General features: G+C 35.2%; 2 protein-coding genes across 3 annotated transcripts; both read right to left on the reverse strand.

Moving 5' to 3' along the window:
- Nucleotides 1–6,570: 6,570 nt before the first annotated feature.
- Nucleotides 6,571–24,608, reverse strand: LOC136037186 (uncharacterized). Its single transcript, XM_065719743.1, has 5 exons — nucleotides 24,457–24,608; nucleotides 17,129–17,367; nucleotides 13,096–13,406; nucleotides 9,571–9,737; nucleotides 6,571–6,736 (listed from the first exon to the last, which is right to left on the reverse strand). The coding sequence occupies exons 2-5, from the start codon at nucleotides 17,361–17,363 to the stop codon at nucleotides 6,703–6,705; spliced, it is 747 nt and encodes a 248-aa protein (XP_065575815.1). The 5' UTR covers nucleotides 17,364–17,367; nucleotides 24,457–24,608; the 3' UTR covers nucleotides 6,571–6,702.
- Nucleotides 24,609–31,686: 7,078 nt separating this feature from the next.
- Nucleotides 31,687–119,741, reverse strand: LOC136037187 (matrix metalloproteinase-24-like). 2 transcript variants are annotated; one of them, XM_065719746.1, is made up of 13 exons: nucleotides 119,525–119,741; nucleotides 114,214–114,358; nucleotides 104,091–104,195; nucleotides 79,690–79,858; nucleotides 78,014–78,150; nucleotides 71,055–71,203; nucleotides 64,659–64,812; nucleotides 59,254–59,390; nucleotides 50,001–50,142; nucleotides 47,899–48,080; nucleotides 37,721–37,862; nucleotides 35,629–35,669; nucleotides 31,687–32,180 (listed from the first exon to the last, which is right to left on the reverse strand). In XM_065719746.1, exons 1-12 carry the CDS (start codon nucleotides 119,627–119,629, stop codon nucleotides 35,629–35,631), a joined length of 1,608 nt encoding a protein of 535 aa, XP_065575818.1. In that variant the 5' UTR covers nucleotides 119,630–119,741; the 3' UTR covers nucleotides 31,687–32,180. The 2 variants fall into 2 exon arrangements, with proteins under 2 accessions (XP_065575818.1, XP_065575817.1); XM_065719745.1 differs by lacking the exon at nucleotides 35,629–35,669.
- Nucleotides 119,742–124,563: the final 4,822 nt, after the last annotated feature.

Genomic DNA, 124,563 nt, shown 5'->3' on the forward strand with positions numbered 1-124,563 from the left:
ATTGACTATCGAAATAGTTGTGTAGTAGTAGTATTAGTGGTAGTAGTAGTAGTAGTAGTAGTAGTAGTAGTAGTAGTAGTAGTAGTAGTAGTAGTAGTAGTAGAAGTATCGTGCATCATACCCCTCATTATTCCAGGAAAATCCCAACTTTATACCCTAGGCCATTCTTGAGATACGCACTTTTGACAACCTACGTACAGAGAGTGTGTTTGATTTAATTCAACTTCTCCCTCAATATTCCCTGAAATTTTCACCTTCATCCCATTAGGTATTAACAGTAATAGGAGTATAATAGCTGCAGCAGGAGTAATAGTAGTTGTATTAGTAGCAAAGCAGTAGTAGAAGGCTCATATTGTCTTTTGGTCAGTTGAAAATCCCCCTTATCATACCCTGGAAGCTTCAACTTAATGCGCTAAGCCGTTCCTAAGATACTATTGACGAGTCCTTATTACAACCGGTATGCACATAGTGTGTTTTAATTTAGTTCAACTCCATCCCTCAATATTTCTTGAGATTTTCACCTTAATATCCTGACCTAAATGCCCTTGGCCAGTTTGGCCACAAATTGTCGAACGTACCATTTTCCCTGATATAGAAATATATATATATATAACAGCTATATGTAAATAATGGGCAAATTGTATAACTTACAGCCCTTGCCCCAAGGTGTGTCGGGGGCTGTCATACCCAGTTTGGTGGGAGAAGGCTAGCTTCTCTCCGATATACTTTTGCTCCTTAAAAGGGCACTAGAACTTTCAATTTTCATTGAATAAGCCCCTTTGGAAGTTCCTACGACACCTCCTTCATTAGGATGAGTCTCGGTAAAAAAAAAGAAAAAATAAATAAATAAGACATAATGCTTATTCCGCTCAATACTTAGACAGCGTTATTACACTACCTATGTTAACTTATATATATAACAAATCTATGTTGGTATATATTAAGTGGGCCTGTGTGCAAATGCAACGTTTTTTTTTAATGCCTAACTTCATTTTGTGCTCCATTACCAAATCAGAAGAAGATATTTTTTTAAATAATTTAAAGCCCTGTGGTAGCGCAGTGGGTTTAGATAGAGATGATAGATAGATAAGATTTTATTTTCACCAAAATTTTCATGGCACTGCCAAATTTCTTTGGCATAGTTACATTAAAAAGCGACGCAAAATAAAAAATAAAACAAAGAAAACAAAACACTTATCAATCCACCTGATTTTCGTTATACATTTTTACAAAACTAGGTATAAAACTATTCGCTAACCGCTGGTGGGCACAGCGTACCGGCTGAAGTTTGTCAACAGGCACTGCAGCCCTGCGCGGGAGTCGTTTTGTTGTGGGTTTAGGGGGGGGGAAGGGTTTTATGGATTGGGTGGATAAAAGATTTCCTTCCAAAATCCATTCGGAGTTTCTCTCTTCTTTTTTCCAGAGTGTATATTCAGCAGCTCTTCATAAAACATTTCTGCCTGCTTCAAAACTATTATTAGAGCTCTTTTCTGAACTCTTTTGAGCCTGGCGCTTTGCTCAGCCGTCAGTCCAAAATGCCATACAGGAGCTGCATATTCCAGAATTGGGCGAATAAAAGATGTAAATATTCGGAGGAGGTGATCTGGAGGGGCGCTATGTTTCGACATAAGCTTGAGCATCTGCAGCCCAGCATTACCCCTTTTTACTAGACTAGTTGTGTTTGCTTCCCATTTTAAATCACTGGTTATAATAACTCCCAAGAGTTTATTCTTACTGACTTTAAGAGAATCAGAGGTAGTTGGTAGGAAGAGGTAGAGGTTCGGAAGAATTTAAAAATGAAAAGTTAAAATAGAAGATTTACTGTCATTTACTGTCATATTTGAAACGGAAGCTTTAGTTATCATATTATCAATTAAAATTTGAGCTTTGCTACATTCATTTGCTTCACAAATTTATCCAAGGGTAAGGTCATCAACATATTTCCAACGGACTTCACAATCATTAGCAATATTATTAATCATAACTAGAAAATGAATAGGACCCAGGATGGTACCTTGAGGTACATCACAAAAAACTGGCTCAGGTTCAGAGAAAGACTTCTTATATTTTAAAATTTGGAACCTATTTATTAATATTAATACAACAGCAGGCTTCACTCTAAAATCAATTAAAAGCTTAGAAATTAAAATGTTATGATCAGTCAGACGGAACCCTTTTTAAAATCAATTGTCATTAAGTTTAGCCATTTACCAGGCTCATCAACATGCTTAAAAATAAAATGTTAAAGACTGACTACATAATGGGATATTGATGTATTCTTTATATTACCGTTCTGATGAGGATCAAGGAGGGGTTCAACTTCAGCTTTTAGCCAATTTGCTACTAAGCTTTCGTACCGTCGAAATTAAGTTCAGTATCCTTTTTAGGGATTGGAGTAACATACCCCGTTATCCATATCTGTAGGTAAACTGAAGAAGTTGAAATGCAATTGAAAATTTGCGTTAGTGGCTTAGTCAATTTGTCAAGATATGCTTTTATAAGTTCAACCGGAATATCAATGGGAGTTTTACTAGTTCGTTTAAGTTTCTTTATTTTACTAAAAACTTGATCCTCAGAAATAGTAGGGAAAGGTATGTCATCATGTGGTATTTTCTGATGCTCTTGGGTCGTTATTTACATCAAGAGGCGGCAAAGATTGGATTATTCTGGCCATTTGACCATTTAACTGGTTAGTAACTTTTTCATCATTAGAATCTGAACAAAAATCCACACCACTAGGAGATTTTCCACAAATTCCTTTTATTTTCTTATACCACATGCTAGGCTATGAGTCAAAAAGGTTATCAATTTTTTGTGGTAATACTCAACTGCAGTTTTTCTTGTCATTTTACGTATTTTGTTACGGAGCATATTAGCATTTCCTATCTTCCCTTCTTTTTTTAGCTGAATTTTATATCTAATCTAATCTTTAATTTCTTGGGTTAAGGACGATCTGTGTTGCCCCGCTTGGAAGTTTTCTTAGGAGAGCATTCTTCATATTTGTTTCTTAATTTATCTTGCAGAAATTTAGCTTTTTCATTGGAGGAGTCTAAAATTGCTGCCTCATGTCCGAAAGAGGTCGGTAGGAAACTTTCTCAACTACACATTTTACTTTATACGAAGGTAGTGGGCTCCACTTTATCATGTAGTTGTAGCTACCACCAAGGGGAGTTAGGTCTTGAGGTTCATTATAATATTCTGACAAATTTGTTTAAATTACGTCGAGTTTAGTATTACCTTTAGTAGTCGGAAACTTTACTATCTGCTTCAGTCCTTGACTTCTGAGAAAGCTTTCAATTCTTAGATCGTTCTTATCAGCAGTAACGCAAATTCCAACATTCGGCTACTTAGAAGTATTAAAATCAACACACAAATCTAACTTTTCAGCAAAGGCCTTTTTTTTAAAGATGCCATACTGGGTGAGCAATAAAACACTCCAATAACAATACCAGTTACAGATATCGGAGCTTTTTTGGTCGAATCATAGTCCAAATCATTTCATCATCATCATCATCAATATAAGTCTGTAGTAGCCGCGGCGCCAACTGCTCATATACGAAACACGCTACGCCGCCACCTTTCTTACAAACAGATGATTCTAATGTCTTAGTTTAATAAATTGCTTATAACCTTGTATTGTAAGATGTTCATAACTTTGTTTATGTACTTCTGTAACTGTAATAATGTCAGCTCCGGTTACTTGAACATAACCCTCAAGTTCACCCATTTTATCAACGTTGAGACTTTCCGCATTTAAAGTTAGAAGAGAAGGAAAATGAAAATGTCATTGAGGGACTTCTTTTTCAACAACTTTACGTTTATTTACTTTTGTCTGTTTTGGGAAGGTCTCTTTAGGCGGGAGAAAAGCTTCAGGCTTATCTAATGCAATAACTAGGCTATCTGATTCATCATGAAGGGCTGCAAAACCGTTACGAGACGGAAACGGTGACAAAGGAGCAGAAAATATATTAGCGTTCGTCTCACTGTTTGAAGTTTTGGAAACTCTGCATGGAGCTAGTACGCGTGGATCATTCTGCTTGCTATCTGAAAATTTCGAAAAAGTTTATGCCAGGGCATGGTGGGAAAAGGTGGGGAAAAAGTGCGTATGGGAGGGGAGGAAACTAAAAGGGTATACTAAAGTAGGAATATTCAGGGAGGGGGGATTTGGGTATTGAATTCTGGTGATTGAAAGCTTGGCAGAGATTGGAAACTATTTTTTGCCTGATATTAGCAAAAGTTGTCGCTGACACCGGTAAGTGTATCCATCAGGGAGCGATAATGGCGTGCTCGTTGGCACACGCCCACTTGTTTTCCGAAAGTCAGGAGTGACATGAGCGAAAACGCATTCTCTGTTGGTATAAGTTAAAAAACTACACAAATCTACGTGGTCAAAACTGCAATCCTTTTTGTTGCAACATTTTGATCTGAAATTTAAGCATATATGCAAAAACCGACACTTTTTCTTCAGTCTGCAAAACCCTGGTTCAAAGAACCGGCAAAGCATGTTGTAATTACGAGTGGTACTGTCTGTTTTACCGTCATACGTTCTTGCGTCACTTTTCTCTACTAGCGTCGGAGGGAGTGCGTTTACAATAGCTGATGACGTATCACCAAGATTAATTTCGTCTAATAAGATCGCACAGTCGTGGGCTACGCTTGGGCTAGATGTTACGTTTTGCACTTCATTATGAAGGGGTGCATTTCGGTTAGCAACAGCAATATCTTTGTCCGTTTGCGTTGACTGGGTAACTGGTTATGGGAGGTTTGCGAAGGGTCACACGGATGGGTTTCCGATAGCCATCGATAGTTCTTGTTTCAGCTAGGCTATAAGAAAGTCTTCAACCTCCAAAAGACCTGTCAATACCTTAACTTGATTGTTCTCTCCGTTCATTTCTGACAGAAACGTTGAGTGCCTTGTCCGGATTTCTAGATTTTCTGCTTGACATACCGATAAACATGCTTCCAGGGTCTTAATTTTCTCACTTAGAAGGATATTTTCGCATTCATAGTTGGGAATGACTACACTTACCGCAGACGGCTAAGTCCCTTTCGGTAGTTCAGAGTTGGTTTTAGGTCCCGTAGTAATATGTGGTCAAGAGGTGCCGATTCCGTTTCCTCTTACAGGTCCCTTCGCACTAGGCTTTTGTGGGGGGTTGAGATGCTTGCGACTTCGGAGTCACGGGGATTTTTTTTTTTTTTTGCAAGACAATCCATTCATAAACATTCGCCGGAACGGTCCTTTAGCCCGATTTGGGCGCATTTATTAACGCCTGCGTGGTACCAGCGGCCGCATCCTGACACGCATTGAACAAAATTTGTGGTTACCAGCAGTCGGCACTCGGGGCAATAGTTTTTTGGTTTCGACATATCATGATAGTTGCTTTGGGACTCGAGTCAAGCAGTAGCAACAATGGACAGGGAGAGTCAATCTATGGCAACACTGAAGGAATGAAAGAATTACTCAATTTTGGTTTAAGTAAGGCACATGCGCAATCTTGAATGCAATTAAATCACACCTCAGGCACCTAGATGTTTTCACAAGATTCTTATCCAATTAATAATTAGTTGTCAAATAATTCAAGTTCTGATTATAGAAATATTTTCAGTAAAAGTCCATATAAAGATCAAATAACTAAACAATCCAAGTTCAGATAATTTCAAGTTCAAGGTTGATTAAGAGAAGTCCATAGGGAGTCACGATTGAGTCTTACTGTATAATGAGATTATATCCAGATTGTATCCAATAAAGGTGTTTACTGTCTGAATTCTCAAACAAGACAGTTTGACTTTAGCTTGGTCGTACGGGAGCCTGCGATCGAACTCCTATGTAACACACACTATAGGGCCGACGCAGGGCCCCTAGTAGTCAAGAAGCTTCTCAATCTAATTATTTTTTAAATATTATAAAGATACGACAGGATTGATATAATACCATTTATAAGAACGACAATGCGGCCATGACAATATAATTCCAGTCATTTTTAAATGGTATCATATTTTGATTTTAAACATTTATTTATTTTTACTGTCAAAAGTACTTTCTCAGAGTCCCAAGATTTTTAGCAGAAAATTTAAGTTTCTAGCTTGAATGGTTCCGTTTTTCGGTTCTCGGTAGGATCCTAAATAAAAAAAAAGGATTCATCTGGGTAACTTTATCCATAACACAGTCTTAAAAACCAAGGAAAAAGAAGCCCAAATAGCGCCTCGAGAAAAGAAGGAAAAGGAAAAGGAAAAACGAAGCCCTGGAAAAAGAAGCCCTCGAGAAAAGAAGGAAAGGGAAAGGAAAAACGAGAAAAGGAAAAAGAAGCACTCGAGAACTCTTTTTGCACAAAACCGAACTGTTGGAGTAGAGAATTTGAGGCTTTTGAAATACACTAAATATTTAAACATTCTTGTTGTGTACAATCTACTTCTTGTCCCGAAATCCTTTGAAGTAATTTTGTAAATCAATCCCCTCCCCTGCATCCTGGCAAGGTAAGATTGGTAAGGTTAAAGAAAATCAAAAAGATAATTAAAGATGATTAGGTAAAGCCTTCAAGCTGTTCGGGAAATGGATCTGTTCAATGTGTATTGAGTAATGACTATTTTATTCAAGCAATGGAAGCAAATATATTTTTCACTAAGAAAGCACATTTTTCTAGCATTGTACACTTATCTTTTATAATATCCTTCTTGCTAATATTTTCTTGAAAAGTAGCCATGTCATTCTCCATGAACATGATTCATACGCTTCTTCCTAAAAAAAAAAAATTATGTAAAGTATTTGCTTGAAACAGCACATTTTTAACCTCAGTGCATTATAATAAATATGAAATTAGATATACGTTATTACCAAGGATTCATTTTTAATTATAAAGCCAAGCTTCATTTGCAAACACTGTACTTACAAATACAGCGTTATGTATATTGTTTAAACTATTTAATATGTATTACACAATCATAAATAACTTTTTTTTATTAAAACAAAAATACAATTAAAACAGAAGCCGTTACACGAAAAACAAAAACAATACGCAGGAGAATTAAAAAAAAATAAAATAGATTGGACGAATAAAGATAACAAGACACGATAAACGTTATGGTAAAGAGTGACAGATGGCTTTTATAGCGAAATCAATTTTTTTTTTATTCTGTATGTGACAGAAATGTGAAGGAAATTGATTGGATTTCGTCTAGCTCTATATTAGTTCTATTACAGATTTTTCTAAATTACTTCCAGGTTTTGGAATTTCCTAAGTATTTGTTTTATATTCTTGCTTATCTCGTTGTAAAATGTTCTCCTAAATTTCTGATATTTTTTCACAACCCTTGTAAGTCTATAGGTGCTGGATGTAATACCTCCAGTAGTTTCACCCTAAATGTTGAGGCTATAAGTTTTGACGCAAGAACGGTCAAGCTATCAATGAAAACATGATCAATATCATAGTGAGTGGTTCACATATACAACAAAGATAAATTCTAATGAGGCCCAATTGGCTTATAGCCTGAACTACGAGTCGTTCCTGATATCCGTCTTTAACAAAGGAGATAACTATAAAAACGGTCTGTAAGCGGTATGTTACAGCACTTACCGCGCTTAATATCTGCAGACAGGGTCGTAAGTCACCTTCTGCAATTAAGATAGTTAATTAAAAGTATTAAGATGAAAATTTCAAGAAAAATATGAATATACAGGTTATCAAAAGAGCAAATCGACAATATCATAGCAATGGCTAATTGTATTTAGTTGAGTAACTATACTACTATAACTACTGGTGCTACTACTACTACGACTAATAAACCTAATGGTATTAAGGCGAAAGTTTTGGGCAATATTGTAATTGTATTGAAATAAATCGCAACTCACTATGCCCACATAAGTTGTCAAGCGGACGTATCAGCAATGCTTCAGGACCGGTTGATGGTATTAAGTTAAAAATTTCATCCTGTGTTTAAGGGGATGTTGAAAAAAGATGCTATGTGTATACTGCTACTAATGCTACTGCTACTACTACTACTAAACAAGCCAAGGGTAAAGGTGAAGCTTTCAAGGAATACTTGGGCGGAAGTTGAACTAAATCAAAACAAACTATGATCATGTAGAATTTCAATGAGGCGACAAAGCAATATCGCAATAACGGCTTGCATTTTTAAGTTAGACCCTTCAGGGTAAGTTGTGACAGATACTGAACTAGCCATAAGACACTATGTGTAAACTTTTGATACTATTTTTACGGTTAATGTAACTAATGACATTAAGGGCTTAAAGTTGAAATGCTCAGGTAGAGTTTCAATTAAACGAAAAAACTGCTTATGCAAGTATTAATAAGACATATAAGCAATATCATAGGCAGCGCTGCTCTGCTGTATCATGGCTAGTAATATCATTGAAATTTCGAAGGAGCTACTTTGATTGCAAATCAAAGTTCTAGTACCCTTTTCAAGAGTCAAAAGTGATTGGAGGGCGATAAGCCATCTTCTTTGGCTCATTATTTTCCAAGCACTTCCAACCACAATTTAAGATAGCCATTTTATTCAGCATACCTTAACGGTCTTGTAACTGTGTCTCCAGGGCTATTGCAGAGGTCTGTCCCCTACAGTTATACAATTTTCCCATTATGTTTAAAAACTAAATGCTGCCTTATGGTTCAATCAAAGAGCTCTGGGTATGCTGATTACCAATAAGACATCTCAGCAATTTCTCAACGACTGCGAGTATCATGTTCAAACTTTTGGGGCTACCTCTATTACTGCTTATGCTGTTAATGTTTTACTAAATCAAAAGAGTGTGAGAGTATCCAAGCTGTCAAAGAGCATATGTAGGTTTTTGCGAATTGTACCAAGTTTTATTTTTCAGGACAACTAGTAGATGAGTATCGATAAATAAATGAAACCCAAAATGAACAGAAATTATATTAAATGACCGAGTCAAACTCAAAACGATCAGAAATTAACATGAGTAGGGCTCAAAACCCCTATGCCTTCCCAAGGCCAGAACATAATTTGCACTTAACTGAATTTTTTTTATAGTTTTTTTAAAGTAACAAATATCAGCATATTTGTACTAAACTGACAATGGACATCCATTTGTACTTATTCAGTAAAGTGTAAATTATGTTCTAGCCTTGGGAAGGCATATTGCTTTTGAGCCCTACTCATGTTAATTTCTGCTCGTTCTTAGTTTGACTCGGTTATTTATTATAATTTCTGTTCCTTTTGGGTTTCACTTATTTGTCGATGGTGATTTATGGTAGTTTTGCGCTTGGTAGATTATTTGATTTTATTTTCACTCATTTATGGCTTTAAAGAGTTCTTTACTTTTCTTTGAAAAGCTTATTTTGTGGAAAAATTTTTTTTTTTAGTTAATCAGAAAAAAAATCGGTGCAACTGATCTCTACCATAATTTTTTATCAACCATTACTTCCCCCCCAAAAAACACAGTAAGTTGCAGGGTTAAGTCCCCTAAGGCGAACACACTGGCGAACGCTCCTGCTCCATTCAACTCTTTTCAAGCCTATGTGTTAAATGCGTATGCATGTGAGCGGCTGTGGCACCAACTTATTTGAAAATGAATAAGAATTTGAGGCTAACCAGAATGTGATTTCTTTCAATCTCTCATTTGCATTATCATCAATGTCTTCTCTTTTATCGATGCCAAAATAGTCTGACCAATCCACAGGTTCATTAGGTTCTGCAATAGACTTTTTAGCTTTCTCTTGAAGGTTGAAAAAACGGCGTCCTGAAGATGTTTTGCTGCCCTGAAACATGACAGAAATTACTTGAAATAATCCGAAAAACAGTCTACATCTCTCATTTTTTGTCAAAATTTTTATACCTGGGCCATAATGTGGTTATACTAGTCGATGAAAAAAAAGTACCCTTGGCTATGATACCAATTATGCATCCCCTTTATATTTCTCTCAAATGAGCAGTATTAAACTGCCGAGTAAAACTATATGATTGACCAATCCCAGTCAAGATTTAGAAGCGCTAGGAGCTTAGAACAACAGTTTTTACTAGCAAAGTATAAAAAACACAGTGTTAGTGGGCAATTGCTTAATTTGGCATTGATGAAAGCTTTGAAACTAATGTCGACTTTCTCTCTTTATGACCATTTCGATTTTTCTCTTCGATTTCGATTTTTAATAAAATTAATATAAATCACACGTCAGTCATAAATCTTGGCTTTTTTATTGACAGGTGAGCCTATAGTTTAAATAGGATATCAATTTGGAACATTTAAGTGAAGTTTTTAACATAAAGAGTGATAATGAGAGAGCACAATAAAAGAACTTTCACTTCTGATTGAAAACCACTTATAGATTTTGCCCGTTAAATGAGTAACGGGAAAACTATAGGCTGCTATCATCTAAAGCAGTGGTTCTCAACCTTTTATTCCCCATGGACCCCATTTCCCCTTTTTTTATCTTGGTGGACCCCTTCATAGCTATTGGACATAAGAACATTTTTTTATTCTTCGCAAATGTAAATTTTAAAGTTTTCATTATCAAACAAATAGCGTATGATTAAGCTTTATTTTTGAATTAAAACTAATTTAATACAAATAGAATATTCTAATATAATAATAATAATTAATATTATTGTTACTATTATTGTGATAATAACTACAATATTACAAGTTTCTACAAGTTTCTTCGATTGGCAAGCTCATGGAGAGTAGAGCTCCTCAGGAAGTTGAATTCACTCCAACATTATTTATGTAAACTGGATAAATAAAAAACAGTTGAAATTAAGTTTGTGATTAAAAAAAGGAAAAGGCATGTTTTTTCAATGAGATCCCTGTGGTTGTTGCTTCTCGACAAGTTTCTTTATATTTGGTTCTATCGATGTTAAAAAGATCTAAAGCAAAGATTATTGTACCCTAATAAGTTGAAACTGGTGCTGGAATTGGAAAAAATTCACCGACGTCATCTAGTGTGTAAATCTTTATTTGGCGCAAATTTGCTACTTTTTTTAAGGTATTTTAAAATGCAGGGAAGGGTAAAGAAGCAAAGATAATTCTTGAAAATACGCATACATATATTGTAGAGTTGTAACCTTATCATAAATATAAAACTGTATTATATATTATACATAAATTGCAGATACAAAATTTCCCATTCCATTTGAAGTTATCTACTTTCTTTAATGAAGTTGCCTGACACTACCCTGTAAATCGCCAATTCCCATTCTAAATCACCAAAGATCGAACTTCTACAGTTTAGGAGAAACCTGATGATTCTCTGAAAGTTTGAATATTTAAGAAAGTTTGGGCAACCAAATTGTTTGAGTAAAATAAAGTGACAGCTTCAGAGTTTAAAAAAGAATCAAAAGGATATCAGGCTCAGAATAAATTTTGCCGTTGGTGCTAAGCTGTCTTCAAAGGCTGAGCTGAGCAAAATTTTATTTGTATAGCAGGGAAGTAGAAATATTACATTCACTTTCAAATTACGCGGAAGTTAGCAGCATTTGCAACAACAATCTAAGTAACAACGAATTTTTTTTTTCTAAACTGACTCTGGGTCATAAAATCAACGCCTGAAAACGAGTGAATGCATTGAATTAATCCAAATTTATATGGGACAATCAGATGAGAGAGGGGGGTGTAACACAGCTTCTCTTGATTACCACAGTTTGTTTTTATGTGATAATTATTGCCAGATCTAAAAATGGAACGAGGACATCTTTGGGCCCTTGTCTTCCTAAAATATAACATGAATTATAAATTCTCCCGCATTTTAACATAGTTCGTCTATTTTTTGCGTTTATTTATAATTTAATCCCCCCACCCCACCCAAGACCTAAAAGCAAGTTGTTGCGTGCTTAGCTGTTGTGTCATTTGGAATCAAAGTCTTTGAATTCTTCTGATTTTGTTTCTTCGAGCTTCATGCATATTTTAATAGCTAGCATAAATATACCGAACAAAAAGCAGAGGGAGAAGCCTCGATCCACACAACAACAAAGGGGGACGATTTAACAACGGATCTTCGTTTCTATGGGATACCCTGGCATCTCAAGATCTCATCGTTCATTCCAGTTTTCCCATACATTCCATATAGCGTGTTGGACACCAATGACCATCTATCTAATGAAAAAGACTCAACTTTAAGTTCTACTTCCATTACTCTTGGTTTTATAGAATTATTAAAAAGTTCTTATTTATGGTGCCCCCTGTATCAAACCAAGCGTTGGTGTTAGTGTGTGTGTGGGCACTTTTTCCTTTAAGTTAGAAAATAGGCTAAACTAATCAAGTCAGAGGAGTGAAAATTGATGTAAAATAAGAGGATCTGAATGCAGGCAAAAGGAATAGCCATAGAAAGGGTATTCATATGGAGAAGAACGAGTTATCTCCAGTTTAGTAGTAAATGAACAATAACACTAAAAGAATAACTGGTCAGTTTTAGCTGTAAAGTGAACAAGACAAAATCAAGAGAGAATAGCTTAGTTGCAAGAAGAAAAGAAAAACAGAAGGAAAAACAATTAAAAAAAAATAGGGGAATTGATTTGCAATTGGCTGCAAAAAACGATGCAAGATTTATGGAGCTAATATATTTTAATAATGAGAGAGCGATTGAGAAGAATAAAATAACAGTATGGTGAAATATGGACAAATATTGTGGCTGATAAACTCTTCGCAAAAGTAATCTAAGATGAGTTTGTGCAAGTCCTGTACAGTCTTTTTGTCAAATACAGCTGTCCACTCTTTACAAGGGCTCTTTAAAGCCCTGTTGAAACACCTCCAGAAGACGTAAAAGCTAAATTGTAACAGCAATCAGGTACCATTACAACCTCTAAATGAGATTTTAGTGTGGTGCCTATGGCTTTTTTCTACAAGTGCATCTATCATCCTTCCTCTGATAAACTATCTCGACTAGTATCATCGCTCGATAAAATAATATGACGAACACTTAGAAACACGGTACCGTTAGACTACCTGCAAGAGAAGACACCCCTCATAGAGTACTTTACGAGGAGCAGCCTCCAGCTTGATTGGTCTCCCGAGGGAGGCTAACCCTGAAAACCAGTCGGTTTATTTCTCTGAATAGAAGGTTAACAGGCACGAATCTAAAAATATAAAATTGAACTTAAAACACTTAGCTCGGGCTTAACTAATACCTCTTCAACATAGGGATATATGCCTCTTCTTCTCTTATATCCCCGGAGAACATCATCCTTTGGTTGTAGGTACCCAAACCTTTGTCTGGAAGATTTTACGAATGCTTCCCGAACAGGACGCTGCGGGATCCATCGCAAGGTTCTTGTTAAAGGAAGATCGTTGAATGCGAAAAATGAACGTTTTGAAGAGAGTCTATGTTTTTCCTTTTCTTCGTCTCCTTCGTTTTCTTCTTCTTCCGTGGTGTCGTTTTCATTATCTTTATCTTCTTCACTATTTTGTTGGGCTATCGTGTTTAGTTTTTCTTGACTATCTAAAATAAAAACAACCTCTAAATCAATGATCCAAAGATGTCAACAACAAAAAGACTACTCGAAATTTTGTGATTGATGGACTTTGGTAAAACCATGCCTGGGTAATGTTTTTTTTAAGCTACTTTTGGCTGGCTTTACTCACAAAAGTGTTCGAAATCAAAATGATATGTTTAAAGAATAATTTTTTTCTTCAAACTACTATCATGTTTGTTAAAGGTGGTCTCCAAATATGCTGTTTTGCTAAATTTCAGCTTTATTTAAGAAATTTCCCCAATCAGACAAACTAATGCTGCGTCACCTTTCCCTAAAACATTAACCCTAATTTAATCTATGATGTGTTTTTTTTAAGGGAACACAAAAAGGCTAAGCCTACACTAATTTGCCAATAAACATGGCACCTTTTATTAGTTCATAAAATATATTGGTGGCAAGATCCATTTGGTTTTATGTATAACATTCCCATTACCGCAAAAACATTGCAATAATAGTTGCAAAACAACGTTATTGCATTCCTGTATTATTTTTAAGTTCACGTAGCTATTATGCCTGAAGATTCCAGTTCCTGGAATCGAATAAAAGGTAGACCAATTAGTGCAATTGTGTGACGCCAAGTCCATGAACTCTATTGTTTTAGTTATACACAAATCTCTGTGATAGAGTAGGGAACAGGTTTTCCTCACCTTCAACTGCATGTCTCAAGCCAAATACTAGCACAAATCCTGAAGATAAACAGGGCTTGCGAATACTGCTCATAAGCTACTCCATACTAGAGGAGCAATCCCTAAATAGTGAAACTGTTAACCTAGCTAGAGCCAAGACGTTAAAAGGCCAACAGTTTCAAATTTCTTAGACAACATTTGCTTGCCTCTGGGTACCAACCTGTCAAATTTAAAGTGATTCCAGGTACTTTTGAACCGAAAGTATGCTGGGCTTGAAAGTTGTGCATGCTGTTGAAAATCACTAAAATAAAATAAAACATCAATACTATATAGTGTTTTTCTGGATCTATATTTTGTATGAATCATCATATCAGATTTTTTTTTAAGACAACAATTGCAGTTTATCAAATATGAGATACTTTCATTTTTTTTTTGTATAGCCTTTGTGTTTTGTTCACCTCTAGATGAACAGCCAAAGTAATCATAGTTTTTTTTTTCTCAACGCTCACGGTCTTATATAAAGGATTCGCTTGTTATTATATTTATATTTCATTTTAAAAGGCAGAAAACCAGACAAAAAGGCATTGCGGTCTAAGAAACTTTTTACAATTGAAAATCTGGCCTCATCTGTCACTTTTGCTCAGGGTACTTGGCCCGTAAATCTATAGTGCATCCGGTCACTTTGGTTCAATGGCCAGAGAAAGGGCACAAGCAACTGAAAATAAATCATCTTCATGTCTCGTTGGCCTAAGATACTTACCCTTTTAAGCTAGGTCCGATTGAGGAGAAAGAGAGCCTGCCTACTTTTCAACCAAAAAAGTTAGCAGGATGTGCTCTTGGAAACGCTGCGGGCCTACTTAGAGAAAAAATCTTTGCATTATCCCACTTCAAATAAGAAAACTCGATGCACATGCTTATCTATCTACAAAAAGCTGTTGGTAGGACTGATTATGCGTATTTGAGGCCATCCATACATTTTGCTCTTCCAATCATACCGAAAAAAAACGGTTCTATGATTCCAGTTACAGTTAGGTGCTACGTACCTTCTTTTGCAATCAGAAATTTCCGGGAACGAGAATTTATTAGAGAAACCATTGTACCACTTTGATCTTCCGACCACAAAATCAATTTCAAAATCATTGCAAGCCCAAGATTTATTCACAATAATGCCTTTCTACCAAATAAAAAAATACCATCTTGCCAGAAAATTTTTAGCAGTGGTCGATGACTGAGAGTAGCTTGTCCGATATGCACCGGAATATGTTAGCTGTTAACCCCTTGGAATTTTCAAATAAGTATTGTACCATAGACAGACCTCATACCCAAGTCTACTAACAAAGAAATAGTGGTCAGCGAAAAAAACAATTGTGTTTTTAATAGTCCAAAAGTAGGTTTTATTGCCATGGGTAATAATTTATAATAATGAAACTAAGAGAACAGTAAAGGATAAGCTCAAATTAAATCGGTAATGACAAGATTAATAAAGTCCATGTAGCACAAATGATACTTTTCCTCCTCTTTGGACCCCAGAATTACAAGGTAAGCTAACTACTAATAGAGTGTGGCAAATTTCAATACTAACACAGCTGTAAAGGTAATGATTTTTCTAAGCTAGCTGACACTATGGCGGGAAATAAGCTCTCGTTTTCCCTCGCCTAATAAATGGTTTCGGATCTCCGGGATAAGACATGGAGTGTGTTGTTTATAGCTTCTCATCCAGGGTGGTTTTAGGAGGGCAAAAGGGGCACTTCTCCAGGTGACAAAATTCTAGGGGCGCAAAATTTCAAATAAATTATTTAACATTCATAATCATTTTGTAATTTTGAAGTTTAATTTTTCTTAAAATAAAGCAGAGGGCGCAGTTTGCAGTAATTATAAGCAAAATGAGTCAAAAAATATTTTTTTCCATATTTTGTCCCGTACGAAGGAAGAAAAGTCAAATACAAATAAATAATTTTTTTTATTATAAATGACAACTGTGTTAATAAATGAAAACTTTGCTAAAATTTCGCCTAAAATTTTGAGAGAAAGGAGGGGGCAAAAATTTGACCCGGGTGCAAGAAAAGTCAGATTCACCACTGCTCTCATCTAAAAATTCACCTGAGTGGCCCATAGTCACAGAAGGAGGATAATGGAGAAAGAGTACCATATGACATATCTAGCAGAGCATTAAAAGTGGGATGGACAGCAATACATCATTCTTCTTGTCTAATGGATGGTTGAAGATCTCTCAGATCATCAATAGGCTATGTTAATTTATTTTATGTCCCTTGGTTCTTGGTATATGCCAGAGTACAAACTGGTTGAAAAAAAGTTCAATCATAGAAAGTGTTGCGAGTCCCAATACAAATTTTGGTCTTGATGAGGTAGTTCAGAGGGCTGTAGTCGGTTCATCAAAAATATTTCAGATCTGGTTTGTCCTTTTCGTCTTAGCTGATCTAAAATATCCCAAGCTTGAAGGTCTTTATGAATTAGGCTAATTCAAAATATTCCAAGTCCAGCCGCACTGTTAGGTAAGACTGGTCCAAATATCCGTAACTACTTCTAGTCTTGTTTAATTGAAAATATTTTATGTTCTTTAGTAGTTCCGGAAACATGGTCCTTCTTCAGTTTTGCAAACCTATATGACAAGATTTTATAATGAAATTAATTATTTTCTATTAGTAATACAATTTAACGAAAACTAAAACACCTTTAATAAAACCAAATAGGCAAAAGAATGTATTTTAAAAACGATGTCATATAAAGAAGCGAATTCAGTGCTACATAATGACAAATAATTTGAAAAATTTCATGAAATAATAACGAATTTAAAGACCCACATCACCCAGCTCTTATCAAAAGCTCAGTTAGACTAGCAGCAATTTGATTTATAAGACGTTAAAAACGTTACTAACGCAACTAGTACAACATTCGTTGATTCGTTGTTTCTTGTTCGATGTCGAAGATTAAAATAGTTTATTGTATTTAATTTTCTATAACCCTGCAAGGTAATCGTAAACCAGCATTTTTGATTATTTATACTTTATATTAAGTTAAAATTTCTTGTTGAAAGTTGTTACCTTCAGATTCATCTTTAAGTAGCTCTTCTAAGGCCAGATCTTCTGCTCTTTCGGGTAAAATATAGCTTCGCTTGAAGTAAGGGGCTAGTCTTGAAGGAAATCGATACCTCACTAAACTTCTAGTACGTGTCGTCCGAGGCACTCGGCCAACTTTAGTTTTCTCTGTTAAAACTTTTGCTGGTTGTGAGGTTATTGCACTAAGGTATATGACCAGAAGAGCTGATGCCAAATTCATCTCTCTGGAAATTGAAATTATATTACGAATGTAAACGCCTAGTGCTATCCTAGACACCTTGCTTCGGTCTGTTTATTTTTCTAATGAAAGAAAAACAATGCAAAAAATGATTTTTTCTAACTCTATGTAATTTTGAAAATATCCCTCAATAATTTGAATAAGGCAAGTGGGACCATGCACATTAAGTGCATGGTTTAGTACTAAATTAATCACTAAGCTAAAAATAAAACTAGATACAAAAGTGGTAAAAACGAAGCTGGAAGAGCAAATGCAAAAACTAAAATCATTCTTGGATAATTATGGATTTTCAACAATGATTGCTCAATAATGGACCAACAATGTGACTTGGGTTCAGGGATTATCGAACAGTTTGTCGGAACAAACAGCAAGTATGGAGTGACCTGGCTCAATAGTAACCGAAACTCTAAAAAACACCATTACCAAAAGATAGAACAAAATAATCGGCTTATTATGTTGTTTTCAAATATATGACTTTTATTAAGTTTAGCCTCACCCATTAAAGGATACGAGCTTGAGAAAATTTGCCTGATTTTTGAAAAAAGAGGAAAACACCCTCTAAAGGTCATAGAGTCTTAATGAAAACCACTTGGTCGGATTCAGCGTATCAGAAAACCCTACTGTAGTGGTTTCAATCTCCCATCTGCAAAAATAAGGAATTTTGTATTTTTTGCCAGAAGAGGGATCACGGATGCGTGTTTATTTGTTTTTTTCCCCAGTGGTCATCGTATCAACCCATTGGTCTCAGAACGTCGTGAGAGGGCTCATTCAAACGGAAATTAAAAGTTCTAGTGCCCTTTTTAAGTTACCAAAAAGGTTGATGGGCAACTCGGTCTCTTCCTCCGCCACTTTTTTACCCAAAATCGCAATCAAAATTTTGAGATAGCCATTTTGTTCATCATGATTGAAAGGCCCAATAACTATGACTTTGTATATAACAAGACCCCCCCGTCCTACCCTGGGGGAAAGGTCCTTACGTTATAAAATTTGCCCATTATTTACGCATTGTATTTGTTATTGGAAATTACGCATACATTTTCGGGTGGTGGGCGGGGGAATTTTGTGCTGGCGGTCTTTCAACGGGGGAATCTTCCATGGGGAAGAAATTTTCCACGGGGTGAACTTGTGAGGGGAAAATGATACACTGGAGGAATTTGCCAGAATTCTTATTCAAACTTCTTTTTATATGTCTTGCTTTCTCTTTTCCGTCTCAATTATACGCGTAGAGGTGTTAAGGGTAATTTTCTAGGGTAAATTTTCACCGGGACTGAATTGTGTAGAGGATATTTCCGCGGGGAGGGGGATTTCTTCCTAGATTAGGTCTGAATTTCCTGACGTTATTTTAAAACGATCAGAGATTAAACAAAAAGAGTTTTTTCAACCGAAAGTAAGGAGCAACATCAAAACTTAAAACGAACAAAAAGTATTATGTATGCTAATGGGGTTGCCCTCTCCTCAACATCTCGCTCTTTATGCTAAAGTTTGAACTTTTTCCAGATTCCTTAAGAACGACTCCTGGACCACAATGGTCTTTTAATTAGAACAAAAAGAAGGTTTTTTAAAAGTGCTAAAAAACTTTGAAGAGGGGGCAACCCCGTTCATGTACGTGATAATTTTTGTTCCTTTTATGTTTTAATGCTGCTCCTTACTTTCAGTTGGAAAACTTTTTTTTATTATTTAATAACGACAAGAGTCTATGATAGAAAGAATAGCGATACTGCTCCAGGATGAAAGAATAATTGTTAGTGTATTAATATCACTTCCCACTTTACTTTAGTTTAGCTACTCCAACAAAATGTCACAGATTAATATTGACAACAGATTAATAATGTGCTTTTGAAATTCTAAGTTCACAGTTTTAAGTGATTACATCATTTTCTTATAGAAAATGCTTTTCTGATGAAATCCAAGGGAAATCATTAAGGAGAATATTCCGAGGAAACTGCAACTAAAATTACATTTGCCTTTAAAACTGAATTTATATTAGTTGCTAGCACAACTAAGAAACATTTGATTTTAAAATCTAGAGCAAGGCTCACTAGTGAACGAAAGATATTAAAATGTTTTTTTGTCTTTCAGCTATTAATATATTTGGGATTGATAGCGATTCAAAATACTTTTTCAGACTCAATCAGAGATAAAATGATAAAATGAAGGTACATAAACTCCACTTTAGAATTTTCACTGTGATATCTCTATAATTAATACCGTATTCGCAATTACCTCGCTTTGCGAACCCATACCATTATTGTCAAACAGTTCATGGTAACGAACTGTAGTAAGGAGCGACCCGGCTCAATAGTAACCGATACTCTAAAAAATGGAATTTTGATACCAATAGTTACATCAATAGAATTGCATTTTAATGCTGATTTGAAATATATAAGTTTCATCAAGATCAGTTATACCTATCAAAAGTTACGGGCCTGAGAATATTTGCCTCATTTTATAAAATAGGGGGAAACACCCCCTAAAAGTCATACAATCTTAACGATAATCACACCATCAGATTCAGCGTATCAGAGAACCTTATTGTAGAAGTTTCAAGCTCCTATCTACAAAAATGTGGAATTTCGCATTTTTTGCCAGAAGACAGATCACGGATGCGTGTTTATTTGTTTTTTTGTTTGTTTTTTTTTCCCATGGGTGATCGTATCGACTGAATAAATCGTATCCTAGAATGTCGCGAAAGGGCTCATTCTAAAGGAAATTAAAAGTTCTAGTGCCCTTTTTAAGTGACCGAAAAAACTGGAGGGTACCTAGGCCCCCTACCACGCTCATTTTTTCCCAGAAGTCACCAGATCAAAATTCTGAGATAGCCATTTTATCCGTCATAGTCGAAAACCTAATAAACATGTCTTCAGGGACGGCTTACTCCCCCTCAGTCCCCATGGGAGGTCTGCAAGTTACAAACTTTGACCTGTGTGTAAAGTGTAAAGACGTTTTCCGGGGGATTTTTTGGTTGGGAGGGTTGTTGAGAAGAGGGGGTTATGTCAGGGGAAACTTTTGGTTTAGGGGGGAGAGTTGAGGGGGGGGTAGCCTACGTGGGAATATTTTTCCATGGAGGAACTTCTCATGGGGAAAGAAAATTTCAATGAAGAGGGCGCAGGATTTTCTAGCATAATTTGAAAAAACAAGGAAAAAATAGATATTAAAAGTTTTTTCTACTGAAAGTAAGGAGCAGCATTAATTCTTAAAACGAACAAAAATTATTACGCATATGAGGGGTTTACCTCCTCGATATACCTCAATCTTTACGCTAAAGCATTTTTAGTAATATCAACTATTTATTCTACGGCTTTTGGAATTCAGAGGTCATTCTTAAAGAATTGGGACAAAATTTAAGATGTAGTGTAAAGAGCGAGGTATTGACGAGGGTAGAACCCCCTCATATACGCAATAAAAACATACGAACATAGAAGTTCATTACATAAGTTAATTCGTAAGTTACGTATGTTTTTTACCAATGAAAATGTTTGTAAAAAATTAAAAGTTCTGTTTTCCTTCTTAAGTAGTCGAAAAAATGGAGGGCAACTAGGCCTCCTCCCTCGCTCCTTTTTTCTCAAAATCTTCCGATTAATTGCAATTAATTAATATGCAAATTTCGTTTTAATTATTTATGTGCGGAGAGCCAAGATAAAAACATTCATTAATTCAAAAACATCCAGAAATTAAATAAAAAAACGAGTTTTCTTTTAAATGGAAGTAAGGAGCAACATTAAAACTTAAAACGAACAGAAATTACTCCGTATATGACGTCCCGCATTTTACGCTTAAGTTTCTTACTGTTTTAAAAAGTAGAGTTAAGAGAAAGAGTCAAACTTTAGCGTAAAGAGCGGGGCGTTGAGGAGGAAAAGCCCCTTTCATATACGGAGTAATTTGTGTTCGTTTTAAGTTTTAATGTTGCTCCTTACTTTCATTAAAAAAAAACTTATTTATTTTTATTTAATATGCTTACAGGCTCAGGCTTTTCAATTGAAACTTGATCTAAAGCATGGCCGGTGAACTTCATGCAGAAGAGATAATATACTTCTAAAACTAGAACAAGGCTTTAAGCCCTTAGGCCTTTTAGCGTTAGTTCTCTCCTTTGATTTCATTTGGCTGGATCACTACCGAGTATGACGCGAATCAGTATACTGGATCTTGGAAAGACTGGCTTGTTTCGATACTAAACACAGATTTGCGTAGGTTCGCGGTGTTTCTTCGTGGTTCGTGGGAATAATTTTCTTTTTTTCTAGCAGTAGAAATTTTTGAATCCATTTTATCTCCTTCTTAACTCTGCATTCAGTTACGATATACACATCTGTATATTGCTGTATTTAATAAGGAAGTGACGAACTAAACGGAGCTCCCTAAATTACTGACCATAATGGGCACTCAATTTTTGACTGTTTTAGAGCTTCTTTTTTTTAAGTTTTTTATTTTTTTTAATGTTTTATTTAAGAAAAAATTAATACATCAAATAAGTTTCAATAAAAGCTTACTTTTTTCCAAGGATGATGGGAGTATTATATGGAAAATGAAATTCACACCTGCCACAATGAAAAAACAGTACACGTACTTTTCATTATTATTATCATTTCTTTTAAAACGAGTATTTTACCTTTTTAGTTAAATTTTTTAGCTTTTTTAGCCTTTTGTTTAACTTTCTGGCTTGTTCCTTATAGATTCATCCTTATAACAAATCTGCCACAATTTTGAGAATAAGGTCCTCTACATTACCTGAAATTTGTAATCCACATAATCCAAAAGAAATTTGATATTTGGGATTCGTTTAGCCATTGATATTGTTTTAATGTTAAGTGATTATGCCACTTATTTTTTCTACATCTTAGATTTTAATATGGCTCTTTACTTCTCTTTGGAAAACTTTATTTTCAGTAAAATGTTTTCCAAAATTAATCCCAGCTAGTTTTTAATTAGCGCAGTTTTTATTATTGTTGATTAATTTTAGGAATATCTCTAAAGTTTCTTCTGGCCAATAATTAAAATGTTGTAATTTAAATTTCAGAATGATTTTGAAAATTCAGTTAAAACTTTGGAATAACCGTAGTTTTACTGAAGCCATCTTAATCCCCAAACTGGAAAACCCTCGAGTAAACACTATCTTAATCCAACCTCTTATTAGATGAATCTTATAAGGATTAAGTGTTTTATGTTATATGGCTTAATTTATTCAATTGTAACTGTTTCTTTTTTTTAATAAACGGATGTCAAAGTCTTTTATTAAAAAGAATTTTGAGTGACACAAACCAATACAACGTTTCCTCCCATAGCTTTTGTTTTTATTGAGGTTATCTATTCTCTGTCTAAGTGAACAGTAAGTCTGATCCAATCTGTGAAAATAAAATTTGTTGACCCAGTTTCAGGTGTTGCAAATAAATATAACCAATCTCCAAAATATTGTTTCGCTATTGTCTACCAGGCCGTTTCTACATACCTTGTAAATTAAGAACCTAGCAGAAAATATTACCCATTTTTGTGCATCACAAACCAATTTAGCCAAAGGTCATAGGAGTCTACCTGGCCAAGAAACTTGATCGTTATTTTCAATTCAAAATTTCACCTGATTGTAGAGACAGAATATTTGCGTTTTAATCTTTTGAACTAGAGTTGATCAAAATCATTAAAGGTAAATTAAAGTCATAACTAGGATGAATAAAATTGTTTATAGCCTCGGTGTATATTATGCCTTTGATTTACCTCACTACTTTATTGTGGATAAGATTTTAAGTTCCAGTTTGGCTGATAATTCCAGAAATTTTTGACCGATCAAAAATACTCATTTTTTGGCCACCACATTCATTATTTCTAAATAAAAAATATAATGTCCCCTTGCTACCTCTCCTTCTCCAAAACACCTGTAGCTTTAGCTCAATCCCATTTTGTCCTTCTTGAAATGTTGTAGATATGAAATTCGATAACCGGGATGCATAGCGACTTTCTATTTGTCTCTGACCCTCCCTAAGTCAAAGTTCAAGGTCCACTTGATCCTTAAGCACCCCCCCCTGAGTATTATAACTGGATCCTCTGGGCTGTTTCCGAGATAATGCCTGTACGTCATTCTCTGACCCACCGTTTTTTGGTTCTCTGATACGCTGAATCTTACGGTATGACTTTTGTTAAAATTCCTTGACTTTTAAGGGGTGCTTCCTCCCTTTTTCGAAAACAAGGCAAATTTTCTTGCGCTCGTATCTTTTCATGGATAACACTAAACGTAATTAATCATATATATTTTGAATCAGCATAATAAACTAATTCTTTTGGCGTATCTATTGATATCAAAGTTCCATTTCTCAGAGATTCGTTTACTGTTGAGCCGCGTCGCTCCTTATCATGGTTTGTTACCATGAACAGTTTAATATGGTGCATGCAATTTGTCAATCAGATCTTGGCAATATTACCTTGTCCTCAGAAACTAAGCAATATTTTACATAGTAAAAATGTCTGCAGATAAAGATAGATTACACCGTTATACACATACAGCATCAGACTCGTAATTGTACATATTTTTAGTCGCTTTGCTTGGGCGGGATGCACTCAAGTTTAAAGTGCCTCCATACAAAAGTCAGGTAGTCAAACTGTCCAAGCTCGTACAAACAGACATGTAAACCCAGACACGTACCCAGACATACATATACATACATATATACATATAGACGTATATCTATATATATATATATATATATATATATATATATATATATATATATATATATATATATATATATATATATATATATATATATATATATATATATATATATACTAGAAAAGAGCGAGAGAGACAGAGGAAGAGAGATAGAAATGCACAGAAAGACACACAGACTCAAGCAGAAAGAACAAAAAGCTGCCATTTTACTTTTCCCTGTTTTTATATTTTTATGTAGACGCTCCAGAATTTTTCAATTAATGGTTCTTTTTTTGAGTGAAATTTAGTTACCCCTCCCTCTTCCTGGTAAATGTGATTTATAGAATCACCAGTAAAAACATTTAGACCGAAATATTCATATTCTTTTTTAAAGTTTTATGAAAATTGTCGTTTCACTTAAATCGTCATCAATTAAATCTTTACCTATTCACTATTTCTTTCCTGTTTTTACTATTCCAAGGTTCGTCTTCCTATTCAACAAGTGTTACTGAGAGAAACGGGGCGTTCTTTCACTCTTTATAGATGGATTTACTCCTATCACTCAAAGCAGGCAATTGCGAAAGAGAAGCGGAGCTTAAAGGAAATAGGCAACGTGAACTGCATCTTAATTTTTCCTGTCAGCGTAGATCCCACAGTTGGAAACAGAGACCCCACCTCAACTTCTTTTTTAGGGAGAAGAACCAAAAATTTTCTTGAAATGGCCAACACAGCAAAAAAAAACATTTAGACGAGTATGGAAGCAATAGCTTATTTTGGAGGTGAGGGGGTTGAAAATACCCAAAACAGGTAAACTACACAAAATATAATCAATTAACGAAATTTTTAGAGTCTTAGAAACTCCAAAGCCTCCCCCATGCCTACATGCTTTGTTTTAGGCATGAACGTAATTTACTATGGGGCAGGCGGAAATTGCCCTTTCCGGACCTCGGTTTGCCTCCCTAGACCCGAGTCTGCCCCCCCCTCAGCTGAAATTTAGTTTTTTTCAAAAATCTTGTCAAAACAAAATTTCTTCAAAAATTCTCAAAATTTCTATTTCTTCCACCTTAAGTTTAACATGGCCTTTACTTTTCTTTCAAAAAATTATTTGTCGGATAGTTTTTTTAAATTAATTTCTGTTCGTTTTTGATCGCCAAAGTTTCAGGTTTTCAAAATTCCCTATTTCAAAATGATTTTCCATTCCAAAGTAAATTAACAATCTTGGTAAGAACCAATAAATTAAACTGAATATTTGATATATAATAATATTAATTGCTGAAAACTCACCAGCTCCAGATTTTTTTTTTTTTTCATTCATGGCCATATTTAAAGCTTTGACACTTCTAGGCCCAGGTGTTTTTGCCGCTCCGTTTTCGCAAGATTTTCGGGGAGATCGTCAAAGTTCGGGAATAGTGAAAGCCGTAGTGCCTAGTGGGCCTAATGGTAAATCCTAGTCTAGTTTCACTGCAATTTTCATTTCATATTCAATGGTGTAATAAGTACAAAAGAAAATGTTTGTAATATAATTCGTTTTAGCAAAGCACCAAATGTGCAGTAGGTCTTATGCTTTTACTGTTCGGGTGACGAGTAGTAGCCAAATACTTGTCTGTAGTGAAGAATAAAGGTGTCTTGAACAGTTTAGCCAATAGAATTAAACTGAATTCCCATGATTTGTTGAATAACACAAACAAAGATTACCAACTGAGCTTTGTTTGATACATCTGTTAATTCGTCCCTTTTAAATCTCAGACGCACCCGTATATTTGCGTAGCATTCTAGAGTTAGAGCCTAAAGAACCGTCTTCTGTACTAGATACAAATTTCAAACATAGCCACGTACCACCTCGAGACCCTCACCATATCCCGGAAGTTCGGCGTGCCATCGGTTGAGAAATACTGTTGTAGTCCACCTGTAAGCTAATTTTTTCTCAGCTTACTTAATTTTTCCATTTCAGCTTCTTAGCAGTTTCAATCATTAGCTAATTTTGTAATGTTGTAAACATTTTCATGTCCAAAACGAAAGGGAGCCTATCATATCCCCCCTAAATAAGGTTGAAAGTGAGAAATATTTCCTTGTTCAAATCTTTATCCGCTAGTCGCATTTACAGAAGCATGCACGTTTCATCGAAGGTATGGGTAGATAGTCACTAATTTTTTGAAGTATCTCTAGCTCGAAGGCTAATGAAAATGATTTTACAAGCTATTTACCAAAATGAGGCAAAGCTCTATACAGAAAGAGCTTTCTCTAAGCTTCGAAATTATAAGACACATATATGGTAAATGTTAAATTTATTCTTGAATTGAATAGAAAAGGTATTGCTGTCATTAGTGCAAATACAGAAATTATGCATATTTTTAGTTACTGTCCTCTAGTGAAGTATTATATTTACACAATTTTGAGAATATGTCAATATCTTACTTTTTTGCTTCTTCTTTTTTGTTAGTTACTCGTATTATGTCCATTCGTTAGTTGCTGTCCTCTAGTGAAGTATTATATTTACACAATTTTGAGAATATGTCAATATCTTACTTTTTTGCTTCTTCTTTTTTGTTAGTTACTCGTATTATGTCCATTCCTATTGGCATAACTTGACAAGCTTTGAATAGGTGTCTTAATAGTCCAGGACTTTCTGATTTCGTTCGTCTTGGTTTTGTGAAAGTTTATTGATTTTTTTCTCTTATTTTTCGAGTCAAATGTATTTTTTCACTGCCGTTAATAGAAATATTTCATTGCTTTAAAAACTTATCATGTACTAAGGAAAAACGGTGTGATCTCGGGAATTATTCTATTACCCTTTTCTTTTTGACACGATGACATTTCCTTTCAAGTATGCTAATTCAAAATGTACATTTTGAAACTCTAGTTCTATGCTTCAATAATTCAAGCATAATTTCACTCTTAACGCATGAAAGGAAAATTCGCTTTTCTAGAGTTTTATTAAACTAAAACGCTAGGCTTGTGGTTTGAAAACATGGATAGGCTTTTGGGAATCTCCAGTTTCCTAGGCTTTCTGAATAATTTGTATTGAGCATTCAAAGAAATCTGGGGAACCAAACTTTCCACAGATTAACATATCAACAGAACAGGAGCAGAAATTAAATAAGGCTTTATGACATCTGGAACTGAATAGGAGCTATTCAGTTCCAGTTTCTAACTAAAATCAGGCAGCAGTACCCAGACCAGAGCCCTTTGGGATCTCAAATTGTGATATCTGTTTACTGCTTTCACTACCTAAGGACACCTAAAGTCGGAATAGGATTTTTCTAAATCCGCAGCCCTAGGAAATCCGATAAGTAAATCAGGGTGCTATTATATCGCCCTGTATATAAGAAGCTCTGTGAGGTCTTTGAAAGCTGGATCAGTTAAATCATTTCTAAGCACTGACAAATCTTTATTTTGGGTCCAAGCGAAGGATCTTTTGGAACATTTTTCCCATTTTTCAAACGGTTTTAATGAGAACCCATGAATAATTCATGAAACAAATTTTTTTTATACTGTTCAACTTGTCATTAATGGTTCTGGAGGGAAGGTAGTAAATCAATATCCCACCATTACCTTGCTATGTGGAATTAGTATTATTTTTCTGAGCACTGAAATTAGCAATCGCCATCCTCAATTTCAGACAACAATAATTTCTTGGGCATCAAAATTTTCAAGCTGCTGAAAGGAGACCGAACCAGGTACCGAAGAGTACCCAGTAATGTTTAAATTCAGTTCTATCATTCAGTTTCACAGCGATTTCCCTTTGAAGTCAAGTCAAATCGACATCAAAGTCAAGTTGATCATTCCGCAGCCATCCAGAATTAGTTCATACTAGTCCCTTCCAAGTTAAACCCAACAGACTGAGGATCAAATATTTAGGAAGTTTCGCTATTACTGATTGTATCAGTTCAATTCTACATCCTAGAAATATCCTATTTCTGCATGGTATTGGATACCAAAGTGCTACCTAAAATTTAGAGCTATAAGATACAATTGTTAATCTGTAACTCCCACATACCCATGTCACAGCACACAGCACATTTGACGACACAGTACAGTTTAAAACTTTTGACCATATTTAGTACCAAATATCTAATAGCAATGGAAACAGATTACAAACCAGTTGGGCGTTCTTACCCCTGTCACCAAGCATTAAAATTTTTACAATTTCTCTTAGAAGTCCCTATATATTTCATATATTTCACCTGTATTATTGGCCAAAATAACCAATAATCTATGTTTGGCAAAAATACCAACACAAAACGGCGTATATTATGGGCGGAGAGAAAAATATTACGGGTACCTGTACTATATCACATCATTATACACAATACCCGAATAACCGAATTGGTTAGTTTTATAGCTCTACCTACTTCTATATAAACCATGAGTATTATTTTGATTTAAAAGAACAAAAACGATAACATATATATCCAACATATATAACTAAAATATATATCACAAAATTAAGACCCGCTGCAGCGTTAAGCCATTGGAGGATAATAAACTAACAAAAAATTCTCCTCGTCTTGCCTGCTCAAGGTAACTCCTTGGACACCTCCCTGAAACGCCTATAAAGCGATTAAAGCGACTTCCCTTCCCAGCCAACTAATATGAGGACTTCTTAACACCTTCAGGCTGTTGAATACTATTTTCAACTGTTATTCTATTATTCAACTGTATTATTCAACTGTTATTATTATTATTCAACTGTTATTCAACTGTATATTATTCAATTATACTATTATTCAACTGTATTTGTCAAACAGTTCGTGGTAACGAACTGTAGTAAGGAGCGACCCGGCTCAATAGTAACCAAAACTCTAAAAAATTGAATTTTGATATCAATAGCTACATCAAAAGAATCGCATTTTAATGCTGATTTTAAATATATAAGTTTCATCAAGTTTAGTCTTACCCATCAAAAGTTACGAGCCTGAGAAAATTTGCCCTATTTAGGAAAATAGGGGGAAACACCCCCTAAAAATCGTAGGATCTTAGCGAAAATGACACCATCAGATTCAGCGTATCAGAGAACCCTACTGTAGAAGTTTCAAGCTCCTATCTACAAAAATGTGGAATTTTGTATTTTTTGCCAGAAGACAAATCACGGGTGCGTGTTTATTTGTTTGTTTTGTTTTTTTTTTTCTTTTCCCCAGGGGTAATCGTATCGACCAAGTGGTCCTAGAATGTCACAAGAGGGCTCATTCTAACGGAAATAAAAAGTTCTAGTGCCCTTTTTAAGTGACCAAAAAAATTGGAGGGCATCTAGGCCCCCTCCCACGCTCATTTTTTTCCCAAAGTCAACGGATCAAAATTTTGAGATAGCCATTTTGTTCAGCATAGTCGAAAACCATAATAACTATGTCTTTGGGGATGACTTACTCCCCAACAATCCCTGGGGGAGGGCCTGTAAGTTACAAACTTTGACCAGTGTTTACATATAGTAATGGTTATTGGGAAGTGTACAGACGTTTTCAGGGGGATTTTATTTTGTTTGGGGGTGGGGCTGAGGAGAGGGGGCTATGTTGGAGGATCTTTCCTTGGAGGAATCTGTCATGGGGGAAGAAAAATTCAATGAAAAGGGCGCAGGATTCTCTAGCATTACTATAAGAAAACAATGAAAAATAAACATGAAAACGTTTCTTCAAATGAAAGGAAGAAGCAGCATTGAAACTTAAAACGAACAAAGATTATTACGCATATGAGGGGTTCTAAAAATACTTTAGCATAAAGAGCGAGGTATTTAGGAGGAGATAAATACCTCGCTCTTTATGCTAAAGTATTTTTAGTAATTTCAACTATTTATTCTACGGCCTTTCTGATTCAGGGGTCATTCCTAAAGAATTGGGACAAAACTTACGATTTAGTGTAAAGAACGAGGTATTAACGAGGGTAAAAACCCCCTCATATACATAATAATAATTAAAGAATATAAAAGTTTGTTACGTAAGTTAATTCTAAAGTTACGTATATTTTTTGCTAATAAAAAAATTCGTTAAAATTAAAATTAATAGTTGCCTTTTTATGTAACGGAAAAATTGCATGGCAACTAGGCCTCCTTCCCCATCCCATATTTCTCAAAATCGTATGATCAAAACTAAGAGAAAGCCATTTAGCCAAAAAAGGAATTAATATGCAAATTTCATTTGAATAGTTTACGTGTGGAGAGTCAAAATCAAACATGCATTAATTCAAAAACGTTCAGAAATTACATAAAAAAAAAACTAGTTTTTTTAACTGAAAGTAAGGAGCGACATTAAAACTTAAAACGAACAGAAATTACTCCGTATATGAAATAGATTGTTCCCTCCGCAATCCCTCGCTCTTTACGCTAAAGTTTGACTCTTTGCCACAATTCTGCTTTTTAAAACAATTAAAACCTTTAGCGTAAAGAGCGAGGGATTGCGGAGGGAACAATCTATTTCATATACGGTGTAATTTCTGTTCGTTTTAAGTTTTAATGTCGCTCCTTACTTTCAGTTAAAAAAAACTAGTTTTTTTTTTATGTAATCCAGAGGACAAGCCACAAATTCTGCTCCTATAACACTTAACATGTGGGTCGTCTCATTTTCATCAGTATGCTCTTATAACTATTCTACAAAATTATGTAATAAAAATATCGAAGCAGCTAATACTATTACTTTGTTGTGACAGGTTTGGTTATACTGTATCTTTGTCATGTAATCTTGCTCGTTAATATGTGGAAAGCATTAAATTAAACAAATATTATTTTCTTTTTAACGTTGAAGGGGTTAAATAATCTATTAGGGCATAAATACACTCAGTGAGGGATTCTAAATTGTCAATTCAAAATTTCCAATTGTTATCTATATAAAAATGCTACATATTATGAAATTGTTAATAAGATAAGCAAGTTTTGGCTAAAAGTTTTTAGGTAAATGTACTTGTTAAAAGTACAAGTATTCAAACTATAAAGAAAATTAGCATGGCAACTCAACGAGCACAAACTTTGCAATCCAAAAAGCGGGTTAAATATTCATTAGATCAAAATGTATTCTTCACAATGTTTTACATTGCAAACATCTATGAATGGGCGAATCCAGGCTGAAGACGGGACCCCCCCCCCCTTCTCCAAGATTTCTCTGGTTTCTTCATTTGTTTTGTTCTTTACCCTTTTTATCAAAATAAACACATCAATGTGGTCAATTATCGACACTCATGTCACATTGCCCCCCCCCCAAGATTATTCTCTGTACCCACTTTTGCATCTGTTTTTAGTGCTTCAACAGGAAGGGGGGGGGAGGAAAATCCTATTTCTAATGCCAAGGGGCGTGAATTCAAATTTAAATTGACATCCCTTATAATATGCCACATATTTGGAATATCTAGAGAAAAAAAGTCAGTTTTGTCAAACAAAACAAAAAGAATATTTTCACAGAAGGCCTGCAGACATTTAAGAGTTGAAATGAAAGAAATTAATCCAAATGACGAACACCAAAATGTTCCTAACAACTTTGTTCCAATAAAAACTATTTATTTTCCCGATTAGATTCAAAATACGCAGCACTTGATACAGGATTCCTTTTGGAACTTTGATGATGCCATTTGGACACTGATCCCTGAGTACGGGGGAAAGGTATGGGTTTTTCCAACACTTGAAAAATCAAAAAGAAAAAATCTAATGCTGATTTTCACCCTCTCCTTAGAAGACGAATTTGTACAAAAATAAAATTATTCAAAGTAAATATTTATTATACAGTAAATTCACTGGGATTGTATATTATGTACAAGTGAGGTCAAAAATCAGGAAACACATCCAATACATTAAATTTCCTCTAAAAAAATACAAGATGAAAATTGGCAATCTGACAACGATCACTAAAACAAGCTTTTAAATAAGCACTTGAAAAGTCATTAAATTAAGATGCTTTCCTCCAAAAAAAGAAAAAAAAAAATGAAAAAAACACAGCCCCAAGGTTGTTTGCAAAACCATGGTTGTCCTCTTTATTTGTATCTTCTCGTTTTCTTTCTATTAATGCCATCTAAGATCCTTCCATTTATTTTGTAGCACACTTTCTTGGCTCTTGCCAAAAAAGTTTCTCTGATATTTTATCTTAATAAAATAATTGATAGTATACTTAGAACAGCAATTGTGTGCAACTTTTGTCTGTCAGAACCGTTAAGAGGTGTTGTCCTGCTATGATTTTCAGTGTGCTTCGTTGTATCTGCAATACAAAAAAAAAAAAAAATTAATACTACGAACTCATGAATAGGAGGCTAATCAAAAGATCAAAATGAAAAAGATTAATCAAAAGATTAGAGGTTAATTAAATTAGACAAGAAAAAGTATATATAAGTTGAAGAAAATTAGTACAAGACGTCTAGTCAAGACCGTATCCAGGATTTTTATTTGGGGGGGAGGGATTTTTTTTCGGGAGAGGAATTACAAAAAAAAAATTACAAACGCATCAAAATTTGTTTATATGCATTTTTATTACGTTTTTATGAGTTAGACAAACATTTCAGGAAAAGGAGGGGGCTTTGAACCCCCAACACCCCTTTGGATACAGCTTTGTCTCTTGTGTTTGTGTTCAACTGATTCTCTTCTACAAATTAATCCAAGAAAAAAATCACTACGCACACATTTTCGTATTCACCGTATAACTTTATAAACGTTAGCTGAAACCCGGATGCATAAAACCCTTTTTTAAGGACTCACAAAATTTCGTATTTCAACATTTCGTATTTCATCAGCTCTGAAGTACGAATATATTCGTAAATTCCGACGCCGTCACTGTCTCGAATAATCCCCAAGACACTCATCCTTTAATTAAGCTAAACTATTAAGAGTTTGTCTCTCTATAGTTTAACCATTTAACTATTAAATGTTTGTCTCCCCCCTAAAGAATTTCAAATATCTTGCAAGTTTACCAACATTCTCGACTTTTTAGAATAATTTTCCAGTTTTAACATTGATTTTAGTCACCCTTTTGCCACGACAGTATGCTAACATTCTTCTTTACATTCCACCGTCCAAAACGTTCCAATTCGGATTAAATTCTATAAATAAAACGTAGTTCTTTACATTTTTGTTTATCTATATCATGGACTTTAGCATACATATCATGTAAGGAAGGAAACGGATTAGAGAAATAAGTAAGAGATGGATGGAGTTGGATCTTCCATGTGGTGGATCATTTATCTTCCTTTCAAATTCAATTACCTTATATAAGTTGAACAGAGTCAAATATCTAAACATTTTGCTTTCTCATACCTTCAAAGCAGACAAGACTAAAGATAAGATCAACTCAAATCAACCAAGAGCATTGAAGCCTCGAAGTCAAAGCATATTTCACTTTTTTTATTTTACAAATTGCCCAAAATTTACCCGGAATTGAGATTGTGGTATTTGATTTGAGTTAAATCTAGTAGGGACGACAGACTTAATACTAGGCGAAATCAATAGGTACTAAGACAAAAGGGAGGGGGTGTCTAGGTCAGACTCTACAAAATATAAGGATTTTTATTATTTAGGCTGAGATATCTAATATACAAAGTATGGGAACTGGATTTAAGACGAAGCAAGTATTAGATTCTTTCTAAGGAATCACCTTCTTCAAATAAGAGAATTTGCTTTTGGTAATGTTCAGAAAATTCTCAGTATATTTTTTAATGGGGAGATGTGTAATAAATGTTTTGGTTGAAGATATATAATAACTGAAGATATAAAATGGGTTTATTTGCCAAAGAGATCTGAATTTAAGAAATGATTCTGATAGTCTATAGAAACTTGACATTGCAATCCTCAGTCAGAAAAATAAATTGAAAACAGGGTAGATTAAAGTAATTTGATAATCTGATACCCTGTAATTAGATATAAGAAAATCAAGAATATGAAACCTGTAGTGTTTTTTACAGCAGAAAAAATAAAAGAAATAAAAAATTGAAATAAATAATAATATATCCACTGAATGTACTCTGGCACTGATTTTCGTAGAAGCTAATTGATTTTTCATCTAAAAAACTACAATAAATATAAAAGAGTTTTCACAAAGAAACATTTTCAAAGATTTCTTTTCTACTGCGAAATCGAATCATCAAAGTTTAAAAGCTGAACTCAAAACAGGTATTCCGCTTAATGCTGAAGCAGAAGACAACGAAAATATCAGATAATCTGAGAACCATTGAGATCAGCAGTTTAAAATGGGTTTCAGCACGCTTGACCCCCCCTCCAAAAAAAAGCAGTCATTAAAACAATCCCATTTTTCAGTCATTGCAATAGAAGTTTGACTTCCAAACTTTGAAGTTTGGTAAAATTAGTTTGACCCTTTTTTATCTGAGAGAAAGAAAAAGTTTCAACGGTCGAATCGGCTATAAGGATTAAGCAAGTGTCCTGAAGTGCCCTTGAATGTTCTTTCAAACAAGAAAATTCTTTTTTTGTCTGTCGGAAGACTTTATTGGTACTATATGAATCCAAGCAGATTTTGATAAAGTAAAAAAAAGAAGGAAAATAAGGGTCTTAGCAAATACAGAAACTGAAGCAAACTACAAGGCGTAAGCGATTCGGCTGCTTGTTTGCAGATTACAACGTGGCGGTGCTATGCGTGGAAGAACGATCAAATCTATTTTTAGCAGTGAAAAGGATCAATGTAAGGGCCAGCATAATAAATTCCCTTAATAAATTTTCCTTTTAAAATTTTGTTACGAAAATCGACAATTTGTTCTCTATTTTTCTTCATGGGGTGGAGGTTTGTAGAGGCTGCTCTTCAGTCTAAACATAAAAGAAAAGAAAAATAAGCAGATTTCAGCAAATTACTAGATAAACCCCAAAAATTATGGGATTACAGAAGAGATCTAGGCCCAAAAACACCCAAGCCGTTTGGTAAGTGCTGGTTGACTACGCGCAATTCAATCCACGAAAACATAGGTTATTCAAAAGACAAAAGAAAAATTAGTAAATTCCAACATGCAAAACAATATGGTGCTTTTCACCAGCTCAGATTTCTTCTTTTTGAACTATCAATGGGCATATGAAACACCCACTTTAACATAGTTGCTGACAAGCCACGGCTCTGTATAACTTGTTATTTTTAGTTAAACTTCATTGCAGGGTAAGAAGAGGATCAGATGCAATACGGAAGTGAAAACAATCTTTTAGCGATGTTTCATTTTAGTTGAGTATAATATGCAAAGAACACCTGATGAATCTGTTTGTAGGAAAATGTTAATGACAAGATTGTGAAAGTTTCGGTGAGCGACATGGGCATCTATGCAAAGATGCTAGAAGCTCATTGCCCTTTCAGATTAAATGCAAATTTAATGCAAGTTTTATAGCAACAATGCTGCATAATAATTCAAATAAATCAAACTTTTTGTTCAGTCTTTTTTCAAACCTTAGCCCCACGCAAGAAATTTTCTCCACAATGGCATGTTCCCAACAGATAGCTAGTTGAATTACTTAGCCAGCAGGGCACTGCTTCTACAATAGCATATTTTACTCTGAATAAGCCATTGAGGATAGGTCTTATAGGAAAAAGTCTGGGAGTCTGAAGGATCGACCACCTTTGCAGGGGTAAAGTTAAAAGTGCATATCTTAGAAAAATATGACGCGTCAAGGTGAAGTTATAAGAGAAGACACGAAGAGAAATCTGAGCCTTTTTGTGCAGCACTTACTTAGTTGATGAAGTTGGGAAGATGATAACTCGAATCCAAGTCTGAAATAAATTAAAATAAAGATTGTCACTCGAAAGCAAAATAAAAAGTACACGCCAAAAAAGCTATGTGAACTATACAACTAATGGATCACAGAAGGACATAAACAGGAAGAGGAGAAATTGTCCGCGTTATTCTAATCGGTGTTACAGGGAGCAGCAAGAGGGAGGGTGCAGTGGGAGGGAAAACTTTCCAAATCAGTAGAATTTGTCGTTAAAGGATATCTTCTTCTTTTTTTGTGTTTTAACTAAATATTCCTCAAACGCTGATATTTTGGAGAGCGAGTTCCTATTACTTATGTCGTTATTTCGAGGTTATAAATGATAATATATAATCAACAGGTTGTAATCTAGGATCCAAATACCATATTTTTGGAGCTAGAGATACAAATTTGGCGTCTTTTTCATGACCTAGAAATGATGATGGAAATATGTCACCCACTATAACCACCTTACAGAATTTAGGAATAGTTTTGGAGTATTTATTCTTAAAATATCAATTTTGTCTTCTTCCCAGTCCTTATTTTAAAGAGGAAAATATTGTCTATTTCAGCCAATAGCAAAGTCGTTGAGGTCTCTTTGGGTCCTCAGAAGTTGTTTATGTTCTTGATACCCTAGCAATTGCCAGGAAATTTCAAAAAGCCCTACAAAGTCACCTTCCGAATCTGCCATGTTACATATGCTTTATCCGTGTCTCTTGATAAATTTTTCTCCAGATTTCGGTATTTTTGATATATCTTCTGTATACCAGTACAGATATTTTCATTCATCTTCAAGAGATATGGGCTCACCTTCAAACTTCGGGTAGTTTAGCAGATCCGGTAAAATTGACAATTCTATTAGATCTGTAGTACAAATACTTGTACTCTTGCTTACAAGTACTCGATCGACTAAAGGGAGTCGAGCTCCCTTTGAGGGAGTCAAACTAAACATCTTTTATAGCAGTCAAATTCCTATTTTCGTTCTACTTTAAAGTTGTTTTTTTCACTTTGTCAAGTTTCTTACTGTTGTCGACGATTAACACATTGTTTTAATTTTTGAATGGATGGAAATTTTTTGGAATCAAGAATTTGCTTCCGCCTCAAATTTATTAGAGATCCTGCAGGAAATATTTGATAGTTGATAATTATTCGAGAATTGTACTACTTATTTAAAAAAAAGGAAAAGGTTTGGACATGCGCTTCAGACTCCAACAAAAGGCCTTGTAGGTAGTACTGACAGATGTCCAATCTTTGAAAACTAAATATTTATTTATGTGACTAATTTTTTTAGTAGCCAAAGGGCTCTTTCGGTTCCCATTTTAAAGTTTAGATTCCGTCCGTAAATGAAGTCCATTACTCCGAAGCTTTTCGGCCTCAAGAATTTCACTACCTTGAGATAAGAATTACCAACACGCCCAGCCTCTAAGATTATCCAATCTTTGTGAATTTGGCCAGTATACCTTTTAGTATCACTGAGAGTGAGGGTGTAAGAAAAGTCACACGGAAATCATATCACAGGAAAAGAAAAGCATCCTAGAGGCCATTTTGCCCATAAAATCCTGATTTTCTCTTTAATATTTGGATTTGGAAACCCGTACAAGTTATTACTGTCAGTAACCGAAACAGAAATTCACTAACAGGATTCTAAGTCTGAGGCAATAATTTGTGCCATCTGATGGTAAGGCTTTTACTTTGAATTTACTATTTATTTTATTTTTGTTCCTTGAACTTCCCTCCTATTTCTACATCTATCGGAATTTTTGTAATAAACAATACATTTTTGTCAGAAACAACTTTTTGGGGAATAAACACTCGTCTTTTTCTACATAAAATCAAAATTCTGACAAAACGCAACGAAAATTTAGTTTTCACGCTGATTCTAGGTATAGCCTACACTTTTATCAGCTTGTACAATGTTTTTTGTTAAGACAAAGCTTTGGGCTAACCATTTTCGTTTAAATAAACAAGTGATTAAATATGAATTTGTTTCATGCAAAATACCTTTGATTTTGAACCATTGTTTTGATTCTATTTTTTTCTAATGATAAAAGACCCGTTTTTTGCTCATCTTACCTGCATCAATAATATCTTCATCCTGATCATTAAAATCAAAAGCATTGTGGTCGTTTTCTACTTTTAATCTATTTGTCAGCTCTGGACATCCAAACCACCATGACGCTACAGCTCTAGGAAAGGCTGGGTCTCCTTCATCCACCTTAAAAAAATATTTGGGACTAAATTAAGAGAATATTAAATCAGACGTAGAATAAAGGTTGCATTATCTCAACTTTGGTCAGTGACGTTTTTCAGTGTCATAAAACACAGAATTTTTTTAAAATAAAAGAGTAATTATCTGATATGAAAATAAGGCTAGAATTAATTAATAGGAAGGGTATTAACCAAGGTGACGTGTGGCTTTAGGCCACCTTTGCAACCACGAATAATTTTGTTGCCTCCAGGCAAATTTATATTTCCTTAGCAAGAGTCGTAGAACATTTTTTAAGGTGAAACCATGCTGTCTTTAGTAAGGGACAGTAGATTGATTAATTACAAGTTAATGCTGTCAATTTATAGAATCTGAGCTGCTATCTATTTCTATTATAGTACCCGTTATATGCCTACTTTTCAGTTCTTTTTATGTTGAATACATCTTTTTATTTCCTTTGGATATTTTTCCTCTATATTTACAAGCAAAAAATGTTTAGTTTACTAGAAATTAGCCAAGCCGTTGGAAATTTAACTGAAAATGTTTAATAAATATACAAAATTTTTCCAAAAACAGCAAAATCCAAGGACAACTTTGCATGAGCTCTAGCTCAGAACTAGTACTGGTAGAGTAAAATGAGATCAATATATAATTGTTTTAAAGTATTAAAGGACCGAGCTTCTTTAAGATGGAAAATAGAATATGGAATTTTCTTGAAGCTAAATATTTTTATAAATGAAGACCATCCATTATGGCCTTCAAATATCCATTCGACCTTAAGAAGTTTTATCCCGAGAACAAAAGTTATATAGGCTATTTAACAAGCCTTTTGAAGCTCCCTTATGACCCCTCGAAGGATCTGTTTGACGAAGATAAGCTTAAATCTGAAAGGAGTGGTGCATTAGAGGAAATAAGCCCCGAACAGAGACAAATCACTCCTAGACAAAAAAGTCAGAGAGGAAGATAGAGAGAGAAAGTTCGAGCACATGATTTCTGTACTTGATTTGGATTATGGTTGTTTCTCTTTCCTTCTTCTTCTTTCTTTGTTACATTTATTTGTTCAACTCCTTCATTATTTTGAGGACTCGCCAATATATGAAAGGAATATCCCAGAGACGTTGTCTAACTTTTTTGGGGTGATTTGATAGGAACTAAGGATTTTTCTATGGGTGACAAAATGAACAGAAACTAGATCTTTTTAGAGTAGTTCTCTTTTCTCTTTGAATTTTGGGCCACTCTGAACTAACTGCCTGATATCACTGTTCGTCCAGCTAAGATTTTTTTTATTTTTTTTTTTTTTTACATGACACAGATCCTAATTTTTTTAATCTTCAGAAAAGTTTTGTTACCAAAATAAAACAATCAGGGGCAACAATATATTCAGAATGGTGGATTTCAGCCCCTGGGCCTCTTCCCTCCTCCCCCCCCCCACGCGAAAAATCGGCATTTTAAGATATTCTTATAATTTCTTATATATTTTTTTATTCAACTCTTTGTCAGAGTCAGATTAAATCAGATTACACTTTTTTATCGTCTCAGCTAGCCACTCTTTCTACTAAGCAGTAAATTATTTTGAAAAAAGTGAAATTTTCCGCAAGGGCGGGGGATTGTTAATTTTACGGAAAATCTTATCAAGTCCGAAAAGAACCATTAATAAAAAGTATTTAAGGAATAGATTAAAAGTATAAAATGTTTTATTTCTGCGTTTATTTGTAAAATGTTATGGTCGCACTACATAAATTCAACAGGTTAAAGGCATATTCACATCGAGATGTTCTCGCCCATTCACAATTTAGTTAGCGGTAATCTGAGCTAATCATAATTTTTCATAGAATTTTCAGCCAAGCTAAAAGAATCTGATTGGCTAAAATTAGCACCAACTAAGCATTAGTAAAATATCATTGCGAATAGGCGCCCTAATCATGCTTAATGGATTGTGATGGTTTTCTTTTGAATTGGGCTATCTTTTTAAAAAAAATTTTTAAAGAAACTGAGATTACTTGACAATTTTCACTAATTCTTAAAATGTCTTAAGTTAGGAAACAAAACACTTTAAACAACGAAAATAATCAAAGATTGGAAGAACCTACCGAGATTAATTCTTTCGGGTCGTAAAAGTATACCAGTATGGTAAAACCTTTATTATTTAATTGGCCTTCGTTACGACCAGCTGATACTTCAAAATAACCAAGTGTTGATTAGAGTATAATTAGATCAAATATTTGACACCAGGCACATACACAGGAGGGCACCCTTCTCATTAAATATCGATATATTTAAAATGTTTCTTTGATATCTAGCGTTTGCCGTATTTTTTTTTTGAGTTTTGCCCCCCTCCAAAATGCTGGGCCAGGTTCTAAAAAAAACTTGTATACACGGAATGGCGAGGGACACTAAACATAAGGAGTCACACACTGGGCAAATGTCCTTCATTTGCCATCCTTTTTCCTCTGCCCTAATTTTCACACAGCTTTAATGCTCTATAAGTTCTTTGACTAATTTAGCTAGAATTTTTGTCTCCCTAACTTTCAACGGAGATATTACAAGTAAAAAACATTTGAATACACATTGTGTATGTAATGATCACTTATTCATTGTAACATACTAAATAGGATGCAAAGTGCAACATATTAAATAGTATGCAAAGTGCAACATACTAAATAGGATGCGAAGTGCAACATACAAAATAGGATGAGAAGTGCAACATACTAAATAGGATGCAAAGTGCAGCATACTAAATGGAATGCGAAGTACAACATACAAAATAGGATGCGAAGTGCAACATACTAAATAGGATGCAAAGTGCAACGTACTAAATGGAATGCGAAGTACAACATACTAAATAGGATGCGAAGTGCAACATATTAAATAGGATGCGAAGTGCAACATACCAAATAGGATGCGAAGTGCAACATACTAAATAGGATGCGAAGTGTAACATACTAAATAGGATGTGAAGTGCAACATACTAAATAGGATGCGAAGTGCAACATACTAAATAGGATGCAAAGTGCAACATACTAAATAGTATGCGAGGTGCAACATACTAAATAGGATGCGAAGTGCAACATACTAAATAGGATGCGAAGTGCAACATACTAAATAGGATGCGAAGTGCAACATACTAAATAGGATGCGAAGTGTAACATACTAAATAGGATGCAAAGTGCAACATACTAAATGGAATGCGAAGTACAACATACTAAATAGGATGCAAAGTGGAACATACTAAATAGGATGCGAAGTCCAACATACTAAATAGGAACAAAGTGCAACATACTAAATAGGATGCAAAGTACTAAGTAGAAAGTACAAAGTAGGATGCAAACTACGTAATTGAAATCAAAATCAAAATAGCATTCAAAGAGATAGGAACGATATTTCCAGTTGAAGGAACTTGTTTTTTCTGTTCTTCACACTTTTTAAATAAATTTGTCACTTTGGTCAGTGATGGGCGCGCTTGTCACATTCCCCCCTTAAGATTTTGCTTATTGGTACCCTTGTCAAATTCTCCCCCCCCCCAAATATTTTACTCTGGATCCGCCCGTGTCTCTACGTGGATTTGAATTGGGCTTACAATGATGCATACAGCTTGACTATCAATTTTTTTAATCACACTTTTGTTTGGTTTTAAAGGGGAACGGGTCCCTCCCAAGAATACTCACTTTGACATTGTCTTTTATTAATCGAGAGGCTTACTGTCCCTAATCTACACCGCGTGTGAATACGCAAAACATGGGGTTCGCCATGTCTGGCATTATTCTTATTGGTTCTAAGATCTATAGGGTGAATCAGGTAGGGTATCTGAGAATCCCTCTTCCGTCATCAACTTCAAATAGAAATATCAAAAACAAATTAAATACGGATAATGAAACTAAAATATTGACATTAGATCATCGCGTGTATAGCATGCATGTATCTAATTGCTGGGGGAAAGCCTATTCTTGGGAAAGGGGAGGTGGGGTGGCGTAATTCTGATGAAAATTATCCCAAACAAAGAAAGCATCATTGTTAACAAGAATTCAATGAAAAGTTTAAAATTGTAAAATCGTTATCAGGGGCGGATCTAGAGAAAAATCTTAGGGGGACCCAATGTGACAAGGGCGCCATTGAGCAAAATCTTGGGTGAGCCCAATGTGACGAAAATGCTAATAATTGACCAAATTGAAAAACTTATTCTTAAAAAAAGAGGGAAAAAAGACAAAAAGGAAAGAGGGCACCAGAAAAATCCCGGAGGGAGGGTCCCCAGGTCCCCTGGATCCGCTACTGATTGTTCATGTAGGAACTTTCATTTTATTACTGTTAAATACAGCATGATCATTGAATTAAACACAATTACCGATGGCGATGGTTTTTCTTTTAAGTGATCCTAGTTTTCTTCTTCTTTATCATTGTTAACAAGAATTCAATGAAAATTTTAAAATTGTAAAATCGTTATCAGGGGCGGATCTAGAGAAAAATCTTAGGGGGACCCAATGTGACAAGGGCGCCATTGAGTAAAATCTTGGGTGAGCCCAATGTGACGAAAATGCTAATAATTGACCAAATTGAAAAATTTATTCTTAAAAAAAGAGGGAAAAAAGACAAAAAGGAAAGAGGGCACCAGAAAAATCCCGGAGGGAGGGTCCCCAGGCCCCCTGGATCCGCTACTGATTGTTCATGTAGGAACTTTCATTTTATTACTGTTAAATACAGCATGATCATTGAATTAAACACAATTACCGATGGCGGTGGTTTTTCTTTTAAGTGATCCTAGTTTTCTTCTTCTTTATCATTGTTAACAAGAATTCAATGAAAATTTAAAAATTGTAATCAGGGGCGGATCTAGAGAAAAATCTTAGGGGGACCCAATGTGACAAGGGCGCCATTGAGCAAAATCTTGGGTGAGCCCAATGTGACGAAAATGCTAATAATTGACCAAATTGAAAAACTTATTCTTAAAAAAAGAGGGAAAAAAGACAAAAAGGAAAGAGGGCACCAGAAAAATCCCGGAGGGAGGGTCCCCAGGTCCCCTGGATCCGCTACTGATTGTTCATGTAGGAACTTTCATTTTATTACTGTTAAATACAGCATGATCATTGAATTAAACACAATTACTGATGGCGATGGTTTTTCTTTTAAGTGATCCTAGTTTTCTTCTTCTTTTTTTTTTAAGACTCATACTATTTTTAATTTGTTATTAGTACTTCAAAAGACTTCAGGTAGTAAACAAAACACTTCAAAAGATAAAAATAAACAAATATTACTATCTTTTGAAAATAAGAAAGATATTTCACGCCATTGAGGAGACATCACAAAGAAAAACTAAAAACATGCTTTCAGAAATCCACTCGTACAAAATGGTTAAAAGCCAACCATGGGCTACTAAACTAGTCCAATGAAGTAAAACTGAAAATGAAGTTATAAAATACCGTGGCTGACCCACGATGTTGACAAAATCGTTTCAATTTTACCTGTGATTTCATCTGTTTTTATGCAATTTTTCCACCAATTTTATCAAGTTTTTCTGTCGAAATTCTATCCTCCATAAAAAAATGGAATGAAATAGATGGAAAGGAACTTGGATGGATCCAAGTGCCTTTCAGTTAAAACTTGCTGCTGGAAGAGAAGAGCTTAGTTGGAAGTTTTTTCATTTATTCGTCTTTTCAGGGGGGAGGGAAATTTTCAAAAGGTGAAAGTTAAAAGAAGGGGATATCCTCAGGTCGTTTTTGTTGTCCGTCAACAATGTCTAAACTCGCCTAAGGAGCTATTTTCTAAGCAGTAAGGGATATTAGCGTCAGATATAAAAGCTTTTCCTTGTTTGATCCCCAGAAGATTATATCATTTAACGGGATATGATAGAGCTTGGGGGGACATATTCAAATCCCACTTTATAAGAAGTAATTCTTCTTAGCTGTAAAAAAAAAATATCTCCGAGCATCGAATATTTTTTTCCATATGTTAATGACCATAAAGACGTGCCAGTATATAGTATAAAATAACTTAGGACAAGATACACGACATGTCGGGGGCGGGGGCACTACAGCACACATTAAGACATTATTCAGGGGAACCCATCTACCCCCCCCCCCGTTCAAAAAAAAGTTAATTATATCAAAATAACGGAAATTGTCGAAAACTGTAAAAACATGGAAAATTGGAGGGGGTTGGATACAGTTCCAAAACCTCCTGCACGCAGTCTCAACTTAATTGCCAATTATGGGATGGACAGGCGTAGCCTTTCTAGGCTAACAATCAGTAGTGGGGTAGCCATCAGACGCTATTTCTTCTGCTAGGCGCATCCCCCCCCCCCGGAAAAATTCACCTCGCTGAAAATTTCCCTTGTGAGAAATCTCCCCTGGAAAATTCCAACAGTGGAAAATTCTTCCTCGCGTGTGAAATTGAGCAGCCAAACAGGAAAAATAACAAATGAAATAATGAAGAAAAGAATAAATCCTAGAACATTCTACCTACATTGCAGAATATAGTCAGAATGTATGGTGTAATATTATGTAGTATTCATTCTTACATTTTTACTCTATTTTAGATTTTTCGTGTTTTTGGGGGTTTAGTTATTATGGCAGGACAAGATAAAGGTCAAAGAAAATAATTTTAAAATACGAAATTATTGGCGACTGTAGAAGAGTTGTCCTATGAAGAGTTGAAATGGAGATCACATGCTGGGACTAAGAAGTGCGAGCAATTACTTACCGTGGACTTGGTCTGGTACCGATCAGAGGCGTTACTAGGAGAATATTATTTTTTGCGGGAGGGGGCGGGGAATTGATTCTACCGACTGGCTTTCAGTTTCAAACAACTGATTTGGGGTAACACTACTACCAAAATTATTTCAATTTTTACTCTTTACAGACTGAGACAGGCCTTCTTTCATTGATTTTATGTCATATATTTCCATCAGCCCAATCGCATTTATAAAGAAAATTTAGCCAGTACAATAGTGGTACTTCCTGCCTCTACTGTACCGACTCAAATTTTTATCTGACTGGCTAAAAACATTGGAGGAGGGGCGTCCCGCCTTCCTCATATATGACGCCCCTGCCGCTAACTGCAGTACATGATAAAAGTTCACCCCCTGCGATCGAGAACGGGTCGACCAAGCGTACATTAGAAGTCTTTCCCATATGAAGTACCCTTAAGCTGAAAACAGTAATCAAACCCTGTGCACAAAAAGTATTGGTTATCATGGTCATCTCAAAATTTTTAAGCAGTAACAACGTGGCCGTCCATTGGACAAAATCATAGTGTGCTACCACTTCCCGTAGCACAATCTTTTAGTGGCTTTAAAAGGGCTCTAGAACTTTTAACTTCCGTTTGAATGATCCTCATCCCAATCTTCAAAGACAGACAATTCAACACGATCGTCTATTGGAAACAAAATAAAAAAAAAGGTAATTACTACTCGCTTAAACATTATTACTGCTCACTTAAAGATATAAAATAGTATGTATTTGGCCACGTACTTTATATAATTGTCAGATATACTGTGAAAAATAGCGCTGTGGCCGTGGTGTATTTTGTCATAAGGTCCTTTACCGTTAATCATGATGTGAATGAGTTCCATATTCAATGAGTTCAAACTCCACAAAAGATCCACAAAGAGTTTCCGAAATTGAATATAATAACGGTATATTAACGGTATAACGGTATATTAACGGTATAACGGTATATAAATTGAATATAATAACGGTATAATCATTTGTAACATAAACCCATACACGTCAAAGAACGGTGAAAGGTAGCTGCTCAGTTAATACTTGAGTCGCTGTCTATTTTTGATACAGAAACAAGACGTTGGAAAAAAGTGCCATCAATGATCCTGCTGGACTATGAGTAAGAGTGACAGTTTCTTTTCTTTTTTAAGTATAAGCCGTTACTTGGCACTTAGACTCAAGCCAGTATATTTGGAAAACACTATCGAAGGTGTTTAATTGCTCCCATGATTTATTTTTTTATTCAAAACAAAATGACACATGAAAACCCAACAAAATTTGACACTAGTAATTTCAAAAGAGTATATATAATTTAATGATAATAACAAATAATTAGAAGTCCCACATTGATAATTAAATAGGTATTATCACATGTACTTTGCATCCCTATGATGCAAATATGATCGGATTTAGCCTGTGATTCTTCTCTTTACAAACTTTCAAATGAAATGATATGGCCCATTACTGTCATAGCATCAATATTAAAAGAAATAAAATTTTATGCAGCAAGCCCAAAATGGCAAATAAACTGGCATCTCCCTAAAATAAACAGTTAAATTTTTAACCTCATAAACTCATTTTGACCAATCAACCGATCGCTTTTGAAAGTCTGGAACTCGTTTGACAAGATGATTTTGCCAGTATATTGTAAGTAATAATTTTCTGGAATAAATTTTAATAAATAAGAAATAAATAATGGATAAAATAACATTTGATGCAGCAAGCCCAAAATGGCAAACAAACTGGCATCCCCTTAAAATAAACAGTTAAATTTTTGGCCTCATAAACTCATTTTGGCCAATCAAACGATCGTTTTTGAAAGTCTGAAACTCATTTGAAATCAGATTTGATGCTCGGAACTCGAAATGGCCAAAAAAAAATTTAAACATCATTAAGCATCATCATAAACGAAAGTTGTACATCTATCTATCATATTAAATAATATTTCATGTCTTTTGAAGACAAACATGTCAAAATAACAAACAAATTTAGAAACGTGTAGTTTTTTTCAGATTCAAAGTGGTCGTTTTAGGGAAAGAACCAAATGGTCGTTTTCCACCAAACATGTCTTGGTAGACTTTTCCTCATACAAAGAAGATACTATTCAAGGACAAATGCTACCGCTTTCATCATTATACTAACTTATTTCCAAAATGATAAATCTTTAAAACTTGTAAGTTAATTTCAAATCAATAAACGTGACATTTTTTTTCTCTAAATGACTAGAAATAAAAGATTTTATGAAGAAATGACGTATAGAGGGGAACAAACAAAAGAGACAAAGCTCTAGAAGAAATTCCATCATTCGTTAAGAATGAACCTGCAATTTTCCAGAAATGCGATCCTAAAAGGTTCCTGTCAGGCATAGTCATTTAAAAGTAAAAGGGAATATATGGAACCTTCTAATTGAATTCTAAGGGGGATATTGTCCTAATGATCGGAAGAAGTTAATAACGCTAGTTTTTGAACAAATTATCCAAAAGCAATCAAAGAAGATGTCCAATTGAATCCCTGGGATCAAAATAATGAGAAAAAAACCTACACCCCAATTTAAAAGTCTTTTTATATTTATACAGCAAAAAGAACCTCTCTTGCAATTAAGTTTATGAAATTTTATCTTACTGTTTATCATTGGCAATAGGGTATATATTAATCTTTTACGACAATCTTATTTTCATTCTTAAACTTTGTAACTAACATGCATCCTTTATTGAAATCAGTTAGGATATGAGGTACCGCTGAATTTCAACTACAAAGTTTTATCTTTCCCTGAGGAACACATGGTTTTGCCTACAGCTGCAGATAGTACCTAAAGGATCAGATACTTATGTCATTGGATTCATTGGTTCCATATTCATCTATTCACCTAGCTAGAATTCAGACATTAGATTGAGTTTTTCTTAGAAAATTTGCTAAACTTGAACAAAAAGAGGGAAATTTTCCTTTTTTCAACAATTTTCAATGTGTTTTTCAATCTAAAAATCTCGAAGCAAATTTAAAAAAGGAAATTTGGCAGACGGGTTATACTCAATCTCATCTATCAAACTATATAAAACATTTCGTTCGGAGTTGAAACATTAAAACCATAAATTGCAGGAAAATAACACACTAAAACTCGTACAGGGAACATTAATGTTAAACAGACTCGTTATTCATTAACTGGGCAATAGAAATGCATAAGTTAATGAATGGGGATTTCACCAAACTCCAGTGCCGGCAAATACCTTTTTTTCGAGGCAACTACGACTTCTAAACATATCTTTAAAAGAAAAGAAACTCCTTTGAAACTACCGATATTTGATTTTATAATAAAAGCTGAACTAAAATCCTCTTACCTTAAAACTTCTGTCATTAAACCTCCAGTATTCACCGTTTTTAAAGAAGTAGGTATATCCATTGCTGTATTGGAAAGCTGACTGCATATTAACTGGTAAGCCTTCCCAGTTTGAAATACTTTTTGGGTAGCTTGATTTTATTGGCGGCCTTTGGCTGGGATCAAACCTCCAATACTGGCTACCTGGTTAAGAAAAGCCTATGACTTGAGGGATTATGTTTACTAGTGTCTGTAGAACTCATTCGCACAATGCCCTGAAAGGATGTTCTAAATCCTACTACCTTAAACCATTAAACTTTTATTTTTCTAAAATAATAGTAAAAGACCGTACTCTCAGTGTAAACAATTCTGAAAATTTGCAATAAATTTCTAAAAACTAAAAATGGAAACAAATTTCTTTCTGTGGAGTGTGCTCCATCTATTGCAAAACTGTACCTATATTCCAACAGCCTTTAAAAAACTAAAAGGCGCAATTAAAAAACTTAATCTTACTTCCCATCAAGTTTGGTTGAGAGGTGATAATTCGTTCTATTAGATGTCATTATGATAAGAATTTAGATGTCCCCATCCCCGTCGAGGTGGGTATGGATACTAGCCTTTTTGCTCCCTCACAAACACCGCTTATAACAGTAGTTTTATGCCTCACAAATTCTGCTTATGACATGAATTTAGGAACCCCTTCCTCCCTCAGAGGAAGCTCCCCCGACAGCTAGAGCCTTCAGAGCGTGCCGAGAAAACCAAAAAGCCGAGCTACCAGACCCCATGCTCTTACTTCCCATAAAGTTTGAGTGAGAGCTTGATATATGTTCTGATTAAGAGCATTTAGAAATCCCTGTTCTCCCCTCACAGATGCTGAATTAGGTACATGCTCGAAAGTATAACTAACGCAACATTTACTTCTATATTCCACCAAACCCGGTTGACATATGAAAATCTAGGTTTCCTGATGACGATAATTCCAACCCTCATCCTATTGTTTCCCCCAAAGAGATTCGGCCGGAACATTGTCCCTAAAAGGCAAAGCTAGGACACTAGCTCCTAGTTTTACAAAGTTTAGCCTATATTTCCAAATCCCTCCTGCTAGATGTCTTGATGACAAGAATTTAAGGACTCCATCCCATGCTTGGGGTAGTTGACCCCAAATCAGTCGACTTCTGGAATTTTTGAATTAAAATCAACTTGGTGGAAGTGATGAAAAGCTTGAAATCTATGGCGAAATAGAGTAAAGCCAAGACAGGTAGTCATTGAGAGAGGCAGATCGGACATAACTTTTTCAGAATTGCATAAAAATGATTCATTTCATTTGTTGATAAATAATCTATCAGATAGTCTTATGTGCACAAAAAGAATTTTTAAGTTGATCTGAAATCAAATTTGCTCTTAAGAAAAACTAGAATTGCAAATTTGGAATTTAAGACAGCTACCAAAATTACATTTTACAATTCCACAACATATATAAAACTTTAGCATTAACTCTCCAAAAGGTAGCTTTGTGTTCTACGTAAGTTTAACATTGTAAAGGTAAAGGATACGGCATTAGACTTTACAGTCCGTACCGGCGGTGCTGATCTCTATTTCTTGGCCCTTCAGCCAGGAAGTGCAATGGGGGGTTGGGGGCCAGCCATCCTGTGCTTTCACACACCCTTCCTGTTTACCTTCCCCAGATTTCTCCAGGTACCCATTTAGAGCTGGGTCGACTCTGGCTAAGCTTACAGAGTCACGCCACTGACCCCCGTCCCAAACTGAAGAATTGGGTACACTGGGATTCGAACCCGCGTCCTCTCAGACAAGGGATCCCGAATCCAGCGCACCAACCCACTCGGCCAGGACGGCAGTTTAACATTGAGTGTTTGATAATTAGTTTACTTTCAAAACTGGGAAGGTTTAATTTTACGTCTTGTTTTTGTTGTTTAGTGGACTAGAAAAGAAAATTCAGCCAAGTTACTGCAAATATTGAAAAGTTCAAATGAGTCCTGATTTCAAAATCCGCACACAAACAAAAGTTTCGAAGTCTTTGTCTTTACATTACAGAGCTATAGACGGTAATTACATTAATAGTCTCAACATTACATTTAGTAGTAAGAACGTTTTTGACTTGTATACCTTTGAAGAAATATATTTTTCCATTTCCACTCCATACAAAAGCAGTGTCGAAATTATCAGGTACTCCAGGAAAACCAGTAGAAATCGGTTTAGGATATCCATGGTCCATTCTCATATTAGTAAACCTCCAATAAAGATTATTCTTAAAGAAAAGAAAAATAAATTATTTTCATTCATTCAAAAAAAAAGTTGCGCTTCCTTAACATTAAACAAAAAAGATGTTTGCCTGAATAAAGAGAAAAGTTAAAACCTATCATAATAATTCCCTAAATATAAGGGACCTACCACACCCTTTAGCCCCTACTCCTCATGTTAAAGTTTAATATACGCTCTTACAAAATAAGCAGATTTAAAATGTGCACTGTTTAGTAATGACAAAATTTACAGTTCAACATTTCAAAAGCATCAAAAAATTAAAACACGAGTAATTTCCAGCATGCCATATTTGAGACACTCTAATAATCTTTCAGTAGAGCGTAGTTTTTTTCACGATATATCAAGAATCAAAAAAGTATTTAGTGGTATTTACATTTAAACGATAAATTTTCGTTTCAAAGGTTCTGAAAAGCAAATGAAACATTTGTGACTATGGACTGACAATGCACTGCATTCTAAAATACTTTCAGTGAAGCACAATTAAAATTTAGCGTACACAGGAGGGGATGGTAGAAGCCTCTCTTCCTTATTTAGAATCAGTTTTTCTAACATTTTCTTTAATTTTCTTTGAAACAAACCTTTTCTTTTTTATTTCAGCTTCTTTCAATATTCTTTCTAGATACTTCTCAGCCCCTCACTCTTTCCACTAAAGTTGTTTATTATTTCATCAGAATGTTTTGATATTGATGGTGCTCGTTGAGTTTCTTTTACAAGGTACAATATCAGTTTTATAAAACTAAGCAGAACTTTAAAGAGGGGTAATAGTGTGAAATCTTGCCTAAGTTTAGGGAGATCTCGCTTACGTTTATTCATGTTCATCTCTAAGGCTTAGGAAGTTTTTTGACTGCCAAGTCAAAGAGCTTACCTTATTCCATTTCTGTTCTCAGTTCTATTTCACTGAAGGTCGTCCTTCGTATCGTCATTCTTTATTCAAATATTTAATTTACACTTGAACACAAGACCTCCTTTCGTTCGAAAAGCGCTGTAGTAAGAATTTTTAGCCTCAGGTAAAAGGACTAATGGTTGAAGGGGGTTCAGCCCTTCCTTAATATTAATAAAGCTAATTTCTGTTCCTTTGAAGTTTCAAATTTTATATTTTCTTTCAAGAAAAAAAAAGAACTTTAGAACTTTGGTTTATGTTGACGAAGATTGCCCAAATATATTCCTGCGAATGAAGAGAGTTAGAGGGTAATTTCTCCATTTATATTCATCTGAAATACCTTTGATGGAAAAGAGGAGATTTTGAGCCAATTAATCCACTGTTTCAATTTTCAGGACCCCCCTCTGGATTCTCAAACGAACTAGCTCAGTCAAAGGAAGTTTTGAAATGACGGGCTAATATAAGTGTTCATTTGTATGTAATGTCTATTTTTATAGCAATAAATGCGCCACCGCGCGGCTGTATGATCTTTAAAACTGGGAGATCGGATAAACATTTTTATACGGTTCTAAATCCCATTTCTGTCTTAAAATTTTCACCCAATAGCATTTCGTTCTAATATAGACCGATTTTGATATTTTGGGATATAAAATAAGGTATGATCAACCCTAGTAGAAAAAAAAACGCATCTCTAAAAATAAGAAGTTTCGTGAAAATATGAAAGTTGATGGCTGTTGACATATTGAGTTTGCTGTTGGAATTTTAATAAGGATCAAATCCCTTACTGAGGAAGTTTCTAATTTTTTTTAGTATTATTAAAATTTAATAACACCAACAGCTTTTGAAGGAAAACTTTAAACCTAGGGAAATTTAGATATTTGGTATCAGCCTTTAAAAAAGATTCGTTTGATATAAAGATTGCAATCAAATTTCTGGTTTTCAAATCTTCGGCTGCTATTCACAAAGATCGAAAATACAAGAGGTATTCAAAAAACTAGTTGTCGCTATTTTATAATTTAATTTGTTTCTGTGTTTATTTGTTTTACTACTTCTTTTTGTGCGATATGTTAAATTATTCAAACAGTCAACTCCTGAAGGGCCTTACAAAGGAAAATACAGCAAATAATCAACACATTGAGCTAAGAAAATAAGTTTAAATTATTGTATCTGAGGGGTCTGCAACTTTTTTAGCGAGTGTACCCGATAATATGAATTTTGTTTAGTGACCTGCTACCTAGCGGGAAGTTGATTGATAAGCTAAGCAGAAGAAATTGATAAGCAGAAGATGAAAAAGAAAAGCGAGTCAGGTAGGCCAAGATAAAAAAAAATCAGTTACTGCAGGTTGATTCGACATGTGATTCTGACGCAAATACTGATTTGCTGATGGATGATAATGAAGAATATGACACAAATTTGGAAGATAAAAACAACAATTTTTAAAGAAATAGAATTTTTTAAAGCCCTTTTGGTGTTGTAAAGTTGGCTGGAAAAATGAGTGTAAATTCTTTTTTTTGCAGAAGTAAGAGACTCAATGAAAGTAATTTACAAAATTAAATATCACAAGAAACTAGGTGATACTGACTAATTTAGATTTATAAGGACTGATAAAAAGGCATGTTACATTGATCAATCAGATTTAGTATTGGAACTTCCAGTTCTAGTGAAAATGCTTTTCAAATGGAACATCTGTGATTTGAAATTGATTTGTCAATATTTAATCTAATATCTTGCTGTCCTGTGGTGGCGCAGTGGATTTGACCTTAGCCTGGTAATACGGGACCAAGAGATCGAATCACACTGCAGGAATGCACTGCAGGGCCGACGCAGGGACCTTAGTAGTCAAGAAGCGTCATTAATTCTTAAATAAAAATCTAATATCTTGCTTTTCCTTCATGAAGCACCAAACAACCATGCAACAGTCGAAAAATCTCTGCGAACGTTCACGGCGATAAGTAAAGCTGTCGGATGTGACGATACGGTGGTCACGCAAGATCTCTTCATTTATCAGCTAGCACAGGGAGTAAAAAGTAAATACCCGGATGACTTCAAAAACGTAATCCTACGGAAGGGAGGCTTCCACCTCCTGCTCAACTAACTCAAGGCAGTTGGTAAGATAATGGACAGCTCCGGACTCAAAGAGATTATAGTGCAGGCAAAGCTGCTGCTACCTGGTACATGCGAATAGGTATTTCAAGGGAAAGACTACTACCAAGATATTAATGCCTACTGCATACTGTACGAGGTCTTGCTAGCCCTCTACTGGGAGTCCTTGGAAGAGTATTACTCCGAAGCACAAGAAGACTTATCCCGTCTGGACCAGCTGGGTAGTGCCATTGAGTTATCCAGGACTTCATTGGCAAACGGTGCTAACGCGATAATTGCACTTCAGAAGGCAAACGATACCTTAATCACTTTGGCTCCCATAATGAATGCCTTAAAAACCCTTCGAAATGCGTCACCCACGTTTGCTTTCTGGCGGTAGTTCTTGGAAATACTTGAAATAGCGATGCAATTCAATCATGCTGAACAAGACTGGGACTGGGAGTCTCATTTGACAGCAACTGCTTGGATTTTGCCATACTTGGTGGTGGCTGACCATCCTCAGTATCCAAGATGTCTCATACAGTACCTATATGACATGCGAAGTTTACCACAAACCTTTCCTGATGGACACAGAAGGCTCATGAAAAGATACTTCGCAGTGAAGAGAACGCACACCAGGTTTACGGCCACCTGTTCCGATCAGATACTGGAATGTACAATGAACAAGGATGCAAAGACGACGGCCGGAATAATAGGAGAACAAATGGATGAGAGACAGACTGAAGCTTGGATTCTTACCCTACCGGTTTCCCAATGCCATCAGCAATGGTTTCCTGCAAGTAGTCGACGTATCCACAGAGACATTGAAATATCACGAAGACTATCAGTCGACGACGACGCGATTACAAAATTCATGAGAAAGAGTTCGAGACATTTTCACTACATGTGGCAATCCGTTCAGCAAAGTGGACTTCGACCTAGTGGATATTGTGACGTCAGAACTTGTGGACGATGAGAAGATTGTTTCTGATATTACTTGCGTAGCCACAAAAGGAAAAGAGGTGCTTGAGGACTTTCTGTGCAACAGGAAAGACGATGTGAAAAAGGTTGTACTCCGAACTTTCCCTTCCGAGAGAAAAACTCAGAAAGTGAATGGTGTCCCTAAAACCGATCTCCTGAGCTCTGAAGTAACAGCCTTGAAGAGAATCATTACTGCTCAGTTGAGCTACGGCGAAGAAAAGGAGAAAGCCGTTTCCTACGGCAAAGATCCTCACAAAAGAGATTCTTCCTTTCCCTCCATCCACTTTTGAACATCTTCCGCAACAATCAACCAAGACATCCTCTGGCTGAAAAATGAGGGCGGGGAACAAAGCTGTGCTGTTGAACCAAGACATCCTCTGGCTGAAAAATGAGGGCGGGGAACAAAGCTGTGCTGTTGAACTGGCTAAGAAAAAAAGGAGGACTTTCAGCTTGGCCGGCCACTTTGGAATCCAAAGAAACAACATCAGCTACAGTACACATCATTGACCTAATGTCCAAGATAAGGTCATATCGGCCTGCCAGGTTTGAAACAGTCAAATCCTTCGCGGAAAGATTGCTTCTATCATTGCTGAATTATCTTCCAGTGGGTATTCCTGAAGTCCACATTGTCGCACATCGATACAACGGGCTGTTTGGGAAGCTCACGGACACTGGAGAGTTGATCTCCTTGAAATCAGCATGCAGACTCCGACGAGGGAAAGGGAAAAACCTCCAGATATCTGCTCTTACCACAATTGAAGAATGGGATGCCGTACTTGCAAGCTCAGTGTCTAAAAGCCGGCTCCTCGAAATTTTGTATAAAACCTGGGAGCAGATGAGTGATCAGCTTCCGAACGCACTCAACCTTTTTCTCTCAGGTGGGTTCAAGGAGAGATTCAAAGTGTCTCTGGTCAAGCGTGGCTGCTGTCCAACTTTACCAGAACACTGTTACTACGAAGAATGCTTATCCTCCAGCCACGAAGAGGCTGACCAACGCCTTATGACACATGTCAAGTACGATAGCCGTTACGCTTGTAGCATCGTAGCATCGTTGTGCATGCCAACGACACAGACGTGGCAGTAGCCTGTGTTCATTTTTTTGAAGAGCTCAAGCTGAAGGACTGAGCGAACTTTTCTTGAAGTTCTCGACTTACATTATCCCAGTACACGAGCCGGCGGATGGAGTCGACTTGTCCAAAGAGGAGCAGATTATGTTACCGTTCGTGCACTGTCTGCCAGGTTGTGAGACAACGAACTTTTTCTTCGGCGTCGGGAAAGCTTCTTTCTTAAACACCGCGGTTTCTCCGACTTTTGCCTCAAAAATGGTGTCTGTGACGGATTAGATCAAGGATGCAGAAGGGAAGCTTTCAGTCGACGCGTTTAGAGAATTTTACGACCTATCAAAATTCCTGGTCATTGTAAACAATACGGTAAACAGGCCGGATTCAATTCACTGGCCAGTGTAAGGGCTTACATTCGGTGCCAGAAACAAGATGTGAAAAGACTTCCACCTTCTGACGATACCTTCGAGCCATGCATATGAAGAGCCATATTCGCTACATGGATAATCTTGTCGTCAGTATAGGCTTGGCCGAGCATTCCAGATCCACTTCTCCTTGGATGGAAGATGGCTGAAGGGGGAGTAGATGCGGTCGTCTCAAACTGTAAAGAAGCATCAAGCCTGGAATCTTACTGCAGATGCAAAAGTGGAAGATGCAGGACAGACTGTAGCTGCTCAAAAATGAAAGGATGCTGCAGCTTATGTCCTGCCGCGGAACGAGGAGGGCATGCAGGGAGTCTGACCTTGCCCCATCTGAATTCTCTGAAGAAGAAAATGAGGAATATCTGTGAAAATGTTATTTGATACCTTTTACTTTTAATTACAACAGGTCCCTAATCAGTTACTATTACCCAATTTTACGGGCAGGCCGAGTAAGACAACTCCAATGCGCCGACTGAATCCATCTGTGAAGCAGAATTCTTTTATGTAGTAAATAGCTCAGTCGTATTACTGGCAAATCAGGTCCCAAAAAGGTAATTGCATACGCCTTGTCCATTCTAAAAAAAAAAAAAAAAAAAAAAAAAAAAAAAAAAAAAAAAAAAAAAAAAAAAAACTTCTTTTAGTCAACATTTTTTTAAACCTATTTTTATTTTTAAGTGAAAGTTAAAAATTTTAAACAGTTAGGAAGTTTGAAGTATTCCTACCCTTTGAAGAAAAAAAATATTATCACGATACGGCTAGTGAACATTTCAGTGACACTACAAAAAAAATTCGCAGACCTTTTAAAAATAAAAATAGTTTATATGTTTTTAGCTCAAATTGTACGGAATTGGATGCACTTTCTTTTCGAATATGAAAAAAAATTTGTTACCTTGAAGAAATTTCGAGTTTTTAGCCTTTCTTTGAGATATTTGTTGAATTTTACAGCACTTATTTTGAAACTGCAGTAAATACAGATAAAAATAGTGTTTTTTTTTTTCAATTTAAAAATCATATTCTTGTAGATCTAGATCTCTTCTTTCGATTGATATAACATTACGCCAGATTCCTCAACCCAATAAGTCGCAAAAAAATCCTGAATCGTCACACTTAGTTATAGACTAAATTTGGCGTTTTTGGCCTATATCTCAGAAACGCCCCAACGGCGAACATGCACCCTACGATATTCGTTTTCAGCATGGTCGACTACCTTAGGATCCGTCCTCAGCGTTTTTGTATCTTCCAGCATGGGTGGGTGCACGATACAGAATCTGGCGCTCTGACTAAAACGAGACAAGTTAAATAGTTTTTCTAATATTTCTGAGAAAGAAGCTGTAGTATTTTAGTCTTCTGTTGTTTATTCGGATCTTTTATCCAAGCTCTACAAGTTATGGCATAACTGCTTAGCCAAGTTGGGTTACACAAACTAAAAAAGCTTATGTTTTATCTATATGTTATAGATAAAAGAAAAAGCGTATATCGACAATATGTTTTATCTATATTTATATTATACTAGCTGTTGGGGTGGCGCTTCGCGCCACCCCAACACCTAGTTGGTGGGGCGCTTCGCGCCCCCCCAAGCCCCCCCGCGCGCGTAAGTCGTTACGCGCCATATTAGTTACGCGCCATTGTAGCTGTGTCCCTGTGTCCCACCTGTGAATAGAGATAGATATAAATATATATTTTTAACTACGTAAAACATGCGAATGTACAACATTCTGTGCATATAAATAGCATTTATATTCCCTGTGTCCCGGTCGTCATTTGTGTCCTGGTGTCCCAGTTTGTATTTTCTCTTTGAGTGTCCCGGTCGTCATTTATATTCCCTCTGTCCCAGTGTCCCGGTCGTCATTTGTGTCCCGGTGTCCCGGTCTGTAATTTCTATTTAAACAATCCCTGTGTCTCGGTCGTCAATTATATATCCCGCCTGTGCCCCCGGCGTCCCCGTTGTAGTTGTGTCCCTACGTCCCGGTCGTCATTTATATTCCCGGTCGTGATTTGTGTCCGGGTGTCCCAGTCTGTAATTTTTCTTTGAGGTTCCTGGTCGTCATTTATATTCCCTCTGTGTCGGTCGTCATTTGTGTCCCGGTCTGTAATTTATCTTTGAGTGTTTTTTCTTTTTAGTTTTTTTTAGTTTTTTACATTTTTTCAGTTTTTTTTTCTTCTTTATTTTTCAGCGTCACTATGAAGTACATATCGCCGAACCTTTGTTTTTTAACTTAAATCTGGTAGGCATTGATGACCTTATCCAAGTCAAAATCCCAAACCTAATCATCATCGCTATCATTTTCAGTTCTGACTCTCGCTTTCCAGGTGGATTTTCATCTAACTGCGCGGTTTTGCGTTCTTTAGCCGCAAGCCTGTTTTCTTGCTGTTCTTGTGATTCCTCGGCACGCTTTCTTTTCTTACTTTCTCTATCAGCTGCAAGCCTGTTTTCTTGCTGTTCTTGTGATTCGAGGAATCACAAGAACATGCGTTCACGAGGAACGCATGTCTTAAATACCATTAATGACGTCACCGTCAAAGCAAAAATGACGACAACTAATTTCATGACGTCAGCCGACACAGAAACATGACGTCACCTGATCCACAGATCCACAGACAGACAACTTATTTTTATATATATAGATTATAATTATATTTTATTTAGTATATTTAATTATTAGGTTTATATTAAGATTTCTGGGAAAGTAGCTGTCGGCTTTTAGTTTCCCGTCGTTTATTTGGATCTCTTATCCAAGCTCTACAAGTTATTGCAAGACCACCCAATCAATTCTAAATAGCTTGACCAAACAAACCGAAAAGTCTATAATGAACTACATAGAGTTATTCTTTTAGGTATCAAATCCCCTTAAAATTTGTTCTGAAAGCAATATAATTTTTTATATTAATTCCAATATTACTTACATAATTTTAATGTGACTTTTAGTATAAATTAGCAGTATCACCTTCCTTTAAAAATGTTTGTGACAGGTTTTGACGGGAAAGGGCTAGGTGATTTTTTTCCCCCTTTTTTTAAGCCAGGCAAAAATCGTGGCTGAGGTGCCAAATGAGGTACCGAGATTTTTGTTTCCTTTTCTTTTTTTCTGATATATTCAGCACTGCGATGGATTCGTTTTGGTGTTTGATGAATAAAGTTCATCGAATATTTGCGATCTAAATCTGCATTTTGGATGTGTTCGCCTTTTGTTTCCTGGTAAGACTCCAATAAGAGGTAAATATCATTATATTATTATTCTAATTTAGACACTAACAGGAATAGAAAACCCATAGATGGGAAAGTATTATACAAAAAGACTTCAAAAACAAAATTTCAGTATTTGACAATATCTTATACTCTTTTTTTAACCAAAATATTCAGCATTCGTTCAGATAGTTTCTGGCTCAAAAGTCTAATATAGGAAGGCAAAGTTTATCAAACTGCTGAAAGAGACTCAATACCACCGCCCCATAGCCATGATCAAGTTATTATTCTGATTTTCGTTTAGTTTTAATAATTTTGATTTGCTCTTTCATTTAAGACAGTTATTAGTTACATTTTCCCAACATTCATACATATTAGTTCCTTATCACTGTCCTGGTAGAGGAAATCCCTCATTTCTTGGAATTGTTTGTTCAAATATATTTAAATAAACAATAATAGGCTACACGTGGAGAGTAACATGTTAATTTACCTTAAAAAAATATAGCCTTCCATTTGTCCATGTGAAAGCAGCTTTTATATTGCCGGGCAAACCACCCCAGTCCTTCCAAATTGACCTTGGGTACCCTGAAGATATTTTATCTGCATCTAACTTCCAGTACCGATCACCTTAAACATAAAGCAAATAATTGAAAACTGTCTCTCTTTTTTCAGTTCTTTAAAGACTATACTCTTTCACTAAAAGACTATAGCCTACATGCTTTCAAATCCTGAACAAAGCTATTATACTTTCTTTTTCATCAGCTTATCAATGAATAAAAAGAATAACTTGGACAAAATCGGCACCAATTTGATTAAAAAGAGCTCGTTTCAAAAATACTCTCCCCCTCTCATAAGGAGGCATTCACAGTTACAGTTTTTGTCGTAAGAGCTACAATAGTGCAGCCTAGAATAATTATTTCTATCAGAAAGATGGCAGATCAATTCAAGAGAAAAATAAATCCTACGGCTTTTCTGGCAACATTGTTGATCAACAATCAGTTCTAGCAAGACATTGTTCATCAACAATCAGTTCTAGCAAGACATTCTTGATCAACAGTAGCGATCCTAGTGACCAGCAACTATTTTGTTGAGCAAAATTATGGATGAAATCGATCCGCAGTTGAAGTCATTGTTTGTCAAATATGTTGCTCATAAGTGGGAAAGTATGGAGATTCATCTCTGTAAGAGATGAATTGTCTTCAGCAATGTTCCTTTACGGTCAAATGTCAACAAATAAAAATCATTACGTTACATTATTTCAGCTACGGAGCAATTTTACACTACTAAGAACCTTTTCACATACTATTTCATTACAGATCCATTACAAAGAATAATAATTTTTTCGGCGTAAACATTTAATTAACAATATAATTAACCTCAGTATAGAATAGGCTTACCCCATTAAACAATGTTTAACTTATTTTGGCTGTACAATAAACAGCCACGAAAATTTGTTATGGATTCATTATATAATTTATTTAAAGGGCTTACAGTTATCTATTTCACTGCTGCATTATATAACCATCTAAAAGTCATATTTTTCTCACAACCTATATACTTTAAGAATTAATTTTTCATGAACTTTATCCACAGGAAACAATTATTTCCATATCTAGTTTATTCCTATTTCCCCATTCACTCACATTTATCAATATGCATTGAGACAAATACATGATTAAACATAATGAGGTAATTATCATTATTTATCACCATGTATTATGATTTAGGAAGATGACACTGCAGTCCCATTATACAAGAATAAAACGATTCCAATAAAAGAGCACTTTTTAAGACAGTGGAATACAAGCTTTTCAAAATTTTCTAAAATTTTAGCCGTACGACCAGTAGCCGTTCTCAAATAGAAGTGAAACCGAATGAAAACTTTAAAAATAAATCATAATGAAAGATGCCTCAATGGCAACCAGAATAGAAAGAAAGTTAGCACTATGACTTCACGGAACTTTGGTTATTCTAATTAAAGGGCTAGTCGTTCCTGCAATCTCTTATCAAAATGCTTGCCATTTTAACAGTGAATCTGCTATAGTCCTCTCAAATTCTAGGTCATTGCTAAGTAAAAGCGTAACAAAAGAAGAAAAATCAGAGAATCAGAAAAGAAAATCAGAAAATCAGAGAAAATTCAAAATATGACCACTCAAAGCCGAGTCAGAAGAAACAAGTTTCCGTCCAAGTTTAAAACTTTTGCTATGTTCTGCTTGGCATGTTGTTGACCTTTTCCTTTTGCTTCATTATTCTTCTATTTCACTGAGCATGACTATACATTGTATAGCCAGAATACTCCTGTATTTCAATAGGATTACTTTTCTCCGTAAGAAAAAAAATTAAATAGAATGTTTTCCCAGTTCGAGCAAATATTGTTTGCACCACAAAATAGATCTCTTTATCACTCAGAAACGACATTAGAACTTATAGTTTCTATTCAATGAGTTCTCATTCGATATTCTGTGACAACTGGAGACAAAAATATGGCGACAAGCTCAGCTATTTAATGTATTTTAAAAATATTTTACCGCTCATCGTAAATTCGTCTGTCTATCTTTTTGTTAAAGTAAACAAAAAGGCTATTTAATTCTACTTGCAAAAGGTCAAATTTTTAGTACAATATCCCCTTTTTTTCTTGATAATACTCTGAATGTAACCTAACCGCCTTCTTCCGAGAAATTAAGAGTAAACAAACAGTTTAAATGCCCATAATTTCAATGTTTCATAAAGATTTTCAGAGCAAAAAAAAAACTAGACTTATCCACGACGTTACTGGTTTTGTTGCGCAAACAAAACTACAATAAATCTTTTCCTAATCTCGAATATTGCGCAAACTTAATAGTGGATATATTAAGCATTGTTTTACGGGTTTAAGATAATTTACATGTACACATAATGATTTAAGTCCATATTGTATCAAGAAACAGTAAGAGAAATTCTTGAAATTCCTCTCGGAACTATGTTTTGAAAAATTTTACATTTCCCTAAAGTATGAAAGCTAAATAAAAATTGTTGATGAGTTTCATCCTTTTTTCCATCCCTGTTAACTTCTCAGAAAATAATAGTGACATTGTTACTTTTTTTCTGCTCATATCATTCTACTAAAAAAAAGAACAATAAAAAAAATTATGTCTGTAAGATTATGTCTGTCTAATAGTTCAATATTTTTTCTTGTTCTGGTACCAAGGAAATGAATTAAGAAAAAATATTTTACGGGGGCATTTATACCGATGTAATATCGTTATCTTGAGATTTATATTTCTCCTGGAACATCAGATTTTGTGACAAGCCTACAGCTATAACTAGCACCGAAAGGACCAGAACTTATATAATTGGATACATCAGTCCAAGATCTATCCTTTCACTAGATCATAATTAAGATGCTACCCTATTTGCAATTCGAGAGCCATCTAAACAAATAAGATTTTTTGCAAAGCAAACTCTAAAAGTGTTTTTCGGTACTGAATTTTAAGCTGTCGATAAAGGCAAAATTTTCGTCACGCGCTAAAATATTACCAAAACAATTACTATCATATACATATCAAAAGTAGCAAAAAAAGGACTACAATAATTAAAAATTAGCGCTATATGTGCGTAAGAATTAGAGGTTAATTACATTAATTAAAAATTGACGGTACATTAGCATTTCAATTTTAATAGGAGGGGTACACCGAATCCAACCTGTTTCTCAGCATCTCTTCTGATTCTCTACATACTTATTTACCTTTTTTTTCTTTTTATTTACATGTCTTTCCTCGCTTCAATAACTGTGTACGATACCAAAATTATTTTGCCGTATTTTGGAGTTAAGAAATTCTTCATTTTAACGAAAGAGCTGTAAATAAGATTTAAAAAAAACGAATCTGTTTTTCGGTTTCCTGCTCTCCTACAAGATTTGTTTAGTGTAACATATTGTGATACTAGTTTTCACACTCTTGCTGCTTATGTATTAGGCTGATACATCAAACTCTGCACTCCGTCAGGAAGAGTTGTGTTACTAGAAATTTGTATAACGTCAAAAACAACGATTCGAAAATACCATTTCAAAAAGATCTCTTAGCTCCGCCATTTTACCATTGTTACACCTTAAAATAAACTGCGTATATTAAGTCCGTGATTAAGTGAACTTGAAAACATCGAGCTTCAAAATTGAAGTTAGGGTAGCCTTCTGTCTCTCAATTCTCTAGAGACCGTCGATTGTCAAGAACCCTTCAAATAGCACTTTTTCATAGGCGGAAATAGCAGGTTAATTATACCAGCTTGTCAATTTAGTCTCTTGGACGATCTGAAACGATTCTTTCTGGCAAAAAACTTGTAACAATTTCAGTCAGGTAGCTGAAGATATTCTATGGGACTGTTCGAAAACAGGAAAATACATCGAAAAATGGTTGCAATCATCTTACAGGTTATTGTCTTCTGCTCATGATAGTACTGATTTTGTTCTAAAAGTAATATCCTTCATACACGTTTACACATTTTACACCTTTTCACTTGTGAAAAAGAGCTCGACATTTTCTAAGATTTCTAAGCAATTAGAGGAAATAGAGCAAAATCCTAGCAAACATTTTGCAGCATCTTCAAGAAGCTACAGCCTGATATTAAAAGCGGTATCTTCCGTCAATGAATACTTGAGTACTTTTTAAATATAAATTTTCAATTTTAACATGGGATTTTCGTGTTCTATCAGTTCACTTAATCACGGCCTTAAGAAACTATTGCAGGACATAGAATATTTTCAGCCTAGTTCAGAGCAGGCCAGTAAAAATAGACCAAAAGTATGAGTCCATGCTCCCTTCCCAGCCATTGAGTCTTATAGTATTATGCCTGCAGTTCCTTGTAAATTACGCACAATTAAACGTTCCCGAGTTAATAATTCAATGATTTTTGCACGATTCCACTTTTTTAAGTAGTGTCCTTCTCGCATCTCACATGACTTCATCGTAGCTAAATCTGTCAAATAGTCTCTAGAGGCCTCATTTAAAACTCCGATGAAGAAGTGCTACTCTAGAATGCTATTTGCAGCGTTACAAGGATCAATGTTTAAATATTATTAATATAACATTTATCAAGAACATCAAAAACAACTCTATTGCCTCTAGCCGATGTACAGAGAATTAGACTCAAAAACATTATCACATAACTTAGTTACGTAGATAATATATATTTGAATATGCTTTGCCATAGTACAGTCACACTTATTGATAAAAATAAAACCACAGACGAATACAACAGCATTTCGGTATTCCACATGCAACCTCATAAGTAATGCGTTCGGACACAATTTTTATGAGCAAGGAATCAGAATCAAACATTTTTTTAGGAAGCCACAAAAAATTTAAGCCTAGGATAGCTGTTTTCTTAAAATGTATGCTGAATCTGATAAGAGATGTAAATACACAGTATTAGAAGAAAATACTCGAGAACAAATTCACGTTTATATAGGATCTTACATAGTTTGATACAGGCTTGTGTGTAGCGCAAGTGTGATATCAACATCCCCAATGAACACAGATAATTGTTAGATCTTGGCTTTTTGACGGCTTTGAGCATTTTAATTAAGAGCGCCTTTCGATGTAAATGTTAAAGAATAGAATCTTTCTTATATTAGGTTAAAATTAGATGGCGTTGGCACTTCGGTAAATTCAAAAATTTGCTCTACTACTTTACACTCCAAACTGTAAAAAAAAATGTGTATGTGATTTGATTTTGCATAGTAGGCCTATGATTCAATTCCTTTCATCCTAGACAGATAAATTTCTATTTCAAACATGAAGCAAAATCTGTTTTAAGTGCTTTGCAATTTCCTAAGTATGGAGAAAAAATAGACGAAGGGGACGAATCCAAACTATTCGGCTAGTAGTGCTGAGCTTGTATAGGGTAAATTAGCAGTCATACCTTTGAAAACATAAGTATTAGCGTCAGGACCAGTAAAAATAGTATCAAATGTTGGATTTGCACATAATTCGGAACTTATTGGTTTTTGAGGTGGTTTTGGTTTTTTCGTCGTTGTTGTAGCAATGATTGAAGTTGGAGGACGTCCATAAAGAGCCTAAAAAACAAAGAATAAATAAAATTAACCTTTAGGGTAAGTGAACATATGTTCAAAATTAGGTGAATGTTAACACTGGGACTTATGCATACACAATAAGAAAACATCTAAAAAAGCCCATTTGATAAGCTGAATCATAACTATCTCACTTTCTCTCTCTCTTTTTTATGACTTTTTCTCTATTTTTTTTTATGAAATGTCTTCTTCTGTTAGTGAGTTCAGAAATCATTTTCTTCCTCTTCTGGTTTTCAATGATACAGTAGGTCAAAGGTTGGTATGTTATGGAGACGATGGAAAAAAATGAATAATTTATATAATTTTACGCTATGGCACATTTAAAGAAAATTGAGCTAATTTACATAAAAAAGCCCTCCTCCGTCCCGAGAAAACCCTCCTCCGTCCGGGGCAAGTGTTGTAATTTATGCCAAGGGGGCATTTAAGGATTTTACGGAAGGGTTGGTCGTATAAACTACGAAGAGGGCTCATTCAATAAAAATCGGAAGTTCTAGTGCCCTTTATAAGCGTAAAAAGTGATTGGAGGGCAACTTTTAAGCCATTTTCTTCAAAATACTCATAAGATCGTATAACAATGCCTCCAGGGCTAACACAAACCCCCGAGCCTGGGGACAATGTTTGTAAGTTATGCCCCTGGGAGCTTACAAGGATTTTATGGAAGGGGTGGTCGTATGAACCTTGGATGAGGCTCATTTGATTGGAAATTGAAAGTTCTAGTTCCCTTTTTAAGAGTCGAAATATATTGAAGGACAACTAGAATCCCCCCCCCCCCCCAATTTTTTCCCTCAAATGCATCCAATCAAAATTTTGAGATAGTCATTTCGTTCAAAACAGTTCAAAGATAATATAACAATGGCTCTAGGGTTGACACAGTCCCCAGAGCCCGGTGGTGAGTGTTGTAAGTATTACCTCGGGGGCATTGAAGATTTTATGGAAAGGGTGGTCGTATAACTTTGTAGGAGGCTCATTTGAATGGAAATTGAAAGTTATAGATCCCTTTTTAATAGTCAAAAATGATTAGAAGGCGACTAGCACCCCACCCCCCTCCCACGCCCTCTCTTCCCAAATGCATCCGATAGAAATTTTGAGACAGCTAATTTGTTCAAAGTAGTCCGAAGATAATATAATACCGCCTTCGGGATTGACATAACCACCCAGAGCCGGGGAATAAGAATTATAAGTCATGTCCCAGAAGTATATAAGGTTTTTTACGGAAGTCTTGACGGTACAAATTTTTCACGTCCACAGAAATTTAAACAATAACTCACACTCAAACTCACTCACTCGCTCACACTCGAACTCAAAAGTATTTTGTTTTTTATAAACTGTTTATTTTGATAGCCTAGATCCTTTATACTTCATAAACTTTAACTTGCATTTGAATGCAAGTATTTTAAAACTTTTAAATACGCAGAAACTTTATTTTTTAAGAATGATAACGTAAAAATTCACGAAAAAACTTCTTTTTTGGAAAGTTTAATCATAATCATAAGAAAAGATGAATCAAGCTCAAATCAAACAATAGCAGATGATAAGTTTTTTTGCTTAATCGCCACACTCTAAAAAACATGACATAAAGGATTTAAGCAGGTATTGAGTAATCCGTCCAAAGTGACAGACTTTCAAATTATTTGCTTTATTAGATGCAAAGTCATTTCTGCGTACATGGAATAATTATCTCAGAAATACTTTAAGAAAAATAACTACTCTATGAAACATTTCTTTAATAGTCACATTTAAAGCAATAGCTCCGAACTGGCAAAGATAAACGCAACTCTCAAAAGCCCCCCCCCCCCTCTAGACTGCATGGTATAGAGCAGATTGTCACAAAAAGTTCGAGAGGGCCTCATTTTGTATCATTTTGTATATAATTCATAGTCCTAGAGCCTGTTTTAAACGACAAAACCTACGGGAGGGAACCTAAACTACCTTCCGAAACCTTTTGAGCCACTAAGCTTTGAATCATAATTTCAAAACAACCTTTTAGGTCAGAATGATGTAACGTTGCGATTTCGAGGTAAAATAGTACGTGCCGTTCCCTGAGTAAGAGTTTAAAATTAATAAAATAGCTCATTTTATAACAAAAGCTTAAAAGATAAATTGCATTAGAAAGGTAGATATTTCATTCATTTTTAAAATCAAGGTTGTACAACGAATTTGGTGTGCATTATTGCAGGATTTTTAAGCATAGTCATATTACACTACTTAGATCTATAATCGTTAATTTAAATCGTAATCATAATCGATTATTTAAATAGGAGTCTAAGACGATGGAATGACCAAAAGACGGTAAGTAAAAGTCTAAAGCAAAAGACGGAAAGTATATTTTCCACAAATGGTGTCTGATTTCAAACAAACCAGGCATTAAGTATACAACTATTCTAGAAGTAAAGAGCTAAAATTGGAATAGCGACACTCTAAAACCAAATACAGAAAGTATCCCACATATCAGAGATTTATAGAGGTTGATCATGTACCTAAATCGAAGAGTAGAAGAATCCTTTTTCTTTCATAATTTACTGTTTGCATAACTGGAAAACCTGAAGGAAAGGCGTAGAACATCAGCTTCTCACCTCCCAAATTTTATAAGCATAAAAATATTCTACCTCTTTCGGCACAAAATAAAAGATCGTTTAAGGAGTAGCCACAACTCATCAAATGGCCATCAAAAGCTAAAATATGGTAAATATCTATTCCGCATATAATTCCATATTTCAACCAAAGCTGGCCTTGATACCACTGCTTTAAAATAAATATATAAAATAAATATTATTTTAAAGTAACACCACAATTTTAAAGCCAAGAGTGAAGTATCTAATATGTATTGTTTTTTGGCCATTCCGTATAAAAGTAACGGTGGTAAAGGCCTGAAAGGGAGGTTAGATAGGAAACTGAATGTTCTAGTGCCCTTTTTAAAGCCCAAAAGTGGTTGGAAGGCAACCAGCCCCCTCCAATATCCTTTCGGGGCTTCCAAATACCTGCAACTCCCAATGAGCTCCTTTGAGCTCCCAATATCTCGTAACACCCAATAGCATTAGAATCAAAATTTCCAAGTAGCCATTTCACTCAGAATGATAGAAGGGTCTCCGAATCCATAACCGTTGCCTATCTCGGTAAGTCCCATACCCTCGGTAAGTGGTAAGCCCTTGCCTGCCACTAACTTTTTAGCCCAAAGATATACATGTTGATCCTTGCTTAAGTCATTATAAGGCAATAATTGTCAATCTTGGATAAAAAATGAGCCAAGATGTGGACTAACTAGGTGCTAAAACGACCTGAGCCCAGGTTTAATAGAATTCTGTTATATGGTAATTTCTGTTATATGATAATAAAACCGTCAATTTTACTTTATGGTCGTTTTAGAGTTTATTCATTCAATCGCGTTACATTCAGTTCACTTTGAGCGTAACTTATCCTACGATATTTGCTCGTTTTACATTGTAATACCACTTCTTATAGAGAAGCTATAAATTTGAAAATTTCCACTTAAACTAGCATAGCAAATGACTGCCAATTTCCACTGTATTTCCCATAATAAGGAAGTTTTTCTCTTCATAATTTTAGTTCTATACAACTTGGGACCAGAAACAGGGGATCAAAAACAGCCTAGCCCCCTTCCCCACTTTGAAAAATATAGACAACCTCCACTCAATGTTCGTAAGTATTCAAAAGTGTCCTAAATAAAAATCAATACTTAACAACAATTGGCCGTGGATTTTAATATTGGCGTTCAAAAACAAAACAGATCTAGTAGCCTCCGTGTTTCCAAAATCGCTTTCTGATCTCCACAGCAGTTTTTATCAAAGGAAAATTTGGTAAGAAAAACTTTTGGTCGGTATAATTGGAGGATCCAAAACATAGTTACTGGGCCCAAGCCTTTGGAAATTCCGAAAAATTCTCACTAACTACAAGAATGTGGCTCAAGTTCCAAAAGTAGTGTTTGTTCTCCCTAGATTCATTAAGGTTTTTGAAGCCGCTAAGACATGAGGCTAAAATAGAAATTCCAGTGTCTTAAAGAAAAACGCGGAAGATATGATGAATGAAGAAATTAATTTTAATGAAAGCTGCTCAACTTGAAAGTTTTAGTGTGGTTACCGATAGATTCAATTGCTCAATTTGAAAGTTGGCAATGTGAGCTTATTAGAAGTGGTTGGCAATGTCCATCGAGCAAATTACAGCTTGTTGGAATTAAAATAATTCAATAATTACAGCTTGAGGACCATAGTCAGGCCCTCCTTCAGGTTAGGTTCCCCTTTAGAAGGGCCTAGCTCTAGGTATATAGACCCGTGTCACCAATTTCAACTTATTATCACCAAGCAATATTCTAGAGATTCTCCTAAATTACTGAATTTTAATTAATAAAAATTAAGAACATTAGTTCTATTAAGTTGTCATGTTAAATCTAAAAGAAGTTAACTTTAAGTAAAGAATAAAAAAATACCTTGGAGGAAAACATTCAGCCTTACTGTTGGTACTGATAGAACTAGTTTTATTCGTTTACGATTAATCATATCATAATTACTCTTGGTTAGGGCTATATCCCCCCCCTCAATTAACGATCGTTCAGGAATCATTTAAGGAATGACCCTAAATCGTTAATTATCCATAATTGAAAATAGATTGCCTTAGTAAATAAATTCATAAAGTGAAACAACCCTTCTTGCTATAACTACTCTTACCAATGGTTGAATATTAATATTTAAAATTAAATATACTTATTGAAATTTGAAAAAATGTTTCTTAGCAGACAGTATCCAACCAACAAAAACACAATTTATGAATTAAACAGAGGATCCAGCCTTATTACAACTGCTATTATCATTACTACCGTTTTTATTCGGACAATATTCTCAATAATATGTTATCCGTAATCTATTATTCCAACAGCCACATCTGTTAATACAACTGCTCCTGTACAATTCCTCTCTCCGCAAATACTGAAATCATTTACTCCCATCAATTCTTCTAGCTTTACTAATCTAATATGGCAGTATTTTTCTTAATTATTTTCTTCCCATATAATTCTCAGTAAAGCTAGGGTGATATCCTAGCCTTTATAGGAGAGGGGGTTGAAAGAAATTACGGTATGAGACTTGTTTATTGCAATTATCATTCATTTCAAGGTTGCTTTAGATGCTAGGAGTAATTTTTGTCCGTTTAAAGTTGATTTGAGTTTAAAGTTCTCGTTAAAGTTCGCTCAAAAAATTTTCTTTTAAATTACTTGGGAAGAGTTTTCAAAAGTTTCAATACCTTCATTTATTGTTGCAATAAATTGGAACTCTTTCTGCATTTTTATCTGGTCAAGTTTCTAAGAGGAAGAATGTTAGATTGCCAAATATCCAGCACCTGCCAAATAGAAATCAAAATGTCCTCCAATGAGTTTGTAAGAGGTTCCAATAAAAAATATAGAACACAAAGCCGGAGTTAGGTTTTATCTCAAGGGGGCAAATGTAGACTTTTCCGCCCCCTGCCGCACCACCAATATTGTAAATATTACAGGTTTTGCCCAAAAAAAATTGCAATTTTAAGCTTGTTTTGCCACCCCAGGGCATACCACTCTGGGTGCTTGCCCTCTCTAGCCCCCCCAGATCCGGCCCTGATAGAACAAGTGGCAACGTTCTCAAATGGAACAAAAGGACAAAGGGATCTTCAGTGCTTCTAAAGGGATTGTTAACACAAAATAAAGTAGAGGGGGAAGGTGTACAGCTGTACTGGCCTCTGAAGGCTTGGTGCTCTGATTACTTTTTTGTGGTAGCAGAAGTACATATTCTGATATTATAAATTTTGACATATTGTTCATGCTTTATCTTAAAATCAACTTACATACGTTGCCAGAAACTGGTCTGAACGATAATAGCAATAGGGATAGCTTACAATGCATTCGTAGGCATAAGTTTGGCAAATTTTACGAAATATCCTTCCCACAAAGCTCTTCTTAAGGGGGTTTTCCCTCCTTTATGCCCTGTGTTTCATAACAGCCTATAGTATTTAAAGTTCATGGACATATCTGAATGCAACCCATTAAGATCTTACACCGTCATTCGATCGTTGGAACCTAGTACTCGTTTGTATATTTTGTCTTTTATTCCGAGTCCATTAAAGCTAAGCATTTCCTTAAATAGGCGGAAGAAATTTTTTAGCTGAGCTGCTTCCACAGTTTACATGTATAAAAGCATTTAACATTTTGACCTGAAGAAATCGAAATTGAATGGAAAAATTAAATTCACCTGTATAGCTAGAATGTCATCGACATCTAGTTCCAAGGTCGGTTCATAGCCTCTATAAAATGGTGCCATCAAAGCTGAGCGAATGTCAGAATGTGACAAACCTAAAGAATGACCAAACTCGTGCGCTGCCACTTGGTATAAATTTGTACCTAAAAATCATAAGTGCGTTACCGCAGTAGCATTAACCTGGTAATAAGCGAAATATTATATTTTACCAATCTCATTATATAATAGAGATGATATAAGCACTTGGGAGGGAGAGGAGAGAGATTTATTTAATCGTAAGCTGAAAGTTATGGTGGCATTTCAAGGAAGTAAAACCGATTGGACGGTATCCTGAAACTCTTTCGACGTTTCAATTACTGAACTCACCACAGCCTCAATTGACATCGAATGAAAATTAAAATATGGCTATTTCAACCAAATTGAGCTTCAACTCGAATTTTCTAGGAAGGGCATTGTCTGACACCCCACCATCCCTAAACACGCACTGTAGTAAAAAGGTCTTATATTTTGCAGGGATGAATGGTTAACCTAGCTTAACTTTAAAAACAAGAATGCTGCAAGGAATAAATCTGTTCAAAATGTTTGTTTGGAGGTCTACATGTTCAACAGAGGAACTTCTATTTTTTACTCTTCATTTTAGATCTAAGTCATCTAGATTGAAACTGAGGGCCCTTGCCTTCTTGAGAGACATTTGTTTTTTTTAGAAACAGCTTCCGAAAACAGCTTTGTTTACTAGCCCTTCAGTTTTGGTCTCCATGAACTCATTGTACGCAGAAAAAAATATGATGAAGAACGAATATGTGGTAAGTGGGGCGCAGATCTGCACCCCCTTACCCTCCACATTCAATTATGTAAACTGTTGTGAATAAAAGTTTGTGAAAATAAATTTAATAGAAGTATCCAGAAAAAAAAACTTAAAAATACTTAAATTTTAAGACTAGGTAAAATTAAAGACTAGTTTTTACCACCTTATATCCGACTAAATTTAATCTGGTTCTAAGATCTAAACGATCTAGGCCATTTAAAACATTATTGTTATGCTACTTGCGGTAAGTAGCTGTTCTCCGTTTCTTTATAGAAATGTCAAACAGTTCGTGGTAACGAACTGTAGCTCGATAATAACCGAAACTCTAAAAAACGACATTTTGATATCAATCGATATATCAAAAGAATCGACTTGTTATACTGATTCAAAAAATATAAGATTTATTCATTTTAGTCTTACCCATAAAAGGCTTAGAGCCTGAGAAAATAAGCCTGACTTTCGAAAGGGGGGGGGGGGGGTAAAACCCCCTAAAGGTCAAAAGATTTTCATGAAAATAGCACCATAAGGTTCAGAGTATTAGAGAATCCTAATCTAGAGGTTTTAAGCTCATTTTTATGAAAATGTGGAATTTCGTATTTTTTGCTAGACGAAAGATCATGGATGTGTGTTTATTGTTTTGTTGGATTTTTTTCCCTTGGGGTGATGGTATTTAACCAATTATCCTAAAACATCAGAAGAGGGCTCATTTGAATGGCAATTAAAGTTTTAGCTCCCTTTTTAAGTGACCAAAAAGATTTGAGGGCAACTAGCCCCATCCCACGTCCCATTTTTTCCCAAAAAATTTGGGAAATTTTTATCAAAATGTTGAGATAGCCATTTTGTTCAACATTGTTGAAATGTCCAAAACTATGCCTTAGGAGATGAAATGACCCCCAAAACCCCTTAGGTAGGTCATTAAGTTATCAAATTTCCCCATTGTTTATGCATAGTATTTGTTATTGGGAAGTATACAGGCATTTTTCAGGGGGGGGGTATACTTGAGCAGGTTTCCATGGGGATAATTTTCACGGACAGGGAAATTTCCAAGGGTAAACTTTCCAGGGGAAATTTTACACTGAGGGATTTGACAGAATTCCAACACATTTTTTTTTTATTTGTCTTACTTTCTCCTTACTAAATCAATTTTGCATTTGGAGAAGTTCCGCGGGAAATTTTCAGCGTGTTTTGATTCCCGAGAAAAAATTTACACGGAAGGGGGGATTTCCGGAGTGATCGAAAAAACTATTAGAGCTTAAAAAAAAAATTCAAATGAAAATATGCTAAGGTTAATTTTCAGGCCGAATCATCAGCAAGAAATTTTACGGGGGGAGGGAGGGAATTTTCAGCGAAGATGGAATTGTTCGGAGGAATTTTTAAGGGGGGTGTATTTTTCGTGAGTGAAATTTTTCATGGAGGAATTTCTCGTGAGGGTAGTGAATTTTTCATGGAGGGTGAGCCAGATTTACCGGCAATATTTAAAAAACGATCAGAAATTAAATTAAAAAAAACAACAACTGAAAGTAAGGAGCAACATTAAAACTCAGAAGGAACGGAAATCATTCCGTATATGAAGGGGCTCCCCCTCCTTGATACCTTGCTCTTTACGCTAAAGTTTGACTGTTTGTCCCAATTTTTTGATGACTCCTGGAACACAAGGACCGTCTAATTAGAATAGGAAACTTTTTTAAAGTGCTAAAACTTTTGCGTGAAGAGCAATTTATTGGAGGGGGCAACCCCTTCATATACGGAATAATTTGTGTTCGTTTTGAGTTTTAATATTGCTCCTTACTTTCAGTTGAAAAGCTTTCTTTTATTTAATTACATTAAGGTAGTATTCTAACAGTTGGATATTTCTGTATTATGTATGCTCCCACTTAATTTTTATTTTGTTCTTCATTTTGTACTGGGATTTCTTGCTTATTTTAGCCGCAGAGATTTCTAAGAGCACTTTAAAATAAATCAAATTAAATAAATAAATTGAAAGCCTTATTCTGCCAAAAACACAGAGAACACATTTAGCCACCTCTTTACAGATGTGAGAAAAGTTGCTTAATTGAAATGCATTCAAGACAAGCTTATTCCTTGTAAAAGTTCTGTGGCTGGACAATGGATTAATCTTTGCCTGGATGTACGTGAATGTGGCTGATTGAGACCTTAAAAAGGAGTTTCTTAGTCGAGACGAGTTCTTAGCGAATGAACGAATTCCTTGTCAGCGAAGTACGAAATCAAACATCAATCAAATAAATAAACAAAACGAGCAAAAGCAATGAGTTCTGTCAGTGAAGACTAACATCAGGATGGGTGTCAAAAGATGTAACATAAATAAATTGTGGATGAGAAAATTTTGATATTCGTCAGAAGTCTGAAAAATAATAACTAGAAGTTCGCAATTTTAGCATAAAGCTGTAGTTTAGAAAAATATTAAGTTGACATTTGGATATTCTTTCACTTTAAAAAACCTTCTAGAAACGCACCTATTAACTGAGTACATTTCAGAAACAAAGAAACAGAACTAATCAGAAGAAACTAACCAGTGTTCTAAAGATTTCATAGGCAGACACGTAGAGATCCAATCCTGAGGATAGGGGGGATCAAAGGATTTCTTCTTGGGTGGAATTTCAACAAGCGTCCTCAGAAGGAGGATGATTACTCCTATACCTTGTTTCCGTGCGCACCTATGATTGTAAAACAGCAGGTAAAGCAGGGTATAACGATACCCCGAGAAGGGTACACATTATGAAAGAATACTGTTAAACAATGACTGTTAAACATTTGACATTGAAACATGGTTTTTAATATTGTGTTATTTTTCATTTGATGATATAAATTGATGATATAAATATATGAATATATATATATATATATATATAAAGGTACATACACGTTTCATCTATTCAGTTTGAATCGTTGTAGTAAAATATATTTGTAAGTTCAAGCTTCCCGTAAGATTCATATCACAAGTTCAAAAATTTACAAGCAAGAATTTGCCTTTGAGACGATACAGCAATCGTAAATTACTCTTCACAGACATAAAAAGGCTCAGTTCTTTTTCAGGGAGGGGAAGAACTAACCATTTAAAAAAAAAAGAAAACAAAAGATAAGAATACAAATAGAAACTACACCATTTCTAAGAAATTGTGTACCCTTTTTTCATTTGTTCTGCTAATCTTGTAGCTCTAAAGGGTGGCACACCCTCCTCTGCTTATTCATGATTCCCCTAAATGGTACCCTTGGTGTGTAATGGAAATAGATTAGACACAAATTAGAGCTATTACAGTAAACATAGTTGACTTTAAATGATAGGCCTGCTGGCAGTGTTTACACTATGGGGATTTCACCCCTAAAATGGGGATTTTTTAAGTGTTTTAGGGGCGATAGTTTTTTTTTAGGGATTTGGGGATTTTTCCTCTCCGATGGACTTTTAGGGAAATTTTGGGGGTTTTCCTTTAATTTGTTCATCATCATCATCTTCTTGATCAGAGAAGCAGGATAATTCGATTTAGCATCTGTTTCCTTGCGAATTGAAATTGGAATCACAGAGAAGAACTTCTTCAGTTGCTTAAAAAATTTTAACACCACACAGATTTTGAGATGTACAGGAGTCCTAAGTAACAAACTAGCAACAAAGAACTGTTTGAAACAGTTCCGTGCTGATGTGAGCTTCAAACAATAATTTCAGCTTGGACTGTTCTCGATTAATGAAGTCATATGGTTTGTCATTTTTGGGTTGTTTTTTCGTAAAATTATTTGGTAGATAGCATGTCATTTTTTTACAGGTCAGATAAATAAAGTTATAATATATTTTGATAGTTTTATAGGGTACGTAGTTGTTCTTACTGTAGTAAATTTTTTGAAAAGCATTGCATGTACGATTCTTTTCCTCCACGGTACTTGTATGATGTTTACGATTTTTGTGTAAAATCAAAAAAACTTGAACTCGAACTTGTAGCCAGCTTTATAAGTACTGACGTGAATAATAGAGGTAGGCTATAACTATTCGAACACCTCTCTTATCATTTCATTACCCTAGTTTTTAACAGACAAACAAACTGACAGCCATTAAAAACAATGGCACATGCAGGAATAAATGGATTGTGTGTTTTTGGCAAGCCTACGTAGCCAGGGGAAAATCATGAAAATCATGAATCATGAATCATGAAACTAAATTTTTTGTTGTTCAATTTTTTTGACTTACAAATAAAGTGAACATACCACTCAATGTCTTTTTTTATGTTCTTTACAAATATAACAATAACTTCTGTCGCAAATTCAAATTTAAGCACAATTTGAGCTCTTGAAACCAAAATATTTCGAGTTTTGGGGTATAAACAAAGCTTAAAACATTGGTCTCAGCATTGAACTCCCTGCAGAAGGACTATGTGGAATCAACTAGTGCTTTAGAAATCGATGTGAACAATCGGAAGTTTTAACTTCCCCTTGAAAGCGTTTACTCGGGTCCGAATGGACAAGATTCCCTCTGTACGTCAAGGTCAGATACCGCCGTCCCCCTGATTCAATCGAAGTAGTTCTCACAGCTGCACAGGCGTTCCATATCAAAGCAGTAGGCCAGATACAGAAAAGGTTCCATTTCGAAGACGACATTTACAATTATGCTGAAATAGTTGACCCAGTGTCAGCCCAATCACTTCAGCCTGCCTCTCTGCTACCTTTTGTTAGGAAGTATGGACAGATCCCATGGGATGGAACCAAAACCGAGCAGGAGTGGAGGAGGCAGAGCCTCATCAATATTCAAAACGTCAAAACAATGGATGCCGTGACCTGCTGGTGTTTGGTATTGGTGAAAAAAATGCTGCCGGAACAGAATTTGTATCCTAACCTGAAACCGGCAGTATTATTTATTTCCACTGTTCCATTTTCAAATGTCAACGTCGAGAGGTTTTTCAGTGCTGTAAAAGTAGTAAAAACTGACCGTCAGAATAAATTGAAAACATAAACTTTGCGGGGGATTCTAAAAACAAAATTGGGAATGAAAAGGGCTCAAGAAAGTGTGGAATGTGAAGATGATCAGTTACTTCACCACATGAGAACGGTGAAAGCTTCAGCCACCATACAAAAAATGTTGAAGACACATCAGGGGAAGATAAGGTCTAATTACGTTTTACAAGTTACGATTGAACATATTAAACATCTTGTACTGTAATCTACATTACAGTATTACATTTTCTTTTCTATTTGCTTAATATTATTTGAAGTATATTTGAAGCTATTTGTATTTAGCTGATGATTAAAAAGCACTTTAAACGGCATGACAAGACATTCTATTACGGTAGTGATAGCTAGACTTCAATCTAAGAAGCCAAAATATGTTACCTTTCAATGGTACGGGTAAAATGAGATAGGGAGAAGCGGTTCAGGGAGTAATTAGAAAATAGGAGATTTTTAGGGATTTTGGAACTGAAGATGGGGATTTCTAGGGATTTTTCAACTCTTTATTAGGGATTTAAAAAATGAGAAAGTGGAAACACTGCCTGCTGGGGACAATTCTACTTCTTGAACCCTCCCCTTTATTTCAAAATACCTAAAAATTACAATTATGGCTTAGATTAGGGTGAAACAAAATGCGAGAAGGGATTATTAATTTTTCTTTTCAACAGTAGGCCAAGTTTCGGGTCATTAAGATTTCCGGCACTTTTTGGGCCTACCGCTGAAATTAAAGTAATATCGCCGAACCCAAGTACACACAAAAGGTATCATGTCAAAGTTGTTGTTTTCCAGAAGTAAGTTTTATACCCTGAAGAGTCTTCTTTGGGGTCTTGTTATTCACTGGTTCTCATATTTGTACGAAGGTACATTTTCTTAGGAAATAGACGAAACTAGTCATACTAGGCCCAGAAAAAGTTTCACAGCTTGATGTCATGTATTTTTGTTTTAATAAAGCCGCATTAGTCATTTTCAAGCTGTGACTCATACTGTTTTTCTTATCTTGGTTTTTGATTAAAAAAGATATTTATTCTTGGTCAAACGTTTAAAACTTTATTTCCGTTTTTTTTTGAAAATTGCGAATGGTGAGAATGGTGATACATACCTTTATTTTTAAGCACTATTATATATAGTGAAAAGAATTAAACATATTTTGGAAATTTAGCCCTATACACCAGATTAAAAAGAAGGTTGCAAAAATATTTACCTTTATAACTATTTATAGTCCAGGTTTCTGCGTCATCAAAATGGGCATCTCCGCCATAGATTGGGAAATAAGCATGGGCTAAAGTGCCTCCGGGCCCATCAAATGGGTCCCCATCTCCATGTTCATAGTTTTCAAACCTTGAATAAACTTCAATATTTAAATAAATGTAAACAAATAACAACCCATAAAACAATGCACACCGCATGCAATGGAACGACCTAGTTACTGAAATATTCGTCTTAGGGGTAAAATTATCTTTCATCTTGTAGGTTTCACTTAGAAGAACCAACTTTTAAAAGGAAATAAACATTTGAAACAAAACGATGAATGAAAGTCAAAATTAATTTTGAAGGAATACTATGCATAAGAGTCAAATATAAATGTTCTTATCTAGTTCCAATTGAATCCACACTGAGAACTAAAGCTGTCAACCCGAAAAAAAAACTCCCGAATAACCCTGTTGCTTTTATTTTCTTATCTACACGGTATTATATGAAAATATCTAAGAATAATTTTGGATAAATTGCTTTAAATATTATTTTTATTACTATAGGTGGAGATAGGACTTAACCACTGTCGAGGTTGACATTACAGGCGTATAAATAGGAGTTTGTTTCTACAGACCAGCACTTCATGGGGGAAGACAAAACCTCAAGAATCAACAAAAATATGGAAATCTGTTTGAAAATACAAAAAATTAAACGAGAAAGCTGTGAGCTTTTTGGAGGGGGGAATGAAAAGGTAATGAGCCCTCCACCCCCTCTGCAAGTTTCTGGTTTAATATAAACATGCCATTTGAGTAGGCTAGTGCTGAGTTTTGAAGGTATAAAAGGTACATAAATGGATTTAACAGTCTAAAACATGACATATTATATGAAAAAAAATATTACAAAGCTAACGGAATGAGTTTGAATCAACTTCGGTGACTTACCTCATGAACAAAGGTTAAAACAAGGATTGCTATGAAGCTCAAAATGATCATCTTCCCAGCACAATTCAGTAAGTAAAATTTAGTTAGTCTATTTCTTCCTCAGTTAATCTTACTTTATTTAATTGGTAAGCATCCGTAAAACAAAGCCAATCATATGAGGCTTTACAAAGTATGGCCGAAGCCAATATTTCCCCAACGTACATTTACAATCGAAGTCTAGTTAGTTTCTGATCATCATAAAAGGGCGTATCCTGTCTCGTCTCGCTGAAGGGGGATCAGGTTAAAACTTCTTCTTTTTTTGGGAGGGGGAGGGAAGAAATAGGCAGACTAATAATTTTTTTATTTGGAGAAGGTGGAAAATATTTTTCATTCAGTCAGTAACACTTATTACCCGTTTCACAGACAAGTTATAATTGTCAGAGTGATTATAGAATACATAAAGATATATCGAATCCGTCAGCGTTTCCAGGGTTTCGTTCGGGGATGGGGGGGGGATATATTCAGGGGGTGGGGGTTTACAAAAAAAACTAAAAAATGCATCAAAATTTGTTTATTGTTACATTTTTACGAGTCAGACGAAAATTCCGAGGTGGAGGGTTCAAGCTCCGACCTCCCCCTCCACTTGGATACGACGTTGATCGAATTCTACTATTTCTTATAGGTATAAATCACTTCATATAGTTTTGCGCTTCCTCATTAAATAACCAAACATTTTTATTGTTATGTAATCTTAATTTGAGAATACCTTATCTCGATATGAACTCTGCCTGTATCCCTTTTGATAAAGTTCAATTGTGTAGCTTTGGCCCATACATCAAAGGCTCTGGCGATTTCGATGTCAACGTCCAGCTTTTTTAACTTTGATGGATATCTTGAAATTCTGTATGTAAGATCTTTAACACGCCATCTGCTTCCTGTAAAGGAATTTTTTTAATTCTGAGTTTTATTTGGCGTTCTACAGGCATATGAAAAGTAAATCAGCACTTGGACATATTAGGAAACTAATTTATGACCAATTTCGTAAAAAAAAACCGTGCCCACCAACAAATTTAATCAGCATTCCTTCAACTGGTACTTGGCGACAGTTGACGATTCACCCTGCAGTTTCCATCAGAGACCGTTCAAGCTAATAATAGGCCCGTTTTTTTTACTCATCAAAGTGCTCAGATCTTACATCTTTTGACAGAAAACGATCTCAAGGAAAACCTGAGGACACCTGATCTTACTAGCTGCTCTTTTTCAAACATCTTTCTTCATTCTGATCAGTGGTCTAAGGACTTCGATAAGAATGTCATCAAAGTTTTCTCTTCAGCGTACTGTTTGGCAGTGAGCTTTAAGATCTTAGCATTTTGATGAAGCAAATAACAATAATCTGTGAGCTGGAAGATCACATTGATTAAGCAAAAACGGGCATCTGAGCAGAAAGAGGCATGATCATCGACGTAAGGTCTGCGAACTTCGATGATTCGAAGAACGGGTTCAATATCGTCGACTTTATCTATTTACCCTATAGGCATTTGAAAAAATACCACCAAAAGATCTCATAAGAACTTGCGTGATTGAATATTCAAGTTTTTTTTATGATCTATAATTTATATATACGTTCATGTGAAAAATTGCAAATTCTGTGGATCATCATTTTCATTTTTAGAAGAAACCGTATTTGACTCTTCCAGAGGAAAAGATCTTTACTTGTCGTAGATATTCGTATAGCCTACTACTTGTCCTGGTAACAGACAAATGTTTCTTTTGACTATTTAGAATAAAAACATGTTGAAAATTCCTGGAAAATCTTCCTTTTTTAGCTAATTTTTCAAGAGAAACCTAGATAATACCATGAATTTGGTTCAGCGATTGAATAGATCTGGAACAACTAAAACAAATGGTGTAAGTATCTTGTCCTTCAAGTGCAAGTCAAAGCTGTAAGCTGGTGAAAAATCGCCTATTTCACAGAGAACATAAACCTAAAGTTGTAAGTTATTTTTGTCATTTGGAAATTCATTTAGAATTTGGATTATCTATACGAACTTAGTTACTTTCAGAGCAAAGTTTCCCTCGATAAACACTCAAGATCAGGGGCGCAATTTACTACGGGGCAGTCCCCCCCTATCTGAAATTTAGCGACTTCAAAATCTTGACAAAACTAAACTAGGCCTACATAATTCAAGTATCCTCAGAAACAGATCAGTTTTCTTTAGTATACCTTTGCCTTTACAGTACTATATGGTTCATTGGTACTTACGTGTTATCCCGACAACACTCAAGAAGTGAATTTAAGTTAATCATAGTGAAATATACCTCAATATGATGAAAATATAACACTTTAGTAACACAATTATGGAAACTACAACAGAGAATCATGGAAAGCAAAGCGCCCAGAACGCATTATATTAAATACCTAACCAACTCTATATATTTAATATTAATTAAAATATACCTGCATAGTAATTTATCTCACTCTGGCTATGCTGATTATCAGAGAACGTACGCAGAAAAACCGGTTAGAATCAGATCAAACAGTTCAAACTTCTAGAGTATGGTCGAGATAACACGTAATTACCGGCTCATTTTTCACTGTCATTTTTACTAGACTTGAGAAAAGCGGCTCAAACTTTGTCAAGGATTTTGACGAAATTACGCCACTGCTCACGATATCTTATTGTGTATTCCTCTAAAATGTTTATCTACGTTAAATTATGATTTTTCAACAAGATCTCTAGATGGCAAAACGAATTATCTCTTGACAAACAGTTGCTGAGCTTGTTATATTTATTACCCTGCGTTCAAAATAGCTTACTGTAATTAATTGTAAATACTTATTGGACAAGTCCAGATTATTATGGGTACCTACGCATTATACCGACCCCATCCAATAAGTGAAATTAGAAAACATGAACTTACTTCACAATAAGCAGAATAATTTTAGCTAAGACATTTCGCATGCAGCCCCGCTACACTTTACCCCCCCCCCCCTCACCCCTTAAGGTGCAAATGTATAGCCCAAGTTATATATTACCAATGCAATTTGCCACCTGTAACTTGTTTTTTCCAGTTTTTGCTTAGTCACAGTTGATTAAATTTACAGGTAGACGGGTTGAAACAAGAGAGACGCATTGGGAGAATGGATAGAAAATATATAATTTGGGCTATATATTTGCACATTAGGGGAGTTGAAGGAAGCATAGCGGGGCTGCATACAAAATCTGGTAACTACAATTATTCTGCATATTATGAAGTATGGATGGGTGGTTCAACTTCACTTCTTGGGTGGGGTCGGTATAATACGTAAGTACATTATTATGCTCTATTGAACACAGTTTGGACATCAAAATTTATTTTACAGGAGTAATTAGAAAGTTGGAAGAAATGGTCAAAGTCTAGTGGTCAAACTTCACCACTCTACAGGTGAATGTTGTTCCTATTGTACCAAAAATAATAGTTAGAAAAAAAAAACATTTTATTTTAACATCTTGAAGCGCCATGGCTTCTTTTAAGCCATTTAGGTCTTCTTTTAACCAAAAAATTTTGAATTTACTCTTACAGATAAATAGACCAAGGACTTTCTACTTAAAAAAGAAATAGCTGCAACTGCTTTAAGGAGGAAACAGCGACTATCATATACGGAGTAATTTCTGTTCGTTTTAAGTTTTAATCTCGCTCCTTACTTTCAGTTAAAAAAACTTGTTTTTTTAACTTAATTTTTGAACGTTTTTGACATAATGCATGTTTTTATTTTGGCTCACTGCACATGAATAATGAAAACGAAATTTGCATATTAATTTATTTTTATGGCTAAATGGCTTTCTCATAGTATTGATCGGACAAATTAGAGAAAAAGGAAGCGGGGGAGTAGGCCTAGTTACCCTCCCATTTTTTGGTTATTTAAAAAGACAACTAGAACTTTTAGTTTTTTACGAACGTTTTTATTAGTAAAAATATAGAGCAAACTGTCTCCCTCTTCATAGTATTATGGAAAAATAGGTGTCACCCCGAAATGCGGTATACTTGTCCAATTTGCGGTGATCTTGATGGGCAAGACCATTTTCTTTTCAGGTGTCAGGGTCTAAATGAGTTAAGAGGGAGCTTTCTTGGGGTGGATGGTCGTGAGCCCCTTCTTGGAACTTTGATGTCGACGTCGAAAATAAATATAGTAGCAGTGGCAAATTTTGTCCGGAAGGGTCTTGTTATTCGAAAGTCGATTGTTACATAATTTAGTTTGTTTGTTGTTATATATGTATGTATATGGCCTGAAAAATGGCTTTAAATACAGTCATTCATTCATTCATATACGTAACTTCCGAATTAACTTTTGTAACGAACTTCTATATTCGTATGTTTTTATTACGTATATGAGGGGGTTCACCCCCTCGTCAATACCTCGCTATTTACAAAAAATTTGAATTTTGTCCCAATTCCTTAAGAATGACCCCTGAATCACAAAGGCCTTAGAATAAATAGTTGAAATTAATAAAATTACTTTAGCGTAAAGAGCGAGGTATTAGGAGGAGGTGAAATCCACACATGCGTAACAATTTCTGTTCGCTTTAAGTTTTAATGGTGCTCCATACTTTCAGTTGAAAAACTTTTTCATATTTATTTTTTCATTGTTCTTTAAAAAAAACACTAAAAAATCCTGCACCCCCTTCGTGGAAATTTTCTTCCCCCATAATAAATTCCCCCATGGAAAGTTCCCCCCGTAAAACCCCCTCCCTCCAACCAACAAAATCCCCCTGAAAGCGTCTGTACACTTCCCAATAACCATTATTATGCGTAAACACTGGTCAAAGTTTGTAACTTGCAGCCCCTCCCACGGGGACTGTGGGGAAGTAAGGCGTCCCCAAAAACATATTTATTAGGTTTTTCGACTATGTTGAATAAAATGGCTATCTCAGAATTTTGATCCGGTGACTTTGGGGAAAACGAGCGTGGGAGGAGGCCTAGATGTCCTTCAATTTGTTAGTCACTTAAAAAGGGCACTAACACTTTTAATTTCAGTTAAAATGAGCACTCACAAGACATTCTAGGACCACTGTATCGATACGATCACCCCTGGGAAAAACAACAAAAAACAAAAAACAAATAAACACGCATCCGTGATCTGTCTTGTGACAAAAAATGCAAAATTCCACATTTTTGTATATAGGAGCCTGAAACTTCCACTGTAGAGCTCTCTGTTACGCTGAATCTGATGGTGTGATTTTCGTTAAGAATTCTTTTGTGGTATGTGATTTTCGGTGTGAATTCTTTGACTTTTAAGGGATGTTCCCCCCTGTTTTCTAAAATAAGGCAAATTTTCTCAGGCTCGTAACTTTTGATGGGCAAGTCTAAATTTAATAAAACTTATATATTTAAAATCAGCACTAAATTCAATTCTTTTGAAGTTACTATTGTTATAAAAATTCCGTTTTTTAGTGTTTCGGTTACTATTGAGCCGGGTCGCTCCTTACTACAGTTCGTTACCACGAACTGTTTGAATTGAGGGTATCCCAATTCTATTTGGGCGCAGACGGATTGGCTATTTCATGCAAAATTCTGGCAAAATTTTTAACCCGTTATTTTGTGATCTTGTATAGTGAAGAATCTCAAAACCTCATTCCAGAAGTACTCGTTGAGACTGGAAACTTACTTCTTTTTCTTTTTTGAGTGAGTCGATGTATTTTCAGCCACAGCCCCTTTCAGACTGCGCTACTTTTCTTTAATGTGTATCTTCCACGTGCAAGCTCTTGGTATGTAATTAAATAAAAAAAAATTATTTTTTTAACTGAAAGTAAGGAGCGACATTAAAACTTAAAACGAATAGAAATTACCCCGTATATGAAAGGGGCTGTTCCCTCCTCAGCGCCCTACTCTTTGCGCTAAAGTTTGACTCTTTCTCTCAACTCTACTTTTTAAAACAGTAAAAACTTTAGCATTAAGAGCAGGACGTTGAGGGGGGAACAGCCCATTTCATATACGGGGTAATTTCTGTTCGTTTTAAGTTTTAATGTCGCTCCTTACTTTCAGTTTAAAAAACTTTTTTTTATTTAATTTCTGAACGTTTTTTTAGTTAATCCATGTTTTGATTTCGGCTCTCCGCAGATGAATAATTAAAGCGAAATTTGCATATTTATTTATTTGGCTAAATGGCTTTTCCATAGTTTTGATCGAATGATTTCGAGAAAAAAGGAGGGGGAGGAGGCCCAGTTGCCCTCCAATTTTTTGGGTACTTAAAAAGGCAACTAGAACTTCTAGTTTTTTACGAGAGTTTTCATTAGTAAAAGATATGCGTAACTTACGAATTAGTTTACGTAACAAGCTTCTATATTCGTATGTTTTTATTACGTATATGAAAGGGTTCGTCCGCTCGTCAATACCTCGCTCTTTACACGAAAGCCTAAAGTTTGTCCCCTGAATCACAAAGGCCATAGAATAAATAGTTGAAATTACTAAAATACTTTAGCGTAAAGAGTGAGGTATTAGGTGAAGGTGAACCCCTTATATGCGTAATATTTTCTGTTCATTTTAAGTTTTAATGCAACTCCTTACTTTCAGTTGAAAAAACTTTCATATTTATTTTTTCATTGTTTTTTTTAAATAATGCTAGAAAATACTGTGCCCTCTTTATGGAAATCTTCTTCCTCCATGACAAATTCCTCCATGGAAAGTTTCCCCCACATAACCCCCCTCTTCTCAACCCCCCTCCCAACCAATAATCCCCCTGAAAACGTCTGTACACTTCCCAATAACCATTACTGTATGCAAACACTGGTCAAAATTTGTAACTTGCAGCCCCTCCCACGGGGACTGTGGGGGAGTAAATCACCCCCAAAGACATAGTTATAAGGTTTTTAGACTATGTTGAATAAACTGGCTATCTCAGAATTTTGATCCGACGACTTTGGGGAAAAAGGGGCGTGGGAGGGGGCCTAGGTGCCATCCAATTTTTTTGGTCACTTAAAAAGAGCACTAGAACTCTTCATTTCCGTTCGAATGAGCCATCTCTCAAAATTCTAGGGCCACTGGGTCGATATGATCACCCCTGGGAAAAAGAAAAAAAAAACAACAAATAAACACGCATTCGTGATTTGTCTTCTGGTAAAAAATACAAAATTCCACATTTTTGTAGATAGGAGCTTGGAACTTCAACAGTATGCTTCTCTGGAACGCTGAATCTAATGGTGTGATTTTCGTTGAGATCCTATGACTTTTAGGGGGGTGTTTTCACCTATTTTCTAAAGCAGGGCAAATTTTCTCAGGGTCGTAACTTTTGATGGGTAAGACTAAACTTGATGAAACTTATATATTTGAAATCAGCATTAAAATGTGATTCTTTTGGTGTAACTATTGGTATCAAAATTTCGCTTTTTAGAGTTTTAGTTACTATAGCTGAGATTCAGTTTTATTTGCCATCCTAATTTGTATATTTTAAAATTGCTTTGTATTTTATTCGATTCAAAAATACGTTGAAAATAGACAAAATACTTAGAAAAAAAGAACATTTCTCTATTTTCTAAGTATGCTTACACAAGAAAAGATCAAAGTAATATTTTAATTCTGGTTCGTTGATTGGATAGATCCGAAACTAATTAATCCAATATTATGAAATCTTGTCCAATCGATACAGCTGTTGGCTTGTTGTAAAATAGCGTGTTTCACACTGAACAAAACCTTAAATGATTATCCTTTTAATACAAAATTAAAAAAAAAGTTTTTTAACTGAAAGTAAGAAGCGACATTGAAACTTAAAACGAACAGAAATTATTCCGTATATGAAAGGGGCTGTTCCCTCATTAACGCCCCGCTTTTTACGCTAAAGTTTGACTCTTTCTCACCACTCTACTTTTTAAAACAATAAAATAACTTTAGCGTAAAGAGCGGGGGATTGGGGAGGGGAGAGCCCGTTTCATATACGGAATAATTTTATTTTATATTAAAAAGTTTATTTCAAAAGTTTTAATGTCGCTCTTTGCTTTCAGTTAAAAAAAAACTTGTTTTTTCTTCTATTTTAAAAGCCGAACTGGCAAGCCATGACAAAAAAAATACAACAAAGAGAGATAAAACTCAATGAAAAGACATCGTAAACTAGGCGTCTTCAGCACAAGATAAACAAAGATAAGAAGAAAAACACTAAACTGAAAAAAAATAAATCCACCACCAATATTAATAAATACAATTGTCCTAACTCACCCACGTAGGGAAAAGAAGCTATTAGAGTTACTTCAATGAGAACATCAAAGAAATATTTCAGGCGAAATATCTGTGTTGTTTAAAGTCTTCCATATTTTCTCTCTACTGGCCGAAGTCTCGTTTGATGTCTTTTCATTGAGTTTTACCTCTCTTTGTTGTTTTTTTGCTTTTATTTACTTTCTGAACGCATTTTAATTAATGCAGGTTTTGAACTTGGCTCATCGTACATGAATAATAAAAAAAAAATGTGCATATTAAATTTACTTTTTTTAAAATAATAATAACCTTATTATAACCAATAATAACCGTTTTATACCCGAAACCGTAATTTTCTCAGATTTTCCTTTTGTTGTCATTACGCATACGAGAGAGTTGCCCCTCCTCAGTACCTCCCTCTTAACGCTTAAGTATTTGTGAACTTGTAAAAAAGCTTATTGTTCTAATTAAACGGTCCTTGTGTGTCAGGAGTCATTCTTAAATAATCGGAACAAAAAGTCAAACCTTAGCGTAAACAATGAGGGACTGGGAAGGGGGAAACCCCCTCAGATGCCTAATAATTTCTGTTCGTTTTAAGTTTTAATGTTGTTCCTTACTTTCAGTTGATAACACTTGTTTTTTTAATTTAATTTCTGATCGTTTAAACGAATAAAAAAACTTGTTTTTTTATTTTACAACTTTATTTAACAACTTATTTAACCACAAGCCGAAGACATCAATATCTTTCGTTTATTGCCACATAAAAATTATAGTTATGAAGCTGTTTAAGATAAAATTATACGCTGTTTTTTTTTTTTTTTTTTTTTTTTTTACCTCTCGTCCGACAGGCTCTGCTACTAATCATATAAAACGGCTCCACAAGTAAAGAGAAGTTTTCCGCAGCCTTCTTTAAAATTATATGTACTTTGTACACATGAATCATCATGCGACTTTTATTTTGAGTCTTGTACAATTAAACAAAATTCCCGTTACCTCTTTTGCGGCGAAAGACAGAGAGAAAATACAGGAATTCAAAACCAGTTTCCGGATGTGAATCATCCATCTTAAAAGCATAGTTTGGTGATGACTTGTATGAATCGTATTTCTTTTCGTAATCGTTTCTTAGCACAGGTTAGATGCCAATATTTTGGTATCTAAGCTGTGTTTCTTAGTAACCAAGAAAACATACTGAAATGTTAAAACAGTCCAGCAACGAGTCGATGTTGGTTTCGAGAGGCCAATTTTTAAAACATCATTCCATGAAAAGGTAATCCTAACGCTGAATTCTTGACTAGTTTGACACGCAAAGAAATATTTCTAGCGAGTTAAAGTAACACAAAAACCTAGTGCAAGTGACCAACAAAAGAATCAATAGTTTTTTTTAGAGAACATATCAAACATTTTTTTGTGTCGATTTTTGTTACTGGACAAAAATTTGGAAGGGGGTTACACTTGGTACTACTACTACTACTAACAACTCACCGATGCACCAAGTCACCTGAGGCCAACACAGCTACGTACGATCCTCTTCCATCCCAATCTGTTCAAAGCCTCCCTTTTTACACCCTCCAAGGTAGTTCCTATTTCCTTTAAATCTTTCTTTATAAAATCCTCCCACACCAGACGACGACGATCTGCTTTCCGTTTAGCCCTAGACGGTTGGCCGAAAAGGACAATTTTTGGCAATCTATCATCCTTCATCCGCATAACGTGCCCTAGCCATCTCAATCTTTCTTTCATTATAGACCTAAAAAGCGGGATTGAACTACATTTTTCGTACTGCCTACTAATGATGATAGAAGGTAATAAGCTTACCTAAGCTATGGATGTCAGGTGATTGATTTTTCTTCTAACGATAATTTCGACAGGACCTGTGCCTGTCATCATCAGGTTAATTCAAATTTCTTGCCAGAAAGTAAAATCACTAAATAAATAAAACTAAAAACACTGAACAACACTAATGATGAGCCGAACCTGGAGTTATTGTTGTGCCATGGCCCGAATTTTGGTAGAGGCGTTGATGGCTGCTGTCCTAGTGGATCTTAAAGAGGTTGGGCCTTTAGGAAAGGGGTGGAGTTTTTTGTGAGTTTTCAATTTATGGGTGATACTTTCTGGCAAGAAATTTGAATTAACCTGATGATGACAGGCACAGGTCCTGTCGAAATTATCGTTAGAAGAAAAATCAATCACCTGACATCCATAGCTTAGGTAAGCTTATTACCTTCTATCATCATTATGTATGAAAGTCGGGTTGGCCTTAGAGAATATAAATATGAAAAAAACTTCGTTTTCTTAAAGAGTTAAAGAGGCTGCGTCCCAAAGTCGAACCTTAAAACGTACAGGAATTAGAAGAGGCAGTTGGGGGGCTGCCGCCCCCCAAACCCCCAGCTTTTAAAGACTCTTTTGTACAGGTTTTTTTTTTTGGGGGGGGGACTTCATTGTTACTAATTACTAGTTTCGGCGCAATGGTTCTCCTGTCCTCTTGTGTTTAACATTTTTCGAAGTTATTCCATTATTCATTCATTTCAATTTTTTGTTAATTAAAAGAGGGCCTTTCCGAAGCCAAGAGCTGGGGGTTAGCAAAAAAACAAAAAACCTGTACAAAAGAGTCTTTAAAAGCTGGGGGTTTGGGGGGCGGCAGCCCCCCAACTGCCTCTTCTAATTCCTGTACGTTTTAAGGTTCGACTTTGGGACGCAGCCTCTTTAACTCTTTAAGAAAACGAAGTTTTTTTCATATTATTTCTGTACGTTTTTCTACAATCCATGGTGGATGTAATTTAATAATTCCTGTACTCCTCGTACAGGAATTAGGAGAGGAACTTGGGTGGCTGCCGCCCCCCCCCCCCCGCTTTTAAATCATTGTATAAAATAGAAAAAAAATAGATAGAATGACCGAAATGTTTCTTTTGCTCATAAGAAGCTAATATTCTGTTATCTCTCAAATGATAAGCTGTCCAGGTGTTATCAAAAATTTTTCTGGAATGGAGCTGGATTTTTATGATGCTTGCAGTCATTCTCGCCGTGCCGAGCTGATTATTTTGATGTACTTGAATGTTGATATTCGTAACTTTTAAGAATTTCAAAAATTAACATGGGACTATTAGACTATTAGGACTATAAGAAGACTATTAGGAGAGGCAAACCCCCCGCTTTTAAAGACTCTTTTGTACAGGTTTAATTTTTTTCATATTAATTCTGTACGTTTTTCTACAATCCATGGTGGATGTAATTTAATAATTCCTGTACTCCTCGTACAGGAATTAGGAGAGGAACCCCCCCCCCGCTTTTAAATCATTGTATAAAATAGAAAAAAAAATAGATAGAATGACCGAAATGTTTCTTTTGCTCATAAGAAGCTAATATTCTGTTATCTCTCAAATGATAAGCTGTCCAGGTGTTATCAAAATTTTTTTGATGTTGTGAAAAAAAACCGCCCGTAAGGGACTTGAACCCTTGACCCGAGGATTAAAAGTCTCACGCTCTACCAACTGAGCTAATAACTTGCATGTGTATAAATATAACTTCTCAATAGCTTTTAAAAATTTCAAATTAACATGGGCTTTTATGGAGAGAAATCCGTTAATTTAAATAGCTAATGGGTGGTTTCTGGAAAACAGGGAAGGAGTTATCGGATCAAGCTGAAATTTCGCGGATAAGCTCCTGGGCCGTAGGGGACCTTAACTTGTGAATTTCAGCCCGATCGGACAACATTAAAAGGGGTGGGGGGGAGTTGGAGGGTCGAAACTTTCGGGGGGTTAAGATTTTCCTACGAAACTTTCATGGGCACTTACTCGGAGAATTCCGCATCGAATGAGTCTTCGTACACCCAGATCCGATGTCGGATGTGACCTGTAGGCGTGGCGAAAAAGAAAGTAAATGAATTTTAAGTGGCTATGCGTGGTTTCTGGAAAACAGGGAAGGAGTAATCGGATCAAGCTGAAATTTCGCGGATAAGCTCCTGGGCCCTAGGGGACCTTAACTTGTGAATTTCAGCCCGATCGTACAACGTTAAAGGGGGGCTTGGGTTGACAGGTCGAAACTTTCGGCCAGATTTTCCCCATGAAGAAAAAGTTGGAGGGGGATGAAATTTTGCAGGTTTCTTAGTTGGAGCTCGGGCTACGAAATGCATCCCTCCCCATCCGTCTGCGACCACTGGAACCGAAGATCGCTTAACATTGTCGTGTGTCGCCTCTTTATAGAGGCACGAGTGTGCCTCCTTGATTACTGCCTACTATTTGAAATACGGTCAATCAGTCGGGTGCCCAGAACAATCCGCATACAATTTCTCTGGAAAACATCTAATAAATCTTCATCCGCTTTTCGGAGCGCCTATACTTCAGAGCCATATTTGACCACGGTCATCACTATACCTTCCAATATTTTAATCTTGGTTTGCAGACTTACCTTCCTATTCTTCCAAACTTTTTTAACGGTTAAAAAAACACCCTGAGCTTTGATTATTCTACTTTGAACATTTTCACTGCTCCCACCGTCTTTGCACCTCCCCTGAATACGGTCCTGCTGGTGGGGTTAGAAACCATCAACAGCTCAGTAGAACCAAAATGAAACTTGATATTCTTGTAACGTTCAGTTCTGGCCCCCTTTAAGACATTATTTATATATACAACCATTAATCTAACCTTTTAGGAGGTTAAATAAGGTATGTTTTGTCTCATGTAAATTAATGAATAAATGTTATTGGTTGTGAAACAGCGGGGGTAAGAAAAGCCGCAAATTGGATAATCAACAGCTGGATATCTAGAATTCGTGAAATACGATCTTTCTGGAGTTCCACACACATTCCTTTATCATCAAAAATAGATTACAGATTTAATGTTACCCATGTACAGAGATGACAATATTTTATTTCAAAAAGAAGAAAAGAGTTTTTGGCGCAAATTTTATGACTTTCCGACTTTTAGGAGACTATTCCGTGCAACTCTGCCCCACACGGTGTCCCTGGGTGCATACAACTTTTTAGTTTTACCTCTACCTGTGGATCTATCTCTAGTATCTTTGACCTTACCGCTTGTGTTTTGAGACTTCTATAACTAAACTATATACGGTAGTTATGACCTTGAATAATGAGGAGTGCTTTTTGAGAACCAGTTACCTTCATAAGTTCTTCTTTTTTCTAAGCATAGTTTACAATGATTATTCTAGCCACCAGGGGAGAATCCAGGATTTTCTTTAGGGGGAGGGAGGGGGCATAATAGGTTACTTCGATAAACTTGCGAACAAAGAAATGCATGCAATTTAAAGGGAACCTAGACAATTATGTGTCGTAAGTAGGTAGTGGAAACAGTCGTAAATTTAATCCGAAGTCTGGCGAGGGTTAAAGTTCTAATAAAGCTCTTGAGATTAAAATGGTTTAAAAATATTGATACAAAAACAGTAAGTTATAAAACCCGCCCAGCCATAAAAAAAACATAAAAAGCTGTTAACCATCTATAAAGAAATATAATATTTAATATTTTTCTGCATAATTTTTTGCCTTCGCACTTCTGACCGCTATGGCGAGTGACTTCAGCTTTTTATTGTCAAAAAAAGATAGGTCTTAAAACATCTTTTGGGGTCATGCACTCTTTGTGACAATTTGCATAGGTCAAACCATTTAACTGTCACTTAACTTTATGGCATCGCTTAGTAATTATGATAGAAATGAAGAGTAGGGAATGAGGATAAAGTTATAACTTGAATATTCGTAAAATATATATTAAACATTAAATATTAGTTATTTTTGGAGCGTAACGAGAAAAACAGAATGAAGAGATAGAAATATATAGAAGAAATTTAAAACGAAAGTTTTAAGTATAGGCAATAAAGCATTAACTAATCACTGTTTCTTTTTAAATATAGTTTTTTAATATACAGTGTCAGCTTTGACGAAATCTCAAAAATTTACTAAATTTTACTTTTCATAACAACGTAATGTATCTTTCCACTTTTTAAAGTTCTATATATTTCGCTTAAGTTACAAAATTCACAATTTTATAATAAAAATCTATTTCTGTATTTCCACAACCACCATATCTATTTATACACGGTCGATGTCTACCTCAATATTAAACACAAAAAAACAAGTTTTTTAAATGAAAGTAATTACTCCGTATATGAAAGGGGCTTTGACTCTTTCTCTTAGGGGCTTTACGCTAAAGTTTGACTCTTTCTCTTAACTCTACATTTTAAAACAGTAAAAAACTTTAGTGTAAAACTTTATACGGAGTCATTTCTGTTCTTTTTAAGTTTTAATGTCGCTCCTTACTTTCATTTAAAAAACTTATTTTTTTGTTTAATTTCTGGACGTTTTTGAATTAATGCATTTTTTTATCTTGGCTCTCCGCGCACAAATGATTAAAACGAAATTTGCATATTAACTTTTTTTGGCTAAATGGCTTTTTCATAGTTTTAATCGGAAGACTTTGAGAAAAAAGGAGCGAGAGAGGAGGCCTAGTTGCACTCCAGTTTTTTGATTACTTAAAAAGGCAACTATAACTTTTATTTTTTTACGAACGTTTTCATAAGTAAAAAATATGCGTAACTTACGAATAAACTTACGTAGCGAACTTCTATATTCGTATGTTTTTATTGCGTATATGAAGGGGCTCACCCCTCGTCGATACCTCGCTCTTTACACTAAAGCTTAAATTTTGTCCCAATTCCTTAAGAATGACCCCTGAATCACAAAGGCCGTAGAATAAATAGTTGTAATTACTAAAAATACTTTAGCGTAAAAAGAGAGGTATTACGAGAAGCTAAACCCCTCATATGCGTAATAACTTCTGTTCGTTTTAAGTTTTAATGCTGCTCCTCACTTTCAGTAGAAAAAACTTTTCATATTTATTTTTTCATTGTTTTTCTAAATAATGCTAGAAAATCCTGCGCCCCCTCCATTGAAAGTATCTTCCCCCATGAGAAGTTCCTCCATGGAAAGATCCTCCCACGTAACCCCCCCCCCCCAACTCTCCCCCCAAACCGACAATCCCCATGAAAACGTCTGTACACTTCCCAGTAACCATTATTCGCATCCGTGATTTGTCTTCTGGCAAAAAATGCGAAATTCCACATTTTTGAAGATAGGCGCTTGAAACTTCTACAATAAGGTTCTCTAATACGCTGAATCTGATAGTGTGATTTTCGTTAAGATCGTATTACTTTTAGGGGGTATTTCCCCCTATTTTTTAAAATGAGGCAAATTTTATAAGGGTAATAACTTTTGACGGGCAAGACTAATCTTGATGAAGCTTATATATTTGAAATCACCATTAAAATGCGATTCTTTTGATGTAACTATTGGCATTTTTTAGAGTTTTGGTTACTATTGAGCCGGGTCGCTCCTTACCACAGTTCGTTACCACGAACTGTTTGATTTTGGTGAATGTTTATAATGGCTAATCCTGTCAGTCTGGAGTCCTGTCAGTTTAGAGCTCTTCATTAGTATTTCATCTTCTATTCACCCTTAAATATTCGAATAAAGACCAGAATCGTCAGAAAAATATTAACTCTAATAAAGATGCATGAAGGTATGTGCTTCAAACTAAGTATATGAGTCGAAACACTCCTTAAAAAATAAATAATTATGTGTTTGTTATTTTTGTATTTGATAGGTATAGATTGGTGATTTAAATTCTCAGGGTTTCAAGCTGTGGTAGATTTCTAATTATTTTTTTTATCTTTAGATTTTCATATATCCAATTCAAATTTTAAATTTCGGTAATTATGTTGAGCAAAAAATTAAGAATGTGATATTTGACTCAGATTTAGCACTAAGTAAGAGAATTGTCTTGTAAAACTTTTGATTTATAAACAACTAATCGTGGAAATATGATTCGATGGCGTGTATCAAAATAAGTATAAAAATCCTCAGCGGTATATATAGCAGTTTAGACAATTTTATGGACAAATATATGCAACCCCTATACAAAAACATAACTATATTTTGTGACTGGTTGGTATTGAGAAGGTGAAAAATCCTGAAGTGATACTCTACTTGCATTCCGTTTCCGTGGTTAACTCAAGTTTCAACTTTTTATCAACATGTTTTAAGTAAATGTTTGAAAAAAAAGAATGCCATTCAACTGATTCAAACTGAGAATTCAGAGTCCCATCAATACCAGCTAGATAAAAAAGAATAAAATAAACCCATAATTATTTGCCTTCTTCTATAAACAATTTTTCGAAAATTTATTCTTCGTAAATGATTACTCCGACCTTTGAAGGAGTATTTCGACTCATATACTTAGTTTTAAGTATATACTTATACGAGCCTTTATTAAAGTTCTAAAGAGTTTGGCCTTCATTTTAATGTTCTAGGATGAACAGAGGAGGTGATATGTCATATATTGCAGAGCTTTAATTAGATAAAAATAGGCAGTAAAGTGGCCACCATTTGCTCACTAGAATCCAAAAATTAAATTAATAATTTTGTACTTCTTATACATTTACTTTCTACAGAAAGTAAACAACAATGTTGCCAAAACCACCCTGCTTTGCAAAAATACCAAACCCAAAAAACCAAAATTGACAGCCAAAAAAAGGAATAATATCAGTCTATTCGCCTCAGTGCCATAGCAAGACTCGGAAACAAATTTTTGACAGCAAAAAGAAGTGAATATTTTGCTTCACACCGTTGTGACAGTACAATCCTGAAATATCATTTCGACGGCCTAAAGAAGTTAGGATTTTAAATTTCCCCTCCTTGTTATTATCAAATGCAGATTTTCGTCTCCCAGTTGGCTTTAGTGGTAATACGGACAGATTTTCTTGATTAACCTAATACTTTTTGGCGTTATGCGTCATTAGTAAAATCTAACAGAGACCACACAAAGCAACTGAAACCTTGTTTCAAACTTGTTTGGAAAACAAAACAGTCAGGATAATTAAAAACTTATTAAAAACTCAACGATTAAAACCAATTACAAAAAAAATAACTTTCGTCTTAACCCAAACCAGAGCAAGTGGTCCCAAACATAAATCCACCACTACGCCAGGGGGCGCACGCCCCTAACCCTGGATCTGCCACTGCTAGCAACAACTACTGCCAGCGTAGTAATGCAGAAGAAGTGATGGGAGTAGCTTTGGTTCGCTACACAACAGAGAGCCTTTATTTCTGCTCCTATTTCAGTGTGTTGTTTTTCTTTTCTGATCTGGCATTCTAGATTCCTGGTTTACTTTTAATTGAAGCGTTCAACTCTTCAGTATATGACAAGAATAAATTAAGAAAGATAATTATGAATGTAATGCGGAAAATTCAAAAATAGGACCTAGCAAAAGTCATGTTGATTGCAATCTAGCGCTATGAAGACCAGAATCAAATAACTTGAAATCCATAATATACTCACTCTCCTTTTCTTTCTAGAAGTTCGGTCACCTAATGGAACAGCGTCCCGCGCTGTTCCACGAGAAATAATACCTGATCACTATTTTTAACTACTTAAGGCCGTGATTAAGTTAACTTGAAAACATCGAGCTTCAAAATTGAAGTTAGGGTAGCCTTCTGTCTCTCAATTCTCTAGAGACCGTCGATTGCCAAAAACCCTTCAAATAGCACTTATTCATTGGCGGAAATAGCAGGTTAATTATACCAGCTTGTCAATTTGGTCTCTAGGGGGATCTGAAACGATTCTTTCTGACAAAAAACTTGTAAAAATTTCAGGTAGCTGAAAATATTCTATGAAACTGTTCGAAAACAGGAAAATATATCGAAAAATGGTTGCAATCATCTTACAGGTTATTGTCTTCTGCTCATAATAGTACCGATTTTGTTCTAAAAGCAATATCCTTCATAGAGTACACTTGTGAAAAATTGCTAGATATTTTCTAAGATTTCTAAGCAATTAGAGGAAATAGAGCAAATTCTTAGCAAACATTTTGTAGCATCTTCAACAAGCTACGGCCTGATATTAAAAGCGGTATCTTCCGCCAATGAATACTTGAGCACTTTTTAAATATAATTTTTCAATTTTAACATGGGATTTTCGAGTTCCATCAGTTCACTTAATCACGGCCTTAAGAAGGAATTACAAAGGAATTACAACCATTTTTTATTAGAGGAGAGTTGATTACTACCACTAGTGTTGCATAATCAGTTATTATTTGAGAACGCAAAATCTAATTCTTTTTTTTATTTAATAAAGGAAAAAAATATGATAAAAAAATTTCGAAGAAACCTAAAAAGAGCAGAAGTAAAGTCATATAATAAGCAAAACGAAAAGATAAACAGAAATTAAATGACAGTATTAATAAACTAATAAGCCTAAAACAAACAAAAATTAAAATGTATAATCAAGCCAAACTATTAAACGAAAATTTTTTTAAACGTATAATCAAGGCAAGCTACAAAACGAACTGATAAGATAAGATTTATCAAGTAGTTCGTGGTAACGAACTGTAGTAAGGAGTGACCCGGCTCAATAGTAAACGGAACTCTAAGAAACGGAATTTTCATTCTAATAGATACATCAAAAGAATTAGATTTTTATGTTGATTGTAAAAATATAAGGTTCATTAAATTTAGTCTTACTTATCAAAAGTTACGAGCCTGGGAAAATTTACCTTGTTTTGGAAAATAGGGGGAAACACCCCCTAAAAGGTATAGGATCTTAACGAAAATAACACCATCGCATTCAGCGTATCAGAGAATCCTACTGTAGAAGTTTCAAGCTCCTATCTACAAAAATGTGGTACTTAGTATTTTTTGCCAGAAGACCGATCACGGGTGCGTGTTTATTTGTTTGTTTGTTTGTTTTTTCCCCGGGGGTGATCATATCGACCAAGTGGTCCTAGAATGTCGTGTGAGGGCTCATTCTAACGGAAATTGAAAGTTCTAGTGCCATTTCTAAGTGACCAAAAAATTGGAGGGCACCTAGGCCCCCTCCCACGCTCATTGTTTTTCTAAAGTCGACGGATCAAAATTTTGAGATAGCCATTTTGTTCAGCACAGTCGAAAAACATAATAACTATGTCTTTGGGGCTGACTTACTCCCCCAAAGTCCCCGGGGGAGGGGCTGCAAGTTACAAACTTTGACCAGCGTTTACATACAGTGATGGTTATTTGGAAGTTTACAGACCTTTTCAAGGGGATTTTTTGGTTGGGGAGGGGGGTTGAGGGGAGGGGGCTATTTAGGAGGATCTTCCCTTGGAGGAATTTCTCATGGGAGAAGAGAAATTCCATGAAAGGGGTGCAGGATTTTCTAGCATTATTTAAAAAAAAAAACAATGACAAAATAAATATGAAAAAGTTTTTTCCACCGAAAGAAAGGACCGGCATTAAAACTTAAAACGAACATAGATTATTACGTATATGGGGGGCTCATCTCTTCCTAAATACCTCGCTCTTTACGCTAAAGTATTTTTAGTAATTTTAACTATTTATTCTACAACCTTTGTGATTCAGGGGTCATTCTTAAAGAATTGGGACAAAATTAAAGATTTAGTGCAAAGAGCGAGATATTAACGAGGGGGCAAATCCCCTCATATACATAATAAAATATACGAATATAGAAGTTCGTTACGTAAGTTAATTTTTAAGTTACGTATATTTTTTACTAATAAAAACGTTCGTTAAAAATTAAAAATTCTAGTTACCTTTTTAAGTAATCGAAAAACTGGAGGACAACTAGGCATTCTCCCCCACCCTTTTTCTCAAGATCGTCTGATCAAAACTAACAGAAAGCCATTTAGCAAAAAAAAATAAAAAATAATAATAATACGCAAATTTCGTTTTAATTCTTCGTTTGCGGAGAGCCAAAATCAAACAAGCATTAATTCAAAAACGTTCAGAAATTAAATTAAAAAAACAAGTTTTTTAACTGAAAGTAAGGAGCGACATTAAAACTTAAAACAAACAGAAATTACTCCGTGTATGAAAGAGGCTGTTCTCTCCTCAACGTCCCACTCTTTAAGCTAAAGTTATTTACTTTTTTATAAAGTAGAATTGAGAGAAAGAGTCATTGAGTTGGGAACAGCCCCTTTCATACACGGAGTAATTTCTGTTCGTTTTAAGTTTTAATGTCGCTCCTTACTTTCAGTTAAAAAACTTGTTTTTTTTTAATTTAATTCGTCACGAAACACACATACAATATTACATTTTACTATTCCCCCAAAGTCTCTTTGGCCTGTAAAAAAAGGGGGGAAATAAACGAGTCACTTACTCAGCGAAGAAAAAAAATTAAATAATCACTTACTCACAGAGAGAAGAGCAAAAAGGAGAAGAAAAGAAAATATAAATAAAATAAAGACTATAAAAAACAAAGGTAAATAGACTAATAGATTGAATAGACAAAATTAAATTAAGTAGATCAGTAGATAAAATAGACTCCAATGAAATAATAAGAAAATATATATGCATATACATACATACATATTCATATGTATTTACACACATATACACATATAAAAATAGATAAAATAATTTCTAAGAAGCCAAAGAATTTTTAATAATTTTTTTTTGAACAAACCGAATGAGTGGCACCTTTGAGCTGATTCAGGCAACTTATTCCATACAATATGACTCGCAATTAAAGGATTAAAGTCTGACCTTACACAAGGAGTAAAAGGAACTTGAATATGATTTTCGGCATTGCAAAGATTATAATTATTCTGATCAGAGGTGAAAGATGACGGAATACTTAGGGAATGGGGGAGGTCACCATGAAGCTGAGAAAAAGTAAAACATGCACACGAAAGAATATACAGTGACTCGAGATGAAGTAATGGGATAATTCTTGAATGGTTAGTTTCCTTAGGTTTCTAGCTTTATTCTAAACCTTATAAAGTGGTTTTAACAGTGAACGAAAGGTTGACATTCACACTATTGGACAGTAAGAAACGTAAGATCAGATCAAGGAGTGAAAAAGGATTTCCAAAATTGATCCAGGGAAAATATGTTGAAGTTTCCTTAAAATACCAAGACTCCTGCATATCTTCATTTTAATCAAATCAATGTGACGCTTGAGGACAAGTTTTCATAAAAAAAAATGCCCCAAAAAACGAACATATCGATCTTTAGATCTATGAATTATCCCATTTGGCTGATGAATTTCTGATAACTGGGGATAAATCTGAGAAACATGCGAAAATATCAAAAAACTGGTTAGGGTAAGATAATTAGCATCAAGCCATAAAATTACTCTCTCAAACAAATATTCCAAATTTAACCGAAGGTCGGATTCGCAATTTCCCAAAGTGCCAAGTGTGCTATCATTAGCAAAACAAACAAGGACATCAGAAGATGGCGAACTACAGGTGGCACTATGGGCAAGGGAAGGTTTAGGATGACAAGAGTCTACAGCAATTAATAGGTTTCTGCTTTTTAACTGCGTAAAAAACATCATTTACATTAATCAAAAATAGCACTGGCCCTAAAACTGATCCCTGAGGGACGCCAAAATTCACTTGTGAATTTCGTGAGGTTATGGTGATTGAAGAACTGAAGCTTAAAATCAACGGATATTAAAATCAACAGCCAAGCTAAACTTGAAACGAACAGACACTATCAACAACAAGAGAACTGCCATGCTTCCGACCCCCCAATAGCTAAAGTGTCATATGCAGTTTGCTGAAAACACTGGATTTTTATTTTCTCATAGCATAAGAAAAAGAAAAAAAAAGTTTACAGGAAATAAAAAAAGCGATTTCTTAAAATAAATAACTTTCAATTTAGCTCAAAGGCGTATCCAAGATTTCTGTTCTGAGGAAGCGAGGTACTTTTTTACGAGGGATGGCATTAAAAAATAAAATTCAAAAAACGTATCAAAAAATTTTATACCCATTTTGTTACGTTTTTACAAGCCTGAAAAATTCGGGGAGGGTTCAGAACCGGGTACCTCCCCCCCCCCCCCTTGATATGGCCCCGATTTAGCTTAGTCATTTTCAAGGGCAATTTTCATATCATTACCTGTTTGCTCCATTTGATTTAAAAGTACAAAAGAAAGTCATAGCTAAATAACACACTTAAAACGTTAATTCATGAGGCAATTGTTTGGTTTGCTGTGGGCTAGCAATCTTTATGTTGGTGAATCAATAAATCATTCGATCTTCTGTGCATTTGAAACAAATGGATTGAAAAGAATAAATGTTGATAAAAACCTATTGTACTGTATTAATGAAAGTAAACGGGTTGTTTCAAATATACAGATGTACACAAAAAATGAACTCTAGGACTAATGAGTGGCATTTGATTTTCTTTAATGTTATAAGGGAAAAACACAAAAAAAACTCCTGAAAATACACATTTGTATTACAAATTAGTACAAATAAAATACAAAGTAGTTTTAAATGAAACTCTAATAATTAGGTGGCCTGTTGCAGCGGCAAGTTCACGACTCATTTTCTGAAATTTTCGCTCGTTTCAAGTTATACTCGATAATATATTTTAGTTATAAAGTAAAAGGATCCCTGAAATCTTGAGCAGTATTTAAGCTCATTTTTTGTGTTATAAGGGGGATACATATTTATTCAAAACACATTTTTTTAAGTAAAGTGCAAAGGACACCCTAGTCCTTAGAAATTTGTGGATGTCCAATCCCAGTTGCGGTAAAAATGTGTTAAGTAAAAATTCAACTCTATTGTTTATTTTAACAACAGTTCGTTTCAGGTTTCATTTACTCATTCATATGGGGCTGCTCCATTCCACGGGTCTGAAGCCATCCTGACCCCAGACCTTCAACCACCCTTGAAGATAGACAAATATTATTCCGTCTTCTTAATAAAGAAGCTATTCAGTTTCTGTTTTGTTGTAACTGGTCATGTGTTTAAATAAATACATATATCGGTTCTATTTATTTTTATGAAGGTACGATGTGTGATTTGTCTTTGTAAAATTCAAAACAAGTCTCCGACAAACCTATGTTCAGTAAAAGCAAGCTTCTATTTGAAAATATTTTTGCGTTGGGGGTTGGGGTTGGAAGGGCTATGATTTCTATTTATCTTGGGTCTCATGAGAAGATTCAATGTTAATGACACAAACAGGTTATCGGAGAATGTCTTTGGGTTAGGTAGGACACAGCGAAGCTACCAAGTCAACTGAAACTGCTAACAGATCCTTTTGCATCGAGTTCTTGATTTGTTTCATTGCTGGTCTCTTTGTTTCTACTTCAAAAATATACTTCTGTTTGCTTTCAGTCACGATTAGCCTTGTTTTCCTGCACTGAGCCAAGACTTAGATTGATTTGAATAGATACATAATTTAGGTCGTTGCTAGTCCGTTCCTTGGACTCATCTCGTTGTTCCACTGAGTCTCGGACTCAGCTCGCTTTTCAAACTAGTCAGTCTGCAGTTTGAACATGGCTAGTTTTTCCACTGACCAATCTTGGACTGAGCTCAATTTTGAACTGGGATTCAGAATAATTGCATGATTCTGGCTTAAGAAAAGATCTAAGATGCCTAGCTTACAGCTAAAAAGTGAGGAAAGGTTGAGTGAGGAAAGGTTGGCATATATATCTCAGGGGTTCAATATATACTTCTAACAATATTGATTCTTTTCTTCTGCATTTAGATCTGCATGATTCTGCTTTTAAGAAGGTGTAATATGTTGACCCTCTTTTACTTAAATTTATCAGTGAAAAATGCACCATTTGGACCCCAAGGTGATTTCAGGACCTAATTGACAAGTCATACAGAAGTCAAAACGAACATGGACCCAGAAAAGGCTAAATTATGATACTTGTTCATATGCCCCGCCAAGCCAGGCTGAAATCCAATAGGTTCTTCCTGAAGATATCCCAATGAAAATAGTTTAAGTATTCCTCCACTTTTACTCCCCGAAAAGATTCAATCAGGTCTTAATCCCAATAAGCATAAGAAAGACACTAGCAATTAATTTGCATCAAGTTTTGCAGAGATCCACCGTCGTTTTCTGGTAAATGTTCCTATTTCATAAAACTAGAGCTCCTCCTTCCCTTCTCCCACAGAGGTTATGGCATCGACACCCAAAAGACATAAATAGGGCATTTAATCTTACTTCGCATCCAGATTGGTTTAAACCTATTAGTTTTTTCTAGTAGAAGTCCTGATGACAGAACTTAGGGGTCGCCCTCCCTTTCTTCTTTCAATGAGGGGAATTTGATCCCGATTCCTAAAGTAATTTAAGGACACTGCCACTTACAGCCTCAAAAGCTCTATCAAGGGGATGTCCTGATGGCAAGAATTTAGGGGTCCTCCTCTTCCAACAAAGGTTGGTTTGTATATAAACAAGCAAAACATACAGGTAAGACAAAACCTATCTCATTTTAAGTTTGTTTGAGATCCTAACTTTGGATGGAGCATGGAAGGTGCGCTAACAACAAGATTCTGAAAAATCTTCCTCTCTTCCCCCAAATATGAGTCGGATCATATTTTATCTTGCTTTAGTCTATCTATATTCCCAAGCTTTAAATGAATTCCAAGATCAAATTCGAATATTTTATGAAAAAGCTAAATATTATAACTTGGGAATTTAAAGCCAACTCTGTGAGAGCTATTTCTTGGAAATCTAGAAGAGATACAAAATTTCCATCCTACAAGATTTCACACATTTAATTAAAAAAAAAGTCTTAACATTATATGATCTCTAAGGAGCATATTTTTGGAACAAAGACTCTTCTTTTTGTTTCTTTGTTACTTTATTTAATAGGCTAGAAAAAAAAATCTGGAAAACTACTAGGGATTACGCAAACTTCAGAAGAACCATTCTTCCCTGTTTTTGATCCCCATACCAGAAAAACATTCCAGATTTTCCTCTTTTACCGTTGCCGAGACATAGAAAGTTGTTCCCCAAAAGGAAAATTTGACTGGGTAGTGTTGCCCCGCAGCACAATTACATAGAAAACTACGCCTGGTTGTCGATTTTTTGTTTTCTATTGTCATATCCTAGAAGATGTTTTTGCTACTGTCGGTATAATACCCCAGCATTATATTTTGATGTTAGTTAGAAGCACTTGATTTACACGCCCAGACAATTTTCTTAATATGCGACTTAAAATTGTGGAGAATTAAAATAAAACATTCGACGTTAATAAAGCTTACCTTGCAATGCATATCGCTTGCTTCTATGTCCAGAAGGGCCAATGAAATCTCGCACTCCACATCGAGGAGTGTTCATAAGCTTAATTGTTTCTGGATCTAATGTACCTAAAAGATACTCAATTGTAACTGGAAGATAAAGCTAGTTGACTAATCAGAAGAAGATATTCAATTCAATAATTTATTCTCATCAAGAGACAAAATAATACCAAAATAGGGAAAAAAATACACACAAAATAAGTATGATGTAGAAATACTCTAGCCGTTGTCGGAAGTCTCCTATGATTTTTGTCAAATGAGTAGCAGAAAACAGAAAATAGGTTCATAATACTAGAACTAGTTCATTATCTAGATATTAAAAATACTAGACTTTTTATTAGGAAAAATACCAAAACAAATATTAGGAATTCCAATTTGGAAATCAATGTCCCAATTACCTTGGAACAAAAAATCAATAACAGCTGTTTGCATCGCAAGATTATTCACTTGACATTGTAATATGCGGTACCAAACTACTCGAGCATATTATTCATGAGTTAATCATGGTTTTTTGCATAACATGTTTTTTACCTTTGATTGGATTTGGATTGGATTTCGATGAGCTTTGATTGGAGGATATGAATGAATTTAAAACTTGAAATGAGCAGATATTGGCTTGAACAAGAAATCAAACCTAATAGAGCAGAAATAAGCGAGGATATGATTCTTAAAACTAACAGAAAATACAATGATGACGCCACATTTAAAGTGACTGAGGAATTACTACAATTAAGCTTGTTGTTGCTGTTACAAAAGACAAAAGCGTTGTTTCCACTTTGCTTAAAATTAAACAGATTGATAAAAACGAAAGTAAAATTAGAGAGAAACAGGTTTAAAAGGAAATTCTTTGACGAAAATGCAATACAAATTAGAATAATAATAATAATAATAAAAATTTTAAAAAAATGACGTTACAGATGTTCTGAAATCAAAGAATTCCTAAAAAGTTGAGTAACAATTATATTTTTAGTTACAATGGCAAAAGAAAAGCTAGACAGACAACATACGCTGTTTTCATGAAAGCCCATATGACACCCTATCCTTTTTTTTGGGGGGGAGGTTAAGGGGTGACAACGCCACCCATATTTGTAATTATTCATAGTCATTTAAAGCTTGGCTTCACTATGCACTGTAATTTCTGTTTGTCTTAAATTTGCATTTCTTCATTTACGGATCATCAGGGCCGTACCCAGGATTTTTCTTTTCGGGAGGGGGGTTAAAAAGAATATTCTTCGGGGTTGGGGGGATAAATTACAAAAAAATTAAAAACACATTAGAAATTGATTTATATTTATTTTTTTTACGTTTCTTACGAATCGTACAAGCATTTCGGGGAGGGTTCAAACCCCCATCCTCACCCTGGATACCGTCCTTGCAGATAATTCTTCTCGCTTACGTTTAGTTACTTATATACGCAAATTACAACCCATTCTAAGGTTTAGATCCGCTCTTTACTTTTAAAAATTGACATATTTTGCATAACTACAAAGCGAACGTCAAGACTTGAAAAAGAAAAACCATCAATAATAATGAAAGCGTGAAAAACGAAATAAAAAAACTAATAGTTAAAAAGTAAGAATATAAATCTAAAATAATAATAGCAGTAATGTCAAAAAATAATTTTATCAATAATGGCAGCTAACTATAATTGATAGGAACATTGTGGTTGTAGTCGTCATGAGAATAGTCGTGATGGGAGTGGTCTCTCATTGATTTGCTGGTATATAACGCAACAATAGCCTTTATTTTGCAATTGTTAATTTCACAAATCCTTAAATTCCAACTATAATGGAAATCAAACACTATTTATGAAATATGTACTTAATATGCGCTGATCTTAGACTTCGATGATGCCACATTTGCCTCAAATTGTAGCCTAATCAGCAAATTTATAAGTCCTTAAAAACAAAGTTTTGGAGAATCAGACCCAATTTTTGAATCTGCACATTGTATATTATGATCGTTCCTGTATTAAAATGTTACCTTCAGATTTACAATAAAAAAAAATCATAAACTAAAATTGATGGATATCAAACAATGTTTTGATTTAGAGTAGTCATACTATGATCTTAATGATACTTCATTAGTCTCAAAATTAATATGAAAGTTTTCCCAAAAAGCAGTTTTTCAAGGAAAAGTAAAGAGCCAGATTAAAACCTAAAACAACGAGAAATAAAGTCATACAATAGTTTAATTTAAATGATGACAAACGATTTCAAATAAACAAACGCAACCCAAAAGGAACAAAAATTAAAGTGAAAAAAAAAAAATCAAAATCACATCAAGCAAAATGATTACAGATACTCTACGCATGAATCCCAAAACGAACAGAAATTAAATGAACAAGGCGGCAGCTAGGAACTGCCGCCCGCTAAACCTCCTAAAGGCCGGGCTATCATTTGCGCTTAGTGAAAGTGATTTGTTTCGAAAAGCATATTTTTTATTTATCATAGGGCCAACAACATCAAAATAATATCACAAGGCAAATTAAGGTTAACAAATACGTGTTACCACAAAGAGTGAGACTACCCCCCCCCCCCTACCTGGGGCTAACCGCCTCTATTCATTCCAATTGAAAAAGAAACCTGTCCACCGTCACTAAAAAAAATGCACTTATTATGTTTTGGATGTCAATATTGTAATATCAACCCCAGATTTGTTATCAGAAAGCTAGGAATCCTCTGGGCATCATCGTTGGTTCAAGACGAGCTGTGCATGTAAAAAATGCACTTAGTCTGTTCTGATTTTTCTGATATGAATATGAAGCGATTCAACGTGATCAAATCTTTGGTCGATACTATTTTTGACTTTTTCGGGCTAAACCTGTTGTTTTGCTGCAAAGATTGCTGTAAATCGGCAGTTTGCAGTTGAGCAAAAAGAGGTTTACAAGTTTAAATTTAGATCAAATGGTCACCTCTCCTGAAATTCTACGATCAGCACTTCGAAAAGATCACTACTGATGAAAAACATTAAAACAAACACACATACGTGGCGATGGTTCCTCAAGAGCCCCCTCTTTTTGAGCATAGACATGAGTCGTTTTCGAATTTTAACTTCAAACTTCAAAGCTTCGAACTTGGAATTATTTCTAAGAACAATCTAAGATTTCCACTGAAAAAATTCCATCTGTAACTACACAGATTATGTTGTAATAATCTATTGTGTACTTGAGACAAGCACCCGTAATGTTGAGAGCTCTATTACCCTTAGATATGTTGAATCTGATTGTGTACTCTTTATCAAGAGCCCCCTCTTTTTGGGCATGGGCATGAATCCTTTTTGGATTTGAACTTCAAGCTTAAAAGCTTCAACTTTGAAATTATTTTTAAGAGATTTCCACGGAAAAAAATTCCACCTATAACTACACAAATTCAGTAGTAAAATAACCGACTATTTATTTTCGCTGCTTTCAAAGTTTTACAAATCGTTTACGAAGGATGCAAGAAAAAGCAATTAGTTCCCGCATAGAAAGTTTTTGTTTGAAATTGATGATACACTCTGTTCACCTTTTTACTATTACTATTGTAAACTAGAACATGAACATATCTTTTAGTTATGAGTTGTGTTGATATAATTTATTAAAATTAAAATATTTTATTAAAACTACAATTCAAATTATATTCGTTGACCTTTATCCAATTTGCCTGTCATATTCAATAATAATAAAAAAAAACAATGCTGACACAGTTTCAATGCGTTTTTTATGTCCATTTGATGAGCGTTTTGAAAAACGCCCACAGTTTCATCCGGTAATCTCCAACCGGATTTCCAGACTGCCACTCACGGACAAAAAGAAATATTCTGCTACATTTTAAAATGAAAAACAAGTTACAACAGTTTTAACTGTAGCTACTGAGATCAGCTTTTGATTGGCAACAATTTCCTATACATCGCTAAATTTTTGGAACTTCTTGTAATTCAGCCAAATAGATTTTGTAAAGCTCTTCGTATAGAAAACAGAACAAATCTGTTTTCAGATTTCAACTGTTTCAACAGACATCCCTGTAAATGCCCGACGCATGAAACGCTTAGGGATACATATGTTTCAAGTAAGCAATTAAATAAAAAAAACAAGTTTTTTAACTGAAAGTAAGGAGCGACATTAAAACTCAAACGAACAGAAATTACTTCGTATATGAAAGGGGCTGCTTCCTCATCAACGCCCCGCTCTTTACGCTAAAGTTTGACTCTTTCTCTCAATTCTTCTTTTCAAAAAAAGTAAAAAACTTCAGCGTAAAGAGCAGGGCCTTGATGAGGAAGCAGCCCCATTCATATACGAAGTAATTTCTGTTCGTTTTAAGTTTTAATTTCGCTCCTTACTTTCAGTTAAAAAACTTGTTTTTTTTATTTAATTTTTGAACGTTTTTGAATCAATGCATGTTTTGACTTTGGCTCTCCGTAGAGGAATAATTAAAACGAAATTTGCATATTTATTTTTTTGGCTAAATGGCTTTCTCATAGTTTTGATCGAATGATTTTGAGAAAAAAAGGAGCGGCGGAGGAAGCCTAGTTGCCCTCCGATTTTTTGGTTACTTAAAAAGGCAACTAGAACTATTAATTTTTTACGAATTTTTTTATTAGCAAAAGATATACGTAACTTATAAATTAGCTTACGTAACGAACTTTTGTATTTTCATGTTTTTAGTATATATATGAGGGGCTCACCCCCTCGTCAGAACCTTGCTCTTTACATTAGAGCTTAAATTTTGTCCCAATTCACAAAGAATGACCCCCGAATCACAAAAGCCGTAGAATAAATAGTTGAAATTACTAAAAATACTTTAGCGTAAAGAGCGAGGTATTACGAGGAGGTGAGCCCCTCATATGCGTAATAATTTCTGTTCGTTTTAAGTTTTAATGCTGCTCCTTACTTCCAGTTGAAAAAACTTTTTCATGGTCATTTTTTCATTGTTTTTTTTTAAATAATGCTAGAAAATCCTGTTCTCCCTTCATGGAAATTTTCTTCCCCGTGACAAATTCCTCGATGGAAAGTTCCCCCTACATATCCCCTCTTCTCAACCCCTCCCCCCCAACCAAAAAATCCCCTGAAAACGTCTGTACACTTTCCAATAACCATTACTATATGCAAGCACTGGTCAACGTTTGTAACTTGTAGCACCTCCCACGGGGACTGTGGGGGAGTAAGTCGTCTCCAAAGACATATTTATAAGGTTTTTCGACTACGCTGAATAAAATGGCTATCTCAGAATTTTGATCCATTGACTTTGGAAAAATAATTAGCGTGGGAGGGGGCCTAGGTGCCCTCCAATTTTTTTGGTCACTTAAAAAGGGCACTAGAACTTTTCATTCCGTTAGAATGAGCCCTCTCGCAGCATTCAAGGACCACTGGGTTGATACGATCATCCCTGGGAAAAAACAGACAAGAAAACAAAAAACAAACAAATAAACATGCATCCGTGATCTGCCTTCTGGCAAAAAATACAAAATTCTACATTTTTGTAGATATAAGCTTGAAACTTCTAAAACAGGGTTCTCTGATACGCTGAATCTGATGGTGTGATTTTTGTTGAGATTCTATGACTTTTAGGGGATGTTTCGCCCTATTTTCTAAAAGAAGGCAACATTTCTCAGGCTCGTAACTTTTGATAGGTAAGACTAAACTTAATGAAACTCATATATTTGAAATCAGCAATAAAATACGATTCTTTTGATGTAGCTATTGGTATCAAAATTCCATTTTTTAGAGTTTTGGTTGCCATTGAGCCGGGTCGCTCCTTACAAATGGGTTACATAATATTTTATTTCAATTCGGTTACCGAATAGTCCTCGCGTTTACAAAAATTCGTTTCTAAATCTTATTTTTAAAGTCCTTATCACCTGTCGGCTGAACAAAGCAATTTTTTTCAAATTGCTGAATTTCCTTAGAAGATTCAAAATGTGAGCACTTAATTATTACGGGACCCGTATTTTCCCTCATATGCCTTCTCAATTAGAATATACCAAGACTTAATAGTTTAATTCGTGCTTCATTTTTCAGGTGTTATTTCGTAAGATCAGGCCATAATTACATAAAGAAATACATTGCCTTGGAAAAATCCATAGAAGAAACTGAGGGGCAATGGCTTTTTTTACTTCTATAATCTTGTTGTAAAACGAATTTTATATAAGTTCTTGTTCTCAAACTTCTGTTTTCATAAGTAAAAAACTTATGTATTTTTACATAAGTAAAAATAACAATTTTTGTTTTCAAATTGCTGAATTTCCTTAGAAGATTCAAAATGTGAGCACTTTATTATTACGGGACCCGTATTTTCCCTCATATGCCTTCTCAATTAGAATATACCAAGACTTAATAGTTTAATTCGTGCTTCATTTTTCAGGTGTTATTTCGTAAGATCAGGCCATACTTACATAAAGAAATACATTGCCTTGGAAAAATCCATAGAAGAAACTGAGGGGCAATGACTTTTTTATGGCACTTTATTCGGTAAGGCCGGTTAATTCGGAAAAAAAAATAGAAAAAATGAAGTATTTTTAACTTATGAGCGGGTGGTGGGATCTTAATGAAATTTGATTTTTGGAATGATATTGTGTCTCAGAGCTCTTATTTTAAATCCCGACCGGATCTGATGACATTGGGGGAGTTGGAGGGGGGAAACCTAAAATCTTGGAAAACACTTAGAGTGGAGGGATCGGGATGAAACTTGATAGGAAAAATAAGCACAAGTCCCAGATACATGATTGACATAATCGGAACGGATCCGCTCTCTTTGGGGTAGTTGGGGGGGGGGTGTAATTCTGAAAAATTAGAAAAAATGAGGTATTTTTAACTTACGAACGGGTGATGGGATCTCAATGAAATTTGATGTTTAGAAGGATATCGTGTCTTAGAGCTCTTATTTTAAATCCCGACCGGATCTGGTGACATTAGGGGGGATTTGGGAGCTATGGGGGGATTTGGTGATATTGGGGGGGGGGGAGAATGCACAGCTATTATATAGTTAACAACGGTCAACAGCAACAGTACTGCTATTACAAGTTAAACAGATTGTCGTTTCATTGTTTCCAGGTAAATTTGTGGTCAAAGCTGATTAACACAGAAAATATAAGAGGTAATCGAAAACATTCTAAGAATCTGGGGATTTTGCAAATCCATACCTGGAGCTTCTCCTGCATAAAAACCTCGCGAACACCCTCTTTTAGAAGAAAAAACTCTTCTTGTAGGTTACCGCCTTTATAACTAGGACAATTAATGGTGGAATTTATAATGACCTTTGTGATTTTAGCTTGATTTGCAATGCAGATTATGTCCTGCTTATCAGTTCGAGTCTTTCTAACTTACAGTCAAACCATGATTCTGATTATAAGCTCCTAGGACTTAATGTTAATGCTGCTAAGACTAAATTTCTTGCTTATAATGCCCGAGGTAAAGCTACATCTTCTTCATCTATTATTGCAGCAGGTAAATCTCTTATGGAGTCATCTTCACCGAAATACCTCGGCCTTGTTTATGGTCCAGATAAGCAGTTCTCGGATTCTTACCGTTGAACATGCCATATCAGGTTTCCGCACCAGCTATGCCAAACTTGCTGCACTGAAGTATAGTTATAGTAAGCGTGTACTTACTAAACTATATAGTGCCCTAGCTCTGCCTCACGTGCTGCATATTTTACCACTTTGGGATTCAATGTCTAAGACTGAGCAGTTAAAGGTTCGATCGGTGTTGTCGCTATATGACGTTCTTATCAAGATTCCCTCTTGTGTTGCAGGAATAATTTTATTCTGCAAGAATATTATACTCCTGACCCTTTAGATATAGTGGATTCAACAGAGTGCGATACGTTTAAGAGACGTTTAAACTGTTGACTTTATTTTCTGTCATTTAACATTATTTACCAGTGCTGTTTGGATTAATTTTGTAATATCTATTTTCCTTGTTTAGAAGTTGATATTTCTTTATATTTTTTTTCTTTACTCCGCTTCGTTTTTGTATGTTGTAAGCGGGTAAAAATAAACTTATCTCATTTTTGTTACGTTTTTACGAGTCGGACAGATATTTTAGGGGTGAGTTTTAGGACCCTTATCCCCCAGGTACAGCATTGCTGTAAAGATTCTGGGATAAAAGCTGTTTATTTTTTTTCCTATCTTATATCCAATACAGCTTGGCAATAGGCAGATTGCCAAAGATCGTCCTTGTCGGACAAACCATCTAGGACCAAACAAAAAGTAGTTAGTCATCGAATAGAGTGGGAGAATGTCGTGAAGAGAGATTTAATGGAAATGAGTGTAAAGAGGGAAGCTTTAAATAGATAGGAATGGACGGCTTGGTTCTGTAGTGAGTTGTTAGTCGTCGTATAAGTAGTAATAGCTTTTTTTGTGGAAACAAAGTTGCTATGAGGATTTAGGCTACAATTATTGAAACAACAATGAAAATCATTAAAATAAACAAGATAACAGAACTATTTGAAATTCAATGCCACGCTTATCTTCAATACAAAGAGAAACCATCAAATTTTTAAAATTGGATTTCCGAGTAAACACTATGAAAAGCGCCAATGCTTTATACCTTATCATTCTGCGTGTAGAAACGTCATAGCAAATGTAAAAACCTTGCCCGCATCCGCTCGTCCACATGCACTTGACCCGCAATTTAAGAAAGGATTCTATCGCTGGATTGGAAACCAAAATCACTCTCCCTATCTAAACAATTTATATATCTGTAGAAATTGCCAAGAAATATTAGATGCGGAGCTGATTTCAAATAGGTAAAGAATAAAAGGTAAAAAACACGGTGCTAGATTTTAACCCCAACCAGCGGTGTCGATCTCCGTTTCATGGTCCTTCAGCCCGGAAGTGCGACTGGGCTTAGGGGCCAGCCATCGTGTGCTTTCACACACCCTTCCTGTTGAGCTTCCCCAGATTTCCTAGATACCCATTCAGAGCTGCGTAGACTCTGGTTGAACTTACAGAGTCACACCACTGACCCCCATCCAAACTAAAAGCAGTTGCACCAGGGCTCGAACCTCTGTCCTCACGGACAAAGGATTTTAAGTCAAGCGCGCTAGCCACTCGGCTAGGACGGCTGTAGAACGACTTAAAAAGGAAATATAAAAATCATAATTTAAATTATTTTTCAATTTAATATAAAAGAATATTTAATCATGTTTCTATTATTTTTTTATTTGTTCAGTAAAAGAAGAAATCAAAGATTAAATTAAATTGGCATTACAGTCATGTTTACAAAGTAAGGGAGAATGAGATTTCCCAAAAATTGCTTCATTTTAAAAGTCTCCTCTGCTCGAATTTTTGTAAAATATGCCCAACACATTTTTTTTTAGAAATAATTAGAATGAAGTTAGGAATATCAATGGAATAAACTCTCGATAACACCATAGCAGATGTTATCCCAGGTGGGATGGAGGCTTAAATTCTCAAGGATTTTATTTTATTATAGTTTCTCATTTTTTCCATACAATTTGGCTATTTTTCCATTTCCCGAATTTACACCGCCCCCAAGAAAATAATAATAAAACAAATCATGCGTGCCTACCTACCACATGCTACAACGCCATAAATCGCTAAATTTTGAAATTTGGACATGCAGCTCTTAACCCTACAACTGTTCGAAAACAAAATCAATAAAACGACAAAATTCCAAACAAATTGGATTAATATAGCACAACTTGTTGGCAAATATATAAAATAACATTATAGCTTCCAGTTGACATGGGTCCAATATTAATTTGAAATATTATTATTATTATTGAAAAAGATTATATTCTGATATTATATTATCAAATTAATCATCCCCTTACAAACTTCCCTGTCAAGAAAAACTGGAACTTTTTGCAAGCTTCAAAGTGTTTTGACCAGAAATATTTTTATTCAGATATTATAGGATATTGCATATCTGAAGTAATTTAGGTCTCCAATACGGGAGAGGGGGAGGGCCTTTCTAGGAATTTCATAAAATCTTGGCCAGAATTCAGTTTTAAAAAAAAAGACGGAAAATTCGTTAAAATTAGGCATCGGTTTGGTAAAATGTACGATCCCCCTTCGCCGTGATATTTGGCTGAGGATACCACTGACCCTACATAAAAACAGAACAGTGGTAAATATAGCTTACCAGTTTGATTCAGTCCTGCGAACGCCTGGAATTCCATAACTGCCATCTTGAAATCATCAAAAGATTTCAAATTTGCAAACTTCGAAGTCGAGGCAAGTTGAGTCTCTGTACTTCGATCTACGTAGCCATAACGAGTTAAATAAATCTAAAAATGGAGCATTGTTTAACTTACTATGAATATAGCTCCCAACGGGGAATAGTCAGACCCGTTTAGCAAAAGCAGTTGTGATCGTTCTGTTCAGGAAACTTCAGTTGAGAACCAAATTCTAACATTTGCGAATGCTCGCAACTTTGTAGCAAAAGGGGTTTTATTCTGTTTACACAGCTTTTTTTTCTTTAGCCTATTTAATTTAAGATCCAAGGTTAAAATTAATTAACAACAAGAGATTTGAAGCAATAAGTTTTGGAAAAATGCAAATTTATTCGTAAAAAACAGTGTTAAAACTCAAGACGAACATATATTACCCTAAATGTGAGTGGGGCTATGTTTATGAAAATATGTAGGCTAAATTTCAAAACTTATTAAAATGCAAAAATGTTCCCATTATTACGGGAAAAAAAATTTCAAATGGTCCATTTTCACTTCCCATGGCACCCAATTCCCATGCCAAACCTTAAGAGTATTAACAATAATATTGAAGGTTTGGTAAAAAATTTATTTCTAGTTCATTCAGTTTATGTAAATTTTACCCTAATAGACAGAACTTTTTTTATATTTTTTTTAATATTCTTCCTAGTCCAGCAAATAATACCTAGAACCCCACGAATACAAGAAAAAGTAAAAAAAAAGGTCAAAGAATACTTCGGCCGAAAACACACTTAAAAATCAAATAATTCCCGAGGAAAAAAGCTGATCCTCCGACAGACGGTTCGGGTTTTGCAGGAAGGAATCACGTTCTGTCAGGAGTAGGTATACATAAATCTGTACATGTTGTACACTCTGTTAAATGTGCCAGAAAATTTTTAGGGGGGGGGGTATGAATGAACAAAATTTTTATCAGAGTAGAGAGGGCATATATTCTGGGATGTTAGTGACAGGAGGGGATTAAGCTAAAAATTTTCATTCTTCCCTTTAGAAACCGAAAATGGACAACTGTTAGATTTAGCATATTCGGGAATAATATATCCTATTTGCCGACAAAAGAACATTTTATTCCAATTCCAATGTTGAATCCCCTCTTCCTCCTGCAGTCAACCCCTAATTATACCTCTTTGGCTGGGGCTTCATATCACTGGCTTATTCCCTGAACCTGAGCCTCCGCGACATACAAAGCAACCAAGGCTATATCCTCTTGCTGTACGAAACTTTGCTGGTTATTAACCTCAGAAAAAATGTCAGGACTAAACTTGCCTCTCTTGGATAGTTGGTAGTTTTATTAGCAGTTGAGTTGTAGCATTGAAATGAATTATCTTTTTGAAGTTCGCAAAAATATGGGGCAATTAAAATCGCTCTTGCCGAACCCCTGTAAAATGCAGCGGTACGAATACACGAAAAAGTAGGAGTGGGGGTATTCTTCAAAATTTAGGGGGACGGAAGAATTTTTCCAATGAAAATACCAAAAAAAGTGTTTTCAATTAAAAACCAAAAACAAGTATTTTTGAAATGTAGGAGGGAGTAAATGTTCCCTATAATTAGTACCACTGATAAAATAATTTCTAGTTTGCAGTAAATCGAGCATTTAAGTCCTACCTTTTGGTTATGAGGTCCCTAACGACTATTCTGAGGCATAGAATGGAATATAAGATATAGCTGTTCTAAAGCAAAACACAGTAGGTAAATATTTCCCAGTGGGTGTTAAATTTTAACTAGGGTTGGTATCTAAAGGATAGTTGCTATCATTGGAGGCTTTTTACAAATTGAATTCCCCTACAAAACGAGCTATCTTGAAAATATTAGCCACACTCATGACTGAATCTATGTAAATACCAGATGAACTTATAATGAAGGGAAAATTTTAAATTGAATATTTCGTTGACAGCCTGGTCAACGACGGCCGGAAAGAATAATAGATGAACCTACAGATAGTTGCGCTCCAATTTGGGCAACGTTAAATCCGGAAGCTCTTAATCCCTCAGTCATCGACTCCGAATGAGTCACTCATTAACATTTTACACTAGTATGATAGCTATGGTATAGTACAAGCGTACTTCCAGATTCGGATCAGGTAAAAACTAGAGGGAAAGTGTAGCAACAACAGAAGATCGAACCTAGTCTTCATCTGCCTTTATTTTACTTATTAAGGTTTACTTTACACTGAAGTGGCTAGAGGATGTAGCCTGCAGTATCTACTCTTTTTAAACGAGCAACTGTGTATGTATGTATGTTTAACTTTTTTCTTGGAAACAGCTCCGATTTTTTTTTTTTTTTATTCATTTTTTTATTTGCACTCTGGGATCTTCTGGTCTGCAAAAACGATCTAGATAGGTCACGAGTTTGAGAAAAGTCGTTTAGAGCCTCAATTTAGGAAAAAGTCATATGAGCGACGTCATATTTATGAGCATATTTCAAGAGCAACGATTTAACTCCCGGGAGTGGTCGAAAAGTTTTTAGTATCTGTGACGCCTGCACAATTACAAAAGATGACAAATGACTGAATAGCTAAAGAAAAAAGATACATGACATATTGAATTGCAAAGGAAAACATTGCGCAGCGAAATCTGCTGTTAGAAACAAAGCAAAATTACAGTAGAACGAATGAGCGTGTTGGTTTAACGTGCATGAATCTAAAAAGCAAATGTGGATCTAGCTTGGGAGGGGGGCAATAATTATTAAGACGATAATAATTGACAAAACTGAAAAGTTTACTAAAAAAGTGGATAAAAAAGAGAAAAAAATGAGGGCGCACGTGAGGGGGTTCATGGTCCTCCCAGACCTCCCCTGTATCCACCCCTGCTTGGAAATATAAATAGGAAGATGGAACTGAGTTCAGGCCAGAATTACTTGATTCAACTGAAATTGCAGATTTTTTCATCCTAGTAAGAAGAAGTGTTATTTTAGCATCTGCAGAGGTACACAGAAAGAAGAAAATGAATGCACGCCTAAATTTCTCAACCACCCTGGAACGAAGTGAAGTTGATTTGGCGTCAGTGAAGGATAAACAGGAAAGAGCAATTGAATTCATGCCAGACAAAAAACATGTGAGTGATGTCACATTTATATACATTCAAAGAGCAAACATTACATTGTTTTTTCTCCAGGAATGGTCCTATCGTTTTGTATTTATGACACATGCAAAATTACAAAAGAAGACACATGACTCCGGATAGCTAAAAAAGACAGCAAAAGAAACAGCAAAACTGACATTGAATGGTAAACGACAATTTTGTACAGCGGAATCTACGATTCGAAGAGAGAGCAAAATTACAATGGAATGAAGGAACGTGTTAGCTTAGCGTGTGTGAGTCTGTGAAGGATAAACAGGAAGGAAGAGTTGAATTTACGTTAAATTTTCCAATGCGTAATTTAACTATACCGAGGACATGGACAATGGAACCTTTCTGGTTGTTACTGAATTATATAACACCGCAATTAAAGCAAAATATAACGACTGCAGAAAAGCTGGAAAAGACGTGTTTTTGGTATCTATGACTTTATACGAATTTATACAGGATTTTGAATGAATCCAAACAGCTAAAGAAAGCCCCATGACAAAATATTTGAGGCAATGAAGCACGAAAGTAAAGCACAGCAAGATCTGCGTCTAGAAAACACGCAAAACCCAACGAATTTCAAATGAAAATGATCGACAAAGATATCTGCGTTTAAAACATAAGTGACGTGGATGATCACATTAAATCGTAAGTGAAAACGAGTCCCAAGAGAAAACAAATCCTATAAAATGGATTATTCTTTTTGATGCATTAAAAGGCAGGAGGATTTGGATTCATGCCAGAATTGTTTAATTCATTGAAATTGCTAATTTGATGCCTCATTTCTTGAAACCAAAGAATAACAAGATGATTACACTATTGCGTAATTAGAGAATCAAATATATGTAAGCCTACCGCGTGTTGTACCTACATTGTAGTTTTTTTCACGAAAGAACCCAACTTCACTTATTGAGTGTGTTCTGAATAATACACAAGTACCTATATACTACTACTACTAATAATAATAACTCACTGCAGCACCAAGCCGCCTGAGGCCAATACAGCTACGCACGCTCCTCCTCCAACCTAATCTATTTAAAGCCTCCCTCTTTACACCCTCCCACGAAGTTCCCATTTCCTTTAAATCTTTATTTATGACATCCTCCCAACCCAGACAAGGACGACCTGCTTTCCGTGTAGCCCCAGACGGTTGGCCAAAAAGGACAATCTTCGGTAATCTGTCATCCTTCATCCGTAGAACGTGGCCTAGCCATATCAACCTTTCTTTCATTATAGCCCCAGAAAGCGGGATTGAACCACACTTTTCGTACAACCTACTGTTTGAAATATGGTCAGTCAGCCGGGTACCCAGAACAATCCGTAGGCAATTTCTCTGGAAAACATCTAGTAAATTTTCATCTGCTTTTCGAAGTGCCCATGCTTCAGAGCCATATTTGACCACTGTCATCACTGTAGCTTCCAATATTCTAATCTTGGTTTTTAGACTTATCTTTAGTGCCTATATAAATATATATATATATATATATATATATATATATATATATATATATATATATATATATATATATATATATATATATATATATATATATATATATAGCATTTTCAACTCAAATAACAGGAATTGCATTTTCAGAACTAAAGGCAGAGAAAAAGCAACTGGTAACTGAAAATAAGGTAAAATGTTGTTTTGTCAAAATTTCAATAGGTATAGACCTGTCACTTAGGCAAATTTCAGGGCCCTCTAGAGGGAGAAGGAGTGGAGTTGGGTACTTTAAAATACCTTCCCAGGACATACTTTAGCCTGTAGACCCATCCCTGAAAGTTTCATTTTCCTAACCTAAACCCTTTCTGAGATACATCTATACATCTATTCGAACTAACATCTATACAATCCAAATAAGGGGGGTTAATGCCAGAATTGCATCTCACTCAATTGGAATATCCGTTTTGGCCTTTTCTACAATTATCCATGGCTTGATGCCCAGAACTATTCGATTTTAGTTCAAATCCCTGGCATTAATCCCAGGTCCTTGCGCTAAATTTTTTGGAAAGGGGCAGAGGTTCTTAAGTAGCTATCCACGTCGATCATATGGTAAACGTAAAAGTTATAGGGCACATCGGAAAAACACATGGCCAAATGGCCCCCTCCACATAAGTGCCTGACTCATTTCCTCGTGCAAGTAAATTATTGACTCACCAGTGCTTGAGCGTCTGACTCCACAGATACTGGTGATCCTGTAGTCAAAGACACGACTGTCAATGCTAATGCTACAAGCCTGTTTATTACACTATTTACATTCATTTTGATTTTCCAAACTCCAATATCTTCAAGATTTCATTTGTATCCTGAGTCATGCAAACACTTACATACCACTATTCCACTTTTTTCTTTACTACTACAACTAAGAAAGCAAAATAACTATCTCTGACAACGAGTCATGGCATATGAATATAGTAGGCGGAGCTTGACTATCACGGCTTTCGGAAATGCTGTATAGTTGAGTAACTTAATTAACTACCTTTGTATTTTAGTTCCATAATTAATCGCTTCGGTTTATTATTCATTACGGCTGTCTTAATACTTAAACTTCTTTCTAATGATTATTACCGAGGGGGACAACGACGAAGTGGGGAATCTTACTAGGACTAGTACATCTGGCCTTAGGTCCTGGCTTTAAACTGGGATCCGGGTACTTACGTGTTATAGTGATCACATCCAAGAAGTGAAGTTACGGTAATCCTAATGAAAAATATCAAAATATGGTGGAAATATAATGCTTTAGTAACAAAGTTACGGAAACTACAACAGAGAATTATGGAAAGCAGCTCGCCCAGGACGCATTATACTAAATACCTAACCAACTCTATACATAAATATCTAATTAAAATTTACCTGCATAGTTGTTTATCTTACTGAGACTAAGCCAATTATCTTCAAATGCACACAGAGAAACAGGTTTTATTCAGATAAAGAACAAAAGTTTGGTCGCCATTACACGTCAGATTGTCTGATTTGATCCAGACAAAAAAGGATTCGGAGGAAAAGGACCAGAGGAGCTGAATGCACCTCTGGGTCCGTCCCAGCTCTTGTTAGTCTTCTTGATTTATTCAATACGCTTAATTAAGGTCCTATCATGGATTTCCAACGACGTTAAAGTAATTCAGGGTTTTGGTAGTTTCACACCAACATCAATCAGCCGGTAGGTACATATTTCGGGGGCTTGGGTCGGCACAAAAGCATAAGCGATTTAAATGAAAAGCATGGGAATTGATCTGGAGACAATCTATGTTTCATAGAGGGGTATGGGCATCATGCCTGTGTGACTGCATATTGGACATTGTACACTTATCATCACTTCAAACAGAAAATTAAGCATTGATCAATGGTCTTAAAGAAAGAGCTGGGGTTTGGTTGTATCGCACCTTGTTGCAGCGAAATACAAAGAAAGATTTACTTCTGTTTCATTAATTAAAACCTTTCAAATGTGCTTGTTTTTATTATTCATCTGAAAATGTTGGATCTGTAGATAAAATTTATTTATGAATACTTATGAATACTTATTTATGAAAATTTATTTAGGAAGTGCAAACAATCTCTTTTTTTTTCGAAATAAAACGACCATTATTCATGTTACAAGAGTACAATAATGTTTTCCTCTAAACTATTAAAAATGAAAACATGGTCTTCAGAAGAAGATTCTTGACAAAAATATCTGACTATCCATTTCCTTACAGCTAATTTCAAAAAAGAAGTATTTCTAAGAGAAGTATGAAGTCATATTCAAACCAAAGGCGAACAGAAATAAAGGCATATAAATAACTCGAATTTAAAACTAATACAAACTACTATCAATGAATAGATGATAACCAAAGCGAACAGAAATTAAAATAAATAACCACGTCAAACCAAGAGGGAATATAAATTACAGAAAAAGAAGCATGCCTACAATTTCCTAAGTCTTCTAATTGTTATATCGTCATCTGCGTCTTACGGAAAACAAAATAAATCTTAGACATTTTTGTTTTATGTTTTAAACATCTGAAATTGAAAATTACTGTAATTTACAGTAATGTTATAGTTTTAACAGCGGATTTTTGATTGATGGAGAGAAGCTTTATTTTTCTTATGAGTTAAAAATCTCCGCAATTTTTGGTCTTCTACATTCACTGAAACCATCGGGGCCATTCCTCTCGACAACCCTGGATATACGTGCATCTTAACCCCCTACTTTTATTGAAATAATCATTTTAAGTTTCCTCTTGTTGTAATTGTTTAAAAAAATGCATGTCAACATAATTTTTTGGGTCCACCTGCACTTGACTTGACCTGTATAACACTCCTTGTGAGTTTGAACATAATACCCTGAAATATTCCAAAAATATTGCCGATGCTTTATTTCGATAACCTAGTACCACATAGCATCTTTGGATTAGTTCTATGTTGACCCCCTCCCTCGGATAGTTTCCCCAGGAAAATCCCTCTCGGGAAATTCCACTTGTTAAATCGAGCAGCCAAAGAGAAAGTAAAACAAACAAAAAGAATGTCAGAAATAAGAGACATTGGAATATTCCACATATATTCCAAAAATACAATTAGAATTTATGATGTAAAATGTTTATAGTATTTATTCTTATATTTTCATATAAAAACACAAAAAAAACATATTAGACGGAATTTCAATAAGTAGATAAATGCTAGAGAATATTTTGCACAACATATTTTACCTATATTTTGGAATATAAATGGAATGTTCCAAAATCCCTCCTATTCTTCGTTCTTTTTATTTGTCTTACATTTTCTTTTGGCTGCTCAAATTAAAAATGAGAGCTCAAGATCTCAGCCTGTGGATTTAATGATTTCTGGTCTTTCCGCGGGTCTAGTCCTAACGGTGAGAATACAAACGCATATTGGTGAACAGTCTGCTTCAGTTATAGATAAATAACATATTTACGGATTTTAGTCCTCATTCGAGCTACATCGTCTTAACTGATGCTTTGGATCACTTTATCCTCTTTAGTGAATTTTTGATTAACCGTGGAACATACGAATATAAAAGTAAGAAGGACTATCCATATCAAATATATAAGAAACGAGATCCTCATTAGCTTGTACTGGTTGGAACTCAGTTCTACGAAGAAACGAACTCAGACACAATTGCTGCTCTATTTGCTAAAACATCTGCTCTCGACTCCGCCTGCCCTTTTTCGAAAAGGCACTCTGGTAGGTATGCCATGGATTACGAAGGAATTACATACCAGTATTGAGCACAAAAATATGCTCTTCAGTCAATATATTGAAAATCCTGATGAATTTGACGCCGAATTTAAAAGCTATAGAAACGCTTTGACATCCCTGCTTAGGGAAGCTAAGCAGACATGCCATAAACAGTTTCAAGAAGCAGAAGGATCATCAAAGAAGGCAGGGAATCTAATAAATGAATGCCTGAATAAGCAAAAACCAACACATTTCTTGAGACCATGATGACCCCATAAGAAACACTATCAACATCATCACAAGAAGTAGCCAACGCGCTCAACGAATTTTTTGTAGGTATTGGAGAAGCAACCGTAGAGGAAGCTTAGGACAGGTGAACTATCTGCAGAAATAAATACGAAAATACTTTCGTCATCTAGCTCCTCTATGTTTCTCTCAATTTTCACTGAAGATGAATTCCTGAAGATTATGCAAAACAAGAAAAACGGTGTCTCTGAAGGTTCAGATGGGTCGTAAACTTACCTCATCAAGAAGACCATGGATTGCTCTGTCAATATTATCGTACATGTCATCATTTCTTGCTTTAAGGACTTAATCGTTTCCAATGTTTTCAAGTTCCCTAGGGTTATCCCCCACAACAAAGGTAGTAACCCCAAGTAGCTTTCAAACTACCCCCCTATCTCCACTTGCTCTGGTTCTTAGAAGATTATGGAGCGTTGCATCTACATCAGAGTGATGAATTTTCAAGCAAAGTCAAATTTATTCACTATGTATCAGTTTAGATCCAGAACTGGGCACCCTACAGAGGATGCTATACATGCTAGGACCGTGACAAAATACTAGCTACAATATTTTTGGCAGTGAAGACACCAATTCATCCGATTTGCCATCTAATTCTTCTGGGTTATCTTGACAAATGTAGAATAAGGGGCAATGCTCTCTTACTGATACAGTCTTACCTTACTGGGTGGGAATCATCTTGCCGATAGAGGTACAGGAATAACGGTAAATGGTATTCCGGTATTAAATACCTGAAAGGTAGGAGTACTGCAAGGTTTAATTGTTGGACCACTTCTGTTTCTCATATATGCCAATTACCTTATGGACACAATCACAGATTATAGACTTGCTCTACAATTTGCGGAAGACTCAGCTGATTCCGTCACATGTACTGATGAATCATTGGTCGCAGAAAACATCTGTTGTAGTCTAATCAAGTTATTGCAGTGGTTTTCTAGAAATTGCAATGTTTTAAATTCATCTAAAAACCCATTTTATCATCTTTTCTCGACTTTCTCATGCCCACTTTTTCAAATATATCTCCATTTTAATGGAGATCTAGGTATGATTGCTAGAAAGGATTCTTGTAAGTACCTAGGTCTTATAGTTGATGAAAATTTATCTTAGAAATATTATCTTGATATACTAAGGATTCAGCTAAGAAGGAATGTAGGGTTACTGCGGTAGCCAAGGTTTTACCTCCCTTTTTACTGCCCTTAATTCAGTTTCCTATTATTTAATTAATTTTTATTTTAATTATTGTTCAATTGCTTATTTAAAAACATGTAAGTCTCAAATTAAGCCCCTTCGACGTCTTCAAAATGAAGCCCTTCGTACGTTAAAAGTTCTCTTCCCTTCCCCATCGGCACTCCCTGATAATTCCCCCACCAAGAGTTGACATACATTTTTCAACATATTGCTAGTTGATCTTGTCCTTCCAGTCCATTGTTTCTTTTTTAAACTTAAACAAATTAAAAAATTATTAGCATTGTCTCTTGATTCTATTTGTTTCTCGCTAATTTCTTTTGTTTAGAATAGGTAGAGTATAAGAAAACGTTCAGCTAAATTGTCTTGCCTTAGAATCCATATTGAATGATCTAAATTTTCGCCAAGAAATTCAATAATAAAGTTTTGGAAAATTGATAAAAGTTATGTGGATTCACATTCTTTTATTTTGCTTTCTAAAAATAATTTAAACCTATATTTAATATAATCAATAATTAATATGATTTGAGGGGTGC

The sequence above is a fragment of the Artemia franciscana genome, chromosome 16, assembly GCF_032884065.1.
Source record: "Artemia franciscana chromosome 16, ASM3288406v1, whole genome shotgun sequence".
In the NCBI taxonomy this organism is placed as follows: Eukaryota; Metazoa; Arthropoda; class Branchiopoda; order Anostraca; family Artemiidae; genus Artemia; species Artemia franciscana.

Excerpts from the sequence above, each read along its gene's own strand:
- LOC136037186 (XM_065719743.1), bottom strand. The coding sequence starts at position 17,363 with ATGAATTTGGCATCAGCTCTTCTGGTCATATACCTTAGTGCAATAACC. Across the intron at positions 13,407-17,128 it reads ACTTAAAGATGAATCTGAAG|ATAGTCAAGAAAAACTAAAC; the intron begins GTAACAACTTTC and ends TTTTTATTTTAG. Across the intron at positions 9,738-13,095 it reads TATATCCCTATGTTGAAGAG|GGCAGCAAAACATCTTCAGG; the intron begins GTATTAGTTAAG and ends GTCATGTTTCAG.
- LOC136037187 (XM_065719745.1), bottom strand. The coding sequence starts at position 119,629 with ATGAATGTAAATAGTGTAATAAACAGGCTTGTAGCATTAGCATTGACA. Across the intron at positions 104,196-114,213 it reads CGCAGGACTGAATCAAACTG|GTACATTAGATCCAGAAACA; the intron begins GTAAGCTATATT and ends AGTATCTTTTAG. Across the intron at positions 71,204-78,013 it reads GACTATAAATAGTTATAAAG|GTACAAATTTATACCAAGTG; the intron begins GTAAATATTTTT and ends TATGATTTTTAG.